Source organism: Drosophila ficusphila, unplaced genomic scaffold, assembly GCF_018152265.1.
Source record: "Drosophila ficusphila isolate 14025-0441.05 unplaced genomic scaffold, ASM1815226v1 contig_791, whole genome shotgun sequence".
Taxonomy (NCBI): domain Eukaryota; kingdom Metazoa; phylum Arthropoda; class Insecta; order Diptera; family Drosophilidae; genus Drosophila; species Drosophila ficusphila.
The window spans coordinates 5,851,348-5,963,796 of NW_025064737.1; the positions used below are offsets into that span (position 1 = coordinate 5,851,348).

Sequence of the window (112,449 nt, forward strand, 5' to 3'; positions counted from 1 at the left end):
ACTTGCCAAAGTAACGCAAACTGAAAATTTCTAAAAAAAAAAAAAGTAGAGGCGGGAATTGGGGGCTTTTGGGAGGAATCATAAGTACACACTTGAGGGGGAGCTTGGCTACATAGTCAATAGAGCGTCAAGTGTGCGCTTGTCCACGCCCATTTAAAGCTACGCCACCAAAGGAAGCTAACGGTGGCAAAGGTCACTCGGAAAAATTTGGAAAAAAAAGTATTAAATTAATTTGCTCGAAATTTTAGGATTTACTTTAAAATGCGTAGCAACTTAAATAGATGTATAACCAATATTTATTTTGTTTTTAGCTACCAATTAAATATATATGCACCTTTATTGAAAATGAATAAGAGTTATTAGCTTAATATGATCTAAATACTTATTGGTATCGAATTTCATTCCACAAAAGAAGGCAAACTAAAAGGCCGGTTTTTCACCTTAAGAACATTTGTAGATATAGTATTAATTGATTTTCTGAAAGCTTTCAGTATTCTTGATCACACTTTAAAACTGATACCAGCTTCTCTAAATATTGGTAAATGCAGAAACTACCAGCGGTAGAAAGCAGAACAGAGCAAAGTTCAAAGTGCAATCGTTCGTTTTTCGGTTATATGGCGCATAAGTTTCAGGCGCTGCACTTGCAAAGTTGCAAAGACCATAAAAATCGGCCATAAAGCGTCAGGCTTCAAGCTTCGAGCGCCGGTCTTGAAGCTCGGTGGCCGCCAACGGCTCGTAAATCAACTTAACACGCCGCAGGCCGACAGTCCAGATAAGCTAATAATTCTTGTTGACACCCAACGTCTCCGAGTTATGCACAATGGACTGGGTCCCACGCCCGCACGGATTAAGATAATCAATTCATTAGCGTGACCAGTCCTGCAGCCATCCGCACTGAGAAAAACTAAGAAGGTTTTTATTAACTTAAGAATCAAAATCAAATGTCCCAAAATCTTTTTAACCGAACTAACCAAAACTAAAAGACTTTTCAAACCTTTATTTGGGTATAACTTTTTTAATTGTATATATAAACTAAAATTAATATAAACTACAATTGTTATAAAAATTACTTTGGTTTAAAAACCTTATAGAGTAACTGAAGAAATGAGTATAAGCCTACTTAATGACAAGCTGTATTTTTTTCCAATTTTCTATTTAGGGCATAACAACCAAATACCAATTAACGGATTAATTTAATTAAAAGTGAATATGGTTTCCATTTTGCTTTTTTACTAACCCAATTCTATACCCGTTTTAACACTATTATTTCTCTGAGCTGTAACTGGAAATTACCGACTAACCGAATTACCGAGAGTTGCCAGGACCAACTAAAGTCCTTTCCGAAGTGCACAAGTGGAATTGCATTGGCAGCCGCTGGGGGAACAAATGTTCACTCCACATTACATTTGTCTTAGCTGGCGACCAGATTAATTGCCAATGAGTGTGTACAAGTTCGAGATGAAAGTTTTTCAGAACCCCTTCTCCCCTTTTTCCGTGCTCCATTGCGTTGCCGTTGCGCTCCGTGTGACATCCTAAAACGGGGCCACGTACATTTTATCTGCTGCTGCTCCTCCGGATCCCCCAGCTTCGCCGGCTGCTCCGCACAATTCGAGGTTTTTGAGGTGAAACAAATTTCCGGTGACATAAACTTAATTAGCTTTTGTTCGGGCTTTTGTTTTATGGTTTTGTGGGTGCAAGTGCCTGTGGGTGGGAGTGGTTCCGCGGTTTTGCAAACTGGGCGCTTCAGTGGTTCGTTCAAGGAGACCGGGTATCTCGTTGTCGCCTTTGTCTGCTCGTTTTTATAAATGGCTTTGGCATGTTGAAAGGCGGCATTTAGTTTTGATTTAATTGCCCCCACTTAACAGATTTATCTTCGAGATGCTTTTGCTCTTTTTCAATATTTAATTAGTGCACACACAACACGCAGGCACACACACAACAACGAAGATGTATAAAACTTGTTAAAGCTAACGCAAAACTCTATTACTTTTATCCGCAAAAGTCGGGCGAAAACTTTGCCAACAGCTTTCGGCATTTGACTTTCTTGGCTCTTAGCTTCTAGCCCTTACCCCGCACCAGTTTAATAAAATGAGAAAATATTTACTGATGATATCACAAAATAATACATAAATGTTTACCGCAAACAAAGGAAGCACTGCCAACAACAATAACAACAATCGGAACCAGCATGAGTAAAAATAATGAAATTGAAAAGCGAGCTTACTCGGAACGTGGGTTCTGAAAAGGTGAAGGAAAACTCAAATAAAAGTCGGCCAAAAGTTGTCTGGTCCTGGGGATTGGCCTTTGAAAGGGGTTTGGGAAAGGTGATGGGAAACTGCGTAGGGAAAAACAGCCACCTGGAACCCGAACGATTCCGAGAGACTAGAACAATGAGTGCAAAGTTTATAAGCAGTTTTCAGCATAACTAAAACGAATGCTCATATATGCGTATCCTGGCATAAGCTTCTCAGTGGTTATTTGCTACCGATCAGGAGGCCAAAGTGACCGTTATCAGACTCTTACAATATATCTTAGAGTTTTGAAGATATTGTATAACAAATTTGAAAACTTTGTACACTTCTCATTTTAATGAACTTATTGTTGAAATCGATTATTGGTTTAAATGTTGAAGTCCTTATTTAAATAACTGTATTTTTTATTAATTATACATTTATTATTATGACGAATACTTATCTGATTCATTAACTGTAAAACCATAAAATACAAATTATTTTATGCACTATATTGCATATTTAATTTTCTTTAAATTTATATACTACCAACCAAGATAAACACATATTTTCAAGAATAATAAAATAATTTTTTGTAGTATTTATTAAGTTTAAAAATTCAATTTAAAAACGAAAAGTTCAGCCTTTGTCGCCTGCACTTTGAACGGTCTTAACTGCCTACATGTGTGTGGCTCATAAATACTTTATCAGCCGTCCAGGACTTAGAAGTCGAAAGGTAAGAAAACTTTGCACCAGGGCTAAACCGACGATATAATGATCTCCCCAGGGTGTCAGGCAGGACACCCCCACCCCCACACACCAACTGAAAAGCTCCCCCATTCAGGCAGACAGAGCTGATTAGGTCCTGAATTGAGATTCAGCTTGCATTGCTCGGCATCTCACCTTAATCGGCTGCCAAAGTTACTTATGCTTGTGGATTGTGCTCCAGAATTCCCCGCACTGAAGTCCCAGATGCCAGGACTTCCCAGTGATGGTAGAAGTACTATTAAAATAGTATACCCTTTAAAGCCTGGTGGTAATCCTTTTCTTATTTAAAGCCAAAACCTCTTTCTTAGGCTAGCATATACGAGTATAAAATCACTGTAAGGATTTTTTAAGTCCGTAATAAATAAAGAGCTTGCAGAGAATTGTTCGTTTTAAAACACAGTTCTTTACAGGCTTTTATTTTTAAGTACTTCAGCACCTTTTAAATGGCTATGGATTTTAAATGTTAAGAGGTTTAGATTTGAACAATCCTGGTACTTTGATCAGAAAAGATTTTTATAATTTGCAAAGCCAAAAGTACCTTACTCTTTATTTAGGTACTGCTATTTAGACACTTCGCATCACTGCTTTTACCCCGACAGTCGCTTCTTCACGGACAATATTAACAGGAAGTGAAATCAAAAGGTTGGCTTTTACTTGATTTTCTCAATTCAGAGCCGGGCCGAGAACCCCATTGTTCGTGTGGCTTGTAGTTTAACTTTATCATCTTCACTCGGCGGTTGGGAAGTTTCTTGGCCAGCCTCCGAATTCGACCATGACTGGGACTTGGCCGGGGTCTTCCCTTTGGGCCCACTTGTCTGCCGTCTGCCAGCCCTCGTCTCCGTTTCCGTTCGCTTTATTCTGGTTATCCTGGTTTGTCCGGATCCGCCTCCACCTCCGGATTCCGGAGTCCGCCTGCTGTTATTGTATAAGCAGCTCATCTGCGGCTGAGCGCATTTTATTTGCCTCAAATTGAGTTATGCCTAATGAAAATCAAATAAGCCGCAATCGAGCCGGAAATGTTGGTTGAGTTCTTGCCGGCAGGACGTGTCCTTGCCTCAGTTTTTCCTCTCCCCTTCGACTTGAGCCTGCCACTTCTCGTTTGGCTGCTTCCCGAGTTTGCATTAGCCTCATTCAGGACTTATTCACGCCCTTTTGTTCGAGTCGCATCGGCATCCGAATGGCACTGGTTTTATTGACAAGCCAATTTCAAAATGGCAAGCAAATGCGACTCAATTAAAATTACTTGAAAAGCACATATTGATTGAATAACATATTGGAATCAAGCATAGGCATACACGCAAAAGCAAATATTCATAAATAATAACTTATTGGATCAAAAGCACAAACAACGTAAATACTTAGTCCTGTTTAACCTTTTTTCGATTGTTAATCCTCAGCAAATACGTTAAAAAATTCAGTGCAATCAAAAATCATACAAAAAGTTATGTTTTTTCATAATGTTTTTTATGCGACCAACATTTGACTTAACAAATAACAGAATCATTAGCGTATTTCTGTGGTTTTAAATAATTATTATAAATGTGGGAGAATGACATTTCATTGCATCCCTTTTTGCTTCTTTATTTTTAAATCAATACCTTTATTTATAAGTTTTAAATCATCAAATTTTAGAAATGTATTATTTTTCTACATATGTACTAATTTGCTTCGAGATTTGTATAAGAAAATCAATATTAGAAACAGAAAAATAGTTTTAAAATAAACTCAATGTTTATGTTTTCTCCGTGTAAATAACTGAAGAGGTTGGAAACGTCTTTTCGGCCTACTTAGCCAACTGAGTGGATTTCTACACATAAATTCTGGCATTCAGACAACACACATTTCATATTTTAGCTGCCGTCTGTGGCAATGCAGGGGGAAATGCAGGAAAAGCCCGGTGGAATTTTGTTTATACATCAAATTGCCTTGGCAGTCATTATCCACATGCATGGGACCAGGACAAGTATCTCCGACCCCACCCGAACCGGCCCGTCCCGCCCTCTTTTTTCCGCCCGCCTAGGCAGGCGTTAAGTGCAAGTGTGGAAAATTATTTAATGACTTTTCTGAATTTGAAACGGAATTTGTAAGTGCGTTGCGGCGGCGAGCTGAGCGGGTCGGTGGAAAGAGGCCAAATATTTGCATACGCAAGCACTCTGAGCGGCGGAGGATTGGAGGATTGCAGGAAAAGGATCTCCTTTGGCAGCTGCCAAGTGGCCAAGTAGCAACCTGAGCCAAGTAATTCGCCCGGCCGGCATTTTTTGCCCCGGCTACAATCTTATTAATTATTAATGCGTCTTTGAAGTGCAACGGCGGCTTCATCATCGCTAACGAAGCCGCCACTCAACTCCGGAATCTGAAGAACTGCACAGGGAAATAAGCATTACAATATTACAAAATCTAAGCTCCTAATTTATACTTTCAATTAAATAAACTTAAATAACCAATTCTCAAATAAATAAAGCTAATTTTAGTTTGGCATTAACTCTAAAGTTTGAATAACAAAACAAACTTTTCTAAAAAGTTTTTTTTAAATTTTTTTCCTTTGGAAAATTTGTAAGTTAAATTTTTAGAAATATTTACAAGTAGAATTTTAAAATGTTACTTCTATTAAAATTTTATAACAATTTATGGATATTACCCCCAACTAATTATTTTCCACAGTGTGAAGGACCTGGCGACGGTGTCAACATTAATTTGTGTGTCAGGCGACACTCGCAAGACAGCTGACAACCCAGAAGGATTTTGTTCCTGCCGCCAGGAGTGGCATATAATTTGTAATTAATGACCAGTTAAAGAGAGCAGCCTTCGGAGCGAAAGGCGGTGGGCAGAGGAGAGCAAGGAGGAGGAGGAGCAGGTCCTGCGATTTACACGAGCAAAATGGCAAAACGGGTGACAGCCAAACGCTGATTTATGGCCGCCGACCACAAAATTTATATGCCAGCCAGTGTGACTAGCTTTTCCACAATCCCAGCCGCCTGCTTGTCCTTACAATCCATATTCACTTGTAATTCCCCTTCCCAAGGGGTACATTTATTGGTTAGCTCAGAAAATTAACAAGTTTTACACACCATCGATTATTCAACGAAAATGTTTTGAAGAGCTTTGTAAACAGTAAACACTTGAGGCAATCTGAATTCGGTTTGTTATATAATAAATTCGAGCCATTTTGATTATAGTATTTTAAATTTTAAAAGAGCTGCTTTTAAATAACACAACTCAACTTCGTGTTTTGTACTCAACAATGCAGAAGGAATACATTTTGATGGTTTTGTACACTCCAATTTTTTTGTTTTGTGAAACGTTTTTATTTTGCACAATATTTAAATATATATTATATTAAATATTTTCAGAGCAATCAAAATTCGTTGCATTGCCTACTTACCTTCATTGTTTTCCCTTCTGCACCATTTGAATGTGAAACGTCATCAGCATTTCGACACGGCTTGCCTTTTATGCCCCAGAGCTGGTAACTCTCTTTGACTCGCTTGCCTCCAGGACTCCATATCCCTCCTTTATCCTTATTCCTGGCTCGAACTCGAATTCTTTGCGGAAAGGAGAAAAAAATTCTAGACTTTGAGCGGTGACTCTGTTTCGTTTGGTAGCCATAGATCCAGGCTGGAGTGCAATTTGTCTTGTTTCAGGCAGATTCCGATAGGATAGTCAATGGATTGAGCCCACTTACATTTCTGTTATTCCAGCCACGTTGTTTTTGTTGTTGTTGTTGCTTTGCCCGCTTTGACTTTGCTGTTGTCACTCGTCATTGCAATTGGAAGGAGAGGAGAGAAGATTACCGTTATAAGCCGGGAGAGAGTGAAAGAAGCCGCCAGTCAAGCTGTACTAACTCCTCAATTACACTAAACAGTGGCGGATCCTAGATAATATTTGTGGAGTATACAAAATAATTTAGTTATATAAATAAACCAAAGAAGTGGAAATAAAGTTATTTATTTATTCATTCCATTCATTACCTAAACTATATTTTTGAAAATTTTAATAATTATGGCTATAATAGTTCTCTAAAAATTAAAGCCCCTTATGATGTATACAACACTATAATAATTTGTGTAGGAAGGTCTTACCTACAATCCCCAATGCACCCGTCACTGGTAAATCTATTCTACCACCTAATCCACCTCTCCCATCTCTCTAAAGCCTCTATTTGTGATTAATGGCCCCGATCTCGATCCGGACCAAGATCCGCACCAAAAACGCAGCTAAGTGAAACAGCACGAGAGATAACAGCTTAAGCCGATTTCGTGCCCTGTATTTATTTGGCACGCCAACTTTTTAGCTAAGTGCAAAACAATTTACCTAAATTCCCACATCACACAAAAACGCACCCACAAATACACACATGTTTGCTTAATTGCTCCCTCGACTCCATTGTTGTTGTTGCCGTTCTTTTTTTGTTGTTACCCATATTTGATGTTGTTGTTGTTTTTGCATCGCCTGAAAAGCCTGCCAAAGCAGCTCTGCACTTTTGCGGTGTCTGGTTTTGTGCAAGTAATACCCTGTAATTGGAGGCACAAAAATGTGCTGAATGCACCCAATCAAGTGGCATTATGGTAAATCTCGGTTTTTTCAGCAGAAAAGGAGTCTCGACATGGGGTCAAAATGTTAAGTCTGTGAATGAAGAAAATATGTTTGGAATGTTAAGCTTTTCAGATTCGGTCAACAAGTTTTAAAATGTAAAATAAAGCATATCCGAAATCATAAGAAAAAACCATTTGTGATTTTTAACCTACAATTTTTTCCTTGATTTGCTTTCTCTGCATATAATAAAGAACTTAAAAAATAATTACAGGGTACTTATTTCTTTGCAATTGAATAGCGAAACACTGCCGCAAACTTTTCCCCCAGTTGTTTTATTATGCTAATGCAGCGAGCTCTGGGGTATGTACTCCCACCTGCCGTGTAGTCATGTGTGTTGATTGGCACCATCTACTTCGTGCACCTCGCACAGCCCCAAACACACACTTTGCGAAAAGGGGGAAGTTTGGGGGAGTGTTTTTGCAGGAGGGGCTTATTCGTAGAACAATAGCGGCTTGTAGCAACTGGAAACTGTGCCAGCGAGTGCATTTGTGTAATGCCTTCTAAGCGGCATTAGACTAAGCCAAAAGTTTGATGGGGAAGCCAATAGCAAACACCTTGTGAAATATTAAAAGGACGCTGGCAGAAAGCAAACAAATGCCGCGCAAATTTAAAAGCACGTCAAAGACGGGGTCGTTTGCCTGGGAACTTCAGCAGACTGTAAAATGAAATAATTATGAGCGATAAATTTGCCGGCGTCTTGAAAAAAAAAACTGTCGCTTAAAAGTGAGAGAAATGGTGGCATATCGTCTGCGTTGATAATGAGGCGTAAGATGGAGGAGGCCGTTGTTCGGGCAACGACGTCCCAATGAAAAACACAAGCAATTATGCAGGGCAAAAAACATTCTGAATTTCTAATTGGATCGATTCGAATGGCGGCGGTCCATTAAAAATTCACAAGCATCTCGCCTTGCGCCAGGGCTAATTCAATTTAAAGGCCGGCCCCCAAACTCTCAGACGCCGAAAAGTCCGGATCGAGCTCATATTTTATCGGGGCTGTCGTCTGGCTGCAGGTTGCACGTGCCAATCCACTCCGGCGGAGTCAAGAGACCCTTACTCCGCGTCCGGATAGCACTTTTATCGGAGCGCGTAAATTTCAACACGGACGACAACGCCTCGCACAGATTTATTTTATTTACCGCGGCCAAAGGAAAAGCTGTTTGCCGCCTGGCTCCCCTTTCATATAATTTCAATTATCGCCTGTTGGCTGCTGGCCATAAATTAAGTTAAAATCTGAGACGCTGCAGGTTGCACTGATTGCATGTGAAAAATACTCCCCCATCCACAGACCTTTTAATTAAGTGCAAATGCAAAAGTTATGAACTCGAGTTTCCGCTTTTCGGAGAACTTTTCTATCTCTCTTTCCGCATATTAAGCCCTTTGAAGGCGATTATCGGCTCACACAAATTTCATTCGATCCGAAAACTTTTGGCTAACCCAAAAACGAGCAAATTGTCATATTGCTGGCTGGGCGGGGTAAAACTCCAAACTCTGACAGCAACAACAAGTGACTGCTAACAAACGGAAACAAACAGCTGCATTAGCAGCCGCAAATCAGCAGAAATCACAGCAACAGCAGCAGCAGCAAACACCAACAAACAAAGTTGAGCGCACTCACTTAAAAATTCCAAACACAAAAGCGGAAATATGCAAAAGCTCGGACTAACAATAAACAAAACAAAAACTGGTTAAAAATTCAACTGCAAGCACCGAAGTGTAAAATACCCTTAAGGATTTAGCTATAAAAAACTTATTCAATACTATTGCAATACTTTAACCCCTACAAATTAAACTTTTAAGTTATTAAAAATGTTATCCTTGTTGAGGAAAAAAAGAACTATTAATTACATAAAACTATTTGTATTCCTTTATTTTTTGTGTGTTTTGTATCTTTTTAAAATACAATGAAAATTGTAATAAGGGAAACATTACATTACTTTCAAGTCATTCAATAAAGATAAGTTATCGTTTATTCCAAGTGTTTGCTAATGTAACAAATTAAGTAATATTTTATATAGTTTAAGTAGATTCAATTAATCAATAAAATACAACACTGCGTATACGTGATATTCGTTAAGCGAAACTCAAGTATTTTAACCAATATTAAAAATGCATCTAACTGGTTCCAGCCCAATCCGACACACCTTCCGAAAGAGTATAGAAACCATGAAGATAGAGGAACGACAACGGAAATGACACAGCCGCCATGTTGGCCAACTCGTTGTTACCGCTGTCTGTGCCTGCAATCGTGGTTGTTGCCACTGTTGGTTTCTTGGTTGGTTTGCTTGTTTGTCGCTTCGAAACGAGCTGTTAACGAGCAGAACAAGCCGTATTTGCAGTTGAAGGTGAGAGATGGGGTAATGGAGCCAGAAGGTTGGAGTGGCCGGGATAAGAAGGCCATGAGAAATCGCTTGGCTAAAGACTTTCCACCTCCAACTTCGAGTGGGCAGACGCATGCGAGTGGTCTGAAAACCTACGGCAAATTAGTGATAATGAATAATTTCCCACAGCGATAATTAAGGGCATCATTAAAAATGTTACCGGCGACGAAATTGCGTTCGTCTAGCACTAAACGCTTTTCCAATTACCGCAGCATACAGGGCAGAAGTCATTTTCCGCTTGCATGTCCACAATCCCCCAATCCGCCCGCATTCTCTGTGGCAAGTGCAGCAGATAGTGCCGCAAAAAGAGCCCCGCAGCCCAGTGCTCTGTACCTACCCAATACTCCCCATTCCCGGCGAGGTGGATCTACTTTTCACTTTTCTGTCGGCCACTCGGCCGTGTCGCTTATCCATCCCGGCCAACAATGCCAGTGGTCGATTTCAGGCTGCAAACTGCCGTCATATTTCTGCCATGCGAACAACCACCGCGCACTGAGAAAACCCTTTGTTATACTTACTTTTTAGGGATAGTAACAACCAAAACACAAATTTATTTATCTAATTTAATGCGCGTAAAGAGACTGAGTTTCTGCATTTTATTTAGTTCTAGTAACTATAGGTATATATTACAACTTGAAAGTTAAGTGCAGATAAAGTTATAATTCTAAAGACGAAACAACATTTTAATACAGATTTATTTGTAACGAAAAAAGGAAACTAAGTTATTTATGTTTTTAAAGTGAATAAAGGAACATTGGACTCGTTTAGCATGGTAAATTATATTATTCAGAGAAAAATAGAAAAGTAAAAAAAATCAATTTTAACAATGACTGAGTTGTCACAGATTACGTTCCCATGCATTGTCTCGTCTTTTTCCCTAGTGTACCCCACACTTTAGTTCCCCAGTCATGCGGGGTTTTTGTGGCTTTTCCGTGTCGTGCAGCATGCGATTTTGATGTTTGCTGCGACACGTGCGCTTGAATCCCAAGGATGCAGTGGGTCAATCTCCACTGTCCGGCACAAGCGGGAATCATTTTAATGGCCAAATTATTTGCTTATTTTCATTCTATGGACCAGAAACTCCATCACGAGGGCACAGAAAGCAAAGGTGAGTCCAAAGGCCAGGACGAACAGAGCGCCGGCGATGTTGTGGACATCCAGTGCCTGGGGAGCTCCTTTGACCTTGTGTCCATTGGCCAGGTCCATCAGCACTTCCTGTTTCTTCTTGTCCATGTACTTTTCAATAAACTGGTGGAACAAAAATAAACTTATTTATTTTCCAATTGAAAACATAAACTGTTTTGTTAAGTCCGAGTATACATATATTGGAAAAATTTAAATATTGAGTGAAATACTCTTTACAAATTACAATTACCTCCAACTCCCAGTGGTAATAAAGTCCCATTTCCTGACAGGTTCGAATGTGCTTGTTCAATTCTGGCATCAGGATCCAACCACGAATAGAAACAGCCCGCGTATAATCAAAGTACAAATCGTCATGCAAAACCTTGGAAAAAAATGAGTTTTATAATTTTATCTTAGGAGCAAAAACTAACTATACAATCCGATTTTCAAGAGCCTCTGTGGACACGTAATCGCCAACGGAAATCGAACCCGAAGACAGACGTTCGATTCCAAATCCATAGTTGGGCATAAAGCTGGCATTTGACAAATAGTTGTAATCGTGCACCTCGAAGTTTCTGGCCAGGATCTGTTCCGTTTCCAGATCGGAACTCTCCACCGTGTGCACCCAGATAATGGAGGGAGCTGCCCACTTCCACTCCACCTGTGCCCATTTCTCGATTGTATCAACTGGAGCTCCGAAAAAGGGAAAAGTTAGCATCGACTTCAGCTGGCCGCTGTAAATATTTTCCAGAGTGATTGTGGCGCATAAAAGAGTGGCCAGGAAAAAGCGCGGCGCAAATCTATTGAAACTAAAGGGGAAAACATAAACATAAACAAGATTTTATTATATTATGTACTTAATTTTCTTGATGCATAACCTACCCCAGAGGAGCAGATGGCTGCTGAATAAAAAGAGCAAATATATCTAATAGTGATTTCTCAAGCTTGCTGCTATGATGAAATCTCTTCTGTTCCGATGGAAACCCCATTAGGTAACTGACATACTTCATAAAGTACAGAAAAGTGCCGCAAATTACTACAGTTAAGATCAACGTCAGCCATGTAAGGTCACTAAAGGGCATAATGTTTGTACGCCAACTGGGCAAAGGTCTGAATATGAGATACCTAATAAATGTTCGCCTTATTGGAAATAAAATAGATGAAACTCACGCCGGTGCTGGACCCAAAATGGTAACTGAAGAACGAGCTATAGTATGCGAAGTCTCTGTAATCCCATTATACCAATTGTAGATGCATCCAATGGCCAACTCAACGCGCTGCTCGTATATATCCCCCAGCATCCCATCACTAGATTCGTTATCGTAAATTCCGCCCCAGTTGTCGGCACCGTCTGTAAAAAAAATATTTATTGTCGAATTAAATTTAAAGCCCAACAAGGAAAACATAACATTTTTAAGAACTGAAGAGATAAAAGCAATTGATTAAATAAACAAAACGAAATTAATTCCAGACCCTTTTTAAATGTGGTGATTTGAAGTTTAAATAATGTTCCGATTACAACAAATTGCAAATATAAAATACAAAATACGTGTTGGTGTTTGTAATATTTTCTAAAATGTTTTTATTCAAACTCAAACCATTTTTGATAGGATTTTTAACAAGGACTTACAAGGCTGCACTCTGAGATTGCAATTGTGCACCTGGCAGAAGGTCTTCATCACATTGGCCTCCGCTCCATCGAAAGCAACCGATCGGTTGCCCTTATTTGGATGAATGGGATCGACGTCTCCTTGGCCAGCGGGCTGCAAGGGGTTAATGGTTAATGGTTAGCTACAGTCGGCCAATCAAGTGTCTTTGCTAATTTGGTTAATGGTCTTGTTGGGGCCACGCCCACTCTAACACCCTTTTAGACACTCACTCGAACTCCATTCGGAACACAAAGTAACATTCAAATGGACATCGACACTCGTCGGGCGGCAATTAAATGGAAACACGTAATTTAAATCAATGTTGGTGCTGTGCAGGATCCAAAGCCAAGCCCCAAACAAAACCACATGCACATGCTTGTGGCTGTTTGCGTGTCGGTGAGGGTGTGTGTGGGTATGTGTGTATGTGAGCGCTGGTGCCGGTATTTGTGTTGGTGTTTGGCTGGGTGTGCGTGTGTTTACAAATGTGCAAATGTCCTTAAGGCAAACAATTGAGTGCGAACAAAACTTTTGCCAAATGACAACAAAAGCTCCATTTTTTTGGATCCATTCTGTTGAAACAATGGGATAAAAAGGATTTGAATTGAGTCAGAAAAATACTTTAGTCAGTTTCAAATGTGATTTGAATAATTGAACAGTTAATGCAATTTGATTCAGGCTAGGTTCATTGATTATTAGGAAATTAGGATCTATTGCGTATCCATTTTTACAAACTATGAATTACAGCTTGATTGATTAAAATATAATATATTTTAAATTGAATAAAGTATTGTATAGTTTTTAGTTCCTTGTTAGCTGGTATACTTATATATTTATTTAAATAAAACAATAACCATCTTTTAAAATTTTTAAAATATATGACGTTTTGTTGCTCTGGTAATCAGAGCATAATAATAATTAGAATGACCATGGTATTTGTTTTTGGAGTCCACAGTGACTTTTTGCAGACGGACAAATCATGGAGACGGCTCCTGACAACTCCCATCAGTGATTACCATGGACTGGGCACCGCAGTACAACATGTGCTTACATTTTAGTTGCCGAAATCGTTGCCCACAACGACAACAAAGCCAAATAACTAAGCACCCACACCACCACCACCACCAAACACACACAACCCCCAACAATCCTCGCACACATATACGTTTTTGGGGCAAGGAAGCAACCACTGGACATTTATTCATGATGAGTTCGCACACTGAGCTCGACTAATGCAAAGACAACCATGTGAATGAGCCTGATGAAGATGAGGAGTCCCCAGCATTTCGAGGGGGTGGGGGGATTGGGTGGAGGGGAACAAGGACGACCAATTGGCTTTGCTTAATGCTGGCGTGCAAATCTCTGGCATTTGGGTAAAGCTGACTGGCCATCAGGAATACACAGGAAAAAACGGCAAGTAACACCAAAAATTATAATAGCATCCGTTCACTTATATTCCTATTAATACTAAAATTGATTCTAAACAGTAATGGATCGAAACTGCTTGGATCATTAAAACTACTTTTCAAAGAAAAGGTTCCTGTAAATTTACTTTGATTTTATTAAAAGGCCATACTCAATTGATTTCCATTTAACATAAAATATTGTTAGTTCAAAATCAAATACCTAAATTACCAAAACAGTTTACATATTTGCTTGCATTTAAAAATTAATTTTCAAAATGTCGTGAAGTAAATTAAAATATCTTTTTCAATATATTTTTATGGAAACATATTTGTATCAGAGTTCGGTATTTATTTTGTCAGTGCACCAACAACAAACGATAAATATAAACTTAACCGGCAATTACTTACCACATAATTAGTAATCGTATAAGGGACATAAGTAATGGAGCCAACGAGCAGGCTGCGGCGCTCCAGATTGAGCAGCTTGTTGGGATAAAGTTCGACCCGCTTGGCAAAAGTTTCGTTCGGCAAGAATGCGTCCAGGAGCACAGCATCCAAATTACCAAAGGCACCGACAAACTTTTGTGTCCACAGCTCGAAATTGATGTCGCGGTGGGGCGAAGTGGTTCTTGTCCCTCCTCCATCGTCCTTGTCCCCCGTGTTTACCGATGCGCCTTCCTTGCTCCTGGGTTCTGCTCGGGGTCCTGTTTTTGGTCCTGTTTGTGCCTCAGTTTCGGTTCCAGGTCTCACCATCAGATGGTGGGGGTAGACTAAAGCGCATTACAGCGATTTCCCGTTGTTGGACAAGCAGAAACAACAATCGGGTAAGGGATAAAAAAAAGGGCAAGGGACCTTAGTTAGCAATCAAGGGATATCGACGAAAGATTACCCAATTTGTATAAAGAAGTACATAAATTAGCCTTGATGAGATTTTAAAAATAATGGGATATTTTCTGTTCCTATTTCAAATTCCAAATGTTTTGTTTTAGTAACTCCAGGGTATGTAACACCAGTAGGTGATAAAAAAACGAGCAAAAAGTCAACAAACAGAGGGATGAAACAGCCCAAGTATACAATTGAACAAGAAGCCGTCGAGCGTTGAAATTATTGGCAAGTGCTAAAGTTTGATCAACTGGCCACGAATGTCCTGCGGCTGTTTCCCGACCATGTTTACGCGGAAGTCCCCTCGTGTGGGGGCGTCAGGAGGAAACTTTCACAGTTTGACTTGTTTTGCCACGCCCCCAGGGAGATGGCGAAAAGTCACCGCTTAAGCTAATAAATTGATGCTGACGGGGTCGGTTGAATCGGATGAAACCAGACAGGAACGCTCAATTGAAACGGCTTATCCGCAGTGGCTTCATTTACGACAGCATCCTGTACTCACACTGCACTATATCCATGCCCAGCAATTCCGCGGGGCTTTCGTCCTCGCAGAGAAACAAATATCGCTTATCCTTGAGTCGCACATTTGCATTTCGAGTTGCATAATAGCGGGCGTGAAGAAAGAGGTTTGTTTGCGACAAGATGGTTATAAAACCCTAGCCAAAAAAGCATTTAAAATATATTTTTGAATAAAACTCATAATATTAAAAACTCACCTCTGTCACACTGTCATTTAAAGCACTCATAACTTGGTCCTCTAATGCCGTAATGTCCTTTACTAGCGCCACATTAATCCATTGAAGTCTTATAGGCTGAGGCAAATCCCGAAGAACTAATTCCAAAGCACTTAAATAATCCAGTTGAAGCTGAGTTGTAGATCCGGAATTATTGCAGACCATCAGAATGGATGAAAATTCAGCGAAGTATTGACCAACTAAAGAGGAAGCAGGATTAGTTGGCTAAGAAGTCCTAAGTCGAATTTCGTTACCTATAAGCCGAAGCAATTGGCTTAAATGCATCACCATCGGGTGCAGCAACATCTCGGCTGCCCTTTGATTTCATTCTCCTGAAGTGCGGCTTTTATAGGCCAGAAATTTAATGACTCTGCTTCGATTGGGCGGCAAATTGATTTTGACTCGAGCTGTAATTGAAAACCTCCGGCTGGTCCTATCATCGCAAACTGGAAATGGCCATTATTTGCCGAGACATTAGCCTAATGAAACGCACACAGCACATTTCGATATTTGCATAATTCAGTAAACAAACAAGAACACAACGAAGGGTGCCTCGGGCAAGTCAAGTGGAATCCCTTAGCTTACTTAAACTATAATATAGTTAAAAGGAGTCGGACGTAGGAAATTCAGCCAAAGCATCACTTATGTGGTTAATCAAGTCTCAACACTTAAATTCAAAAAAAACGCTGATTGTAAAATAGTAGAAAAAAAAAACAATAAAATGAAAACTAGTTCTTTTAACAAACATACCAAAAATAACAATATATAAATTTTTTTTTAATATCCTCTTGTTAATTTTTTTTACATATTTTAACTGTCCATAATTTGGGATATTTTAAAAGGTCACCTCCCTTATTAAAAGCCCAACCAAGAAATGCAAGACACCCCAAAATTACGCTTTTAATAAATCAAGAATCAAAATACACCTCCGCCATTTACAAGCAAATACCTAAGTACACTTAAAAAGTTTGTAAATTTGTTTTAATAGGTTTTGGAGACCAAATTTTTCCCAGTGATCTAGCTTGACCCCTGGCCTGAGGCCAATTAGCGATCCCACAAATTAGCGACAACAATACGGCCAAACGACTGCCTTTCATAATGAATGCGAACAAAGCCCGAAACGAAGCTAAAGTTCCGCAGATAGTGGGCAGAAACTGAGCCGGGACCGAGCCAAGTGTCAATTGAAACAATTCAATTGGTCTGCCAGCCAATTCTGTGGGCAATGAGGGGTTAAGGACGCAGGACGCAGGACGACGGAACCGTCGCCGCGGCCGATGTGCGAACACAAATGGACAAATGGACAGTCGAGACAGGCAGACTCCGGTGGTGAATGTGCGAGTGTAGCGAGTGCTTAACCATTGGGTTATTTGAAATTGAAAGACAGATTAAAGGATTTGCTCCTGGCGAGCCAAAGCAGAGCCAGACGGAGACACAGGCATTCCAGGACGAGGAGCTCGAAAGGAGAGGACTGGGAGTCTGGGAGTCTGGCTGGTGGTCCTGGTCATTTGAGTGCGCAGCAGGCGGCGATTTTATTGCCTCGACAACCTGCTGGGATCCCCCAAAAGGCAACAAAAAATCATAGCTCCTATCCACACACATGGCTCGGCACTAAAGGGCAATTAAACACTCAAGCGGTGTGTTACCCCAGTACGAGTTATTCGAAAGTCAATGGCATTAAAAATCCATGAAACGATATTTATCTTCCGAAAAGCTTTGCGGGTGGCCATAAAGCGAATGTGGGAATGGTCTGATAAAGTGATTAAAGTTTAAGTTGCTAAAGCGGGTTATAAAATAAGCTTCGGTCTTCTGAGCTTATTAAATTCCTGCTGAAGCTATCAAAGAAATCTCAAACAACTTGAAAGCGAAATACGCAGTCAATAAGAAAACATTTTGTATAAAACAAAATTGTAAATCAAACAGTAATTATGCAAATAAAATAACAAAATAATTCACATTTGTAAAAAATGATTTTATAATGAATAAGATTGTGTAAAAATTTTTAAACAAGAATCGTTTTAAATATTAATATTAATATTTAATTAAAATTTGTTGTTTTGTTTCGTTGAAATTGAAAATCTGTTCGCAATACATGTTCATTAATGTAGATTTTAAGAATATAAAATTGATGCCTTCTGCCACTATTTAAAGTCATTAACTCTGCTGTTAATACTGATTAAAAAGTTGTATTTTTGGAACAAATATTTTTCTCAGAGTTAAACCTCTTTACCAACAACGAAAACGCTCCCGCACTCGAAGGTCCTTGAAGTTTGCAACACTAATCAAGACACAAATGCAGATTTGTGCGATTACGTGTTTGTCTGCGTGCGTGTCTGTCCGCAGAAATGGAATTTACACGCCCCGCACACGCACAAGTACACGCCACCATCACCAGTTGGATGAGGAAAAGCAGGAGGAGGAAGAGGAGCGGGGGGCAGAACCGCAGGCGGGCTGACCAGCAAACCGACCACAATGTGGCCCACAAGCTGCAGAAGTGGCCAACACAGTGGCAACATATGGCCGAAAACCGAAAGGTTTACGGCTGGCTGTATGAGTGAGTGAGTGCGTGGCGCATTTTTAGCTAAAGTTTTTTTTTAAATTCTTTTCCTCTTTGGCCGGCTGTGGCTTAGAGTTTTGTGTTATGCTTTCATCTGGTGCCTGCTGGCGGGCAATTTGCCTAGACCGAATTGCACTTGCATGCTAATGAAAAGTGCTCGCCGCAGAAAGAACTTTAAATTGCCTCCAATGTTAAAGGCAAATTACCCGTCAGTGTAAACCACACAAGCATATATTTACCCATCCATTTACATTTAAATAATAATAATAGCAAAAACAACAGAAGCAGCGAGTGGGGCGCGGCAATCAAGGCTCACAGCTGCATTAATGAATAGCGAAACAAGGCGGTGTCCTTGAAGCCCTTGGCAGCCAACTAAACAATGGCAACATGAAGGCTCCGGCGTAAATCGTGCCATTTCATTTAGCAACGTGGCAGCTGAAACTGCGAAGCGAAGGGAATAAGCCATGCAAATGAGTTTTCCCTTTTCACGACTCTCACTTGCTCATTTTCCGCGGCAGTTGACTAACAATGCGATGTGATCAATAATTGTGGCTGAGCCAGAAACCATTCAAGAGGAATTTAATAGGCCAAAACAAAGCCGAAAGTCAGCCACGGGCACATATGAAAACAATATAACCAAAACGCAGACTAAGCTGTTAATTTTGCACACAGTATTAATCCAAAGCAATCTTTGACTGAAACATTTAATGTTTAAATAGCAAAATTTACCTTTAGCCACGTTATTGTTAATTATTCTTCTTTCAAATATTTATAGCACACATTGCCTAGAATTGTTATTTCATTGCTTTTATCTTTTCTCTGGATAATTATGAGAATAAAATTTTATGTTGATTTAAACTATTATGCTGTTAATTCAGAAGCTCACATAAATTTAATCATACGTTTTAAAATAATTTTTTTTAATATCAATAAAATTTTATTTTACTTATATTCAAATGAAAATTAAATTAAAACTTCATTCAATGTTTTAATGTTTTTGTTGAAACTTGAATGAATTAACACTCATGTTATATTGCATATTATTAAGGTAGAAATTACTGTCTGTCCGAATATCTTGTACTTATTGAAATCCTAATCAAACAAGACACTGTCTTAACTCAAATGTATTTCTTTGGAAACATACACAATCACAAAGCGTCACCTGCCGAGCACTCAAGTCAGAAACAATTACCCACAGCTCATCAAGTGCCCGGCACACATTGCGTATGCTTGATAACCATTCGTGACATCTGACTGCATCTGACAAGCATCGGACAAGCTCTGCAAGATTCCTCTGTCAGTCCATGGAAATGTGTAAATATTTGCATGGTAATTAGCCAGGACATCAGTTTCAGTTTCATTTCCCCTGCACCACCGCTGAATTAGTCGTTGTCCTTGAAACTCTCATTTGCTGCTGATGCTGCTGCGTGTGCAAGGTGGAAATTTGTTTCCCTATAACATTTTGTTGCCGCACAATTATGCAGATTGCCACTGCAGAAATGAGATGAGTGGGCGGGGACTCGAAAGTTTCTGCAAATATTTGCCATTTGGTCGAGGCCAGACCCCAGAAGCTTGGCTCATATTTGCGCTTGCCATTTATGGTGTATTAAAAATTGCATTTTTTTTCTCGTGATTTGTAAATAAACTGAAGAGATGGCCTGCGTTTTCTTTCCGCTTTCTTTTTTTTGTCGTATTTACCAAAACCTTTCCTTCGAGTTTGGGGCAAACACTCGAGCGTGTAAATGCACACACGAAAAAAAATATAGCCTGTGAAACTAAAATAGAAACACATTTCATTTCCGTAAGATCTGGCAGAGTGGAAAAGGAAAATGTGCTGCAGTTCAGAAGGGGAAAAGCGGGAAGAACAACTGGCAAACAACAAGAAAGTGGAAATAAACTTGGCGATAAACCAACGAAATCGATTGGAAATATTTTAACGAAATTGCAGCTTAAAGTGTCAAGGCAGCATGTCGGTTGCTGCCAAAGTGGGTGGCATTTTCGGGGGCAGCAATCATTTCCACTGACGTTAAGATGAGTGCTCGTTGCCATGATTCGGCTGTCAATGATTATGAGGCTGCAGCTGCAAAATGTTTCTGTTGGGTATTTAGATAATACCGCCCATCCACTTACGAATTCCCCACTCTAACTACAGTGGAGCTTGGACAATTAAAAAAAGAGAGTTATTTAATCTCTTTCATACCATATTGCTTTAAAAGTATTTCCTTTTTAATGAAAACCATTTACTAAAAATTCATGGTAACATATACCTGCAATGTCATTCCTTTCAATACCAAAACCATTTTTAAAAGTAGTAACAATTATGCACGGTTATAATTAAAGAGCCCATTTATTCGGAAATATATTTGCATTTAAAATTATCTACTTGAGAAATCAATAAAATACTATTTAGTGAGGTTCCACTGTCTCTGTATCTCTCGAGTGTGCAGTTCAAGTGAAGCGCAACGGCAAAGAAACAGTTTAAATGCTAACAATGCAACGGTTTCGGGTCAAGTATTTCCATCTTTCCTCGCTCTCTGCCGTTTTCCCTGCTACGGAAACGAAGTGTAATGAAAGCGTGTAAAGTGCAAATCGAAAAGGCAATACAAGTAACGAGTACAAAATACTTTTACCCCTCCAATCCCGCCGCCGTCCCTGGCCCAGAATTTTCTCTAAATTACCAATGTCGGACCGGGCCAGGACGATAAGGATAAGGGGGCTGGGAAAGTTGGTTAGGTGCACGGACACATCCTGCGAGCAAAACAGGTGAAACGAAGGAAACAGGCTGAGGAAATGTTTCGCAAAATGCAGGTTTCTTTCACGCTCTAAATGGGTTTTTACCTTCTTCCCCATTCTTTTCAGTAAAATTATAACTTTAATTAAATACATTTAATTTGGCAAGCCCTTCGGTGGCGTTCTGCATTCTAATGCCTTGACTTCGTTATTACTTTAAGCCTAGTCAGATTTCCATATTTCATTTGCATTTGGCGACCACAAAAACCGCCAGCGAATTAAATATTGATAATTGTTTTTCCCAAATCGATTCGTATCTATATGAATTTAAATATATGAGAGTTTATGCAATTACATAATCCAGTGACAGAAAAGAGTTTTGTTGTCGTTGTGCTTTTGCAAATTTATTGCATATTTTGGTGCAGGCTGTGAACTCGCCCGGGAAATACCCGGGGCTTAGAACTAACAATTCAAAATGAATTTAAAGCCGCTGAGGCGATGGCCAAATGAAAAATTTCAATTAACCACAAAAACCGATGGCCAACCAAATCGAACCGGCCCGGACCGAAAACAAAACGAGATGCAAACGGGAAATGGGACAAAAAAAATATAGCCCACCACTGCCAACCATTTTGGCTAAATCATTTTCCTCTCTTTCTATCTGTTTGAGGAGTTTTTCCTGCCGTTGCAGGGACCCTGGTAAAAATCCTTTTGTGTGTGAGCTCGGTGCGTCCTGGGCCACAATTAAATGCACTCGACAATGCACCTGACGGACCCGGACCCGGACTCGGACCCGAATCCGGATCCAAACACACACACTCATGCACGGACACACCCACACTCACCACATATATCCGCATCCGTTCATTTATTCATTGAAGATTGGCTTTGGCCAATCAATTGGCCATGGACCCGTTTTTGCCGATGCGCCAAATCAATGCAACCTGCGGTTCGAAAAACCAGCGAAATCAATGCGAATTATTTGGTTTCCAATTCGTTACACTTCATTAATGACAATCCCTAAACTCGTTTTGTTCTACTCCCCTGATAAGAAATATGATGGCTGCGATTTCGAGAATAATTCTATTTGGAAAACCACTCGATTGGGCCTGGATACAGTTTATTGTTCATCATATCGGGACCGCAGGGGAAATTTATTTTATAAATTCGAACACCACCGCAGCTCATTTGGAGCCACGAAAACCGCCAATTTGGCTGCATGCGGCAAGCACCATTTCAAATCGCACTTTAATTTTACATAAGGTGGGGTGGGAGTACTTGGTACTTCATACGACACACCACCCACTCAATCGTTTTTGCAGTATTGTGTTGACAAAGACGTAAATAAAAATTTATGCGAACAAGAGTATGCTATACTACATGGACATAAAATGATTATGACGATTATGCTGGAGCTCCAACGGCTGCTACTGATACGAAGGGGATGCTAAACCCAAACAGGCTCATACGCACTCATCATACACAGCGCTGGCACACTTTATAATTTGTTATTTAATTTCCAACAGAAATGTATATTTTGCTTATAAATAATAATAATAAAATAAACACATATATTTTACTTCTCTCTTTTTATAAATTTGTTTTTTAAGTATTACAAAAAAATAACAAACAAAATGTTATTGTAATTATAATAATAATACAATATATTATAACAATAATTTACCAGAAAAGGTTATCCCCTTACCAATTTATTATTGGTTCTATTAAGCCTATTTTTTGTTCCTTGCTTGTAGACAATCCACTCACCCAAACGTTCTTGTGTGCTCCCACATTTATTGACACAAATTGCGTTTTGAGAGCGGCATTTGGCAGCCATAGTCGTATCCGCTTCTGCTTTTCTTTTTATTAAAGCAATAATAAAATATTCATAAATATTTCGTTTATGCTACGATAACAACGAATATTTTAGAATAAACGCCTATTAAATAGGTTTGTGGCTCTCGCTTACACAATCGATTGGGATCCCTGCTTTATTAGCCTCGCCTGAGTTATTTGCGGTCGGGGTTTATGATTCCTTTAAACTGTATTTTGGGGCTCAATCAATTCCCTTGCAAGCTGTGCGCCACACAATCATGTCAAGAATTCAATATCAAAGCGCGAGCGCAGCTGTCGCTGATGACATCGGGGAATGTCCACGATTTCATCAACCCCCCGCCTTTCTTTCAATGCCATTGATGAACAGGCTTATAGAGAGTGGGTGGTGGTTTTGGGCGGGTGGAAAGCATCGCATTTTGATTACAAATATGAAACATGTTCACACAAATATGACCTGCCCTTTAGTCTCCGCAAACGCTGCTTCCTCAATGGCGTGTGTATGGAATGCACTTAATGGCGTTCCGCTTTTGTCGGGGAGGAGTGGTGAAAGTCAAGTTAATATTGAGCCAACTTGAGTCAATCTTGACTGAGTGACTTGGTAGTACAGTACGACAAAAATTTTGCAAAAACTGAGTGGATTAGCAACATAAATCTAAGATGTAATGCCAAAGGTAATGATGAAAAGACATAGCAAATATTTTTTATTTTTTATTTGAATACAAACCCTTTACCTTTACCCTTTATTAAAATCACAAATTTTAGAGTTATCAATGAGAAATCAAAAATTACAATAAATGCTTATAAGTTATTTGTTATTTTATATCTTTAAAAGCATTTTTTCCTGCGTGCGTTTAGTAACGCAGAACCTTGATTTAGAATGTTTAACATTAGGGAAGGAAAATTTCTAGCTTTGCTTGAACGAATTGTTCCTATTCCTATTTATTTACATAAGTCATACAGCTCATAGCATTTAAATTACGTTTTTTAAGTTGAACTTTGAATCCTAATAAGTTCCTTTTTAGCAATCATTTTTATCAGTGCAGCCACACATTCGCTGAGATGGCAACACTCGGGAAAATAGCAAATAGACAAGATCTTAGGCCATTAGCTTTAATTGCCAAAGTTCTGGGGCATTGCAGTAGCAGCTGCAACTGCAACTGCAACAAATTGCGTGGCTATCAATATTTCCGTGGCTGCATTTGATTTCCTAATGCATCCAGAGCGCGGCAGGGCCAAAGTTGACAGGCAGGCAGGCAGCCTGCATCTTCGTCCGACGCCCCACCACCCCTGTAGTCCTGTCAACGATTAACAATATCCGCTTGCTTGCCCCGGCAGGAGGTTACCCGCTGGCCTGGTTGCGAGCTTGGTTTTAATTAGTGCAGCCCGTACGTATTTTCTATTGGCCAATTCACCGCAGAAGCTTCATTACCGGACTGCCGTGTGTGTCTCATTCGCTTTGTGCGTGTGTATTTCTGCAGGACAGATTGCGAGTCATTAAGTTGATGCAGCAGCAGCAGCAACAGAAGCAGCAGGAGCAACATCAGTGTAAGCCACACAAACAGGCAGTTAGAATGCCGCATGCCACGCCCACAACAGCGGTCGTGCGATGTGATGTCGAGAGGGGCTAGGCAGCTGTAACTGATTTGGAATCAGCACCAGAATCCGAACCCTGAAAACGAGACAGAAACATGTCGAGAGTTAACCTTTGTTGGCGGTTTCAGCTTTTTGTGCGCCGGAAACGGCAGAGCAACTCAATCAGTTTTTGCGGTTTACGGTGGCCCGACCAAAAGGGACACGCTAATGGCTTACAAATGGCACTTGAATAATTGAATGCCGGAAACGGAGGAGAAATGAAGCGCGCGGTATTAGCCAGCAAATGCCTGCACATGGCATTGTCCGATTTATACACGTAATCCATGTAATCAGAATTGCACACTTGAACAACTACAAATTAACTACGAATCGTACTAACTAATCTCTTGCTCTAAACCGAAGGATCCTTCTTGCCCCGACTGCTGGAAGCCGTGTCATCTGAATCCTGGTTAGTTTCCTCTTTTTTCTGTTCCTCGTTTTTGTTTGGCGATTGTTTGTCGATAAGTTTCTTCTTTTCACTGTCAATGAGCTTTTGCAGGTCATCCTCCCAACCAAGCGCTTTAGCCAAAGCCAGGACTCCAGCATCGCAGTCGCCCAAGAAGGCCACATCCCTCGTATTGTTTGGCCGGTCGTAGAGCAGCGATCGCTCATGCGGATCCATCCAGGGCACAAAGCTTGCCTGACCCACTGCATCGCGATTAATCAGCAGGCGCAGGCATCGTGGTCCAGGCCTTTGAACCAGTGAAGCAAACGGCTGCACCTCAAGCGAGGTGCCCATGATGATCAGCAGATCGCAGTCCTGGAAATCCTCATCGGGACTGGTGTAAAACTTTTGCGGAAGGTTCTCGCCAAAGAAGACAATGTCTGGTTTAACAACCCCCTTGCAGTGTTTGCATTTGGGCAAGCGATCGGCAAAGATCTCCGCCTTCATCCAGGCCATATCGTACTCCTTGCGACACTTCAGGCAATGGTTGGTGTGGAAGCTGCCGTGCGCTTCAATAATCTTATCCTCAGGCAAGCCAGTCAGCCGGTCCAAAGTGTCTATATTTTGAGTGTAGTGACGCTGCAGCAGACCCTTGTCATTCAGTAAACGTACGAAGTAGTGGGCCCGTGTGGGGATAAAGGAGCCCGGGTATAGCTCCTTGGCCAGGGCAAAAAACGGAGCCGGGTTCTTCTCGAAGTAGTCAAGATCGAATATGGCTGTGGGATGCGGTAGCTTGTACTTCTTCAGGTTGCTGTATAGTCCAGATCCTGGTGACCTAAAGTCCGGAATGCCAGCAGCTAAGAAAAGCACACATAAGAAAAGATCTTTTGGACAATCTATATACTCACAAGTGGAAATGCCGGCTCCCACCATGGTCACAATCTTCCGAAAACCATGCTCGCGCCAATGATCGACGAAGCCCTCGAAAGACAAGTCGGGAATAACCTGGATGGTGTGATCACATGTCGTTTAATTATTGTGATAATTTAATTATCGGCATTGTTTCTCACCTTCTCCACTTTGAGGTCTGCTTTTGCGTCCGTGGAACCGCCTAGGTTCAGAGTGTGAGCAAAGAAGCGACGAATCATATCCATTGTGGGGTCTAAAATTCGTAAATGGTTAATAAGTGACAGTAAAAACCCTTGTTGTTAGACAAACCTTTGCTCTCCCCTTCGTCGCTAGATGAGGAATTCGAATCCGATGTGGTCGGTTTCACCTCCTTTCTCTCGTTGTTGCTCATGGCTGGAACAATTCTAAACCCCTGGTAGTAAAGGAATCTAAAACTACGTATTATTCTACAAACTCCCCCGTTGTTTTGATTCTTTGTTTTCCTTTCACACAAAAAGCCAAACACGTCGAAAGACCAGTGTTAAAAACTATCACACCAAAAGAAGCTAAAAAGATTATGTCCCATAGCTATTACATAGCTAAAATTTCATTTATTGCTCGAAAATTGCACATTTTAAATAGGATACACAAAACCTGTTTACGAAGGGATACTTAAAAATATTTTTATATTGAAATTTAAAAAAAAGACGTATTTGATAATATGGAAAGATTATACTTCTCCATACTCAATACTTCTCTATAGAAATATTTTATTACACAGTTTCCTTTTTGAGAATATAAAAACAACATTGAAAAACACCGTAAAAATGTATATGTAAAAATCAAGACTTTTCTTATTAAATTCCAACGAATCTTAATAAACGGAAATTATATGTTTTGGAACTTTGTTTAAAAAAGATTGTAAGTAATAGCCATGTCAAACGCCCATTATTATTACTTGGGAATTAATTATGAAGGGAAACTGTGAATTATTGATTACAATCAATAAATTATGTTTTGAATATCCAATACACAGACAGCCTTTAAATAGCTAGACGGCCACCATATAGTGCAGAAAATGAATATGTATTTGTTATCGGCCGAGCGACCGATATACACATTTCAGCAATCATCCCTGGTTGGCCGTTGTCCGATTACTCGATGTGCGGCGGGGGTGCAGCTCTGGCCGTTCGCCCAGCCCTGGAAAACCACGCCAGTCATTTTTGTTTTGATAAGGATACGGATACAAAAAGAGCGTGGCCTGGAAAAATTGCAGAAACGGCGGAGAAAGCGCCCCGAAACCGAGCGAAAGCGGTGCAAACAGATCGTTGGGCGGTGTGTGACCAAGTGGGCGTGCGTTCGAGCATCCCCGAAAATCTACGTGGAAGCAGCGTGTGGAAGAAGAGGAGAAGAAGCAGCAGCAGCAAAAGTACACAGAAGTGCAACCAGACGGCTAAAATAACAAACCAAAAAAACGAGTGGGCCCAAAGGGTAAGGTGGCGCCGGGGGCGGGGAATGGCCGTGGCTCATTGGTGGCTGCCATTGTATAACGCCGATGGGCAGACATTCGATCCGCGCTAGGATCCAATCCAAACTCGAATAACATGCATCTGAACCATGCGACCGCCGCCACGGCAGCGATGGCCAACTATCAGCACTACCAACTACCAGCCTCACATGGCGGGGGAGGAGGAGGAGGCGGTGGCGGAGGTGGAGGAGCAGCCAATGGATCTGGACCCAATCCTGGCCAGCAGCAGCAGCCCACTACACTGGCTAGCCTGCAGCAAAGTCCCTTTGCCCTGCACCAACTGACCGCCGTGCAGGCGATCCAACATCCCACCCACCAGGCCATGCTCCATCCACAGCATCCGCTAGTCCACTTGCTGGACATTTCCACAACTACGGCAAACAGTGGTGGAGGCGGAGGTGGTAATCACACGCCCATTTCCCCAATGAAGCAGGAGGTGCAGAGCGTCATTAGCGAGGAGGAGGTCGTAGTGGACGATCCGCGCAAGAAGAAACAGTGCCACGTGTGCAAGAACAAGTTCCGGCAGCTCACTACGTTACGCAACCACATGAAGATCCACACGGACGAGCGGCCCTACAAGTGCAAGCACTGCGACAAGGCCTTCCGCCAGATCTCGACGCTGACCAACCACGTCAAGATCCACACCGGCGAGAAGCCGTTCACCTGCAACATCTGCGCAAAGGACTTTCGCCAGCAGAGCACCTTGATCAATCACATCAAGACGCACAAGGGTGAGTGTGCGTTGGCATTGCCACTATCGAAACAGAGCTAACGATTTAACCTTTCCGGGTAACAGCGGCGGAGTCCAGCACGCCTACGTCCCTGCTTAACTATCAGCCGCAGACGAGCAGTGGCAAGCACAGGAAATCGCAGATGCACCAGGCCTACCAGCAGCAGCATCAGCGCGTTCAAATCTCAAAGACCTTGTACTCCGGCAGTTACAGCTCGCCAGCGGCCGAGGAGCTGGTGAAGCCGTTCCAGTGCAGCGTCTGCAAGCGCCGCTTCCCGCAGCTGAGCACGCTGCACAACCACGAGCGGACCCACATCGATCCCAAGCCGTACAAGTGCGAGACGTGCGACAAGTCCTTCAGCCAGTTGGCGACGCTGGCCAACCACAAGAAGATCCACACGGGCGACAAGCCGTACACGTGTTCCTACTGCCACTTGCAGTTCCGCCAGCAGAGCACCCTCACCAACCACCTCAAGACGCACACGCACCAGATCGCGCCAGGCGGCGGCGGTGGAGCAGGAGGCGGCGGAGGAGCCGTCACAGCCACAGGTGAGCCGCTTGTGTGTTCGCCCTACCAATGAGCCGCTTTCTGTTATCACTGTGTGCATCGATTAATTAACGCTCTTCCCTAACGAAGCTTTTGTTTAAATCTTGTACGCATGCCAACTTCTACAAACCGACCAACCTATCAACTTTAACTCCATCTCCGTACCGCCAATCTGCAGTGGATCACTCAATGCCCGCACCTCTGGCGCCCGGGACGCAGCAGCTGACGAGTGGGCTGCTGCCAAACAACCTGCACGGCAGCACGCCGAACATTATCCAGCTGGACCACCATCCGTTACTGCATTTCCTCGATGGCAGCACCACGGTCAGCTCGGTTGTGGCCACGGCGGCGGCCAACACCAAGGTGGAACACTTCCAGGCGGGCGGGTTACCGCCGGGCAGGATGACCGTCGTGGGCACGATCAACATGCTGAAGGGCGACAACCCGGACCGGCCGTTCGGCTGCAGCGTATGCCAGCGGTTCTTCTCGCAGCAGAGCACACTGGTCAATCACATCAAGACGCACACCGGGGAGAAGCCGTACAAGTGCAAGATCTGCGAGGTCAACTTCCGGCAGGTGGCCACGCTCAACAACCACATGAAGATCCACACCGGCGAAAAGCCCTACAACTGTTCCTACTGCCCCAAACAGTTCCGGCAAAAGAGCACGCTGCAGAACCATCTGAGGGTGCACACCTGCTAGACCCACAACAGAACCAGATCGCGACGCGATCCAGGTCCGCAGCCAGCCAGCCAGTCAAGCAGCCATCGAGGAATAGTGCAATATGCATGCCACATAGCACATACACTTATAGATCGCATATACGGCATACGAATACGATTACATGAATACTATATTTGAATATATACTCGAAAGTGTTATTTACCTGCTGTGCAGAGCGCAATTGTATGTAACTATATCGTAGAGAGCTGATCCACATGCGTGTCCAATTGTAAATTAAGGCTAGCTGTATGGCATAAGCCACGAATGATATGATACAGGGTGTTTAAGCCTAAACTCTATACTATCCTATGAAGGGTCGATTTGATTAAGTGCATTAAAGTTCAACTTGGACAATTCTAAGCCATTAAGTCTAAAAATATATTTTACACTAGCTCTTTCTTCTTTATTATATATATATATTTCATATATATTGAAATTGTAAATTCTGAAAAGGAACACAATTTGTTCACATAAAATTTTAATTTTAAATCTTATAGTTGTTTTTAGTAACTTATCATCTTGATCATAGCTAGTTAACAAATTCATTTGTTCTTTTAAACGACAACAATATTTCCTTCACAAGGGACTTGTTTTACAAAGAGCGATTTTTATTAAATTCTTTACTCTCTGCCTTGTTTATTATGCATTATGATTATAAATTGTCAGGTTGAATTTTCTTGCTCCAAAGCTTCTTTCTCAAACAAATCGATCCGCCCGAAAGCTATCCCCCACTGCAACTGTTGTCACCCAAACCCCTAGATCCCTACCTATTAGTTCCGAGTATCGGCTTTTCTCAGCTTTTCTCGTCGTGTTAAATGTTAAGCCCGCCAGCAAAGTAAAGTAAATTAATTAAAGTAAAACTAGTTATTGCTATACTGTGTGTAATCCCAGCCCGCTCTAAACTTACATAAGGCGTCATCGGAACCGAACCGAAAGGAAATCGATAAAAAAGCAACTATTTATATAAGTGTAATCTTAGCGCATACTTAGCAGCATCTTCTACTCACATGACTACAAGCGGAGCGAAGGCGATCGCATAAATAATCAATAATACATTTAATGAAAGAAGAAAAAACCGGGTTGCTTCTAGAACAAAAAGTTAGAAAACGGAGAGACAAGAGTCCCTAAAATTAAGTGAATCGATGAGAAAAGGAGTAAAACCAGCTATAATTGAATTGACAGAGATCGACCGTAAATGTTGTAGAGAATATATAGTATATATAAAAATATATATAAACTACTTGTAAATGTAAGCAAAGCGAAGAGCTAAAACAATAAAACATGCAAAACGAAGATTTTAATTTCTGTTCATACTAAATTCATACTGAATTGATAAAGGCGTCAGTTGATTGAATTCTTATCGATGAAAATTAATTGTCATTTAAATCAGATGTAGTATTTTTAGCGCCATCCAGACTGTTAATCAGCTCTACTAACAATTCCACAATTTTCGGGAGAAAAACAATTGTATAGATTTGAAAAAGGGAAGTTTATTAAGTTTTAAGGTTTGCAGGTATTGGGAAAAAAAGGAAAAACAATTTGTGTATAAGAGATACTAAAATTAGTTATTATAAGCACTTTTCGCGTTAAATCTCTAAGGTATGTCTATAAGTGGTGATTTAAAGGGCAGGAAGCCTCTCGAGCATATTATCCTCATTTTCCACCCTAAGTCGTGTCATTAACAATAACAGTATATAGAAGGAAACGGAAAAGCGAACTATAATCGGTTTAATTGGAATTTTTACGAAATCTGGTGCATCTACTCGTACGTATGTGTATATTTAAATATATATATCCGACATCCTAACCTACCCAACGGGTCTAGCTTGAGTAAAGAATTTAGAGGGATACAATGGTGAAGAGACTTGCACATGGACGTTGTCTGCGGGAGAGACTTGGATTGTTGGGACTTACATACGACAAACACTTAATCTTATACATAGTTCGTGATTAGACTTTCTCACAACGGATGTTCTGGTCACGCGCCTCGGTCGGGTTTGAATCTCTGGCAGCGTGCGAAGGCATTTGAGTAGGACCAAATGTACAATTCAGTAAAGCATATACGTTGTCTGTACTCTAGGGTGTTTATATATATGTTTGTTATCTATAGGTTGACCAAAAGTTTTCTTAGGCCTAAAAGAAATGACATCAACAACGACGGACTCCGCCTGTCTACTTGAACAGCCATCGCAGGATCAGGCTAAAGGTCAGCCCGATCAGAGCGTAGATCAGCGACTTGATCACCGTCGATTGCGAAACGCCGCCGCCCAGCAAATGATGCGATTGCACGCTCATGTTGCTAGCCGGAGGCGAATACTGCATGCGCTCCAGGCGCTGGCTGATCTCGTTCAGCTGCCGGGTGTGGACCTCCAGCACGCGGTTCACCTGGTCCACTGCCAAGGCGAGTCTAAAATGTAAACATAATTAACAATCTTACAAGGATTTAACCTCTTGTTTACACTCACTGCTTAATGCTGGAGGAGCTGCGCTTGACCGCTCCCTGCGGCGACTGGCTGGAGTCTGAGTTGGTATCGCGCGGTGCCAACACCAGGCTCTTGTTCTTGGCCTTGGGCACCGCGGAGCCGCCCGGCGATATGGCCTGTCCTGCTTGTCTTTGGGTGCGGGAGAGCGTCTCCAAGGAGCTGCGCAGGGGATGGATCATCTCGGCGCCGTGGACAATGGGCACCGACTTGTGTCGCGTCTGGGTGAGCACCTTGAACTGGCACTCGTACTGGCGGACATCGTTGCGCGAGTCCCAGGGCCGCAGATCGGCGTACTTGTACAGCCACTGGCCGTAGCTGTCCAGCTCGAAGAGTTCCGGCATGTGAATGGAATCGGTGCTGGCCCGCGTCTTGGCCTCCGCCCGCTGTCGCTCCTCCAGCACGGTCTTCTCCTCGGTGGCGGCCACCTGATCCTCGCGCGCAATCGCCTCGGAGACGTGCTGCCACATACGTTGCGATTCGTTGGGCTCCTGCGCTTCCAGCGGCACCAGGTATCTGGTGAGCCGCTTGGAACGCGTCTCGGCGTCCACCTTGAATAGCAACGTCTCCTCCCCCGTCTTCGAGTCCTTCACGCGGCACTCCTTGTCCCAGTGCCCGTTGATGGTGGCCAGGGTCTCCTTGCCCAGCTTGATCTTGCCCACGACCACATTGGTGGCATCGGCGCCGCCGAGGAACGGCTTCAGCTTGAATTCCAGCTCCGTCCTGTAACCGGTGTTCTCGCACTCGATGTTTATCTTGCCGCCCAGCTCCATGGAGAGCGTGCCCATCAGTATGCCCTTGCAGTGGGCATAAGGCGTGGTCGCCGTATAGCACTCACCGCGCGGCAGCAACGTCATCGTGGCAGCGCCCTCGAGCACCGCCGAAGTGCTGTTGCCGTAGAACTTCGATTTCGCCAGGATGGAGCAGGTGATACTGAAGCCGTCCTCGCGGTTCGTCACGTAGAACGCCGAGACGGGCGGATGGTGCGAGACCTGTTCCGCGATGTAGAAGGTCCGGCTGCCGCTGGGGTGCTGCCAATAGCAGCGGAATCGCTCGCCCAGAATCGGATTGTAGGGCTTCTTCAGGCCCTTGGGCTTCTTGTAAAAACTGGACAGGTACCATTGCACGACAAGCTTCATGCGCGTAAAAGCATCATCCTCTTGCACGGCCCTAAAAACAGTCACAGATTACTTATATATTCTCGGGTAAATTGGTTATCCTAAGAAAGACCTACTTGGAGAGCAAGTCCGCGTGGTAGTACGAGTCTGATAGCTTGTCCAGGAATGAACGCGGCTCCAGGATGAAAGTGGGCAGCACTACCTTGCTCAGATCCATTCCCGGTCGCACCTGCTTGACAATGCACCAAATTAGGCTCTTGTTCTCCTCTGCCAACTCCTCTACCTGCTCCCCTTGCTGGAATCGAAAGTTACACCATTATTTAGTGGGTTGTTAGCTTAAAGAATTAAAGGGTTCACCTCGCCAAACTCCTCCTCGGTGAAGGGCACATACGACGTCTCCTCACAAGGCTGCTCGACGCCATCTTCCTGCGCCGGCTCAGCCGGATCCGATTCCGATTCTGATTCCAGACCAGACATGACGGCATTGGGTGCTTCATTCTGGCTGTCTGCGTCTAGATCTGAAAAGACAGTCCAATCTATGAGTTACGGTTGCAGAAACAGCAAACAGATCACAAACATTTCGCTAGCAGCCCGAGTACGGCAAAGACCGGGAAATAATAGTCCACTTTTCGGCCAGTGTCAAAAGCGGAATACTGTGAAAAATCGGTAGCGCTAAGAGCAACCAAAAACGGTGGCCAGAGGTTTGAACTGAGGATTATTGGCTCCCTATGCCGGGCGGTGAGAATACAAAACACGAATTTTGAACATTTAACTTCACGGCTACAATGATATCTGATGATTGACTAGCTAACTCAGGGGGAAACCAAATTGGAAAATCGAACAAAAACTGGTAAAAGGTAAGATTGCGGTTAAGATACAAAAACATCTTAATAGGATTGCAAAAATTAGTGGATAAGTTTAGGAAAAATTGAAAAACACATGTAGAGACTGTTTCAAATTATTCTTCGATGGTCTAGTTTTGGATTTGATTTGGAAAAGGTTATATAGACACGACTGTTTGTTTTTTGGTTTGAAAAATCTTAAAAGTTCTCTTATAAGTGCTATCAAATAACTTATTTTCCAATATGAATTTCCCCCTTAATGATGATGAGCTAACTAAGACGAAAGCAAATAGGTGGCCTTTTCACCCTTGACGTTCAGACGAAAGCGCGGCATCACTAGACAGTCGGGCGGAGCGCTGACGGGTCGCAAGCCCGTCTGGCTGTAGTTATCTTCATCATCCTCGCTGGAGCTGCTGTTGCACAGGGGGGCTCCCAAGGACATGGACTTGCTCATGGGACTCAAGTGGCGGCGCTTACGCTGCACCATGCCCATGGTTAAGTCCATTCCCAAGCCCTGCTCCACACTGGAGGCATCGCTGTACGAGGTCTTCCGCTGCTCCGACTGGTGACCGAATCGCGGCAGCCGCTTGGTGCGCTCCCAGTTGCTAACGGCGCTGCTGTAGAGCTGCTGCAGCAGTGGAGTGGGTGCCCGCGAGGCGGACAGGCTGGTTTCGGAGCGCGAGGTCTCCCCCTCGAACGACGGCAGTGTCAGGAACTGCGCCCACTTACCGTGATCGTTGAAGTGCTTCTCGTAGTCCGCCTCCGACCATTGCGTCTCGTGGGAGACGGGCAGCGGTTCACCCACGTAGCTGGACGAAGGAGCAGCTCCCGTGCTGCTATTGGAACGCAACAGGAGGGCCGAACATCTCAGGGACAGCTCCAAGGCGTCCATCCAGCACTTGCCGGCCGCCTGGCTGGGAGCTCGGAAGATCAGGTAGGCGGTTGGTAGCGGTTGGACAACGGCACCTTAGGAATAAGTAAATAAATAAGTAATTTCATTTAAGAACTTAAGTTTTGTTAGGTTGTATTTGGTGAACTTAGTAGATCATATTTGAAATACTAGAAACATTAGTTTTGGGTAAAGTTTGCGGTAAGAATATACACAAGTTATTTAAAATTCAATTGCAGGTGTAACAAAACATTACTAAATTATTCAAGCTGAGATCAACTTACCAATGGTTTCCTTGTCTGGACCCCTCGGTGCCCAAATGGACTGCTCCAGGGGATGGAAAAGCTTGAAGCAGAAGCCATCCTTTTTACTGGGACGCTCGATCACCTGGCAGGAGGTGAGCATCACCGTGCCCACCCAGTGACTGCTCTTTGTCTTTTGGCTCTTGTAAATAAGCAACAGGCCCGGTTTCAAAACACACCAGAGTTTTGTCCAGGATTTTAGGGTTCCTCGAACCTGGGTAAATTTGAGTTATAAAAATGTGAACATTTTTAAAATATTTGAAACCCACCTTCAGCCAATCGGCCAGCACAATAACCGCAGGATCCTGCAGCGAGTTCATCAGCTCACTGGCCACTCGCTTTTTCTCCCGCCTGTAGTTTTTCCTTTGCGCCTTGTAGGACTCCTTCCTATTAAGTTTGGCGGCATCAGCAGCAGACTGTTACAAAAAAAGCATAAAAGACATTAATTAAACTCAAGTTAGGTAATGGTAGAATAGTGCAAGACCTTTCTCCCATGGCAGCATCGAAAGATATTTAAACACTTAAAATACATTGCTGTATTTCGTAATAATTTGTTTGGGTTTACTGATAAATTTTGCCTGCGCTTACGTCAAATGTTCGGTCTCAATTGCCCGGTGAGCTTTTAATTTCCTAGAGCGAAATCCGAGACGCATTGTTAATCTAATTAGCATTTATAATTTGCTTAGCTACCGGATAAAAGTGAAAAATTTGTCACTTTTATGCCAGAATGTGACACGTGGCATGTTCCCGAACTCAAACCTATATTTAATACTATTTATCACACCGCCGGCACATCGATTATAACTAAATTAGACAACGACAAACCGTAGCGGCTCTTATCTCTCTGCCCTCCCCATAAATAACCTAGATTTTGTGTACGGTTTAACAACTCAAAATTAAAGTTGGGTTTACTTGCCTTATCTGCCAGATTGCCATCCCGATTGTCTGAGGCCCAATTGGCGATTCCTGTAATTCGAAAAATCATAGTTTTGTTGTCTGTGAACTTAGTATCATGAAAGTTGGGTGTAAAATGTAACTTGGAAACATGATGATTTGAATTCCGAGAAGTATCTAATCGATCTAGCAATGAAATAGTAGGTTTCTTGGTTTGTTTTTGGAAACTTTTCCATCGCCTATTTACGATCCGAAAAAACGAGACCAAACAAAAACACAACAATGGGAAAAGCGCGAAAAATACGAAACAAAAAGAAGAACTAAAGCAAGAGAGAAAAAACGAGCCCCAAAAATGTTTCAAGGTGCGATTATCTTTGAGAAGGGAGAACCGAGGGTCAGTGGTTTATTTATTTTACAAATATGTTTTATTTTATTTAGCAAGATACACGGGCACCCACAAACACAAGAACTCATCGCGAGTAAGATTCTCTGGGTCTTGAGGTCTAGAGATCTTGAGATCCCAAGATCTCTCGTACATTGTCAAGTGTCTCGCACTTGCACTTTAATAATCAAGAAACGACCGCTGCCCTCTTGAGTCTTTCGCATTCTTATTAATTATTTTTATTGCTCGGCTAAAAATAAAGGCCTCCCAAAAAGAGCCAGTCTCTTAATATGCAAAACCGCGCACATGCGAGAAAAAAAACGAGAAGAATTAATTATAATTTCTTTCGAATTATGGGCTTAATAATTGTCACTTGCTTTGAAGGAGATTCATGACCAGACACCGCTTCAAACTGCGTTTTCAATTTGTGATTCTATTTATTTTGCATATTTTGTTGTGTTTCGCTCATTCACGTTTCACGGGGCGGCACTACATGGCGTATGCGTGATGCGAGAACCGATTCAGAGACGCCGACCTCTGCTTTGGATTATTTTATTTATTTATTTGTATTTTCTTTTTTCTGTTTTTTTTTTTTCAATTTTTTGCCTGCCGCTCGTCCGCTGGCCGCTCGCCGACTGATTGAGATATATTGAGTCTGCCCGAAACGCGCGCGCACAAAGCACAAACACAACAAAAGCACCAGCGGCAATTTGACAAAAGCACCAGGGCAGCGCAGCGGCAGAGGGCCAGCCGACCCAACTACAGCAATTATCTGGCTTTCGTCATATTTTTGTCAAAAAAAAACGAAAGATATAGAACATATTTGCCAGGCTAGAGCATCTAAAATGAGAGGATCATCTCTGTTGCTGCCGCAGTCGCCGCTTCTGCCGACGCCAGCGGCAAGTTCGTTATACTCATGCGTAGATATATAGATACTTTGTGTGCTTTTTCTGCCCAGATAACGATATCAACGCTGCATGCGCTCTCTCAAAATCAAACACACAAAACAAGAGAGCGGCAAACCTTCTCCAACGATATCTGTGGGGTTATTAGCAAGTCTAACTGATATATGATCTCACCTTCGAGATGTTTGAAAGTAGTAGTCTTAATATAGGGGGCATTATTTGTGTTTCCTCGCGATAAGATCATCCCAACCTATCCCAATATGGAATTTCTGAATCGGATTAAAAAGGAAGTAGCTTCCGATGCAGTTTTTTAAATATAAAAAACATTAATGGCACTAGTAAGGAAATGAATTATGAAACCTTCTTCTATTTTTGGGGGTTTTTTCACAACCATTATATCATTAAATACATCATAATTATGTCACTCAGATAAGCCTTTTGATTACAACATTCAATACCATTTAGGCCCACAATAGATAGAAAGCACTTCACACCTGTTGATTTTATGTGGGCCATGAAAAGAAGAGGATCAAAAAAGACAGCCAGGTGTTGATATCTAAACTTCGGGCATTACTCATCGCTGAAATCAGAACACCTTATCAGATATGTGGAACTCTATAGATAAAAGAATATAGTTTGCCAGCTGCGTGTAATGGTTTGTCATACTCAAAAAAGCTCGGGACCAAGAAAACAGGGACAACATAGATGAGTCAACCGAGTTCTCTAAAACTTCCATGGGAAATGTTTGACTATTCAATTATTAACAAACCGATTAGTGTTGGCCGATAAATATATGGTCTAATTGGTCTTATCAACGTGCAAAACTTTCAGGCTGTAAAACTCTCATGAGTGTCATAACTGCGATGATAAGATATGATTGCCATGGCCAGCATTTATCCAGGGACCCCAGCCACAATGAGTAAAAGTTGAGTGGCAGTCGCACCGAACAATCGCAAAATCGTTTGATGATAATGCGCCAAAAACAATAGCACAAAAAGCGCAACAAAAGCTCTAAACAAAAATAAAAGGCGAAATGCGTCACCCAAAATTGGAACGCATGGCTGGGTTGGCAAGGGGGTTTCTTGGGTGGAGCGGATTACCACATGGGAGAATGCATACAAATGCGCCTTTAGCCAGGTTCCATTTGGTGTGGGATCAGGTGATAATTATGAACAATACGAACGTGCTGATTGAATTCCCAGCTTTAAGATCGGGAATGATGAATGAATCGTGGCGATCGAGTCAGTCAAAATAGTTTTTTATTGGTCATGTCGGGTGGTGAAGTGCTGCGGATATTGTATAACCCAATAATTGATCGCACTGGACGATCTATAATTTTACATTTTGTGTGCGGATCAGGCGATGAAAATAATTTCTACCATGCGGATTCAATTTTTGGAAGCAAAGCTAAATAAATTTTGAATAACTAGATGATCAAAAAGATCAAAGCAACTTTAACCCTCAATCTCTCGAAACGAAGATCAAAGTAATATGAATAAATTGATTGTGTTCAATTGTGGCTGGGATATGTTTCATGATCTATAACATGATTAAAGAATTCAAATGGTTTTAAGCGATCAATGACAGTAAAGGAAAGTAATGTTTCTAATTTAAGGATCATAAATGATGTAAATGATCAAATAAAATTATAAGTGATGATCTACATTCGTACAACAGTGCTGGAATTTTGATTTAGTTTTTTTTGGAACTTCACCTGGCGATGACGGCGCCGGACTGTTACTCAAACTGTCCGTGGACGGAAGTTTGGTCATGAGCACTTTTAGCGAAGGTCGCCGTTTGAATTTGAAATCGAATACTGAGGAGCGGTTAGCAGCACACATACATATATATACGGGGGAGAAAGAGAAAGCGAGCAATATGTATATTGGTATATATTTTATATAGGATTATAGGCTTATAGATTTTAGGTCACTGGTACGGACAGTTTTAGGATTACACACGACACATAGACGACACCGATAAAGTGTACAAATGAAATTCTAACCAGGACATAACCAAAGAAAACTTAGGGATATTTACAACACGAAACACAAAGAATGTCATTTCTACACAGCGAAAATTTATTGTCAAATCAGGAACATAAATAAAAAACATTGAAAACACAAAACCGTTAAACAATCGGAAGATTACCGAAATAAATTTGATTTAACAAGGGGAGGATTCTATATTTAAAGTTAAGATACTTTTTTATGTTGAAGAAGCAATAGAGCTCTTGAATATAGATTAAGTCTTTTCCTCCAGTTCAATTTAATACTGTTTGGAGTGCGGAATCCTTGACAGGACTTGGCCCTAAGCCACTTGATCCAATCAAGCGTAAGAAAACGCCGAGACAACGCCTCCGAGCACATCTATTACCATTACGGCCTTAATTATGGCCGCTCATCAATTGTCTGCTATCGAACATGGGAGCTCAGCACGCAGCTTTAGCGCCACGAAGGCGCCTGCCTGGCTGGTGGTAATTAAGATTGCGATGGCGATGCAGATGCGAATGGCGATAAAACGGCAGAGACAATACAGTGCCCTGATTGATTTTAAATAAAGCGCCAACGCCTTGCAGGCAATCAATTTACGCAATTAGAACACGCCTCCGTTGTTCGAATAGTTCAGAGTTCAGATCGAAGTCGTTGCCCACATATTTGGCATGAACATAGAGAAATAAACACAACAACAATTACAATTTACACTTGGAATATACATTAAAGGGGATGTGTGTATAGAAATAGTTATATAAGTCACCTTTTTATGATATGCACATTATTTGGTTATAATTTTTGTTAATATAATGTTATTAAACGGTATAAAAAAAAAAAGAAATCAAAAAATAAACATTCTCATTTAGTACTTTGAAATACAAATTATTTATTACAATTGCATAATTCAAAGTAGCTCTTTGCCTGTAGCTAATAACTTAAGCAGTTTACTAAAACGAAAAAGAAAGTATTTGAAATATTTTTCTCAGTGTCTTGTCATTCCGTGGAGAATTACGACGGGCTCCCCTAGCTCTCCCCTTTGCGTGTGGCAGCTCAGTAAATTCCCGGTCAAAGGATGCCAGCTGATGCAAGACATCGTTGCACAGAGAGTGCAATTTTGAGTTACCCGCTGGGCTTGGCCCGAAATGACGTCAGTTTTGGCCGCTGAAATGGCGCCGCTCTAAATGACCCCCAACCACTTCGACCCCGCCATACAAACATATTTTGTTGCTTCTATTTTACGTAATCCAATTACTATTTAGCTGGCTTTCTGCTCGAGCGTGTGTTTTTTGGGGGTCACTGGAGAAACACTTAATGGTGTGAGGTCGGTGGTCACTATATTTTATAGCGACTATAGAGACATCAACTAGAAACTTCACTCAAGAAGTGCCCGGGATCAGTGGGGGGCTAACACAAAATAACACTCAACTCCTACCATTCGCAGTTTAAGCCCTTGCTCTGATGTTTTATTTATTGGCCAGTAATTTGCCCAAAAGCATGCTATAAAATATTCATCGAAAGACACACACACCTTCGCACACTTACAAAGAGTAACGCACACAACCAAGTGACTCGTTTAGTATGCAAATGCAGATGTAAATAGCATTAGTTGGCTGATTTCCCCCCTTAAACACGGACCAAAAACGAAAACTATTTATTTTCACTTCTAATTCCTACTTTATATATTTTCAAGGTATTCAAAAATGTAATTTAAAAATGTAATTTGTAAATGAAATTTAGTATTAAATATAACAAAAATAATTTAAACAATCTTGGTTCTCGGTGTAAGCTGCATCTCTCTTCTGCATTCTTTATATCACTTTTGACCTTTTGGAGAGCGAAACAATTTTCAGCGAAAACAAAAATAGAACAAGGCACAAAAACTGGCGGAAAAAAGGGTGGAATCCACCAACTGACCCACTACCTACCATTCTCCCTTAACTATGAAGGTTCTTTTACAACCTGCCCGTTAACAATGGTGGTGAAAACCTGACCGAAAACTGAATCCACATTTTAACTTTTCAACCAGCTTATTAAAAAACTCGTTGCATTGGCATCCAACTGGTTTTAATCATAAAGGGTAATTTAATTTAAGGGTAGTACTTAAATGTACAAATGCAACTAATAATTCATGGAATTCAAATACTAAATATAAACAACAACTTTCCGACTGACACAAATCATAAATTCGTGCACCACATTGTACGTGGAAAGCAATTCATTAAGCTTTGACTAGCCCAGAAATAAAGACCGCTTGCAAAATGCAGTCATGCATCGATTTTTCTCTATTTTTTTTGTACGCAATTTCCCTTTTTGCACCTACGAACATTTCCATCGGCCGCAGATATTGAAAGCGGGACGTTTGAATGGGAAGAGGGGGTGTTTACCTATTTGGCAGGTGTACGCTTCTTACCACTCGGCAATAGAAAAAGCGTTGGAGAAAATGGCAACGGTAAATGTCAGGACTCACACTGTCACTGTCCAGTGTAGGGGACTCATTCCCGAGCTCAGCACAGACGAGGAACTTCTTGAGGCGATTGCGAAACTGGCTCAAGTGAAACGACCGGACATATCGTCCATCAAAAGCAGGCGCGACACATACGGCGGCACGCAATCCGTTTACGTATCGCTGCAGGCGGAGGTCGCGAAGAAGATCCTAGACCTCGGCCACATAATGGTTGGATGGATCCGATGCCGGATAACCGAGGTCAAAACACCAAAAAGGTGTTACAAATGCTGGGCATACGACCATGTGGCAAACGCGTGTAAAGAACCGGACCGCACAAAGCTTTGCAGACGCTGCGGCACCGAAGGACACCAAGCAGCGAGATGCACAAACGAGGAAAAATGCGCGTTATGTAAAGGGACACATGCAGCAGGCAGCGCGAAATGTCCAAAATACCAGGAGGCAGTCCGTAAAATAAGAATATGAGGGTGCTACAACTGAACACCAACCACTGCAGAACTGCACAGGATCTACTATGGCAAACAACAGCGGAGCATAAAATCGACATAGCCTTACTAACGGAGCCGTACAAAGATATCGAATCACACCGCTGGATTACAGATACTGTGAAGCAGGCGGCAATCTGGATTACGGGAAACAAAACGTTCCAGCAGAAGATGACAACCGGCGGCGGATTTGTATGGGCCAAACTAGACGGCCTCTACTATGTAAGCTGTTACGCGCCCCCAAGGTGGTCTGTAGAAGAATTCACAAGCATGATGACTTCTTTGGAGCTGGAGCTAAGAGGAAAGAGGCCGATTTTGCTTACAGGAGACTTCAACGCCTGGTCAAGAACCTGGGGCAGCGACTTTACAAATGCAAGAGGTCGTCTAGTAGAGGAAACTGCTGCAGCGTTGGACCTTGTTTTACTGAATGCGCCAGGAGTCCACACTTTCGAATGCGCCAGAGGAAGATCGATAATCGACCTAGCCTTCGCAGATCGAGCGACCGCAAATCGAGCAACCTGGAAGGTGGAAGACTCAATCCATACTCATAGCGATCACAAAGCTATAATTATGGAGCTAAGTAGGGGAGCACCGCAAGCAGAGTGCAGAGCGACACGACCGAAATGGAAAAAATCTTCCTTTAATTTGGAGGCATTCAAGCTAGCGTGGCAGGGTACACACCTACAAGGTACCACAGCGGAAGCTATTGCAGAAGAAATTGCTCACAAAATGGAAGCAGCCTGCAACGCATCAATGACGCGAGGGAGGTACGGTGGAAAACGGAAACCGGCATACTGGTGGACAAGCGAGATAGCCGATTTACGCAAAGCTTGCATCAAGGCGCGACGGAGAGCAAAACGCGCAACACTTCGACCGACCTTTGCAGAACTACATGGCGTATACCGTGAGCGGAAATGGGAGCTAAAAAAAGCAATTGTGCGGAGCAAAAATCGCTGCTTTAGAGAAATGCGGGACAGAGCTGACGTCGAACCCTGGGGTATGGCATACCAAACTGTCATGCGAAAGGTGAAAGGACCCTCAGCACCACAGCCGAAGTGTCCAATACTGCTAGAAAAAGCGGTACTTACACTCTTCCCACCACAGGAGGAAACAAGTGTCGAAGCTTTGCCAACGATCGAGCCAGGCGATGTGCCGCCGGTTACAATGGAAGAGGTGCTAAGCACTCTGCGCCGCATCAAAGACAACAAAGCCCCTGGACCAGACGGAGTCCCAAACATGGTATTCAAAGCAGCGGTAATGGAAACGCCACACATCTTCGCGCATATCTACAGCACATGCCTTACAGAAGGAACTTTCCCATCTCGGTGGAAACTTCAGCGACTGGTGCTGTTGCTGAAACCCGGCAAGCAACCCGACCAACCATCTTCCTACAGACCGTTGTGTATGTTGGATACAGTTGGTAAAGTTTTTGAACGCGTGATCTGCGATCGCCTGCAGGAGTATTTAGAATGCCCTACTGGGCTCTCAAATACCCAGTTTGGCTTTCGACGAGCAAGGTCAACGGTGGATGCTATCAGGACAGTGACAGACATCGCACAGAATGCCATAAGTGGAGGACACCGGCATATGAGTTACTGTGCAGTTATCACACTCGACGTAAAGAATGCGTTCAATTCGGCTAACTGGTCCAGGATTCTGCTATCGCTTAGAAACCTGAGAGTACCGAGCTATCTACTCCGCATTATACGAAGCTATTTCCGTGACCGCATACTACAATATGAAACGGACACCGGCTCAAAAACTTATAGAGTAACAGGTGGTGTACCACAAGGATCTGTCCTCGGACCAACGTTGTGGAATGCTATGTACGACGGGGTACTGAGGCTGAAACTCCCGGACAAGGCGAACATCGTGGGATATGCAGACGACATTGCGCTTGTAGTAGTGGACAAAAGGCTGGACCTGTTAGAGGCGAAATGCACGGACGCCGCATCACGGATACAAAGATGGCTCAGGAACGCTGGGTTAGAGCTAGCAGCACAGAAGACGGAAGCAGTACTGATAAGTGCACGCAGAAAAAAGGAGAAAATGATAATTGCTATTGATGGTCATGAAATAGTTTCCCAAGAAGCCATTAAATATCTTGGAGTTCTGATCGACACGAGATTAAGCTTCAAGCAGCACCTAGTGGGAGTAAGCGGTAAGGCATCAGCGGTCACGAGAGCCTTGACAAGAATACTTCCCAACGTAGGAGGACCCCAAGGGCAACGAAGGGCATTATTGTCAACGGTTGCAGACTCCATCACTATGTACGCAGCACCGATCTGGGCAGGAGCCAAAAAGTCCCATCTGCGAGGGATAACACAGATATACAGACAAAGTGCTCTACGAATAGGCTGCGCATACAGAACGGTATCAAACGATGCAATCTGTGTCATCGCGGGAAAGCCACCAGTCGACCTGCTGGCAGAGGAGCTGTCTCGTCTGTACAGCAAGCAAGGAGTGAGGCCAACACGCGAACAAAAAGAGGCCGAAAGAGCGCGGTCCATACGAAAATGGCAGCAACGGTGGGACCAATCGGATGATGGACGCTGGACCTATAAACTTATACCACAAATAAGTGAGTGGATAAAAGGTGGACACGGCGATGTCGACTACTACACAACGCAGATCATCAGCGGTCACGGCTGTTTCCGCGGATACCTTCATCGTTTTCGGCTAGCAGACAGTCCATTTTGTCCCAACTGCCCCAACGAAATCGAAAGCGCAGAACATGTTGCTTTCCACTGCGATCGCTTCGAAGAAGAACGACGAACACTGGAGGCAGTACTTGGGCACTCTCCATCTGCTGAAATTATCACGCACGATATGTGCTCTTCCAGAGATAAATGGAAGGCAATGACAGCGTTCGCATACTCTGTGATGACAAGGCTCCAAGAACTGGAGCGGGAACAAAGGAGGACACCAGAACTGACGACGTTAACAGACGCCTGAGTTCATAGCTCATAACAGAACCAGACAGAAGACAAATCGATTGCGCTTGATCCCAGGCAAAATCGCTTCCGACGTTCCACTCATGTGGAACTATCGATGCGTATCGTCTCCATACGCCAAGGACAGGGGACCCGGACGCGGGGACCAGGCGTGCTAACAGCACAAAACGGCTCCACCCCGTAGTAATGTTTACTCGGTTCCGGGGTGGAATTCAGCCAGGGGAGGAGGATTGTTATAGGTTAGTGGGTGCAAGCCCCACACACCATTAGTGCGACGGCACTTTTGACGGTGTCTTCAGGCATTGGATTTTAACCTCCTCCAAAAAAAAAAAAAAAAAAAAAAAAAAAAAAAGGTGTACGCTATTCAGAACGTTTATGACATGCAGTTTTCCGCATAGATTTCCATGCGGGCACTGTTTATTCGCACCCACTGTGCCAAACCGCCTGGGGCAGAAAAATAAACAGCAAAAGACGAGGCGACTACAATGGTAATTATAAAGTCGCATTCGGATGGAAAGTGAGTAAGAGTGTGAGTGCTTGTGTCAGCTAATTGCGTATATATATACGATATAGGGTGCAGTAGGGTGAGCCCTAGGTGTACTTGCAATTGGGGGTTCAAATAGTATAAATACTAAGGGCAAGAGAGTTTTAATTTTTAAACAGCCAGAAAGGGTTATTTACTAACAATAATAGCAATCCTTTTTAAATGACCGTTTAATGACTTATAAACTTCAAAATCTAAAGCTTAACCTTGACTTTTCATGCTTTAACACTTACGGTTCACCCCAATTTACTGCTCTTTATATATGTATGGAGATAGTGTTCAGTTATGGATATATATCTGAGCTATAAAGAAATACAGCATGCAAATAAAAAATTTAATGACAGTTGCATGCCATAAAGCAAATAATAAAAAACAGCAACAAAAACCACAACGACATCGAAGCAAATGGTGCGTGTGCAAAATCCCGTAGACCGATATTGGTTACCTGGTAACCACCTAGCCATCCTGAACTTCAACCACCCACTGCCCCACGAACCAGGTCCATAAAATGGAAAGTTAAAGCTAATCGATAAGTCTACTAAAATATGGAATTGAGAACCCAAACAAATGTTTGCTGGCAGTGAGTTAACTAAATAATTAATATACCAATGTTTTTTTGTTTTACGAATAATGTAGAAGTTTTTTAATTACTGAAACCATAGACTAACTCATACCTTAAAAATATATAAATCAATAAAAATGACTAAGATAACTACAACTGTTGGTATCTGATTTTCTCTTGTCATTTTTATTATCCATCCACTATCCTTTTCTAAAGCTAAACAAATCTTATATATAAATATAAAATAAAAATCTTGGTAAAGAAATCTAAGCGTTCAAAAAATATACTAAAAGTTAGCAAAAGTTTTGGTGGAGAAACATATGATCTCATCTCTGAGCGAGTAAACTTAATTTAATCAACATTAAAAGCATTATATTATATTTACTGACAGAGGAACGTCCCATATGGTCTTTTGTGATTTATACACAATTCCCAAAAATAAAGAAAACGGCCATGGGAAGCCGTTTTAATCGTTTCTCAATTTTTAGATAAACAAAAGCTAATAAATGTGATGTCGCTACTCTGAATGGTTGATAAAAGTTCCCAGAAAGTCAAATCAGGAAGCTTGACTATGAAATAACAAAAAAAAAAAAAAAAATAGTGACTCAATTTGCAATAATTTGTTTCTTATCCGTTTGCTTAGTTGCGGGGAAATGACTGTTCATTTTCATTTAAACACATTTGAATGCGGGTTAGCTCAATTACTTGTCTAATATGCAGAAAGAACTTAATTGCGCTGTTAATTGATACAAACTGGCAGATGGACACCGTCGGATGGGTTTATTGCCATGGAACCAGCTGTAAACACATGGAAAATGACAAGCCTTGGACATGGGTTTCCGCACAGGTGCAAATGGCAAGCGCCAGTTGTTAACCAAAGCCCCAATAACCCCCCGAAAACTATAAAAGTATCCGGACTAACAAGTAGCCTAGCAACCCAACCAGTCTGGCGAAAAAGTCAAACAACTGGTATGTAAATCAATTAACACCAGCGACTATATCTCGCTTGGATGAATGGGCCCGCAGAGCGGAAGCGCGCTAAATGACGAACAAAAGCCGAGTGTTGAGCGATAACGTGGCCCCTGGGATGGAGTGGGATTACGGATGGATCGGGGGTCGGATTAGCCGGCGAGCAGCTGATGAATGAGCAGGAATTCTCTGAAATGTGAGCAGCAGCAAAATCAAAACAAGCAAAGCACACAGCATACGGAAACGAGAATTAAAACTGAAAACTAGAAGGAGTATCAGATGGTAAGTACAAATGCGGTCAAATAAAGAGCTTTATAAGGCCTTTATCGGAATGTGTTATCAGCTAATTTGATACTTGACTATTTTATACTTATGGACAGCTAATCAATTCTACAAAATGAGAAATTTTATTTATTTTTCCTAAACTGAAGAAAATGTGTCAATAAATTAATTGTTCTTGTAATTGTTGATTGATGCAAAAGTTGTTAGGAGTTAAGATTAGATAATATGAATATGAGTGTATTTTGTTATAAATTGTAAAATACTTTGTTTTGTATTAGGTTATGCGGTTGATACATTTATAGTAGAATAAGTTTGTTTTAATTTAAAAGAAAGTATTAAAAACCGGAAGTACATACATATTATTGTTAATTTTGGTACATTTTTTAATAAGTTTATCAAAATTATAAAACCATGTAAAATGCTATGTTGTGCTCTTTATTAAAAGTAAAAAAAACTTTTGATTTATCATGTTGCAAACCATATAGGGTTAAAATTCTTTAGGAAAAGCTTTACTGGTTAACCAGTGAAGTGTACTCATTTCAACCTCTTTTATGAATGGCTTCTTTTGTGCTATTTTTTTGACCGCAATCGTGTGAATGTGTGCTTCTGTGATAATCATTTTGCATTAGATTCGATTTTAAAATGTGACCGATCGAATCGAATATAGTGAGAGAACGGGACAGAGCGTGAGAGTGACATTGAGTGGAAGAGACAGGGAGAACACGACATCAACAGAGAGGGGCGAGTAAACGGGGTTTGTTGTTTTTTAAGGGAGGCTAAACTCACCTGTCGACTGACGCAATCCGGCGCTATTCGGCGGCGTTATGCTGATACCACTGACGCTGCTGGCGGCGCCAACACTAACGCCCAGCGATTGATTCGAGGCGCCCATGGACAGGCCAGAGGGGGTCACTGATCCTCCCCCGCCTCCCCCAGCCGAGGGCAGCGGCGCCTGGAGATGCAGCAGTTGACTTCCCGTGGGCACACTGCTCGATTGTTGTTGCGGCGTTCCAGGCATCGAATGGGAGTGCGGGGTGGAGGGGGCCAGCGAGTCACCGCCCCCCGCCCCGTGCTGCTTGGCACTGTTTATGCGTATTGGAGTGCTGCTAACCCCCCCGCCAGCAGGGGCGGCGGGAGCGGCAGGGGTGGCCGATGAATTAGTCGTCGAGGGAGCATTATTAACAGGCGTTCCGGGCGTTGCGGGTTGCATGGTTTTGATCACTTAATTATTGCACAAAATAGTTATTATAATCCTTCGCTTCTGTGGTTCTTTTGTAATTGGTTTCCCCCTTTTTTTCGTATCAATCAGCAGGCATTGCTCCAATTGTCGTTCTCACAAATACACGTACACACTCCCCCTCTCACACGCACACACACACACATATAGCGCTGGACGCAGGGCCAATTATTGATTTTGTTTTAGCCGCTCAAGAGTCTCAGCCTTCCTCGCTTTTTTGCACAACAATTTTGGGCTTTTTGCAAAGACTTTATAGATAGCTTCTTTTGACAGGAAAAAAGGGGGGGAATGTAAAATTTGGAAACTAAATTTAAAGCTGTCGTGTGGCTGGGTGCGTGTGATTAGAAGCGTTTTCAGCAGCTGAGCTGGTCAGCACAAAAAAGTAAGCCACGTAACGCGCTCTTTAAAGATTTTCTTTTGTTGCTACCAATTAGTGGCAGAGAAAGGTGCTGCTACTAGCAATAATACGAATACTAGAGCCAGAACTAGTACAATTCTAACACACACACTCGCACACGTTTGTCACACACTTTTCGGTTTTCGTTTTTTGTTTCGCGGCTCTCTTGCTCTCTCGTTTTAACGGTCCGGCGTCGCTGGCGTTCGGCGTTCGAATGAACTGAGGCTGCAGTCGTCCGTATTCCAAAAAGCTAAACTTGTTTCTTTTCGCTTTCGTATGAGCTCATCCACCAGCGCTGGCGACGTCACCACCCTCCCCCAACCGACCGTCCACCCATCGAACAGGCGGCGAGTATTATTTTCATGACGCGGCCGAAGACGCTGGAAGTGAAAAGGCGAAACAAGCTTTCGTGTTATTTTCTGTTTTTTGCTTTGTTTTGGGGGAGGATTACAAGCGCGGAGTCAGCTGTTTCGTTGCTTAGCCCTGGTTTACCAGGGCCACATCGCAGCTTAGCCAGGGCTACGCAAAGTAACCGAAACTGCAATTTCAAACTTTATCAGTAAGCACTTTCTACAGTAAACATAAAGAGCTTTTATTAGGGTGAACCAATTGTTTCTAAAAACCATTTTGTGGTCGAAAGCACACATAAATTAATAATTAATTGTTGGTTATAAGATCAAATTATGTAAGTTTTTTCATTATATTTATCATACCCTTTTTTTTATAATTTCAGTTAGAAATTTGCAACGCAGTGAAGGAGACACCTTAGACCCCATAAAGTTATATATTCTTGATTAGCATCACGATCTGAATCGAAATTCGTCTGTACGTCTCTACGTCTGCCCGTCTGTCCGTCTTTATGTAAACTAGTCTCTTAGAATTGCCAACAAAATTTCATAAAAATCGAACGAAGATATCGTATGAAAGTCATATGAAAAATCGTCGAAAGTATGGTAAATTATTGTTCTAGTCCTCTAATAAACATTAGTTCCAATTTTTAATTTTTTCACAATTTTTAAATAATGGGTTTGTTGAAAATTGATCAAAATTTAATATTTCTAAGTCCATACTCTTCTAAATTTCAATCTGATTTTGAAGCGGCATACCTCTGAATTTTTTATTATGTATGTAAGTACTTTTTATATAAAGTACTTTGAATAAGAATATTAAAATAAAAATGTTTCGCGACCACCTACTAATGCCTGCTGTTCTAGCTTCTTAAAAAAATCGCCATTACTTCAATATTGATTAGCAGTTACGCATTTTGCTAGACATTTGTGATGTCTGCAAGGATAAAAAAAGGTAAAAAAATGTGTAATTCAAATGATAAAACAGAACAGCAAACGGTGTTGGTAAAACTTTTAAGGATATTTTGAGATTTTAGCCGCATGAATTGCTTTTTCCTTTTTGAAGCTAATAAGAGATTATTTGGTAATTTTGAATTCACAATTGTTCATCGGCAAGTATAACCATAGGATATTTATAGTTTATTTTTACGTTACCGTCGTCGACATAAATGCTTAATTCTGAAAAACTCAATTTTTTTTTAGAGATAAAGTGAATAGTGGGAAAAGGTAAAAAATATATTGTTGTATTTAACACACCTTTCAACCATTCTTGCATCATCATTGAGAAATTTTAATTTGCTACGGAAACCGACATAGCGAGTTAATATAATAATCATCGACTGATAAGACGTTAACCCAAAACAAACAATCAATGAGCAGCACTTGAGATCAGTTAATCCAATAAAAGTACTTAAGATTATGAAATTAGCAATATCTATTTTTCTCCACCTGTATGCGGCATTCTAAGCGGTTGACATTTTTATGAATATTTCAATATGCCAATCGAAGATGCTTATCCCTGTTCATATCTGGAGTGTTGTTTCTGCGGATTTTGACCGGGACGAGGAACTGCAATTGTTATTTTGTATACTGAGTGTTATCTTGGCTTGTTATCGCCATGAGAGCTACTGTAAAACTCTTGATTCAAATCGGATTGATAAGTGCCGAAGGAGCACATATAAAACCTGGTGCGTCCGTGCGTGAGGCATTGTGAAAGTGAAAGCCAAATACACACCATGAAGTACCTGCTCAGCTTGACCCTGCTCTTGGCCATTGGTCTGCAGCAGATCGACGCCCACGGAATGATGCTTTCCCCACCAAGTCGATCCTCCCGCTGGCGTTACGACGGATCCGCTCCCCAAAACTGGAACGACAATGAGCTCTTCTGCGGCGGGTTGTATGTGAGTGAAGGATCTGCCAAATGGGAGTAAAGCCTGGCAGGGATTTAAAAACTGTATTGGAGCCACGTTCCTAAATATTAATCTCCAGAGCGTGAACGATTCATTGGAACTCTGCAAACGCACAGAAGACAATGAAAAAAAAAAAAAAAAAAAATATAATAACTAGGATTTCTTTTTTACACAGACCTAGAAGTGCAAAATGTAGGTGCGGTTATTCTATCTCAAGCAAAAGGATTTAATTAGAAGTTACTCAACTGGCATCAAAGTGCTCATTAGTAATTGGCCAACTTTTTAGGATTAAAGGATTAATTTTTATGGGGATGCCGATTTACATACACTAGAAATATGGTCAACATTTTGTTAGAAACCAATTTTCGAAACAAAAAAATTTTAATACTCCTTAATTTCGGAAACAGTCGACATCATTTACATTTTAAGTTTACCACAAATCTCCGTTGCACCCGACCTAAACATAATTAAATGAAGTCATTTTGGTAACAAATGATATCCAACATATGTAATACTAAAACATCAAACCGAAACTCTGTAGACCCAATCCAACAACGGAGGTCGATGTGGTCTGTGCGGCGACAACTTCTCGGATGGTCAGCCCCGTGCCAACGAGATCGGAGGCAGCATCGGAGGATCCGGCGTGATCACCAGGAGCTACGTGGCTGGCAATGCCATCACCGTGGGCGTGAAGATCACCACCAACCACTTGGGATACTTTGAGTTCCATCTGTGCAACCTGGATGCCTATGGTGGCGAATCGGAGGAGTGCTTCGAGCAGAACCGCCTGCGATTCCCCGACGGCAGCGATAGACTGCAGATTGGAACGCAGAGCGGTGAATTCGATGTGACCTGTATTCTGCCAGAGGGTCTCACCTGCAATCACTGCGTTCTCCGATGGACCTATGTGGGTGGTAAGTACTTGATAAGACAACCATGGTAATTACTTGTAAGTTAACTGAATTCCACTAATATTCCAGCCAACAACTGGGGTGTCTGCGATGAATCTGGCTACGGAGCTTTGGGCTGTGGTCCCCAGGAAACCTTCAAGAACTGCGCCGATGTGAGCATCAACTGGGGTCGCAATCTGCTCAAGGAGTTGGTCAGTGGCGGCGAGCCCGTGGCTCCCGTTGAGGTCGTTTAAAAATTCAATGACAATACGAACTGCCCTAAAAGTCTGAAAGAACTTAAAGCCAAATAGTCAGCCAATGTTAAATAAAGAACTGAACATTTTAATTATTATTCGAGTCAGTACTTGTTTGGATGATTAGTGAGTGGTTAAAAATCGTTAATCCAATTGATTTTGGAGCTTGATATTGATAAGCATCAATATTTCCTAGATTAAATAAAGTAGGTTATCATTCTGTTTATTACGTGAATTTTAAAGGTTTTGAATTTAAATTTGTTTAGCCTTTATAACGTTATAAATTGTTTAAAAAAAGAGATAACATTTATAACTCTTTTTAAAACTTTTTGGAACAAAGACCGGAACTTCATAACAGCCTAAAACTATGCAATTATTTGAAGATAGTATATTTTATAAAACACAGCATTTGACATTACATACATTTATTGCGTAAAATGTATTTCTTTATCCAAATGTCTAGCAGAAAAGATTATCAAATTTTGAAGATTTTATAGGACAACGGATATTCTTTAAAGATAACACTAAAGAAAATGGGTCACACAAACTTTTGCTAATATCATCCAATGGTGAAATAGTGAAACTCTTTTGGAAGGATAACAACACTCAGCCGAGAAACACAATTTAGGGGGCCAGGGAACACTACTAAAACAACGCACATAACATAAAATTGCAAAATAAAATAATCTACTTTATAGAAGATAACCACAGATAATTTTGTTAAGTAAAATATTTTACAACCCTCTTCCGACTCATAACTTTTCCACTAGAGTCAGCTTTTTCAACCTTGGCTAACAAATTCGAAGTAATTCCTAAACAATGAACTCTTATCAAATTGGTGGCATTGGTGGGATAACCACCAATGGAACAATAAACAGGTCTTTGAAATTAGAGTGATTCAATTGCCAATATTTGGCAATCTGTTTATATGTGTCATAGGTGTTTTGCCAGTTCCCAGGCCAGATACTACGAATTCTCCCAAATTTTAACTACCCATAACCATAAACAAAATGAAGATTATGAGGCGATAATAGAAATTCACGGTTATATGTCGAAAAATCAAAAACAAACTTAACAAGGCTACTGATAAGGTTTGGGAACATGAAACTATATAAGCCTTCGATCATGTTGCCGAAAACCAAAGTGAAAGTGAAAGCGAAATGAAATTCTTCGGGGGAATCCTAATTATTGGTTTGAGCATTTTCTGCTTGATGGGCGAACTGGCGGCCCATGGCATGATGTTAAGTCCTGCCGGAAGATCTTCACGCTGGCGTTACGATTCTTCAGCTCCAACAAATTACGATGATAATGCGCTATACTGTGGTGGCTTATGGGTAAGATAAACCCTTAGATAAACCCTTAGAAAACTATCTTAAGTAGTTTATCAAATGCGTTTTACCATTCTTCAGAAACAAACCGAAAATGGTGGCAATTGTGGTCTTTGCGGCGACGATTGGAGCTTGGAGCAGCCACGACCCAATGAGTTGGGTGGAAAATATGGCAGTGGTGTGATAGTAAAAAGCTATACCGGGGTTACTGAGGCGGAAATTAATGTCAAGATCACAGCCAATCATCTGGGTTACTTCCGTTTTCACATCTGCAACCTGGATGAAAATGGCAGCGAGTCGGAGAACTGCTTCGATCAGTATCCTCTGAAATTTGACGACGGAAGTCTAAAATACAATATCAACTCCACCACTGGCGACATTCCAGTAACCGTTCAACTGCCCACCGATCTCAACTGCATCCACTGCGTTCTGCGCTGGACCTACACTGCAGGAAATAATTGGGGAGTTTGTGAGGACGGGTCGGGTGCCATGGGCTGTGGTGCCCAGGAAACCTTTATAAACTGCGCTGATATCAGTGTTCTTTCCTCTGCCAGAAGTATTTTACACGAACTGCCAGTTGAGGTGGCCGAATCGGTTTAAATGCTTTAATATTCGTTGTGGCCATCCGGACAATTTAGTTAATCTCAATAAATTATTTATTACAATTTAAGATTCCTCTTCTATTTTCCAAATTATTAATTCATAGGTTTGATGTCATAAAAACGCTGATCCTACCCATTTGGTTTTAATATTGCAAAATAGAAAATAGAAAGTGCTTCCCACGTTAATTTAAAATTTAAGTCTGATAAAATAGTCAATACACCAAAGTTTATGAATGTATATTTTTCTTTTATTCAATAAATTTACCATCGTATATATTTATTTATACATATATATGTGTGTGTTTCGAGTGTTTGTGTGTTTGGATTGTTGATGAGGACCGTTTGTCTTTGAGGACAAGGGCCACGCACTCGATTCTCCTCAGGCGGATCTACTAATTAAATACTTTCCTCCGAAAGCCCCTGTCTCAGACGTGTTCCTAACGATCGGATGAGATTTGCACATTTCAATATTTAAATAATCTGTTCTTGTATCTGTTTTACGCTATCCTGTATATGTTCGTATTTGTATATTGTATTTTAATATTCGTAATTTGTCTTAAGTGTTCCGTGGCTTAGAAAATACGTTTCACAATAACTGGCTTATTAGTTAACTTCACAAATAAGTTGTATATATATATGTATTCATTTGTTAATATTTTACAAAGCCTTCAAAAGTCAATCGCAAATGATAAATCGGGAAATTTCACTACGAACTCAAATACCGCGTTGTAACTTCAGAATTGTGCCATCAATCATTGACTTAAGAATATTTCTTGGTTTTCGTTTATCTTTTAACAATTAACTAAACAAACCGCAAACAACAGTGTGTAACCTCGATTGCCACTAGAGATGTCATCAATCAGATTAATGTAGATATATATTTAGCTCTATGTTTTGAGGAGAGGTCAGCTACGATTTAAAATGCCCTCCTCGATTAAAAACTATAAAAAACTCACGCTTCTTTATCGTCAAAATGTGCGAATCGCTCACAACTGAATTACAAGAGTTTTGTACCCTTTCTGGGGTTTCGTTTCTAAATCTCCTCCGTTTAAAAGCATTTTAAAATACAGTGGATGCCTTTTGACAAAAATATATGTATATTTATGTATATCTTGATGTGGGAAAGGAGGCCCTTCTCTGATCTTCGCTTCTCTACCAAATATTTTGTTATAAAAGCACCTTATAAATTTTACACGTATGCGCAAAGTTTACTCACTTGCCTTGCTTGTATAAATAGCTAAATAGTTCATCTTTTGTTTTTACTTTGTTCAAAAATTGTTATTAACATTATACAACACTATCTGTATTTTATTATGTTTGTAATACCTGAATTTTAGAATTTTGTATCCGAAACGCCATTTTTTGTTGTGTGTTTGACTGACTGAGTTTGTTTCCTTTTTGTTCTCATTCTTGTAATTGCCAAAGGTTCTTTAGTATTTCCTGTTAGTTTCCCTTTTTGTTTTCTGTGCATAATTTTCTTAGTCCGAAATGTTGGTTGCCAAAAATGTATATTGTTGTATCAGTTAGATATTTTGTATAAGTTTTCGAACTTGGTACGCGTCAAAAGGTTTGTATTTTGTCTTCACTTGACCTAATTGACAAACATATTTCTCTTAGCTTCATTGGGGGTTCGATATTTCAATATTGTTAGATAAGCTTTGTCATTGGCACAAGTTTGCTTGCTAAGGGGAGAAGTTCTGGAGGTGGTGGAAATAAAAGAAAATTTTAGTGTGTCCTTGCTACAATTAAGTTCACACGTTGATTCAAATTTGCTTATAAACTTGGTTTTATTTTTGTTTTTATTTTGTATTTTTTAACATTAACACACTACAGTTTACGCTCTTTCGCTTTAATCTTATAAAATTTCGTTTGTTCACTAATTAATACGAATAACTAATAGGTAATTAAAACTAATAATAAAGAAACTATAATTAAATTATTTGTAAACACGAAATTAAAAAAAATTATAAACGACTACGTGAGTTGATTTTAAATTTTACAAATTTCTTGATTTATTTATTTTGTTGTTCTTTTGTAATTTCTATAATTGCAGCGTCCAGCAAGAATGGAACTAAATGGAAGCGGCATTTCAATTTAATTCACATGTTGTATTTGATGATTTATTGCGTATTTTAAATGATCGTAATTGCTATAATGTGAATATTGTTACTATAATTTTTTTGCGATACTAGCTTATTTTTGTCTATTTTGAGTGTTTATTTGTAATAGCTTTTTTTTTAATTTTTCGAAAAGTTTGCAACTGTTGCGCCTTCCAGGGAATACACAAAAAAGATACGTCAAAACTGTGACTGACATTAAAGGAAAAAGGGTTTGACATAAAGATTGGGTTAAAAAAGCCACACAATTCAACACAAAAATCAGAGACAACATATAATAATTAACAATTCACAAAGAACATAATTTTGCATATGAATAAAATGCAGTCACATACTTAAAACATTAATTTAAAACTAAATTTCATTCAATCGAAATGGTAAACAATATTAAATAGTATATTGCAGCAACAGTGGAAGACAGTTAGTTCTCTCATTCTCTCTCTTTTTTGTTTTTTGTTTTCTTTCAATCGTCTGGTAATGAGTTTTTCAATTATTTTCTTTTTGAATTTTATTTTTCGGTGTGTGTACAATTTAAAAACAGGCTATGCTAAAATAATAATAAAAAATATATATAAATTATAATTCAATTAGACAACAGTGTAAAAAGCCAATTAAAAGAAATGTACATACAATTTAAAAAGGTTTGTTTTCGCATTAACTTTGAGAACAAAGGCAGACAGTTTAAAAGCATTTAGATGTGTGCGAGTGGGTGTTAATGGGGGGTTTTAAGGGGATTTGTTCTCGTTAAAAATGTTATGACTAAATATACAATACAACTACTGTGTTCATTTCACTTTTCTTACGGTTTGATTTATACAATTCTTTGCTTGTGCTTAATACACTTCAAATTAATGTGCAATTTAAGTAAAGCTTAACCTCTATTTCCGTAGTTGTTTCTTATCTCTTCCAATTTGTTGGTTGCAGTTTCGCCTGTAAATTAAAACCTAAGCCGTTACGCGGGGATTATACAATGTTTCCATTATGTATGTTTCTATGTATGTACTTCATATGTGCTTCAAAAGTTCAAATTTTCATCAAAATTTCTATCTCTCCTCCCTATTGGTTGCTCCTGATTTATTAAGCTGCTTAATAAATTCATTCGTAATCAGTTTCTCCTCTCTACTCACAAATTATGTTGCTTGTACACATTTTGTATGCCTATTGTAATTAAAAATTTGTAATTTTTTTAATATTTAGAGAATATTCTCTGTGTAACTTCTCTCGCTATTTGCAGTTAATAATAAAAACTAGTTAACCATGCATCTCATGCATGAGCTGTAGCTAAGTATGAATTGGTTTTGTATCTCTTCTCCATTTTGTGAGTGTGCGTTGCTGCAATTATTGTTGCTGTTCGTTTACTATTTTTAAGTAATGTTGTCACTTGCAGCAAACAATCTGTTGTCCTGTCCTGTTCCCGCCAAACTCCTCGTCGTTGTCCAGTCCACATTACTTGTACTTGGCGTCGGATTCAGTGGCTTTGCTGGCGGGATGGGGCTGTTGCTCAGAGTGCTGTTGTTGGTGACCACCACCTGCCGTTTAGTAATATTGAAAAACATCTGTACAATGTTTTCATTGAGAAATGGAAACTAAATTAAAATTTAACTCAAAATGTATAACAAGTTATTAAGCTAATAATTTATTAAATTTTTTGAAGGTTTGTCAATTAAAAGGATCAATTAAAATATAAGATTGAATTCCAAAAATTTTAAATTTAAGTTGATGAATTTTAAACAAAACTTTTAAAGATTAAACTTTGAGTCCCAGTTTTAATACAAATTATATAAAATATATAATAATTTAAATATATTTTAATGTACTTATTAGATGTCGCTTGGTTCTTTACAGATTTCTATGGGAAGAGGAATCCTTTAAACCGCTTTTAATTACCTGCCGCATTGGTGGACTGCACATTCAAGCCGGTGCTGCTGGCACTCAACGTGGTCGACGACGAGTTTGAGTCGGACGGCGTGTTGGGTCCCGCCGAGTGCGGAGTGCAGGATGCCTGGCCCAGCAGCTTCTGGCGCACCTCGCGTATCTTCAGCTGCAGGTCTTGCTTGCGCGGAAAAACATCGATGTGCCTCGTCTGTGGACGAATATTTGCATTATTTTAAATGTTCAGAGGACTATCCGTCCTATGGGACACCCACCTGAAAGGCTATCGTGGCCTGGGCAGTGGGGAAATTGCCGTGCTCGGCAAATAGCTGCATGACCAGGTGCCGACGCGTCTCGAGCACCTTGCGGTGACCCTTCTCACTGGCATCGGAGCGAGCACTTTGCAGCGGTGTCTTTGGCGTCCTGGGCGAGCGTCCCGTTTGGTCAGAGCTGTCCAGTTCTGCAAGGCGTTCGTCTTCATTAGGTATTTGAAAATAAGAGTGAAAGTATAAAGTCAAAGTTCTCTAATTCGTTTAATAACTATAAGCCTTTTACGCTGCTATTATCACTTTAAACGTTAAACAGATTCAAGCTCTAAAAACATGTATATTAGTCTCATGCTTACCCTTTAGCTCGTTGGTAAAGTCTGGACCAAAGAATCGCTGGGTGGTTGTGGGCGGTGCCGAAGCTGGTTCGTCAATGGAATCGTCCTCGCACACTAGAAAGTTTAATTAACAATTTATTGTAATCCTTCTGGTAAACTAATGTCTGACTTTAAAACTCACTTAGCTTTTGCACGGGCGGTGGAGCCGTGTTTTTCTTGCGGTAATTCGTGCCGTAAACGCGCGGCGAGGAGGGCACAGCAATGGCACTGGGCGACTGGCAGTCCTCCGGCTGAAATTGCGGCAGGGCCTTGTACTTCTTCTCAAAGTCCACCTGCTTGAGCACACTACTGCAAATCCAAAAAAAAGGGTTAATTAAGCAAATCACTGGGGAAATCAAATGTGTCTTACTTATTCATCTCGTCGTTTTTCTTCTTGAGAGCCGCTGCCGCTGATCCTGGAGCTCCTTTCATTGGAGATTTGGGCTGCTGGTTGAGGGTGCTGTTGCTGCTGCTGGTGGTCGGCGTCAGAGGAAGTTGCTCGTCGCTGTTGGGCGTTGTGGTTGAAGAAGTGGGCGTGGGCAGGGCCGAACTTAGGCTGCTGTTGTTCACATGGCCTATGATCGGCGACGAGGACTCCATCATTGTGGGCGAGTGCAACTTTCGGCTGATGTGCTGACCATTGGTGGCCCCCAAATTGGCGCCGAAGGATACATTGTTCTCCGACTTGCTTTGAGCTGCAAGGAAAGCGAATTCGATTATTTTTGATTCACAAATTATGTTATTTTTAATAACTCACATAAAATCTTGCGCCTTTGAAGTGGAGCTCGTCCCAACTGAGCCGGCGTTGGAGCCAGAATAAATTGCTGGCCTTCGGCGTCCATGTCGCTATCGTCGCCTGCACTCACCACAGATGATGAACAACCGCCCATGCCGCCCTCCATGCTCCTTTCGGGCGGCGCACTCATGAGATAGGTGGCCGACTTGGGAGTGGAGGGCATCGACTTGTACGAGGGCGAACTAGCCGGCGGTTCGGCACTGTGACTGGGCGTGTATCCATGCAGCAGCATCGTGGGCTGGGCACTCACAGGTGGTGGCAGCGAGGACAACCCGTTGTGGTTCTTGAAGATGTAACTGCCAGGCGGAAAGGCGTCCAGTTGCAGGTGCTCCAGACTTGGCGTTCCCGGCTGGTGGGTGCGCTGCAGCAAAGGATACTGTAGGGAAATCAAGACATAACATTATCAAATCGCTTTAAAATGATTCATTTCACTTACCGGATTGCCCATAGCGAAGAACATCTTTTGACCTGGTGGCGCTCCGCCTCCCATGATCTGGGCGGGCGCCGAGGCCGGAGGCGTGGCAATGCTGGCCGGATGTCCCAGTCCCATGCCCGCTGGCGACGATGGCACACACGCCTGGTGGGCAGCTGCGGAACAAGAGGTGGAATTTGAGGATGAGGAGGGAGTCGTGGTTGAGTTAATCATGACTATGCTCGAGCCACTGGTGGCCACAGGAGCAGCCGCTGCTGCTGCTCCTGCTGTTGTTGCTGTGATGGTTAGTTCGTTGGCATTACTACTACTATGATTTGTGGCCGCCGCCGCCGCCGCCTTTGTCAGCACGGTGAGCGTGGCTCCCGCCTGGCTGGTTGCTACTGTCCCAGCTGCTGTGGATGTTGCTGTTGCCGCTGTCAGGATGCGAGCGTTCGGTGGCAAGGTAATCTTGTTACAGGCATTGATGCTGATGAAGGACACGGGACGCAGGGTGGCTGCTCCCGACACGGGCGTTGCTGCACTGCCGGCCACGTGCTGCTGCTTGTACGAGTTCACGTCGGTGATGAGCAACATGGTCGCTGGCTGGGAAACCGGCTCCTTGCCACCTGCCGCCACCCTTGGCTCTTCCTCCCTCTCGCCGTCCCCTTCATCGTCGTCGTCCTCTTCATCCTGACCGTGCAACGTGTCCAGCACCAAGGCGTCGTAAAGGATCGCCGCTCGTCCGGTGCCCTTGTGACTGCCACCAAGTTCGCCTCCTTCTTGCAACGTTAGCAATTTTCGTATGATCGGCGTGGCATTGTTGTTAGTAGTATTGCATGTTATTGTGGTTGTTGTTGTTGGTGGTTGGTGTTGTGTCGGAAAATTGGAAAATTTATTAGGGGCTTCGTTACTGGCTGGGTTGGATGATGTTGATGCTGATGATGATGCTGTGGATGTGACTGTGGCAATCACTGGTGAGCCCTGAACCTTCTGCTTGAAAAACAACGGTGGCGGCGTGTTGTGAGGATGCGAATGTGGATGTGGATGTGGTTGCGTTCGGATGATGGTGAAGTGATTGATGGTGGGCGTGGGCACGCGTGTGATGACCGTCGGCGGAGTTTCGCCGCGTCGCTGGTGCAGATGTTTCAGCTGCTGGTGCGGGGAGTTCGAGGGTTGCAGCGGTGTCAGGGATCGCACGATGGTGAACTGCTTCCGCTTGATGGGGGTCACTATGGTGGCCACCGGCGGAGGCGTTGGTGTGGGCGTGATCACGGTCTTGGGCATCGCATACTGGGCAAGGTCGTCGAAACCGGCACTGGCGTTCACGCTGGCCAGCTCCTGCATGAACTGCTCGTCGTCCTCGTCGTCTTCGTCGTCGTCATCATCATCCTCATCCTCGTCGTCTTCTTCGTCAGGTTCTGCATCATCCAACACAGCGTCATCCTTCTCAATATTCTCCCCCGACTTTGCCCCCTTTGTGTTATTTCCCCCATTCGGTTCTTCTTCTACGATTGATTGATTGATTGTTTTTTATGGGTGAGGTGACGAGAATGACAGCGCGACAAAGGAAGATCAATAGTGGGGTGTGTGTTAATCGTGTGTGAGAGAGAAAGTGAGAGAAACAGAGAGAAAGATGTTATGTTATGCAGAAAGCTTTCGTTTGAAAAACTTTGCGGATGAGGCTTGCGAATGCTAAATGATAAGTGGGAATCGGGCGTGAAACGATCGATGCAAGTGCGGGAAATGTTCCAATTTTGGTCTCTCAATATTCTAAAGCACAAAAAACTAAAGCAGAAACTATACTATAAAGAAATCAGACGTCGTCAACAAATCATAGTAGAAATAATGCCAATTCTAGCCAACACTAAATAAAAATTTAAATTAAAGAAAATAATATTCAAGTAGTATGTTGTAAATATGAATTAAAATAAATAAAAATATATTTTATAGCCATATCAGGGCATATCAGATCATTAAAACAATTGTAAGTGAAAAACCTTTTAACATTTTGGAAACATTTGCAGGAAATGTGTTTCCTTACAACTGTCTCAAATATCAGAATATGACCTGTTGGCTTCTCAATCTCTTGAAGAAACATCCCCATTTTCAAACCAATTTTACTCACCTCGCAGATCCGTGGGACTTCGATGGGGATGGTGCATGGGGTAGTGGAACTGCTTCTGACTCAAAGCCGTCGCCGTTGGCACATTGAAGTTGAAAATGGCACCGACGCTGCCGCTGCTGGGCGGCGGGGCACTGACCACGCCCCCACCGACAGCGGAACCCGAGCCACCGTTCAGCTTGTAGGGCGAGGGCGGCTCCTGCTTGATGTCCTCCTGCTTGATATGTGGCTGCAGGGACGCAGCGTCCTCCGGCTTGCTCCCGCTGCCCTTTGGGCTAATGGGCATCGACTTGAAGGCGCCGCCTGCAGATCAAAAGTAATGGTAATCCTTTCATTAGCATGGAGGTTCGGGGGCGAAGATTAGCGGGGTTGCTCGCCTGTGGGTTGGAATGGTGTTACACCGATTGGATTCTTGGGACTAGTGTACTGCGTGTAGATGGACATCTGGGTGTATGGCAGCATGTTGCTCTCCAGCACCGGATGCGCCTTGATGGCCTTCGGTTTGAGCGTTATCTCGCGTTCGCCTCCGCTGAGCGGCGGTGCATTCATGGCCTGGCCATTGGCACCGGACGTACTGTGCTCCTCCGTCGAACGCTGTAAAACAAATGAAACAGTTAAGTTGCATTCAGTACGGAGACAGCTAATTGTATTTACCTGACTGGCCTCTGGCTGCTGCTTGCGGTAGTCAAAGGGTGCTTCATCCATGTCCGAGTCATTCACCCGCTCGCGGCAGTGCAGGTCCAGCTTTTTCGCAGGCTGCTGTGGCTGCTCATCCTCCACCACCAGCATCTGCTCATCTTCGTCGGAGGGCAGCTCGTTCTTCATCAGCTTGCCGTTGCCGCTGGACTTCATCGAGATCGTGGTTGGCGCCTCGTCGCAGGTGCTGTTGTAGTTGTCGATCGTCAGCGGAATAATGTCGCCCTGCAGGTCAGAGGACATGCCCTGTCCACCACAGCTACCGCTGCCTCCTGGCGTCGAGGGGCACATGTCGTTCTCTAGGGAATCGGATCCATCTACCGAAACCAGGCGCTGCTTGGCGTCACCCGTTCCGGCTGCTGCGCCCGCCTTGCCACCCGGCGTTGCCGTCGAAGTGGACGACTTGCGGCGATCCTTGGAACACCATTTCCATTCTGGATGCAACTTGAAGTGCGCATCCTTCACGGAACTGGCCAGCTCGTGGTACTGGGCCTTTTGCTCTGGCTTCAGGGCATACCACCACTCGCCCAGGATCTTGCTAACCGTTCGGTTGTCCTGATTCGGGTGCTTCTTGTGCACCATCTTGCGGTGCTTCTTCGAGAAGATCATGAAAGCGTTCATGGGTCGCCGGATCTTCTTGTTCGCCGGCTGTCCAGCTGCTGCTCCTGCCGCTCCAGCTTGTTGTTGCTGCTGCTGTTGCTGCAGGGCGCTCAAGGATTGACTCCTCCGTTTGGCAGCGGACGTGGCTGGGGCTCCTGCAACCCCGTCGCTGGCATCATGGCACTCCTCCAACTTGCGGATGTTGCTATTGTGGGTGGGCAGTCGCATGGCCGCCGTTTGTTTCTTCCCGTTGCCACTGATCCCGGGCGTCGTGGCCTCGAAGACATCGTCGTCCAGCTGATCGTCCGGCTCCTCCTGCAGCTGTTGTTGTTGTTGCCTCTGACTGGCCACCGCTGCCGCTGCTGCTGCCGCTGCCTTGGCGTCGTTCATCGAGCAGTTTAGTGGCTTGCCCGGCGAACAAAGAGGGGCGGGCACGATCAGATGGTTGTTGTTGTGGTTCAGCGGCATCTGCTGAGGAGATTGCTGCTGCTGTTGCTGCTGTAGTTGTTGTTGAACCTGCTGTTGTTGCTGCATCATCACCACGTTGTAGCTGCTGGCCGAAGTGGTCAAGGTTGGGGTGGCCGGAGCTGGAGGCGCCTTGCTCATGGGCGTCATGTGGGGCAGCAGTTTGAACCAGGGAGCATTGTAGCCTGAAAGAAGAGGAGGTTTTAAAACTATAAGTTGCTGTCATTTATTATTTTTCTTAGTAAACTAAAAGATCAATTAACTCAAAAGTAAACTTAATTTCAGAAGATAAATTGCCGATTGAAAAGAAGACTTCCAAGAAACAATTTTGTTGTATTGTGCACCTCTGATTAACCTACCGTTTTTTGGCAGCATCTTCTCCTGTCCCATGGAAGCCACTGACGCTGCTGTAGAAGTGGGCGTGTTCGGCTGATGAAATGAAACCGTTGTGGGTGGCAATGGCACCGTTAGCTGTGTGGCATCCACAATCACGGGATGAAAGGTCTGACCGCCGGACACCACCACATGGGGATGTTGCTGCTGCTGCTGCGGATGTTGCTGCTGGCTGCTAGAGATGCGTATTACGCTGGTGGCATGACCCACACTGTTGTTGTTGTTGCTACCGCTTGTGGGTGGGGCCGCTGGTGCAGGCAAGCTGGCAGGTGGCGGGGGTGGCGGTTGGTGGTGATGCTGCTGCAGTTGGTGGTGCGGCGGTGGGGCATGCATCACCAGCGAAACGGGCGTCGTTTGCGGCGGCAGTGGTTGAGTGCCAACAGCCGATGTTGGTGCCGCAGCTGCAACAGGGGTATTGCTGCTGTTGCTGCTCCCTGCCTCCCAGCCATTGTTGTTGTTGTTGTTGTTATTGCTGGCATTGTAGAGCACCGGACTGGGTGTTGTTTTCCACTTGGAGTCGAGCGGTACGGCCACAGGTTGCTGTTGTTGTTGCTGCTGCTGCTGTTGCTGCGACTGGTTGGCAATGGGCGTGAAAAAGTTCTGTCTATGACTGGCAGATACATTAACCGGCGAGTGGGCAATGGCATTTAGCGGCGAGGCTCCAGCGTGGTTAACAGGTGAGGTGTAGGAGGGCGTGGCAGATCGAGAGCTGCTCAGCGATACTGTAAGAAACAGAAAAAAATCGAATATTAAAGCCTGCCCTTGACGATTCTTAACTTTCGGGGGAGAACAACACTCTTTTTGATCTTGTAGCATTACATAAGCACTGCAGATAAAGTTTGGCCCCCAGCTCAAAGTCCTGGAACGCATTCATGACGTCCTTTCGCTCCTCTTGAGCATTTCCACGGAAATCTCTGCTGCGCCAGCCACTGCTTAAAATCTACACTTTTCTGCCTTTGTCCGCTGCATTCGCATTGCTTTGCTTTTTCCGTTCTTTAGTTTTTATTTTATTTTATTCTATTTTTTTGTGCTCTTGACAGTTCCCACTTTTCAGCATAAATGATTCGGTTCTTCGGCGACGTTCTTTCCAAGGGCAGCGACAGCGACGTCAGCAGCATAATTCGATCGCCGCTCTCTTGCACTCTCTCGGCGCTCTCACTCTCTTTCTCCGCTCGCCATGTTTGTTTACCTGCCGTGTAGGTGTGCAGCACGTGCGTGTGTGTGCGTGTGTCTGTCCGCTCTCAAGTGCATTTTTGTTTAGGTAAAAACGAATCAAAGGCAGGGCAAATAACAAGAAAAGAGCTGAATAAAAGAAAAGAATCTGTTGCGCTTCGCACGCAACCTCTGCGACGTCGCTGCTTTCGCTTTGTTCCGTCTCAAGTGGCTCTGACACAGTGGCGTACCACGAAGGGGACGGTTCAGGATTCTCGGCCTTAAAAGCCCTGATATTATTGCTTTGGAAATATAGAAAATTTTCTTTATGTTCCAGGGAAAACTTTCTGAGTCCGCGTCGTTGCAGCATAATCATAATATTGTTTAGTCCCTTAACGTAACTCTAACAGCCCATATAATAGATCGAAGTTAATATAAATAATGTAATAAAGTACTCCACAATGCAATTTATTTCTCCCTTGATAAAAACTTGGCCAACGACACTGACTCAGCATCTACCTTTGCCTTTTCTGGTGCGCAGCCGCAGCCGCTGCCGACGTCGCTGCGTCTGGCGAGAAATCAGTGCTGGCAGAATCTTTCGTACAAAAACTGCTAAAATTTAAAAAAATTGTTAAGTCTTGTGTGAAAGTAGCCAAAAATAGCTAAATCATTAGCGTCCACTGCACGCAACCTTTGTCGACGCCGGCGTCGCTGCTCTTGCTTTGTTTCGTCTGAAGTGGTTTTGCAGGTGCTTAGGAATGCGTGGGCACAGTGGCGTGCAATGAAGGGGGTGGATGCGTTTTTGTTGTTAATATGAGTAATTGCAGAAAGAAAGAAATTACTAAGTCAACATATTTAGGTAAAGATTATAGAATCGGATCACGTGTAGGAGCTGGAGAAATTGATCATTTTATGGAATTACAAGATAAGAAGAATTCTCAAGGCATAAATGAAAGATTTTACATAAAAATAACGTCTTACAAACAAATCTGGCTTGAACACCTAACTTAAAAGTTGATATCACTTGTTTTCAAGCCCCTGACACAAAAATCGCGTACGCCACTGCCTGAACAAATCCCTATGCCTTTTTGATCACACTCTCAAGTGGTCGATCGGATGGGAGTGGGAGCAGGAGGGCAGATCGCTCGTTTTCTCCGGCGGACAATGGAACCCTTGATTCGTTTTCGGGATCGAAATTGGAATCGGACACGACCTTTACGCCGCAGCAACGACACCTTTCATGAAAAGCGGCAGACTGGCGGACGGACAAACGACCTTTGTTGAGGTGTGTGAAAAATGGACAGGGGTCGGGAGGTCGGTAGGGTAGGAAAACAGAAAGAAAAGACGGCGCTGCCACAATAAAACTTTATGATATGCATTTTATGGTGAATTGGAAATGCATAGAACCAGAAAACAAGAGATGAGAGTGGTCTGGGTCGCCACGACTGGACCAAGTGCGCTAACCTTTTCGAGAAATATTTGTCAGGGTCTCTACCTAAGAGGTCTCTAATAACAAACTAAGAATGTCAACAATTATGAACAACATTTATCACACGTTTACCACAAAACATTTATTTTAAAGCAATTTTAAACAATTTAAAAGGATTATTTTTATAATTATTTTGTCAAATATTCAATCTAAGATCGTACAACTTCGACAAAATTTGTCATACCTTTTTAATATCCGCTCTTTTCTGAATATCAATTTTATTATTTGAGCATAAAAATATTTATTTTTAACCATAAAACCTTTTTGTGCAACTCAAACCAAAACCTCTTTATTGAACCGAATTTAATGTTCTTAAGGAGCTTGACAAGCCCTTTATTTGAGGTCTGCTTTTTATGGTCTTTTACGAATACTTTTCCCCAGTGCTTAAGAAATCCGGTTCTGGGCTGAATGAAAGATGTTTGCTTCTTCTGCATTCCAAAGGAATTCTTTAATGGGGGACTTCTTTTGGGAGAAGAGACGGTTTCTTCACTTTAAAGGGTACACAAAGGTTCTTCTGCCCCGTACCAAAATCAAAGAACATTTTCCAGAAGCGCCGTGAAAAATATCGGTTTCGGACCGCTCTGCCTGCTGCCCTTCTCTCTCTAATTGCGTGAGCAGAGATGGATTAACGGTTAAGCTGGCGCTGGATAAGACAGAAAAGGAAGGAACGAACGAGGGGCTGGAAAAGCCAGCCTTGAAATGAATTGCTGCAAACTATGAATAAATTGTTGAGCTCACGGGTTTTTGAAACGGAATCTTTAATGCCTTTATGGTCCCCTCTGTCACATCGTAAAGAGTCAAGAGGTGTGATGGCGGGACAGAGACTTACCCAGCATGACGGCCGCATCGGTCTCCTCCTGATCGTAGCGACCTTTGACCCGATAGTTGGGCGACGTCTCCGAGTCGCGAGAGGTGTCCTCATCGATCTGCGTCTTGCTGCTCGATCGGCTGTCACTGTTAGAAGAGACACAAGACAAACACCCAAAAAAAAATTTAAAATTTAGTTTTATATTTTCCAAGAAAAAATTAAAAAAAAATAAAATTCAATTATTTTGCCAAACAACTAAAGGAACATTTTTCCTCAATTAAGCATAGGTTGAATATAAACATTAAAAAATTAATTTTTTTTTATATTTTTAAGCAGAGACTTAGTATTACGATTACATTTACATACATGGATTTTTATTTTTGATTTTGCTACATAGTTATTTATATGTATTATATTATTCAAAGAATTGGGTTCGTCGGGCTTACCTGAGTAGACGACCAGGACCTGTGGATGAGGGCAGGGCGCTGTTGTTGCCCTTCTGGTTGAGGTGCCGCGAGCAGAAGCCGCGCCGCTGAGATTCCTTGGTGCAGAGCGTGCACAGGCGACGCCACTGCTTCCCGTTGTACTTCTTCCGCACGCCGGACTCCGACTCCACGATATCTCCCTTCTTGAACCGGTGCGGGGTGGTGGCCTGAGATCTGTGGATGGCACTGCCGGTTTATTAGCAAGCGGTAAAGGATAGGGGAGAGGTTATAAAAATTGGGCTACAATGTTACAATAAACATTTAATTATTTTCAATTTACATCCCAAGCGGATTATTAATGAAAGTGCCTTAATTCTCAACTACATAGTTGTGAAATGGTAGAACCTTCTCATTGCGTTGTATGATATTTAAAGTTACTATTTTATACCACCGGCCTTTTAAATTTTAGCCAATATTTGATCTTAAGGCAACTTAAATTTACAATGAAATGTAACGTATTGATTAAAAAATCAAAAAATCTAAAAAAGTTTAAACAATTACTAAGATCTATAATTTTCTGACCTTTTCAAAAGGGATTTTTAAATATATTTCGCAAACATATTAACAAGTATATTAGACATATTAAAGCTTTTTTCTCACCTTGGTGTTGCTGGATGAGATCGTGGTGTGAGCCTCTGGTCGAGTAGACTGGACGTGCTGCCGCGGCTCTGCATGCTGCTCCGCTTGCTGCAGGCGCTCATCTTCTCCGTGTCCAGATCGCCGGCGGCTGGCGAATATCCGATGCCGACCCGCTTGAGTTCGTCGTCGGAGTCGTAGTCGTCGTAGCCCCGCGACGACTGCTGCTGCTGTTGCTGTTGCATCTTGAGGTGCTGCCCATTGCTGCCCGGGGAGATCACGAGGTCCGGCAGTCCGTTGGTCTGCTGGGGATGCGACTGCGCCGCCGGGGCCACCTGCTCCGATCCGTGGGAGTGGCCGGCGAATGAGGGTCGCGTCTGGAACGGCGACGTGGCCGTCGTCCGATAATACTCTTCTTGTTTCACCAGGTGCTGCTGCTGCTGCGACTGTTGGTGGGTGGGGGTGGGCGGTGCCGTTGGCAGCTTTCCATCATATCGGGTGGCCACGAAGGTCAGTGGTGTGCCGGTGGCCGCCTTTGGGTAAACGATATTGCCACTGGGCACGGCCATTGCTTCGCCAGCAGCTGCTCCCGCTCCCCCGGACGCCACCTTCCGCTTGCCACTCGGTGTGGATGCACTGGCTCCACCTGCGGGCGTCAGTTCGTTGAGCTCATCCCACCATGGCGGCTGGAGCAGCCGCAGATCGGCGCGACGAACTACCTTGGTGGTGGCCTGTAAAAATACATCATACGTTTAAAATTAAAGATCACAGTTAGCCTCTTAAAAACAGAAAACATTTAAAACGTTGAAAGTTTTACTAAAGTGTTTTCAGTCTTTGTTCAAATTGATGTGATAATTTTGTGATATCAATACAGCTACGAATCATAATTTATAATTTCATAACTTCATAATTTTTGCAAAAGAATAACTTTAAAACAGTTTGATATTACAAGTTTGTTATATTAAGCCTTGAATTAAGTTACTTTAAGAATATGTTTACAGCTCAAATAAGTTCAAGGGTTTCTATTCACATTGAAAACATTAGACTTTGGGACATAAAATAGAATTCCTGTGCCCATACCATTTCATCACCGATCAACTGCACGCTGTATTGCTTCGTGGCCTGGTTGATGTCCGTTATGATGCCCTCCACGTAGACGAAGCTGCTGGAGCCACGACCTTCGACCCGCTGTCGAACGCAGACACGGGCATCCAGGGTAATCTAACCGTGTGGAAGAGAAAACCATTAGAGTGTTTGACTTTCCGAAAATTACATTTCTTGGGGTCTACTTACATCCGCCATTGGCGGGCTGGCATCGAGTATCACATGGTTGCGGCCCTGGTGCAACACGTCCGGATATAACAGTAATCCCAATTCGGTGGAATCGAATTCCACGAGTATTGTGTCGGGAGACGCCTCCTGCACTTGGCGTATAATCCCGGGTGCATATTGATTGTGGATTTTGGCTAGGACACGCGTGTTGTTCCACTCGCTGAGATCGAGCAGGGATTGTTGCTGTTGTTGCTGCTGCTGCTGCTGGTGTTGTTCCTGTACATGTTGCTGATTGTTTGAGTTAAAGCTAAAACGTTGTTGCTGTTGCTGCTGCTGCTGCTGTTGGTAGTAGACGGCGGTTGTGGGCGTGTGTGTGCGTTGCTGATGATTGATTGTGGCTGCGTTGCCGCTGGCAACATGTTGCTTGTAAGTACTAACGCTGGCATGTTGCAGCGGGGATGCAATGATAATACGTTGCTGCTGCTGCTGCTTGATATCGCTGCTACTGCTGTTGCTGCTGCTACTGTTGTTGCCGGCGCCTGCACCGCAACTTACGATCATGCGATGTAGCTGATTGCCGTTGGCCAAACCTTCGCTATTGCCATTGGTATCGGCGGGTTTCTGCTGCTTCTGCAGACTCAGTTGCTGCTGCTGCTGCTGTTGCTGATGATGCTGCTGCTGCTGCTGCTGTTGCTGTTGGGGATGCTGCTCGGTCTTGTCCAGCTCGGCTGGATCGAACTTTCGCTTCTTGGGATGCTGCCGCGGCTGAGGTGGTTGCTGTTGCTGAGGTGTGCTGGTTGCTGCTGTTGTTGTTGTTGTTGTTGTTGTTGTCTGTAGGTGCGGCTGGAACAGCACATGTTGCTGGTGTTGCTGTTGCTGCTGGTGTTGCTGTGTTGCTGTTGACTCGGCGGCTGCTGTTGTTGTTGCTGTTGGTATACCGGCGATTGTTGCTCCCGTTGCTGGTATCACCATTTTGTTAGCGGCAACAACAAAGACTTGTTGCTGCTGCTGCTGATGTTGCTGCTGTTTGTTTGTTATGACATAAGTCTCGGCTGTGGCAATCGCGGATGCTGCTGCTGCTCCATGTGTTGCTGTTGCAGTTGCATTGGCAGCGCTGAGCATCTTAGTTGTGGCAGCAACATGTGTGTGGCTTGTTGTCGGGGGGAGCAGCGGGTCGGTTGTGTCTTTCCTTCGGCTGGTGTTGCTACTGCAACGGCGGTGACATCAGCAGCATCCTTCCTGCAATCGAGGCAAAAGGAGAGAAAATTTGTTAATTAAGTTGACAACAGAAAACCATTAAAATCAACGACGCCGTTGTCGATGTCATTTCATAATTAGTGTAATCCGCATCCGGACAGCCCTGACATCCTGCCACGATCCGCAGGACTCGCAGAAACTCTGGCGCCCGACGTCGGGCCATAAAATTCAATCTCGACCAACTATGGAGGCTCTCTGTCTCTGTGTGGGAATTTGCGACGACAACGGAAACATTTTAATTTGCACAGACGTCCAGTGGTCTGGGTTGGCTTGTGGGCGGTGGGCGTGGCCGTAGCCGGCATTAAAAAAGGGTAAAAATGAAATATAAATGACACTTGAAACATTTTATGCCAAAGCCAAACAGACAGACGGACGTACAGTCGCACAAAAAGTCAAAATCATCCGGCAACCACAAATATACACACAGAACCAAGAGCAAAGTGTAGACTGCAGGCAGCCTCGACTTTTAAAACTGGGGCTGAAGGATAAGGTAGGTTGAGGTATAAGCCCTTAATGAATTACACATTTCCATGGCAACGAGTATTTCTGAAGAAAATTAATCAGCTCATTACGATTGAATGACGGATTTACGTTTCATTCATTATCTTTAAACCGAAAAGGATAACTGCCGTTTATTATGCAGTTTGACGAATATAAACGACGCCTAACGCAAATCCTTTTTTATTAGGGAAATAATTTAATTTATAAATAAATAAACATATCGGGATTTAATCCTCTACACAAGGGGATAACCGCCAACCCAGTCCATCATGCTTTCCATTTATTTTCATCGAACCCCACCATCCACCGTCTATTTTTCGCTCTCAATTCATCAGGCTTCGAGGCTCACAAAAGTGTTGCATACTTCTGGGCATGATACGTATACGACCGTTTGGCCGTGTGGTTGTGGGCCAGAGTTGCCACATCTCGCTGGCAGCTGCTGCAAATAGAGCTTATCGCAGGAGCAACTCCTCCATTTCCATCCACAATCCGCATCCATCTACATCTCTATATCCCCCCGCCAACTCAGGTCGCTTGTGTGTAGGCGTAATTGCGGGAAATGACTGCCACGCCCATTGTGGGCGAGCTCTTAAACCCATACACCCCTACAACCTCACACACACACACAGTGAAAACGAAGCTAAATTGAAGCAACGTAGCAACCAGGAATGAATGCAAAAAAAAAAAAAAATACAGCCTTGGCCATATTGTTGTTGCAGTTAGTTGTTGCAGCTGTGCGGGACAAGTGCAATGATTGCTTTATTTTTCCTCCCTCGTTTTTCACAACTTTGCTTTTCATTACTGCGGCCAGGGCTTTCGCGCTTTCGGTTGCTAGGCTGCCAGCAGCGACTTGCAATTGTTAGGAAAAATCCACAAGGGCGGCGTTGCAGAGGCGAGAAGAAGACGCTGAAAGGTGGCAGACACGGTGTCTGGTACAGTTGTTAGGGCAAGCGTGGAAAATGTCAGGAGACACTTTGAAAAAAATCACGAACTAAAAACGCATTCAAGCTGCATAGCCTTAATAATAATATTTAACCATTAACACTTCATTAAAGGAGTTAAATATTTAACAAGAGTTCAAATATTTTATATATATACATATATGTATATATTTAATTAAAACCTAAAGTTGCTTTTAATAACGATGAAAAAATGTATCTTGCTGCATTTAATAAACATGTGTAAAAACATTACACTAGGATTCCTACTTGGAATGATAGAATAACTTCTTACAGTGTAATTGACGGCTTTTCGCAGAACGAAGAAAATGCTCAGTCAGAAAGGCAGTAAGCTGAATATGATGCCTCAGATGAAGGCTCAGCCTCAGGATCAGGCTAAAAACTCGACTTGTGGCATCAGCGAGTTGAGTTTACGATTAGTTGGACACATGCTCACATGCATAGACCATTATCCCCACACTCCCTTCCCCCAAAAAACTCACAGCCACACACGCACAGCGCAGTGGCAAGCTTATGCACATATTTATAAAGCTTTTATGTAAATAACTGCATATCTTCTATATTTGTTCATGCGTTGCAGCATAGGGCGTGTGTGGGAGTGCTCAGCGCGTTTTTCCATGTGTGTGTGCTCAGTCACAGAAAACGACATTAAAGAGTAGAAAGCCAGGATGAAAATGGTGGTCATGGGAAAGGAAGGTTGCCACCGATGCGTGCCTAAGTAAATCTAACTCAGGGAACCCATACCTTGTGTGCTATTCACATCTTCTGACAACCTATAAAATACAAGGGTTTAAATTTAAACTAAGATTAACTGAGCATTATAAGCCCGATCTCGTAATCGTAAACTTGTGACATTAGAGTATCATTGTATGTTCGTTATTTTTGGAAGTGTGTAATATTACCTTCTTGTTATTTTGAACGATGACTTGTTATAATGAGAAAAACCTCAAACTGATTGCTATAATTCCACTGACTTGAAGCCTTAAGGTACAAAAACGATTATTATCCTTCATTGATGATTAACTTTTCACTGTTCGTAAATCTGGACAATTGCCAAACAATGGAGTTTAGATGCAATTTTACTGAAAAAAAAACCTTGTAGAGCAATGTGAGCATTATTACAGTTATGTGTTTATTGTAGTCATCATTGCCAAAATTTCTGCAATTCTCGGTTTGCATTTGTGCATTAGGAAACGTGAATGTTTGTGTTTTTGAGCGTTGGTGAGAGAGTGGCTGTTTCAATTGCCATCATTTCCATCTGCATTGTCTTTATTGTTGCCATTGTTGCTTTTTATGATGTGGTTCAGCAACTGCATTTGGCATGCATGTCAATTTCTTGTGCTCTTATTGCACTTGGTTTTTGCTGTTATTGTTTTAGTTAGTTATTGTTGGCTGCTGTTGTTAATTGGCATATTCAGTTTTATGATACAAACAGGCAAATACTAATACGCGATCGATCTCAATGCAGTCGTGCTAAATTGAATGCAAAACATGCGTGAGAACGAGACAACGATGTGTGTGCCACAATATAGTGCAGTTGCTACACATGAAAAAATTTTTAATTAATATTTTCATATTAGTTGAATACGTGAGAGTAAAATTACTTTATTTGAACATTAGTTGAAAAGTTACATACACCTCATGGTTTAAAAAAAAATATTTTTCAGCTTAGTAAATAGAATTTGTATACCTTCAAAATTTTCAATTTTAAAAGTTTTAATATATCTTTTAAAATGCTATCTGATTAAATTGTAAATTGATAAGAATTTCTCTTTTTTGTGTATATTTCTTATGACTATATGTTGGGGATATGGAGCAGCGTAGCTAGAAAAGAGTTCCTTGAACCCTAACGGTCATTTGTTTTGGCGCCAAATCGAAAACGAAACGAAAAGTGTAGAACATACGAGCAAAGGAGAGAGCAAGCCGAAAAGTCTATGCAGAAAGTTAATCTCGCACTCACTCTTCCGCCCCCCTTCCTTCCTTCTCACTTACTCTTTCTCACTCCCGCACTCATTGCACTTAGCAACGGTACACAGTGCTCTGTCGACGTCGTCGCCCGGCTGCTGCAATGTCAGTAACCCCACTCGAGCGAAAAAGAGAGATAGAGAGAGGGGGAGCAAGAGAGTTGGAGAGTGGGGAGTGCATTTAGCGTTGTGAATTTGTTTGCTGTGATTTTTCTATGCATATTTTTCCTGCCATTTTTACGTTGTATTTGATGCTGTTGCCAACTCGTCAACAGTCCTTTGCCCATTCTCCAAATCAACCAAAACCAAAAAAAAAAAAAGTACGCTCTTAGTCATTCAAAGAAGGCAACAACAAAATAATGCAGCAGCATCAAGTGAGAGTGAGTTGTGCGCAGGGAGCTGCCTCCATCTCCTGCCACCCACTACCGTTCTCTTCTCCACCTTTCTCTCTCTTCAGGAAAATCAGAGAAGGAAGAACGCCAAATGCCGCTCATTTGCGTAGAGTAAATGCAAACAACTCGTGCATTCGCCTCCCCTTTACCGCCCTTTACACTCACACAACCTAGCGTACCCACACACGGGCACGCATGAATGCAATGGGCTGCAGCTTCAACAAAAAAAAAAAAAAAAAAAAAAGACAACAGTAGCAGCCGAGGATGATTTTACACTGGCGCGTGTAACAGAGTAAAACACAAGTGGTCAAAAATCTAGAAACCCCATGTAACTCATGCTTTAGAATATTTCTTAATTTGTGGTATAGAATTTAAAATAATTTTTGGACACATACTATTTCGATTTGAACTTGGAAAAATACTTCATTTATTTGGTTAAGTTCCAATTTGAATTAAAATATTTTATGACTCTACTTTTGTGCACTCGGCTGTGACCTCCACACATAGTGTTTGTATGTGTATTTGGAGCCTTTACTCATTTTTAGCTTTTCGCTTTTGCATGGCGTAAATTATTTGTATGCGCTGTGCTTGAGCTTATGCGGTTGTCGTTGTTGTTGTTCTTGCTGTTCCTGTTGTTGCAATTGCACTATGGGGAAAATAAGAATGCAGTGGAGAAAAGAATGAAAAAGGCTGATGCGGGACGTCGGAGGATTGATGCTGGATGTTGAATGCTGACGAAGGTTTCCTTCGCTCGTTTGCTGTTGTTGTAAAGTTGTAAAGACGACGGCCGCGTGTGTGTGTCTGTTGGGGACACGAAGGGCTCGGTCCCAAACCATTGCTGCCTTCCCCTGGCAACACGAAGCGCGTGAAAATGTTGGAAGCAGTAGAGGCAGCAAACTTTTTTTTAGTTTCATTTCTTTCATTTGCTTTTTTCTCCTTCTCGTTGTTCTGCGGAGTGAAATTGAAATGTGGAGCAGCGCGGGCGACGACGACTGATTGAGCTTAAAGAAGTTGGGTCCAAAAAAATTTCGAATTTCAATTTTGAAAATTGGAATCGTTTGACCCTCGTTTGACCACGTTTGCCCACCTTTTAGTTTTTTTTTTGACCCCCGTTTCGAAGATATCGAATTTCGAAAATTTTCGAAAATTTTCGAAAAAAAAGTTTTTCAATTTTAAAATTTTTTTTTTTTAATCTGTTAAATAATCGTTTGAAAAGGTTTGCCCACCCTTTAGAATTTTGAAAAAATTTGTATTTTGGAAGATATAGAGCTCCAAAGTTTTTTAACTATAACGCCTTAAAAAAAAATCTTAAAAAATTTTTTTTTTCGGAAAGCGTTAGACAATTGAATGCTTTTGATTGCCCACCCTTTACATTTTTGAAAAATTTCAATCTTAAGGATGTATAAAATTTCAAACTTCAAAAACTTGTTACCCGTCAAAAGTGGGTATCTCATAAAAACAACGTTTTTTTACACCTTAAAACTTAATTTTTCGAAAAACTAATTTATGCCCACGTTTGACCCCCAGCTCAAATTTAAGATTCTAAAAACAAATCGTTTGACCCCCCTTAAAAATCAAGATTTTTAAGAAACAAAATTTTTTTACATGCCGAACGTGGCCATCTCATAAAAACAACGTTTTTTTACACCTTAAAACTTAATTTTTCGAAAAACTAATTTATGCCCACGTTTGACCCCCAGCTCAAATTTAAGATTCTAAAAACAAATCGTTTGACCCCCCCTTAAAAATCAAGATTTTTAAGAAACAAAATTTTTTTACATGCCGAACGTGGCTATCTCATAAAAACAACGTTTTTTTACACCTTAAAACTTAATTTTTCGAAAAACTAATTTATGCCCACGTTTGACCCCCAGCTCAAATTTAAGATTCTAAAAACAAATCGTTTGACCCCCCCTTAAAAATCAAGATTTTTAAGAAACAAAATTTTTTACATGCCGAACGTGGCTATCTCATAAAAACAACGTTTTTTTACACCTTAAAACTTAATTTTTCGAAAAACTAATTTATGCCCACGTTTGACCCCCAGCTCAAATTTAAGATTCTAAAAACAAATCGTTTGACCCCCCTTAAAAATCAAGATTTTTAAGAAACAAAATTTTTTTACATGCCGAACGTGGCTATCTCATAAAAACAACGTTTTTTTACACCTTAAAACTTAATTTTTCGAAAAACTAATTTATGCCCACGTTTGACCCCCAGCTCAAATTTAAGATTCTAAAAACAAATCGTTTGACCCCCCCTTAAAAATCAAGATTTTTAAGAAACAAAATTTTTTTACATGCCGAACGTGGCCATCTCATAAAAACAACGTTTTTTTACACCTTAAAACTTAATTTTTCGAAAAACTAATTTATGCCCACGTTTGACCCCCAGCTCAAATTTAAGATTCTAAAAACAAATCGTTTGACCCCCCTTAAAAATCAAGATTTTTAAGAAACAAAATTTTTTACATGCCGAACGTGGCTATCTCATAAAAACAACGTTTTTTTACACCTTAAAACTTAATTTTTCGAAAAACTAATTTATGCCCACGTTTGACCCCCAGCTCAAATTTAAGATTCTAAAAACAAATCGTTTGACCCCCCTTAAAAATCAAGATTTTTAAGAAACAAAATTTTTTTACATGCCGAACGTGGCTATCTCATAAAAACAACGTTTTTTACACCTTAAAACTTAATTTTTCGAAAAACTAATTTATGCCCACGTTTGACCCCCAGCTCAAATTTAAGATTCTAAAAACAAATCGTTTGACCCCCCCTTAAAAATCAAGATTTTTAAGAAACAAAATTTTTTTACATGCCGAACGTGGCTATCTCATAAAAACAACGTTTTTTTACACCTTAAAACTTAATTTTTCGAAAAACTAATTTATGCCCACGTTTGACCCCCAGCTCAAATTTAAGATTCTAAAAACAAATCGTTTGACCCCCCTTAAAAATCAAGATTTTTAAGAAACAAAATTTTTTACATGCCGAACGTGGCCATCTCATAAAAACAACGTTTTTTTTACACCTTAAAACTTAATTTTTCGAAAAACTAATTTATGCCCACGTTTGACCCCCAGCTCAAATTTAAGACTCTAAAAACAAATCGTTTTACCCCCCTTAAAAATCAAGATTTTTAAGAAACAAAATTTTTTTACATGCCGAACGTGGCATGAGATGGCTATCTCATAAAAACAACGTTTTTTTACACCTTAAAACTTAATTTTTCGAAAAACTAATTTATGCCCACGTTTGACCCCCAGCTCAAATTTAAGATTCTAAAAACAAATCGTTTGACCCCCCTTAAAAATCAAGATTTTTAAGAAACAAAATTTTTTACATGCCGAACGTGGCATGAAATGGCTATCTCATAAAAACAACGTTTTTTTACACCTTAAAACTTAATTTTTCGAAAAACTAATTTATGCCCACGTTTGACCCCCAGCTCAAATTTAAGATTCTAAAAACAAATCGTTTGACCCCCCCTTAAAAATCAAGATTTTTAAGAAACAAAATTTTTTTACATGCCGAACGTGGCATGAGATGGCTATCTCATAAAAACAACGTTTTTTTACACCTTAAAACTTAATTTTTCGAAAAACTAATTTATGCCCACGTTTGACCCCCAGCTCAAATTTAAGATTCTAAAAACAAATCGTTTGACCCCCCTTAAAAATCAAGATTTTTAAGAAACAAAATTTTTTTACATGCCGAACGTGGCTATCTCATAAAAACAACGTTTTTTTACACCTTAAAACTTAATTTTTCGAAAAACTAATTTATGCTCACGTTTGACCCCCAGCTCAAATTTAAGATTCTAAAAACAAATCGTTTGACCCCCCCTTAAAAATCAAGATTTTTAAGAAACAAAATTTTTTTACATGCCGAACGTGGCATGAGATGGCTATCTCATAAAAACAACGTTTTTTTACACCTTAAAACTTAATTTTTCGAAAAACTAATTTATGCCCACGTTTGACCCCCAGCTCAAATTTAAGATTCTAAAAACAAATCGTTTGACCCCCCTTAAAAATCAAGATTTTTAAGAAACAAAATTTTTTTACATGCCGAACGTGGCTATCTCATAAAAACAACGTTTTTTTACACCTTAAAACTTAATTTTTCGAAAAACTAATTTATGCCCACGTTTGACCCCCAGCTCAAATTTAAGATTCTAAAAACAAATCGTTTGACCCCCCCTTAAAAATCAAGATTTTTAAGAAACAAAATTTTTTTACATGCCGAACGTGGCTATCTCATAAAAACAACGTTTTTTTACACCTTAAAACTTAATTTTTCGAAAAACTAATTTATGCCCACGTTTGACCCCCAGCTCAAATTTAAGATTCTAAAAACAAATCGTTTGACCCCCCCTTAAAAATCAAGATTTTTAAGAAACAAAATTTTTTTACATGCCAAACGTGGCATGAGATGGCTATCTCATAAAAACAACGTTTTTTTACACCTTAAAACTTAATTTTTCGAAAAACTAATTTATGCCCACGTTTGACCCCCAGCTCAAATTTAAGATTCTAAAAACAAATCGTTTGACCCCCCCTTAAAAATCAAGATTTTTAAGAAACAAAATTTTTTTACATGCCGAACGTGGCCATCTCATAAAAACAACGTTTTTTTACACCTTAAAACTTAATTTTTCGAAAAACTAATTTATGCCCACGTTTGACCCCCAGCTCAAATTTAAGATTCTAAAAACAAATCGTTTGACCCCCCCTTAAAAATCAAGATTTTTAAGAAACAAAATTTTTTACATGCCGAACGTGGCTATCTCATAAAAACAACGTTTTTTTACACCTTAAAACTTAATTTTTCGAAAAACTAATTTATGCCCACGTTTGACCCCCAGCTCAAATTTAAGATTCTAAAAACAAATCGTTTGACCCCCCTTAAAAATCAAGATTTTTAAGAAACAAAATTTTTTTACATGCCGAACGTGGCTATCTCATAAAAACAACGTTTTTTTACACCTTAAAACTTAATTTTTCGAAAAACTAATTTATGCCCACGTTTAACCCCCAGCTCAAATTTAAGATTCTAAAAACAAATCGTTTGACCCCCCTTAAAAACCAAGATTTTTAAGAAACAAAATTTTTTTACATGCCGAACGTGGCTATCTCATAAAAACAACGTTTTTTTACACCTTAAAACTTAATTTTTCGAAAAACTAATTTATGCCCACGTTTGACCCCCAGCTCAAATTTAAGATTCTAAAAACAAATCGTTTGACCCCCCTTAAAAACCAAGATTTTTAAGAAATAAAGTTTTTTATTAATATTTAAAGAAAAATGTATCGAACTTATAAATAAAATTCACTAAAAGGGTTGTTTTATATATTAATTATACTTAGCTTATGACTTTATTTATTTTTTTTTCCAAGAAATTGAACGACCAATAATTAATAAATAACCGATTAACTTTGTAACACATTAACACTTCACACTTGAAATTTGTAGGACTTAATGCGCTCACAAATTTATAAATTTATTTATTTTTTATATATTTTTTCCAAGAGATTGACCGACCGATTAACTTTGTTACATATTAATCACTGCACTTCACACTTGAAATTTGTAGGACAGAATGCGGTCACAAATTTAAATATTTATTTATTTTTTATATATTTCTTTAATTTACCGACCAAGATTACCGACCGATTAACTTTGTAACACATTAATCACTGCGCTTCACACTTGAAATGTGTAGGACTGAATGCGCTTACAAATTTATATCTTTATTTATTTTTAATATATTTTTTAAATTTATATATATTTTTTTTTTCCAAGAGATTGAACGACCGATTAACTTTGTAACGCATTTATCACTGCGCTTCACACTTAAAATTTTTCGGACTGAAGAATAAAAATTTTTCGGACTGAATATGCTCACAAAATGATATACCCGCCAATTCATAACCATACGCGCCAAATTCCAGTGAAAGAGATCGAACAAAATGCAAAAACAATTTACATTTGGCCTAGCAAGGGAATGAGAGGGAGAGCTAAAAATGAAAAAAAATTTTTTTGAGAGCGGAGAGTAACTTTATATATGTAGATCTGTCCTTTACAAATCATTACAATGAAAGACATCAATATTGTTTTCCTTACTAAAAATAAATCTTTATTTTTAATAAAACTTTTTCTTTTCTCAGTGCATGATAGTAATAATAAACCAAAGTCGCCACATGCGTGCACCATGGTATAACAAGTACTTACAACAGGGGCGGACGCAGGGGGGGGTCCTGTGGGTCCGGACCCCCCCAAAATCGCAGACCTTTTCAAATTCCCTTAGAGCTCACGGTCTTTCAACCATATAAAGTAAAACCAAAACTAAAAAATTGTTCGATCGGAACCCCCCCAAAATTTTTTTCTGCGGCCGCTTCTGGTGCGCTCGGATTTTCGCGCCCGATTTTTTCTCAATACGTTAACCCTTGTGTGCTTATGAAAAATATTTGTTGCAATTATTGCAGCAAGCACATGCAAGGCGTAAAAGGGGAACAATATAGGATCGAGTCTAAAAACCAAAAATTATGAAAACTCATTGTCATATAAGTCATTTTTAAACCTCGTGCACATCATACGGGTTAAACATAATAAAGGGTTTATTATTACTATCATGCACTGAGAAAAGAAAAAGTTTTATTAAAAATAAAGATTTATTTTTAGTAAGGAAAACAATATTGATGTCTTTCATTGTAATGATTTGTAAAGGACAGATCTACATATATAAAGTTACTCTCCGCTCTCAAAAAAATTTTTTTTCATTTTTAGCTCTCCCTCTCATTCCCTTGCTAGGCCAAATGTAAATTGTTTTTGCATTTTGTTCGATCTCTTTCACTGGAATTTGGCGCGTATGGTTATGAATTGGCGGGTATATCATTTTGTGAGCATATTCAGTCCGAAAAATTTTTATTCTTCAGTCCGAAAAATTTTAAGTGTGAAGCGCAGTGATAAATGCGTTACAAAGTTAATCGGTCGTTCAATCTCTTGGAAAAAAAAAATATATAAATTTAAAAAATATATTAAAAATAAATAAAGATATAAATTTGTAAGCGCATTCAGTCCTACACATTTCAAGTGTGAAGCGCAGTGATTAATGTGTTACAAAGTTAATCGGTCGGTAATCTTGGTCGGTAAATTAAAGAAATATATAAAAAATAAATAAATATTTAAATTTGTGACCGCATTCTGTCCTACAAATTTCAAGTGTGAAGTGCAGTGATTAATATGTAACAAAGTTAATCGGTCGGTCAATCTCTTGGAAAAAATATATAAAAAATAAATAAATTTATAAATTTGTGAGCGCATTCAGTCCTACAAATTTCAAGTGTGAAGTGTTAATGTGTTACAAAGTTAATCGGTTATTTATTAATTATTGGTCGTTCAATTTCTTGGAAAAAAAATAAATAAAGTCATAAGCTAAGTATAATTAATATATAAAACAACCCTTTTAGTGAATTTTATTTATAAGTTCGATACATTTTTCTTTAAATATTAATAAAAAACTTTATTTCTTAAAAATCTTGGTTTTTAAGGGGGGGTCAAACGATTTGTTTTTAGAATCTTAAATTTGAGCTGGGGGTCAAACGTGGGCATAAATTAGTTTTTCGAAAAATTAAGTTTTAAGGTGTAAAAAAACGTTGTTTTTATGAGATAGCCACGTTCGGCATGTAAAAAATTTTGTTTCTTAAAAATCTTGGTTTTTAAGGGGGGTCAAACGATTTGTTTTTAGAATCTTAAATTTGAGCTGGGGGTTAAACGTGGGCATAAATTAGTTTTTCGAAAAATTAAGTTTTAAGGTGTAAAAAAACGTTGTTTTTATGAGATAGCCACGTTCGGCATGTAAAAAAATTTTGTTTCTTAAAAATCTTGATTTTTAAGGGGGGTCAAACGATTTGTTTTTAGAATCTTAAATTTGAGCTGGGGGTCAAACGTGGGCATAAATTAGTTTTTCGAAAAATTAAGTTTTAAGGTGTAAAAAAACGTTGTTTTTATGAGATAGCCACGTTCGGCATGTAAAAAAATTTTTTTTTTTAAAAAATTTATTTTTTTAGGGGAAAAAAAAATTTTTTTTTTTAGAATCTTAAATTTGAGCTGGGGGTCAAACGTTGGGCATAAATTAGTTTTTAAAAATATAGTAAAAAAACGTTGTTTTTATGAGATGGCCACGTTCGGCATGTAAAAAATTTTGTTTCTTAAAAATCTTGATTTTTAAGGGGGGGTCAAACGATTTGTTTTTAGAATCTTAAATTTGAGCTGGGGGTCAAACGTGGGCATAAATTAGTTTTTCGAAAAATTAAGTTTTAAGGTGTAAAAAAACGTTGTTTTTATGAGATAGCCATCTCATGCCACGTTCGGCATGTAAAAAAATTTTGTTTCTTAAAAATCTTGATTTTTAAGGGGGGTCAAACGATTTGTATTTAGAATCTTAAATTTGAGCTGGGGGTCAAACGTGGGCATAAATTAGTTTTTCGAAAAATTAAGTTTTAAGGTGTAAAAAAACGTTGTTTTTATGAGATAGCCATCTCATGCCACGTTCGGCATGTAAAAAAATTTTGTTTCTTAAAAATCTTGATTTTTAAGGGGGGGTCAAACGATTTGTTTTTAGAATCTTAAATTTGAGCTGGGGGTCAAACGTGGGCATAAATTGGTTTTTCGAAAAATTAAGTTTTAAGGTGTAAAAAAACGTTGTTTTTATGAGATAGCCATCTCATGCCACGTTCGGCATGTAAAAAAATTTTGTTTCTTAAAAATCTTGATTTTTAAGGGGGGGTCAAACGATTTGTTTTTAGAATCTTAAATTTGAGCTGGGGGTCAAACGTGGGCATAAATTAGTTTTTCGAAAAATTAAGTTTTAAGGTGTAAAAAAACGTTGTTTTTATGAGATAGCCACGTTCGGCATGTAAAAAAATTTGGTTTCTTAAAAATCTTGACTTTTAAGGGGGGGTCAAACGATTTGTTTTTAGAATCTTAAATTTGAGCTGGGGGTCAAACGTGGGCATAAATTAGTTTTTCGAAAAATTAAGTTTTAAGGTGTAAAAAAACGTTGTTTTTATGAGATAGCCATCTCATGCCACGTTCGGCATGTAAAAAAATTTTGTTTCTTAAAAATCTTGATTTTTAAGGGGGGGTCAAACGATTTGTTTTTAGAATCTTAAATTTGAGCTGGGGGTCAAACGTGGGCATAAATTAGTTTTTCGAAAAATTAAGTTTTAAGGTGTAAAAAAACGTTGTTTTTATGAGATAGCCATCTCATGCCACGTTCGGCATGTAAAAAAATTTTGTTTCTTAAAAATCTTGATTTTTAAGGGGGGTCAAACGATTTGTTTTTAGAATCTTAAATTTGAGCTGGGGGTCAAACGTGGGCATAAATTAGTTTTTCGAAAAATTAAGTTTTAAGGTGTAAAAAAACGTTGTTTTTATGAGATAGCCATCTCATGCCACGTTCGGCATGTAAAAAAATTTTGTTTCTTAAAAATCTTGATTTTTAAGGGGGGGTCAAACGATTTGTTTTTAGAATCTTAAATTTGAGCTGGAGGTCAAACGTGGGCATAAATTAGTTTTTCGAAAAATTAAGTTTTAAGGTGTAAAAAAACGTTGTTTTTATGAGATAGCCATCTCATGCCACGTTCGGCATGTAAAAAATTTTGTTTCTTAAAAATCTTGATTTTTAAGGGGGGGTCAAACGATTTGTTTTTAGAATCTTAAATTTGAGCTGGGGGTCAAACGTGGGCATAAATTAGTTTTTCGAAAAATTAAGTTTTAAGGTGTAAAAAACGTTGTTTTTATGAGATAGCCATCTCATGCCACGTTCGGCATGTAAAAAATTTTGTTTCTTAAAAATCTTGATTTTTAAGGGGGGGTCAAACGATTTGTTTTTAGAATCTTAAATTTGAGCTGGAGGTCAAACGTGGGCATAAATTAGTTTTTCGAAAAATTAAGTTTTAAGGTGTAAAAAAACGTTGTTTTTATGAGATAGCCATCTCATGCCACGTTCGGCATGTAAAAAAATTTTGTTTCTTAAAAATCTTGATTTTTAAGGGGGGGTCAAACGATTTGTTTTTAGAATCTTAAATTTGAGCTGGGGGTCAAACGTGGGCATAAATTAGTTTTTCGAAAAATTAAGTTTCAAGGTGTAAAAAAACGTTGTTTTTATGAGATAGCCATCTCATGCCACGTTCGGCATGTAAAAAAATTTTGTTTCTTAAAAATCTTGATTTTTAAGGGGGGTCAAACGATTTGTTTTTAGAATCTTAAATTTGAGCTGGGGGTCAAACGTGGGCATAAATTAGTTTTTCGAAAAATTAAGTTTTAAGGTGTAAAAAAACGTTGTTTTTATGAGATAGCCACGTTCGGCATGTAAAAAAATTTTGTTTCTTAAAAATCTTGACTTTTAAGGGGGGGTCAAACGATTTGTTTTTAGAATCTTAAATTTGAGCTGGGGGTCAAACGTGGGCATAAATTAGTTTTTCGAAAAATTAAGTTTTAAGGTGTAAAAAAACGTTGTTTTTATGAGATAGCCATCTCATGCCACGTTCGGCATGTAAAAAATTTTGTTTCTTAAAAATCTTGATTTTTAAGGGGGGGTCAAACGATTTGTTTTTAGAATCTTAAATTTGAGCTGGGGGTCAAACGTGGGCATAAATTAGTTTTTCGAAAAATTAAGTTTTAAGGTGTAAAAAAACGTTGTTTTTATGAGATAGCCATCTCATGCCACGTTCGGCATGTAAAAAAATTTTGTTTCTTAAAAATCTTGATTTTTAAGGGGGGGTCAAACGATTTGTTTTTAGAATCTTAAATTTGAGCTGGGGGTCAAACGTGAGCATAAATTAGTTTTTCGAAAAATTAAGTTTTAAGGTGTAAAAAAACGTTGTTTTTATGAGATAGCCACGTTCGGCATGTAAAAAATTTTGTTTCTTAAAAATCTTGATTTTTAAGGGGGGGTCAAACGATTTGTTTTTAGAATCTTAAATTTGAGCTGGGGGTCAAACGTGGGCATAAATTTGTTTTTCGAAAAATTAAGTTTTAAGGTGTAAAAAAACGTTGTTTTTATGAGATAGCCATCTCATGCCACGTTCGGCATGTAAAAAAATTTTGTTTCTTAAAAATCTTGATTTTTAAGGGGGGGTCAAACGATTTGTTTTTAGAATCTTAAATTTGAGCTAGGGGTCAAACGTGGGCATAAATTAGTTTTTCGAAAAATTAAGTTTTAAGGTGTAAAAAAACGTTGTTTTTATGAGATAGCCATCTCATGCCACGTTCGGCATGTAAAAAAATTTTGTTTCTTAAAAATCTTGATTTTTAAGGGGGGTCAAACGATTTGTTTTTAGAATCTTAAATTTGAGCTGGGGGTCAAACGTGGGCATAAATTAGTTTTTCGAAAAATTAAGTTTTAAGGTGTAAAAAAACGCTGTTTTTATGAGATAGCCACGTTCGGCATGTAAAAAAATTTTGTTTCTTAAAAATCTTGATTTTTAAGGGGGGGTCAAACGATTTGTTTTTAGAATCTTAAATTTGAGCTGGGGGTCAAACGTGGGCATAAATTAGTTTTTCGAAAAATTAAGTTTTAAGGTGTAAAAAAACGTTGTTTTTATGAGATAGCCATCTCATGCCACGTTCGGCATGTAAAAAAATTTTGTTTCTTAAAAATCTTGATTTTTAAGGGGGGTCAAACGATTTGTTTTTAGAATCTTAAATTTGAGCTGGGGGTCAAACGTGGGCATAAATTAGTTTTTCGAAAAATTCATTTTTAAGGTGTTAAAAAACGTTGTTTTTATGAGATACCCACTTTTGACGGGTAACAAGTTTTTGAAGTTTGAAATTTTATACATCCTTAAGATTGAAATTTTTCAAAAATGTAAAGGGTGGGCAATCGAAAGCATTCAATTGTCCAACGCTTTCCGAAAAAAAAATTTTTTAAGATTTTTTTTAAGGCGTTATAGTTAAAAAACTTTGGAGCCCTATATCTTCCAAAATTCAAATTTTTTCAAAATTCTAAAGGGTGGGCAAACCTTTTCAAACGTTTATTTAACAGATTAAAAAAAAAATATTTGAAAATTGAAAAACTTTTTTTCTTCGAAAATTTTCGAAAATTTTCGAAATTCGATATCTTCGAAACGGGGGGTCAAAAAAAAAACTAAAAGGTGGGCAAACGTGGTCAAACGAGGGTCAAACGATTCCAATTTTCAAAATTGAAATTCGAAATTTTTTTGGACCCAACTTCTTTGAGCTGACTGATTGCAGTGACCAAACGATAAGATGACGGGGCAAATAATGCAAAAAGACGAGAAACGTAGACAGTGGAACTTCACAAAGTCGAACGTCTTTAAAGAGTAACTAGCTTATCAAGAATATTACATTATTCGAATTATATTGCGATTTGGTTTTAGATTACAATATTTAGGTAATGTTGTGGTATTTTGCATAAGTCTGAAAATTATTAAATGCTTAAAATTGGACGAAAAGTATGCTATAAATTTGGATTCAATTGATAAAAGCAAATTACCAAATTTTTTTTTGTTCTTAAGCTTGAAAATTTTTTTTTAATTACTGCCTTTTGCGCACTTTTAAAAGATTTTATAAAAATTGTACTAAGTAAATTGCTAAGCCTGGTGCTTTCAAGTGAAAGAGTCTTTACTGTATTACCAAAATAAGGGCCTCTGATAGTGTAAGTTCGTGCAATAAATTAAAAAAATAAAAATAAAATAAAATAAACAAAAAATACAACGGTGCTTAGAAGGGTTTACTTTTTCTTGATTACAGAAAATGCAGACGAAGTTGCGAAAATGGTAGCTACGTTTTGGCGCCTTCTAGAAGCCCCGACATTTCCCCTGAACGTAAAGTTGCAGTCTCTTAATTGGCTTTAATGCATTTCGATTAATTTGCCAATGTTACCCACAGACTAATTAAAATGGTTGCTGTCGTCTAGCGCCAGAGAAGTCAGCCCAAGAATTTTTCCTGGCCATCATCATCGTCTTCATCGGCGGTGCTGCAGCGGGTATTGCTGTTGGTCGTTGTGTCGCCTGGTGTTTCCAGCTAATTGCAGTTAAGAAACAATTTAGTACTTAAAATACATTGCACTTCGAACGTATGTGTGTGAGTGTAAAGTGAAAGATCAGTGAACTTATCATCATGTGAAGTATATTCCACTTGGAGTGAGCACCATTGTGAGTTTCCATCTACTTGAAGGAGCCTATTTCCTATGTATTTTCAAGTTTTTAGTGATTAAGGTAAGAAAGCGTATCAGCTTATAAGTGGATTTGGAACGCAAGCTACAATAGACGACTATTTAAAAAAATTGTACACATAGTACATAATGTGTTTTGAGTTAAATGTTAAATTTCAATTTCTCAAATTAAAACTGCCGAACGACAGTCAATTATTCTAACTATTAACCTATTTTGTTCCTTCATTTTTTAAACGCTAGCCGACGTCAGTTTCAATTACACAAAAGGCAACAGCAATTCTGAATAAATAAGCATTATTGGGGTATTCAAAGCTGTTGCAAAATGTATTAAAACGTTGCCATCGTTTTGGTTGACAAACAATGACAACAGTCAATGATCATGATCGTGATCATGATTAAATATGACAATGCAGAACGGAGACGGCGATTCACTAAAGGCAAAACAGCCAGAAGCAACAGCAACAGGAGCAAAAGGCTGTGGAAAAGTATGGCGCATAAAATTTGCATTAAATCATTTCGTTTTTTCTTTGACTTTTTTTCTTGTCTGCCCCTTTGGCATCCCTCCATTCCAGTTCCCTCCACCTTCTTATCCACCCCATTCTCGACTCAAACGTCAAACGGTAGCCAAAGAGCCAACAAAGTGGAATGTGTTGCAAATTTCAATGCAATATGCCGCCAACATTGCTGACGATGCCGAAGAGGGTTGTACACCGCGAAAAAATGACTAATAGGGTTAACTTGAATTTGTAGTTGGAAAAATGAATTCAAAATTACAGCCCAATATTGCTTACCTATGTATTGTAGTTTATATGTTTTAACTAAATTGGTTTAGTATGAGGAATGTGTTGACGTTCTATGAAACCTTTAATCTACGCAAATATGTAAAACCTAATTTACTTTTTACAACTGTTTAATTTAGAACAGGAATGTAAAATATCTTTTGCAATCAATTTAATTTCATGTTACTTTTTTTAAATCCGCTATAAGTTCTTTACATTATATTTTTCTCTGCTATAATGATAAGTAGAGCTAAGAACGCTGGAGAGGGCGTGATGGGGCGCATGAGCAACGAGTTAAGCTGAAAAAAGTATGAAAATAAACAAAAAAAATGTGTTCAAAGAATAAACAGCCAAAGCTCTATGCTTTATGCCCCCGCTACTGTTTAGGGATGGATTGCGGATGGAACAAAAATAAAAAATATAAAAAAAAAAAAGTAAAAACGGAAAAAACCTACGGGCGTCGGCATCTCTCGTTCGCGTCAATAGCTCTCGGTTGCCCACAAAGAAATTGGAACTGTGCCTAAGTCAGCCCCTGTCTCAAACCAATTTTGTTTTTTCTACTTTTCGTTTATTTTTGTTTGCTTGCGAGTGGGTTAAAAACAAAATTTTATTTGGATTAGAACGACAACATTTCGGCGTGCGTAAACAGAAAAGTTACTGGCAACATTGTTGCCTAAGCTTACCAACTTGGATGATTTAAGATCGTTGGGAATTCATTGGAAATGTCAGCTAAAGCGGAAGAAATAAACAAAGAATAATCTAAACAGTTGAAAAGATTTAACCAAACTATTGAAAAGACCGATAAATCATTGCAAAAGCTCAAAACGGAAATTTCTGATTTATGCGGGGCTTTAAAACCCTGGGGGATAAAATCATAAGCTCACAAACTAAGCCTCTTGCTTCAACGATCTGTATTTATAAAATGTAGTTTTATTTGTTTCAGTGAGCTGTAATATTTATGTTTTTTAAAAAAGTAATCACCAATTCATAAGGCCTATCCATTTCCAACTCTTAAGGGCTATATAAAAGATTATAATTATTTTAATGCCTGGCATTTTCAAAATCACCTTCGATAAGCTTCCCTTGCCGATACAAAACAAGTCTCTAGCACACCCGACTTAATGACTTGATTGCAAATTGAATTTAAAATGCAAATTAGACCAAAACCACAATGCGGCCGATAAACACAGCACATGAGAATGTTCCCATGTATCCCGTGGAACTTCGGAAAACCTTTAATAATTGCCATAATTTGAAATCGATGTCTATCAAAAATGTGCTTAGCAATTCTTGTTTTCCACGGTCTCACGCCTCCAATTGTGGAATTGCTTTGTCGACGCATCAATCAAGATGGCAACCCTGTTCTTATTTTTTCGTTTATTTAAGCGTTGCAATTTTGCTGTTCTTATGCAATTTTCACTATCAAATATTTATGAAAGCAGAAAAAAGTGCGAATACATTGAAAAACTGCATAAAAAATGCGAGTATATATGTTTTGGCATGTGTGTATGCATGACAGTTTGCTTGTTTGTTCTATGAAAAATGCATTTGATTGAGCTCTAAATGCAAATTTTGCTGCTATTTGAGTGCCTCGGAGTATTGTGATTTCATTGTTATAAATGCGTGAGATTGCAAATATATTTGGGAGGTGTGCTTTTATATTTACCTATATTTGTGTATTTCTTTTTAGAACAGCTGGTTTCATTACCATTTACGGTCAGCACTGAATACCATTTTTTGACTATAAGGCATTTAATTCACTAAAGTAAGTTCAAAGTGTGTGTTGCAAAAAAATTAAAGACCTGTATATAAATAATTTCGACGCATTTTAATGAATAAACGCAAAAGAATCTTTTATTATTTGAAAAAATTTACAATCATTCAAAAAACAACGGATAAAATTGTTTTTCTCTTATGATTCATATATGTATGTACTTACTAATTGAAGTCAGATTAGTCTGGAATGCTACACTTTCTCAAGGCAAGTAAGAGAAACGATAAGAAATTTTAAGTACAGTAAATAATGACAGCTCAACTAAAATAAAAACCAAATTTTAAATTTATTCAGTGATTAGTTATTTGATAACACTAAAAAAAGTAGAAAAGGAAAATCAATATAAGACATTTCGAACCAAAGTCGTGAAAAACAAGGTAACGCACACGCCTCTGTTAAACTTTATTATCAACTTTTGGCCAACTAAGAACGCTAATGAGGCTAAAGGAAAAGTTTTTTTTCGATAATTCCGCCTGGGTTAGAGAAATGGGGTAAGCTTAGTAAAGTGATAAAAGTTAGTTGGTAAAACTGTTAGGAAACCAACTTGGCCATTGAGAGGGAAAATTGGACTGCTTATTGGCTTTGGTGATAGATTTTTATTTTCCTTCAAAAATTTACCAATACGCGATTTTTTTTTTGGGAGTCCACAAATGACGAACCACGTTTTATATATTTTAGTTACTTTCCCTACTTTTCAAAATATTCTGGCATCGTTAGTAACCCTTTTGCAAACAGAGCTTTCCTCGACAAATATCAAAAACCATAAAGGCAAGGAAAACCGGCATAGGGGAGAAAAATCTTTAGAATTCAGTTTTCTTTGCTTAAGTAAAGCCGAAGAAGGCGAGGCGGGCGATGCAAGGAAAAATGATTAGGGGACCGGCTTTCAGAGCAAACTATTATGGCCAAAAGTGTCAAAGGCAGGCCAGGACTTCGTCCTCATCAGCTTTATTGGATAGGGGAGGAATGAACTGTGAACAACACTTTTGTAGTCGTTTCTTAACATAACACGGGGGCCTCAAATTGATTTACTCAAACCGAAGCCCGCCACTCACTAGCACTAAAAAACGGGGGAAAAGAAAAAGCTGGGAAAAGGAAAATTCATTTGCCTACTGGCCGAGGGAACCTTTCCCCGTTTGGAACGTGCGCTGGCATGGCGATGAGCATGGGCAATCTCAAGGATGCCACCGCCCACCCGAGAGGGAGAGTTTTATGTGCGTCAGCTGCTGGCTAAGTGGCTTTCCCCTCCGATTTCCACCTCGATTTCTGCCCCCCTTCCCCGATCTCTCTGCAATCCTCGGCATCGTCCATTCCCTTTGTGCCTCACCTTTCCACCGGGGGGCAGATATCTGAAGCGTGTGTTGAAGGATGGCGATGGCATCGGTTGAGAGGCATCGAAGGATGAGGAGTGCGCTGAGTGCTGGTCAGCGTCAGCAGCAAAGCTGGCCAAGTGTCCTAACCAAGTTAGCTCACTGTAATTGGCTTCAACAGGCGCCACTTCGAACACCTCAATTAACTATAAATAACCAGGGTTTCGTATACAAATAATGAACTACTAACGAGGGAAAAACAAACGACCTTGGTCAAGCGCGATATCCCTCAAAGTGGATCACTTGAAAGGGGAGATATTGTATAAATATACATGAAAAACTATATAGGGCAGCCGATTTTTTTTTCTTATACAATTTTTTGCATACACAATACATTACATATAAACATTTTGATATATCTATAAGGATTTGGACTTATAAAAAAAGCTTTAATATAACTGATGCAAGTTTTTTACTCTTTTAAGCTTAAACATTTATTTAATAAAACCATTTTAACATAAGTCGTTTATATTTCATTCTCTTAAATTACGTATTAAATTTACATAATTTAATCATTCTAAAATGTTGCATAATCTACAAAGGGCCTTAAAGATATGAGAGCAGTCAGAACACGTACTCAGTGATCGACTGTCGGTAAAGGGAACTTGTGTAAAGGTAAATAGAAAATCGAAATATAATATCATGTAAATATTTGACACCACTTAGCAAAATGCGTGTGTGTCGCATCGTGTTTGGCCCTATTTCGTTTCCATTCCTATTTCCATTCCCATTCCCATTTCCATTTCCATACTATCTCAACGAGGCTGAAAGTCTGGGGGAAAGGTAAGACCCTGGTTAGACCCTTTGTACAGGCACGACAAGGAAATATGTACTTTGGTGTAAATAAATAAACCAAAACTGAAGGCATTTGGCCGGTTTGAAGTCACGGGCTTGTCACTCTATTTACTTGACCACAATGTGGATACGATGCTCTTGTTGTTGCTGCTGCTGTCTGTTTATACAGTCACTAATTGCTTGAGGCCTATCTCAAATTTCAGATTAGAGCACGGGGCATTTGAAAAAGAGTCGCCAAGAAAATAATGAGATAAAAAATTGATGAGGCACCGTGAACAGACGGGTAATATATTCAAGAAATGACTAAGAATCTAAGAGTTTTTAAGTTAGGGTAATAAGAACAGAAATATTATGTACTTAAACTTTACCAGTAACTGTTAAACATTTTGATGATTGCATGACTTTTTATCGAAGTTACTTTTATCGACAATGCCATTTCTATTACTCTTCGACTTAAACCTCAATTTCCAATCAATTTGATTTCCCAAAACGCTCACCACGTCTTCACACTTTGACCGATCCCCCTGCCTTCGTGGTAATTGGCTAACTGGCCTTTTGTGAGCTCTGCCGCCCGAGGAGAGCCTAAAAATAAACCTTGGAAATTATTTATTTAAACATGGCCAGTTCATTTTTTTCCTCCTCGTTCGTTGATTGACCGAGAGACCTAAACAAATATGTGAGCCTAAGCGCGAACCCAGCCCAAGTTGTAACATTTTTGAGGTTCTTTTTCGGGTGGTCCCTCTTGGTTCTGTTTATTCTCGTGCTGTGCAAACAGGAGAGTGCCAACTAAAAGGATAATGTCAGGGTCCAGCCGGCTGAAAGGTCGTAGGTTGGCCATATCGCCAGATAAAAACGCCGTTCGTATGAAGCGTGGCCCGACCTTTTTTTACTACTCTCCTGAAATAACCAACTTTGGCTTGACTCATGACACGCTTTGCTTTTCATGAGCCCAACCACGGATTGCTACCAACTTGTTCAGCAGGTGGCTGAGTCAGTGGTTCAGGTGCGTAGCTTGAGGTGAGATATTGCCACAGCTCCCCACTCCCAGATCATCTGTGGACTTTGTCCCCTTCAGCTGCGCCTCTGGTTTTCAGCTTAGTCAATATCCAATCTAAGAAATATCTCCGCCAGTTTTCTTTGTTTCATTTCGGATTTCACAATAAGTGGAAACTAGGCGATTGAAAATCGATTTAAGTGTGTGGGATTCAGGTGATTAAATTATTAGGAGATTAGCAAACGGCTTAATTTTAGGGAAATCAGAGAGCGGGTTGATCTTTGAATAATTTTATTTACAGTTTAAGTTAAAACAGGAAATGAAAGTCGCAGTTGCCTGACGTTTCCTAGAACTTAAATAAAAGCATTCTGAAATTTTGTCAGAAGAATCTCTTCATTTTACATTAAATGTATAAAATATACGATTTTTATTCTCAGAAATTTCTTTTTGCACTAGATATCCTTCACCTAAAGATTTATTAAAATAAATTCTATTTTGAAAACAATCCCGTTCTGAGAACTAAATGCTTTAGAAATCCCCCGCCTTCAATAAAATATCCAAATAATCTATGTTTTTGTTTACAGATCGATAGCATACATCAAAGATTCGAAGAAATAGACAATAACGTTTTGAAATCAATTTTATAATCGTGCCGGATCTTCGACCTGATCGTTTTGACATGTTAAATTAGTTATATTTTACAATCAAAGCTTTTAAGACCCTTTTCACAAGACGATAAGTGAAAACAATAAACTTGAGCCCGAAACAAACGCCTACGCCAAAAATTCACTGAGCTTCTGCCGCCAGTAGGCGCCTGACGTAAAAAAAAAACAATAATAATAGTAATAGTAAACAAAGAAACGGCCCACGCTTTTGGGACAAGCTACTCATTAATTAATTTCATTGGATCTAAGCCCAACCCCTCCTCCGATCGCCCGATCCAACCCAATCAACCCACTCGCACCGGCGAGGGTCGTCGGGAATCGTGTCAAAGCGGAGAACAAGCGGTTTATGTGTAGGCCGTAGGATCCGGGGATCGGAGATCGGGGTGTTGGGGTTTGGGGGCTACGACTTGGCAACCCGATTCATATGGCTGCGTGGGCCGGCCGGTTTTAGCTTATACTCGCATATATGCTGTGTGCAGTATTGTATATGCATCGTACGAGCATACGATTTCATACTACGACCGTAGTAAATTAAAAGTGCAATCACGACAAACGCAAGCACGTCGCTTGCCGCTCGCTTTTGTAACTGATTAGGTTGGGCAAAAAAATATATATAATACTATACACACAATAAAGCGAAGAAAGAAGCAAAAAACGACACAAAAAGTGCATTTTGTTGATGCATGTGAAATACTGAAAAATGATGACAAGACCTTAAAAAAAGGCGACAAAAAAATGCGCTTGGAAAATCAAGGTTGCATATAAGAAACGTGCCCATGTAATGGCCGAAGTTCACCGAGAATATCAACATATCATATCAGTCTAGTACCTGTACTAAATACTTTTGTGTGGCTATATGTGCAATTTTCGCTTATACAGATGAACTTAGGGTCTAGAATCTAGACGCCTAACAAATAATCTTTAAGCACAAACAGGCTCGCAAAAATGTTTACGAACAAACACCCACACATTTTAAACGTATTAAAAATCCAATTATAATATTCTTTCAAACTAATTTTGGTAGCAAGATAACAAAGAAATTAATTTGTTTGTTACTTATTTGTCAAATTAGATACATTTAAAACATCCAACATTAATCCTATTAATTTAGTTACCCGAAAACCCGTTTATCCTTTGAGAATCCATTAGGGAAACCCGTTCAGGATAATCTTTAACACTCCATCCAAGTTTGGTGGTACATACCTGAAAAATAAACATGAAATATATAAATAATTTAGAAATGTAGAAATAAATACATATGTTGTTTGTTTTAATTGAATAAATAGCAGCTGCAATTCTAGGTAGTTTGTTGAAAGCGCAAACAAACCCTAAGAAGAGTAATATCCGTTTTCCCCTTCTGATTTTGGGGAAAAACTCTGGCGCCATTTGGAGAATAGTTAACGTAAAAAATACTTTCAAAGGTCGCTCTTTATTGAGACGGCTGTGTATACAGTTTGGTTTGGCTGAATTTCTGAGAAATGTATTTTATAACATTTTTGCCTTTTCTGGCTTTTAATTACAGGGCGAGTTGTATTTGGCCAACTTTATTATTTCACTGCCGCTTTTGCATATAAAGCAGCTGTTGCTCGTATCGTTTATGTGTGAAACTTAACACAACTCAATTTGACCAAAAGGCGGCATTGGGGACAACAAACAACAAAATTTACCCATATAGATATGTGGCGAGATATTGCATGAATGTTGGAATATTTGTTGTATAATTTATTCCGCACACTCAAACCACCCGACCCGATAAAGATAAACATGTAAATCAAACAAGAACTTTGACTGATGGCGACACCGCGACGCCTTCGTTGATGTTTCTGTTTTTTTTTGTTGTTGTTCTTGCCGTGGCTGATTGAGTGGCGCCAACGAATTAATAACTTTCGAGACCCACAATCTATCGTTTATGATGTGTGCAAATTTTCGGTTGAGTTTTTTTTCTACTTTTTCCGGCTATTTCGCTTGTCGCTTGAGTGAGAATTGGCTCCGCAAACTATGGTTAAAATTCACTATGCAAATTAAAAGAAAACAAACAATGGGCGAAAATTTATGGGCTTTAAATGTTTTCACAAATGTGAGTATGGTAGTAAAACTTCGAAATAAAGCTGTGATATGCTGATTGGTACTTAGAAAACATATTTTCAGAGATATTCATTCAGTCCCTAGTTTGTTATCGTATTCGTTTTTTTTTCGTTTTTTAAAAATAATATGTTGGGTTTTTTAGAAATTGTTCTTTTTACGACTTTTGAGTCAATTAAAAATAAAAATTCTTATGCTCGTGGATTTTTAACAGCCAATTAGCAGTTATAAATAAATTTATAGAAATATAGAAAATATTTTTATTATTTTCAGCGTGTGCAGATAAATTAGTTTACGTCATAATTGCTATCCCCAACATACTTGCATCACCAACAATACCGTTTTGTTCCCACCATAACGCTAATTTAATCACGTAAAGAGCACCCAGCCAAATGTGTGCTCAACAAGAATCACACTTATTTCGGCATGAGAAAATATTTGCAAAAATAATCCCCCAAATATATGCATACACATAGATTTATAATGAAAATATTCGTTTTTCTCATAAATATAGTTGGGCTAACCAACAAAAAAAAATGCTTCAAAGGTGTGTGGAGCACTGGGGATTCGGGGCGGTGAAAGAAAGCACGTGGATGGTTCAGATTGTTTGCTTTATTTACGCAGCATTAAAATGTGTTTAAACCGTACAAAATACGTACACAAGAGTGTGTTTATGTTTTCTAGGAGAGCTCCGGGCTGGCAGGTGCTTGGGTGGTGTTTTTGGGATGGACTGAAGGCGATGTGGTGGGCGGTGGGAGGCCGTCGCATTGACGCGTGTGGCGGGTACGAAAGCGGCCAAAGTGTGTAAATATATATTTTTATCGGCCATATAAACCCGTACTACGTTCGAGTGTGTAGATACAAACGCACACCACGATTCACAAGAAAAGCACTGGGTGTGTTTGTGTGTGATTCGAGCGATTAGCGCATGAATGAAAAAATTATACGACGTTGGTAGCAAAATATTTTTACTTTTTCGGTTCATTTGTTTTTGTGGGCACAGGCGGCCGGCCTTATCGAGGTCTCTAACGTTGCTCTTTTTATTATAAATTACCTGATTATTCGTTTCGGGCCCAGAATAAAGTCACACTAAATTGATTTTGGCTCTCTTTCCCAGAAATAGAGATAAAATTCAGTCTGCCGTTGGTGTAGGCAAACCCATCAGCAGATATGGCCAATCCAATGTGTGCGTGCTTATGCGGAATAATATATACGTATATATATATATATATAAACGTATATATTTGGAAGATATAGAAACAGTCGACAGACAAAACACAGCCAACTTGTTCTAATGTCTGCATACTTAGGGATTAAAAAGGTATTCGGCTTATGGTATTACCCTTTAAATAAAAACTTAAAAAGAAGCTTAAGCTTTCTAAAAAAAATTTTAATTTTTTGAATGTTGGGAAAATTAAATATGTGATCAAAATCTTTTAAATGCTTATTATATTATATTTAAAAAAAAAACTAAAATTTATGATAAATAATCTGGATTGATGCATTTGAAAAATAAACACACGTTAATAACTATTATTGAAGCTTAAAGCTTGGCAATAATGACATAAAATTGTTTTATATCGTGAGTCGTGACTTAATTGAGTCAGCTCACTGGAAATTACATGGCTCCCATAGAAATCTAACTGCCAATTAAACCAAAACCAATAATTTTACTGGGGATTTTGTTTAGCAGTTGCATTATGTGTATTGAATAGGAACAGAAATAGGTCGCCCTTCTACAAATTGTGTAATCATCGGTAATTTGAAAAAGTCCCATTTTTTTGCTTAGAAGATAGGGTATTTTTCAGTCGCTAGGGTAAACTATCTTATCTCCATCTTTTTCTTTCGATTAGTACATTTTGTTTTGTTTGATTTTGATGCCTTATTTTTGTCTGTGTCTCGTCGGTCTCAGCTCAAAATAAGTTTCATTAATTAAAAATGAACAAAACGTGTTGTACGTTGGCGTTATATATTCATCTTCTACTTATAGATTGGCAATGTGCACACGTACTACGCGTTCACTGTACACTGACCGAATATATACGGATTTATTTATATAGTTATTTCTTTTGTGCTGTTTATCGTGCGATGTCGCATAATTGAAGTGTGTTGATTGGCATTTCAGTCAGGCACCCGTTTCTTGGGGCTCCCTCGAGTTCCTGTCGGAGAATTCTCTCTGGGGAGGGTGGATTTAGATAAGGCCGGTGGAAGGACCCGCAGTGGGTCCGATATCTTTATCACCAGTGCTCTCAATCGAAGAACACATTTCAAACGAAATCGAACCCGGTATTTCTTTCAACATATAAAAAGAAGTAAAGAACAAGGCATGGCATGAAATGCAAACCACCAAGTTTCTTCAAGATAAAAAGGTTTTAATAATAAGTCAATAACAAGTACGCAATGAATGCATTTATCTCAGTTCAAATGTTGACTTATTAGTAAACTGATAATGAAGCCAATATCCATGAATGCAATTTCAAAATGTTTGCTGAAATAAATTGCAATCATTGTGGTGTGGTGGTGATATTGATAAGCTAGGTAATAAAACGCTATTTTTTCCTGACCAAATTTCTGTTGCTGCCCGGGCAAATATCAAATAAACAAAACCGTAAAAGCATAAAACATTCAACTGCAACCGGTTTGAAAACTCCTGCACACAAACAAATCAATTTAGTGAGAGAAAAGCTCAAACTAAATAAACGAAGCCCGAAAGAGAAACACATAAAAAATTGCACATAAATGAATATTAAATCCAGACAAGAACTCCTCTGGTTTGTCTCCTTCTTTAAGAATCCAGTGGGGCCGAATAGCAACAAACTGTGTTTTTTCTTCTTATATATATGTATATATACATATATCTTGCGCTGTATGTACATGTATCCGTATTGTACGAAAAGGGGAAAACATATATTTTCCCAACTCATTCTCATTTTCTTTTTTACGTTTTACGCGCGCGAGACTAAAGGAATGTTTACGCATACGTGGATGTGGCGGAGCGGTCCTTATAAAATCCAACGCCTCCCCCGACCGCAAACCGAATGTATCTGTATCTTTATAGGCAGCTGACAGCGGGGCTTGTTTCAGTTTGTTTTGGATTGGATTGGATAGGATCGGCCAGCGTTAACGATGTCTCCGCTTGTTTGTGCCGTCCGTTTCATTATATTTCTCGTTCTTTTCACTACCAGTCGATTCCATTCTTTTGAGCCAATTTTTTTCGCTGCCCGGCCGCCGTTCTTACGTGCATGTTTTCCTCTTACGCGCATTTGTTTACTATAGATACATAACAAACTTTAAGATACAAATACAGCCGGACGGGCTCGCACACGCATGTGGCCACTGTATCTGTATCTCTCTTTCTTAGCCATTAAAGCTTGAATAATACCTAAGTAAAAAAAGTAAACAAAAGAAGAAATATTATTTTCAAGCGCTCGAAAAAAGGTGGAAAGAAATGTAAGGAAAGGCATCTAACAAATGCTACACTTGTTCTTCGTTCCACGTTTTTTCTTTCCTCTGGTTTTTTGTTTTTGGTATTTACTGACGCTTTTACTTAAGTGAATTTCGTGAGTGAGCATTACATAAACAGGTGAGTCAAGATGACAAGAGAACGGGATGAACTGGATGTTACCCTTTATCATTGAAGATGAATTATTTAAGTGGACTTAGTGGCGTAAGCTCATTACCAATTTTCGGGTTAATAAAAGAGCAATATTTTGTATAGAAAAAAGACAATCACATTAAAGAGAAAAAATTTAAATAAATGGTTAGCTATAAACTTACAACTTTTCTAATTTGTTCACCCTACTAACTTGTTTCAAGTACCCGATCCTAAGACAGTAATGGGTAGTTCAGGGCCGAAAGTTAAATGGCAATATCCGATACAATTGTGGGGCTACCGAACATCGGTAGCAGCAGCAGCAGTAGCAGCAACAACAATAACTAAAGCACGAACCACAAATACCACTAAAATCGAATTAAGCAGCGGGAGGAGGCACTCAGGTTTATTTGCTTTTTGAGTGGAACAGCGGGATAAAAGCGGCAGGGTGAAGGGTTGTGTGTAATTTGGTAGTTTACTCAAAAGTGTGCCTCATGTGGATTATTTACCTTACAATTTAACAGGTAGCCCAGAGACTTGTGTATTTGGTAAAGATTGCGGCAGGTGGAGGGGGAACCCCGAGGTATAAAATAAACCATTTATCCACCTTAATATGTTTAGGCAAGAATTTAGCTGTACTTTGCAGCGCTAAGTATTAATCAACCAAATGGGGAAATACAATTGAAGCACCCATAAAAAAGTACTGCAATCTGAAAAGCACTATGAAACAGAATTCATTAACTATTGATTAAATTATTAAATTTAAATAAATGGAAATATGCCTGAGCAATAACTTTTAATTTTGTGAAAACCCTTTTAAACTATTGAAACTACTACCAATTGATTTATTTTAGGTTGACATGACTTTGTCTTGATATAAAAACCCATAATTTATTGGCTACTTGATAGATGAACTTCATACAAGGGTAGTGGACGATAAGTTTTATAATGTCCAGCCTGGGAGAAATCAGCAATCCACTCAACCCCAAGCAATATCACACACCTGCTACCTCTTACGATTACGAATTCAAGATTAATTGAAATCGGCAGTCCGTTCACCAACAGAAACAAATGTAGGTAATTGTGTACTGCTTGATTTTTGGGTATTTTATTATGAATTCTACTCAGACATAAAAAAAGTCAAGAGAATACATATGAAACACAAAAATTAAGCCATAACTATTAAAAGTTAAACATATTTTAAGTTATATTATATACAGAACATATCTATAGATGCCAGTCAAATAGTGCTGGTTTGTTTTTGTAGCTCTCATAATAATATAAGTCATTTGCATAAGCAAAATTAATAATGATATCCATTATAGTGCACATGTATCTATACTAGATCCGAACAATCGGTATACACAAAATGGATTGAGCATGACAACCGACAGTTGACAGCTAAACAACTCATTAATGAATAGCAAACGCTCCACCAGCAATAGCTACACTTTTAAGCTTATTACGGAACACACTCTTTATAAACGTACATATGTACATATGTATGTACATACCGTCAACAGCCGGCATCCAGTGCACACAAAACTACACTGAGCGTTTATATAGATATTCTCAGTTCGTATAACACAATCATGAGTGTGTATAGCACTTGAAATGGCAAATGAATGACATGACTGCGTACGAACTAACTGACTGACTGACTGACTGACTGACTGACTCTGTGACTAACTGACTGACTGACTGAGCAACCAATCAACCAGCGACTGAACGAATGATCGGTCGACAGAGCAACCGACCGCCAGACGAGTTAAGATTAATCAGAGACCCCGACCATAAAGCAGTACAGTGCCCAACGAAATTATAAATCATTCAAAATAGATTAAAATGGTAGGGTTGTTATTGTTGGAATTAATGGTAGAATTATTAAAAGCAACAATTTAAAAACGACACAAAAGCTTTACGTTTCTTTTTTTCTATTTGCAGAATCAATGTATATTTCATCTGAATTTTACTTACAATCTTTAATGTTTTAAAAGATGCTAGTTATAAAACAAATAGCGTTGAAAAACAATTGAAATTGTTTAAAAATATATATGTCTCAATTAAATTCACATCGCCAGACATTTTCGAAACGCACTGTATTCTCATGCATGTGTATATTTATTAGTTTGTTTTTAATAGTGTGTGATATGGGTAAAGAGTCGCACAATATAATGGTTTAAATGCCATATCAGCAACAGTGAAAAAAGAGTAAAACGTCGAATACAAATTACAACCCCAACACCAAACCCCTTGAGTTTGCTACCTCCAACCAACACCTTCTGAAATATATATGTATACGTATGGAGATAAAATAACAGGCGATTCTCAAGCAGCAAATGCACCCAAAAAAGAATTACAAGCACTTGCACAAAAGTTGTTGTCAACAAGTTTACGAGCCGAACCCGCTAGCACATACATATTGGCGTACAACAAAGCCATTTGCAACTCTCATCATTACCCAGCCCCCAGCATTATCAGTTATAATCAACCAAGCTTCTCTAGCCTTTTAGCATCTTTATTTTGAGTTTAGTTTTCGGTTCGCTTCGTCTTGTTTTTCACTTTGCCAGCTTTGTTGTTATCCAAATTTTTTTTGTTTGGTTTTGGTATTTTATTTATATATCTCGTGACGTGACGTGAGTAATAACTATATAGATTATCTAGGCCCCCAACTTTACGCAGCCCTGTTGTTTTTTAGTCGACTCTTTTTGGCTTGGCAGCACGCACAAGTCTGTCAAGGAAACGGCTTAAAAGTATTAATTTTAAAGTGCAAAAAACGCAATAGCTGTTGATCTTTGGAACTGCAAACAATAAACAAGTGCAAGAACACTCTGTGTTGGCAGCTGCAAAGACTTGTAAAAATGTCCCGAACTCTGAAATTAATAAAGAGATATATCTAGACTATCCCCGAAATTTTTTTTATAAATTATGCAGCAAGAAGTTAATTCGTTTTTGATAGCGGAAGGCCTAACAATGAAATCATTTTACGTAATTTAACATTTAACAAGTTGTTTTCCCTGCTGATACATATATGTATAAACTGAAAAATAAATATTACTTATTTGCAACATTGTAAACTGTAAGTAACATTCGGTGAGCCAAATTAAATGTATTCCCTTTTTCTAGAAATGTTCATTGCCCAATTAATTGATCCATTTGCTTTCAAAGTTTCTTTATTCATTCACATAAAATCGGCAAATAAAGTTCGTAAAGTATAATTTATTATTGCCTGCTATAGCTGTTTGATCATTTTCATTAGACGCCAACAAAGCGAAGCACTTTAAAATGTATTTGAGTAAAAACTACACAGAACATCCAGAAAGTAATAAATTTTATTGCAAAATTGCCTTTTCATTCATTTCGCCTCAAAAGCAGATAAAAATGTGTTTTTTTTTTTTTACTTTTAGCTATTGTTGCTAACAAATACAGACAGGGCACAGATACAGATATATGTGTTTTTCATTAAGAATGAATTCATCGTATGACTGTTTTGTTTGCTTAGTTGGAGAATGTCTGTCTGTCGGAATATTTATCTATCTGTATTTATATATACGTTTTTGTGATGCATTACTTTTAGATATTCTCACTCACTGAAAACGAGCGAGAGGCGAGTGAGAGAAATCGAATAAATAAACAAATTCTGAGAACGTTGTGTGTTCGACAAAATGAAGTAATACAACGATATTGTAAATGTAATCGTATCTCAGTCCAAACATCTGCATCTGCTCTCAAAAGTACGGAACAAATAGAAATATACTCGAGTATCTATAATAATATAGAAGTATTAATTCCTGACAAAACTGATAGCGAATATCAGTACATTTTTGCAGGCTTATCATTTTAAATAAACAATTTAAAATACTCATTGGCTTATCAGCGTTTCTTCCTTTCCTTTTTTGCTTTTCATATATTTCACCTCTTCACTTTGAATACCACCGAATTTTAAAGTGTGTGTGGATTGATAAGCAAGCCTTGTTTACCTCGTCAAACATTAACACTAAATATTTCTCTGTAAGTATCAAATAGCCGGATTTTTGTCCATTATTCTGATTATTAATCTTTAGCCTGCATGTTTCATTGAATAATACCTAAACATAAAGCACATTTTATTATGTTAATGTTAAAGCACTTAACTAAGATACGTTTAATACATTTCACTACCATTTGCAATGAAATATTTTACTATACTAGGTTATTAATAGCAATATTTTTTAACGTCCACACTTTAAAAAGTCTCTGTTATTTGCTTGTTTAAATTGAATAAAATTAATTCGAAAGATTGCGCTTATATTTTTATTTTAGAAAAGTAAAAGCTAAATAATATCTGGTTTGATCTTGATTTGGAATCATAGGCCGGTTCTGAAATTGAGACGGATACCGAGACTGGAACGGTAGCCCCCAAGACAGCAGCATTTAGAGCGGTGCACATATAAAAAACAACCGAAAACCAAAATTTGTCCGGTTTGTTTGGTGGGTTTATATTACAGCATTGATTTGTGAACCGGTTTGGGAATGTTTCCAGTATAAATACCACAATTTATGTTGTTTTGCGCCGTGTGTGCCATTGTTGGGGCCAACAAACAAACATTTGCCGGCTTATTTGGAACGTGTTTTATAATACAGGATAAGCGCTAGCTATCGCATCGAATTTGAATACAAATTGTCATACATTTTCACAGAAACCGAAAGCAGTTCGCATAAATCTCGATAGGGAAATTAACGGAGTCTGGGGACCTGGAGTGGGGGATACGCGATGAGTAATACCATAAACGCTAATGAGGCCAAGACGGCTTACTCATCGAAGATGTCGAAGTACGTGGAATCCGCCGAACTCATTCCTACGAACAGGAGGTAGAGGAAAATGCAAGTCGCAGCAGTAGATCAACGAAAAGGTATTATTTTCATAGTTTATAAAAACCAGTTCAAGCTGCCCTCTCTCCCGACGCCTTTTGATTCATATTTATACCTATTATTATAACAGGCAGCTCAGCACAATAAAAATTCTAATATGAAACATGGACGTTAGATGGATTTAACAAAGAAAAGAAATAGAAGTTTGGAGCTTGATTTGGTGCGAGCCAACCAAAGCAAATACAAACCGCAGAGTTTCAAAGACAACTTCTTGTTTCCTTCTTGAAAATTCCGGTTCTTTGGATTCTTTCGGGCCAGAAGCCGGGGGTGCAGGGAGAATCAGAGAGAGGCCGAGACCCAGCAGACGTAATTAATGATCCCGAAAACGTTGACGACGGCAACCAGCAGCAGATTCAGTAAACCCATGAAGGGGCAAACGCATGTTTTGGACCTTTTTTTCTGTTCGGCCGCTTGGCAGATGAAATACCAAAAGTGGAATACAGGTGCGGATTAAGGTCAGACGGTCGCTTGGAGCCCGAGATTTGGTGGGTCGAGGCGAATCAATAACATTTCCTTACTCAACTTAAAATACATATTTTTCAATTTCAAATATGTTATAGCCTCCAAAGACCATTTAAACGTTTGAAACGTATGCAAAAATATTTAATCACCACCCTGAAAAATATTTTGTTTAAAGCATGAAAGCTAGTATGAAACTAAAATATTAATCATCTTAAAAAAATCTGAAAACCAAATGTTCTGGTGCATGTGGCACTGAATAATAAGCTCACTTAAAGATAAATTAATTTCAGTTTATTTTCAAATATCTGAGACAAATTACTAATAGCAGTGACTTACAGATAATACATTTTTAAGAATTAAAATACGACTCAAGAGTAAAGATTAAACTTTTGTTATAGTTCATCGTTCTGTAAGACCTTCAATGTCACAAAGAATAAGTTTTTTTATGTGAATCATTGTGGGATTTTTATGTATTGATTACTTCAATTGTGATATTTTTTATCATTAAAGGAAATATTGTAGTAATAAGAAAACTTCAGCACGAAATATCTTAGCAGACTCCACAACTGGATGCCATAAGAAGTTGTACAACTCGATGTTTATAGTATTTGTAGAATGCTGAGGGGCGAGTCTGCAAAACGTACTACAAGATACACAACAACAACAACAGCAGCTAACGCAACATGGAAACTGGTTTGGGGCAACAACAGCAAGTTACACACCAATATGTGTTGCCCATACACACAGATACATACATACAATGCCCACCTAGGCGTGTGTTAGTGTCAAACAAGAAGACGAAGACTTAAAAACAACAACATTATAAAAAGAGAACCGAGAAACAGCCAGAAAACGAGACTCTACAAAGCCCCACACTCTTGCACTCTAAAATCTACCTCCTTCTTGCTTTCCATATTCTTGAACTTCAAAAAGTACAACGATGAAAATCGAACAAAAACCCAGCATAAAACAAATAAAAACGAAGAAGCAAACAACAACGTCAAGCCGTCAGACAGCTACTGGTGTTAACCCGTAGTACATAGTAGTAAAAAGCAGCCAGCAGCACTACCACCACTCAGGCACAGCCGCACCACAAATATACATTCATACGTATATGTACGTGTATGTGTATACACGCGCGTACAACGCTGCGTATACGCCATGTCTGGCTGACAACGTCTTCGCCGCCTGCCTTCCTTCTTATCGTTCCCCTTTTTCGTTCTTTCTTCTCCATCTCCTCCTCGACTCTTTAACGCTAATGCCTACTATGTGTATATATTCCCGACTCGCGAACGATCGTCATCTGTGCAGCCTGCAGACGAAGGGCCCCAAAAAGAAGAAGAAGCCCCCCAGTGCACTATGTGATGCTCCCCGCACAACCTCACAATCGGAATTCAGTAGCGAGAGATTAAGTGCGGAAGGCAATAGGAAAACCCCCAACATGACGATGGGGATGATAGTATGAGTAATTTATCCAAATGGCACAATTTCAGTAACTTATGAAATTATTGACTTACACATTTGCATTTTATTGCAAATTGTTTTATTAATCCATTGGTATGATCACCCTTTTAGATATTATATTGATTTTCTACTTACAAATTTTGATCAGTTCAGAATAAACTAAAATATGATTAAAAGTTTATTAAAACAACAGTTGATGCTGCATAACATAACCTTAAGAAGAGAACGATGGAAGGGCTCATGTGCTAATAAAAATGTTTATATATTAATACTTCTTCAGTTCCCCCGATCTTAAGTTATTGTAAATACTATCGGATTTTTTGTTGAGTCCAAACAAAAAGACTTTATATATGATTCCACCATATAAACTATAGAGTCAGGCGCTATTCTACTTGGTAACATGTGGCGGAATAAAGAATCGGATTCATTGTAGTCACTGTAAGAGGCTAAATCGGCAGCCGACAGAACTTTAAGTCCATCCATTACAAATGCTTTTCTTTTCATTTCGTGTTTTTATTCCGATCTGGGCATGACTGCTGGGGATCTGCCTGCCTGCCCTTCTGTCTGGGTTTTTTAATGCTCTACATGATCTGGTTTTGTCGTGGATTTGGGCAATTTCAACTTTTTGATGGATTGTTATTGAAGTTTTGCTGTTTGTTGTTTGTAGCTTTTGTGGCTTATTTCAACTTTTTAATGGTTTCCATCTCGATTTTTGTTGGCCATGTAAACAAAAAGATCTTGAGATACACATTTTTTCTAGTAGAAAAGAAGAAGATTTCTTCAAGGCTTTAATAAGACTTTTAGGGCATTATGCTTACGGCTATCAGCTAATGATAGTTAAATGGAAGTTTTTGTTGAAAACAGATGATAAATGTTATCAAAACCCACTTTACATATTTAAGTATCTTTTCGTAAAGTCTATCTAAATTTCTTGCAGCGCATTGGCCTAATTGAGAAACTAGCTTCAATACCAAAATTGGCTCATTGTCCTGGCCATAAAAGGCACACACTCGCACACCATCAACACAATGTAATAAAATACGAAACAAAAAAAAACTAGCCAAGAAAAACGTGCCATGCCACGAATAATGAAGTTAATAATAAAAATGAAAAAAAGGAAACGTTTGCCGCTAACGATAAACCAAATTTGTACAAATAAAATAAATTAATAAACAATCGGCGTGCGAGTTTCTTTCGCTGTATGTGTGTGTGTGCGAGTGAGTGAATTACTAAGTTTTTGCCACCAAAGTTGGATTTGCCATTTATATTTCATTTATTATACATAGAAGCCGAAGTCGTAGACATAGCAACGGGTTTATTTCTGTATCGGTGTTTAGATTAATTCACAGAACGACATGCCAATTAGCAACAAAAAGTTCTAACCGTTGATTAATTATTCTAAAAATTCAGTAACCCCACCTACCCGTATAAGCGAATGACAATAAAAATAAATATTGGTAAAGTATATTGAAGTATGTATTTGCATTATTAATGTCATTGGAACACGCCTAATTCGATGTACATATACTACATAAAAAAGATTTCTTCACACAGTGATCTTTTGGATTTCCAGCAAAGAAGTTATATTACATTATCGAAGAAACAGGATTGATTGGACTATATAAATTTGAATTATTTTTATATAAATATATTTATATATTTAACATTATTTTAACAAATTTTAGTTTTCAGTTTCATTAACTCGTTTTTTTTTTAAGTGACCACTGTACAAGCTTATTGTGTGTATGCATTACTTTTCACAATGGTGTTGTTGGTGCTGCTAAGTGCGTCTAGTAATTTGCTGATAATTATCAACAAATGCGCGCTCACGCACATTGAAATGTAAATTAGGCAGTGGAAAGGGTGGGAGAGAGCGAGCGAGAGAGATAGTCAGACAGAGAGAAATTGGGTCCGAACGGCAGCAACAATAACAAATGCAAAAGCAACGCATCGCTCGAACCTCATGCGATGCAGTTGCCAGCGAGAGTTTTGTTGCTAATTACACTAACACTCTGATGCGCAGCCAGTCAGAGTGCAAGTGCGATTGTATATGTGTGCGGGAGTGGGTGGGGGCGATTAACTTCAGTTGGTAACAGTGGGGCCAATGCACAGACATAAAGTTCTCGATACTCACAGAAAGTTAAATAATATTCATGAGACACTGTTTCAGTCACAAAACTTTTCTTAGCATAGACTGATCATAGTTTTAATCCTATCTCAGTTGAAAACTGGAAACGTTTCTCGCAGTGGACTGCGACTTTGTTAACTCATTTGTGGCCAACAAATTCTCATATACCAATCATGATTTCCCTAATGAAACCAACCGAAAACCAGTAACTTGTATCTTTAGCTAATTTCAGTAGCTGATTCTCACTCCATTGTTTTTGTTTACAAAAACGCAGAGCTTAATTTGAAATTCAACATTTCACATTTAACATATCAATGATAAAGAATGCACACAAGCACACGCACATGCAAAGTCTATGAGCTATTGTTAAACCTTTTTTTTTGTTTGCTTATGAACAATATGATGTGCAAATGTTCAAAGCTTTGTAGCTAACATTTTTTTTAAACAAAAGGAGAATAGAATTTCGCGAATACAAATTTTGTGGCCTGACCAGCTACAACAAATACACACGGTCACACTGAAGCCCGCTGCTCTCCCAAAGAGAGCGGTGTGCTTTGGTATGTGTGGCTGTTTGTGGAAATGAATGAAGCGCTGCTTGCCAACAACGTAAAAGCAAGTGTAAGAGCGAGCAAGGGAGAGGGGGGTCGAGAGAGAGCGGGAGGGGAAACAAGAAATTTTCCAATTGGCAAGCACACAACATGGGGTAAAAGAATTTGCGCTTACCGTTTTTCGCTTATTGACGTAGGCGTCTGTTTCCGTCCGTATGTGTGTGTATGGCTTTTTCCTCACTTATATTTTATTTGCTCGGTTTGTTTTTGTTATGCAAAAGGCATAGAATTTCGGGTTGTACACGTTAAAAACACAAACACTTTACAAATTATTTAACAGCTAGCTAGGCTGGTGATCGCTCTCTCGCTCTGCACATGCACTGTGAATAAAATGTTGGCTATATCTATATTATGTATTTGTAGTTGGCTGGGGCTTTACAACTTTTCCACGAGCAAAACAACGCACGAATGTGGAAAACGCGAACCGACGAGCCGAAAACCGTGAAAAGTGTTCATTGAGGAAAATTGAAATGAGCGACCCAGCATGTGACTCTCCCGCGCTTGCTCTCTTTTTGGGGTCTCTCTCGCTCCCTCGGGGGGGCCAGTGTTGCCAACTCAGCAGCAAAGCCCCAATGCAAAGCAAAACGTCCAATTCGGATACTCCAATTCTGATTTGAACTTATTAATTATTTAATTGGGATTTTCGGGCAGCAGTTGTGTGGGCTGGCAACACTGCTCCACTGAACAGACAGCGCGTCGACGTCAGCGTATGTGTGTGTGATTGTGTAGGTTTTGCTGGTGCTCACTCTCTTTTCCCCATAACTCGCCCCTCTTTGTCACACGCGCATTTTCGATTGATTGTTGTTATTATTTTGCTTTTAATATTGAGCTTAATTCAATATTTGGCAAGTATCTAAGCAGCTCAGTTTGTTTTTTCAGCTCTGTTTCACTTGTTTTCGCACCTACACTTGTGCGTGCACCCGCGCTTGAGTGGGTGTGCGTGAGTGCGTTGCATTTGCGAACGAGTTTTATTTGTTTTTTTTTACGGAGTACAAACGAACCGTTTTATCCACGAAGGGCAGTAGGCACAGCCTGTTATGGCGCTTATTGGCTTTCGGTGCGCGGAGCACAAGAACAATTCACTCCACCTTCCGACATCCGCGACACGTCCGCCTGCGTTCGAGTTCGGCCGAGTTTTTTTCGACCCTTGCTTGTTTTGTTTTAGGGATGTGAAAAATATAGAAGTTTCAATACATCGATATTTTCGTGTGATATTTATTTTTGCGATACTTATCGCTTCCTCGATTGACATACTCTTTTTTGTCCGCTAGGGGGCGCCAAGCAACTAACGAATTAAGCCCGAAAAATTCCACTGGAGGCGCATTCTCCAGCTTGCCAACAAATATTTTACATGGAAATGTTTTTGTCAACAAACGTTCGAAAACGATTTCGTTATCTGTTGGTGTGACTATAAAAGACCGCGACTTAGGATTTTTGAATAACGTCAGGAAGAACGATCGTTACTCACATTAAAAATAACTTTGTGTCACTTAAAAAGCCAAATCAGTGGCTCCAGCCAAAGTTTTGCTTGGTGGAAGAACAAGCTTAAGGCGGGTGGAGGAGTCTGATAGTTGGTAGAGGTTTTTGCTACTGTTAGCTAAACGCAAATTTCTGATAAATATTATGCCTAACGGGGCTGTTGGAATAATTTACAGTTTCAGTAACTGAAAAGGAAATCAACATTTTTGGGGGAAACCCAATTAGAAAAACTGCTATCAAAAGTTGAAAAAAATGGTTACTTTTTCTGAAACACATTCAACATATATTTATAAAAGGCCAATTTTATAATAAAACACAATAAATACATCAAGGTCTTGATACCAATTTAATTTAGCAAAAAAGATTAATATCTTCTACCCCTGCAAGCCTTTGGAAGATAAATTTATCCCCTATCGTCTAGAAGACACTTCTTAGTCACTTCTGGAAGATAGAAAGACGATAGAACACATTTTACAAAAACAAAATACACATCTATCGCCTAGAAGTCACTTCTTAGACACTTCTGGAAGATAGAAAGACGATAGAAATTTTTGGAAAAAAAAGAAGAGTTTTTTATCGCCTAGAAGTCACTTATAAGTCACTTCTGGAAGATAGAAAGACGATAGCACACATTTTACAACAACAAATATACAAAAAAACTATCTCCCAATTCACTTCTGGAAGTTGATAGGAAGATAGTAAAGCAAAGGTCCCAAAAATTTACCGATATTCTGGTTTTACTGAACATTTTTGTGTATTTTCTTTTGACCCGCGTACAGATTTTGCTGCAAGGCGTCATTTAGTTTCTAGACTGCTGTCTTGCCAG

The 112,449-nt window shown here is 40.0% G+C and overlaps 7 protein-coding genes and 1 long non-coding RNA gene across 27 annotated transcripts; 4 read left to right on the forward strand and 4 right to left on the reverse strand.

Moving 5' to 3' along the window:
- Positions 1 to 11,017: 11,017 nt before the first annotated feature.
- On the reverse strand, positions 11,018 to 16,069 carry LOC108093303. The gene is made up of 10 exons (XM_017193278.1): positions 16,018 to 16,069; positions 15,746 to 15,963; positions 15,532 to 15,685; positions 14,556 to 14,917; positions 12,726 to 12,858; positions 12,266 to 12,446; positions 11,978 to 12,205; positions 11,532 to 11,904; positions 11,346 to 11,477; positions 11,018 to 11,218 (listed from the first exon to the last, which is right to left on the reverse strand). The coding sequence occupies exons 1-10, from the start codon at positions 16,067 to 16,069 to the stop codon at positions 11,018 to 11,020; spliced, it is 2,034 nt and encodes a 677-aa protein (XP_017048767.1).
- A 7,562-nt stretch (positions 16,070 to 23,631) lies between these two features.
- Positions 23,632 to 26,337, reverse strand: LOC108093361 (NAD-dependent protein deacetylase Sirt2). Of its 2 annotated transcripts, XM_017193379.2 has the most exons (5): positions 26,119 to 26,337; positions 25,971 to 26,062; positions 25,809 to 25,905; positions 24,856 to 25,757; positions 23,632 to 24,552 (listed from the first exon to the last, which is right to left on the reverse strand). In XM_017193379.2, exons 1-4 carry the CDS (start codon positions 26,198 to 26,200, stop codon positions 24,868 to 24,870), a joined length of 1,161 nt encoding a protein of 386 aa, XP_017048868.1. In that variant the 5' UTR covers positions 26,201 to 26,337; the 3' UTR covers positions 23,632 to 24,552; positions 24,856 to 24,867. The 2 variants fall into 2 exon arrangements, with proteins under 2 accessions (XP_017048868.1, XP_017048867.1); XM_017193378.2 differs by lacking the exon at positions 23,632 to 24,552 and having other exon boundaries at positions 24,749 to 25,757; positions 26,119 to 26,336.
- Positions 26,338 to 26,942: 605 nt separating this feature from the next.
- LOC108093332 (zinc finger protein 501) lies at positions 26,943 to 30,609 on the forward strand. 2 transcript variants are annotated; one of them, XM_017193327.2, is made up of 3 exons: positions 26,943 to 28,047; positions 28,113 to 28,595; positions 28,772 to 30,609. In XM_017193327.2, exons 1-3 carry the CDS (start codon positions 27,393 to 27,395, stop codon positions 29,293 to 29,295), a joined length of 1,662 nt encoding a protein of 553 aa, XP_017048816.1. In that variant the 5' UTR covers positions 26,943 to 27,392; the 3' UTR covers positions 29,296 to 30,609. The 2 variants fall into 2 exon arrangements, with proteins under 2 accessions (XP_017048816.1, XP_017048817.1); XM_017193328.1 differs by having other exon boundaries at positions 28,684 to 28,800.
- A 177-nt stretch (positions 30,610 to 30,786) lies between these two features.
- LOC108093331 (oxysterol-binding protein-related protein 8) lies at positions 30,787 to 49,444 on the reverse strand. 5 transcript variants are annotated; one of them, XM_043209236.1, is made up of 11 exons: positions 49,150 to 49,444; positions 48,169 to 48,603; positions 38,843 to 38,944; positions 35,864 to 35,913; positions 35,217 to 35,363; positions 34,930 to 35,161; positions 34,486 to 34,722; positions 33,272 to 33,432; positions 33,031 to 33,209; positions 31,782 to 32,966; positions 30,787 to 31,723 (listed from the first exon to the last, which is right to left on the reverse strand). In XM_043209236.1, coding segments are annotated over exons 1-11 (2,964 nt in total). In that variant the 5' UTR covers positions 49,151 to 49,444; the 3' UTR covers positions 30,787 to 31,488. The 5 variants fall into 5 exon arrangements, with proteins under 5 accessions (XP_043065171.1, XP_043065173.1, XP_043065172.1 ...); XM_043209238.1 differs by having other exon boundaries at positions 48,169 to 48,879; positions 49,150 to 49,443; XM_043209237.1 differs by having other exon boundaries at positions 48,169 to 48,882; positions 49,150 to 49,443.
- On the forward strand, positions 46,602 to 52,488 carry LOC108101439. Of its 2 annotated transcripts, none has more exons than XM_017205774.2 (3): positions 46,602 to 47,382; positions 51,815 to 52,187; positions 52,254 to 52,488. In XM_017205774.2, the coding sequence occupies exons 1-3, from the start codon at positions 47,380 to 47,382 to the stop codon at positions 52,415 to 52,417; spliced, it is 540 nt and encodes a 179-aa protein (XP_017061263.1). In that variant the 5' UTR covers positions 46,602 to 47,379; the 3' UTR covers positions 52,418 to 52,488. The 2 variants fall into 2 exon arrangements, with proteins under 2 accessions (XP_017061263.1, XP_017061262.1); XM_017205773.1 differs by lacking the exon at positions 46,602 to 47,382 and adding an exon at positions 50,672 to 51,264.
- Positions 52,489 to 53,577: 1,089 nt separating this feature from the next.
- LOC108101437 lies at positions 53,578 to 54,345 on the forward strand. Its single transcript, XM_017205764.1, has 2 exons — positions 53,578 to 53,751; positions 53,827 to 54,345. The coding sequence occupies exons 1-2, from the start codon at positions 53,578 to 53,580 to the stop codon at positions 54,343 to 54,345; spliced, it is 693 nt and encodes a 230-aa protein (XP_017061253.1).
- A 1,764-nt stretch (positions 54,346 to 56,109) lies between these two features.
- On the reverse strand, positions 56,110 to 111,296 carry LOC108101438 (putative transcription factor capicua). 12 transcript variants are annotated; one of them, XM_043208977.1, is made up of 19 exons: positions 111,146 to 111,296; positions 110,260 to 110,464; positions 70,267 to 71,484; positions 70,054 to 70,194; positions 68,998 to 69,704; positions 68,359 to 68,583; positions 67,934 to 68,058; positions 64,430 to 65,185; positions 62,964 to 64,255; positions 62,687 to 62,903; positions 62,313 to 62,612; positions 60,212 to 60,363; positions 59,737 to 60,151; positions 59,350 to 59,674; positions 59,122 to 59,288; positions 58,962 to 59,054; positions 58,612 to 58,811; positions 58,352 to 58,547; positions 56,110 to 57,993 (listed from the first exon to the last, which is right to left on the reverse strand). In XM_043208977.1, the coding sequence occupies exons 3-19, from the start codon at positions 71,365 to 71,367 to the stop codon at positions 57,911 to 57,913; spliced, it is 6,495 nt and encodes a 2,164-aa protein (XP_043064912.1). In that variant the 5' UTR covers positions 71,368 to 71,484; positions 110,260 to 110,464; positions 111,146 to 111,296; the 3' UTR covers positions 56,110 to 57,910. The 12 variants fall into 12 exon arrangements, with proteins under 12 accessions (XP_043064912.1, XP_043064911.1, XP_043064914.1 ...); XM_043208976.1 differs by having other exon boundaries at positions 110,260 to 110,482; XM_043208979.1 differs by having other exon boundaries at positions 111,233 to 111,285.
- On the forward strand, positions 98,475 to 105,689 carry LOC108101098. Of its 2 annotated transcripts, XR_001772055.2 has the most exons (3): positions 100,895 to 104,582; positions 105,251 to 105,463; positions 105,553 to 105,689. It is a non-coding gene; the product is annotated as an uncharacterized LOC108101098 (long non-coding RNA). The 2 variants fall into 2 exon arrangements; XR_001772054.2 differs by having other exon boundaries at positions 98,475 to 105,463.
- Positions 111,297 to 112,449: the final 1,153 nt, after the last annotated feature.

Coding starts and splice junctions, on each gene's coding strand:
- LOC108093361 (XM_017193379.2), bottom strand. CDS start 26,200: ATGAGCAACAACGAGAGAAAGGAGGTGAAACCGACCACATCGGATTCG. Junction 26,063..26,118: donor CGACGAAGGGGAGAGCAAAG/GTTTGTCTAACA, acceptor TACGAATTTTAG/ACCCCACAATGGATATGATT. Junction 25,906..25,970: donor CAGACCTCAAAGTGGAGAAG/GTGAGAAACAAT, acceptor CACACCATCCAG/GTTATTCCCGACTTGTCTTT.
- LOC108101438 (XM_043208977.1), bottom strand. CDS start 71,367: ATGCTCAGCGCTGCCAATGCAACTGCAACAGCAACACATGGAGCAGCA. Junction 65,186..67,933: donor CGATGCGGCCGTCATGCTGG/GTAAGTCTCTGT, acceptor TGTTTCTTACAG/TATCGCTGAGCAGCTCTCGA. Junction 59,055..59,121: donor ACCGCCCGTGCAAAAGCTAA/GTGAGTTTTAAA, acceptor TAAACTTTCTAG/TGTGCGAGGACGATTCCATT.
- LOC108093331 (XM_043209236.1), bottom strand. Junction 35,162..35,216: donor TGCTGGCCGATTGGCTGAAG/GTGGGTTTCAAA, acceptor AAATTTACCCAG/GTTCGAGGAACCCTAAAATC. Junction 33,433..34,485: donor GAAGCACTTCAACGATCACG/GTAAGTGGGCGC, acceptor CTGTCTTTTCAG/ATCTAGACGCAGACAGCCAG.
- LOC108101439 (XM_017205773.1), top strand. CDS start 51,100: ATGAAGTACCTGCTCAGCTTGACCCTGCTCTTGGCCATTGGTCTGCAG. Junction 51,265..51,814: donor TCTTCTGCGGCGGGTTGTAT/GTGAGTGAAGGA, acceptor GAAACTCTGTAG/ACCCAATCCAACAACGGAGG. Junction 52,188..52,253: donor CCGATGGACCTATGTGGGTG/GTAAGTACTTGA, acceptor CTAATATTCCAG/CCAACAACTGGGGTGTCTGC.
- LOC108093332 (XM_017193327.2), top strand. CDS start 27,393: ATGCATCTGAACCATGCGACCGCCGCCACGGCAGCGATGGCCAACTAT. Junction 28,048..28,112: donor TCACATCAAGACGCACAAGG/GTGAGTGTGCGT, acceptor TCCGGGTAACAG/CGGCGGAGTCCAGCACGCCT. Junction 28,596..28,771: donor AGGAGCCGTCACAGCCACAG/GTGAGCCGCTTG, acceptor GCCAATCTGCAG/TGGATCACTCAATGCCCGCA.
- LOC108093303 (XM_017193278.1), bottom strand. CDS start 16,069: ATGTTGCTGCACCCGATGGTGATGCATTTAAGCCAATTGCTTCGGCTT. Junction 15,686..15,745: donor TAAATGACAGTGTGACAGAG/GTGAGTTTTTAA, acceptor TTTTTTGGCTAG/GGTTTTATAACCATCTTGTC. Junction 14,918..15,531: donor GGGCATGGATATAGTGCAGT/GTGAGTACAGGA, acceptor AATGCGCTTTAG/TCTACCCCCACCATCTGATG.
- LOC108101437 (XM_017205764.1), top strand. CDS start 53,578: ATGAAATTCTTCGGGGGAATCCTAATTATTGGTTTGAGCATTTTCTGC. Junction 53,752..53,826: donor TATACTGTGGTGGCTTATGG/GTAAGATAAACC, acceptor ACCATTCTTCAG/AAACAAACCGAAAATGGTGG.